The sequence below is a fragment of the Oryx dammah genome, unplaced genomic scaffold, assembly GCF_014754425.2.
Source record: "Oryx dammah isolate SB20612 unplaced genomic scaffold, SCBI_Odam_1.1 HiC_scaffold_26, whole genome shotgun sequence".
Classification (NCBI taxonomy): domain Eukaryota; kingdom Metazoa; phylum Chordata; class Mammalia; order Artiodactyla; family Bovidae; genus Oryx; species Oryx dammah.
Genome location: NW_024070210.1, coordinates 42,685,654 through 42,829,832, shown reverse-complemented (window position 1 = coordinate 42,829,832; position 144,179 = coordinate 42,685,654). Strand labels below are relative to the sequence as shown.

Below are 144,179 nucleotides of genomic sequence, written 5' to 3'. Positions count from 1 at the left end.
GCTTTGTAAGTCACATAATAGCATGAGTGCAAAGTTTTTATCATATTCCAGTAACGGTGGGCCACAGAGTGGTAAAACCTCTATGTTTCTCCCTCAGTGCTTCCTTGCCTGTTTTTACTCCCACCATAATTCCAGCCTTCTAGCCATATTCCCTAATGTTCAAAGTCTCACATATACAACAGAGTTTTCTCAGGTGACAACAGCTATTTCCAAAGCAACATCTTGTGCAGAAAAATTTATGGCATCAAGAAAGTGTCTCTGGTTAGCTTTCCTCTGTTGAAAGAGTCATCTACCCCTGGCTAATGTCTGATTCAAAGTATAATTTAGCAGGCAGATTGGGAAAGTGGAAAATGGCTAAAAACAGGAAACAAACTCCAAAAAGCTATAGTCTTTGGGGGCCAGGTAACAATCAAGCTCACTTGAAGACTATAAAATTGTTGCTCACACATTATTAGAAACATATTAGAGTCCACAGCTGGTAACCTGCAAACTGCTGGGTAAAACTCCTTGTCTTAGGGTGAGAGGGTCAGCGTCTAGCTCAAACCTCTAATCCACACAAAGATGCTGAGTTGAAAGGGAGTCACACCACCTATAGCATTTCAAAGGCAAGAAAGGCCTGTTAGAATGTAGAAGGTACACACACAATAGTACACATTTACTTTTAAAGGGCACGTTGAAGTCCATTTATAACTTCTCTGAATTTATGTGTCAGGAACAGACTGAAGGACATTTTACTCAGACTGAAGGACATTTTACTGGGATTTAGCTTTTTGGCAAGATAGAAACCTTGTTTATAGCTATGGTTCTATAAAAATGTTTTAAAGGAGTTATTATTTCTAATTAAAATAATATTTTTCATGAATGATACTATCAATAACAAGGTAAACATCTTCATATCTAATGTAAGAGCAGTTCAGTTCAGTTCAGTTGCTCAGTCGTGTCCGACTCTTTGTGACCCCATGAATCGCAGCATGCCAGGCCTCCCTGTCCATCACCAACTCCCGGAGTTCACTCAGACTCACGTCCATCAAGTTGGTGATGCCATCCAGCCATCTCATCTACTAGCATCTTATTTAAATACACCAAAAGAGAGGGTGTATTACAAATGGTGGTGGGTTCTCTCACAGGGAATCAGGAAAATAGTAAAATAAGGCATAGCCTGTTTTTGTCACAGATCTATGTTAGGCAGTATTGTTCTTTTTGGAAGGCACATGTCAGCAATCTTATTACCTAAATGTTTAAAATGTGGTTCTGAAGATAAGTGCACTACCTGACTGAAGCCAAAGATATATTTTTTAATTAATCAATTAATTATTGGCTGTGCTGAGTCTTAGTTGCTGCAACCAGACTTTCTTTAGTTGCAGCGAGCAGGTTACTCTAGCTCTAGTGTACAGACTTCTCATTGTGGTGGCTACTCTTGTTGCAGAGAACAGGCTCTAGGTGCACAGGCTTCAGTGGTTGTGGATCACGGGCTCGATAGTTGTGGCTCGTGGGTTCTAGAGCGTGGGCTCAGTAGTTGTGCTACACAGAATTATTTGCCACTCGGGATGTGCAATCCAGGAATCCGTGTCTCCCGCACTGGTAGCACTGAAACACAAGGGACACCTTGAAGCTAAAGATATTTTGAAGTTCATTCCAACTCAAGAGTTTATTATTCTACTACATGCAGAGAGCTCTCTCTTCCTTGAGAGTTGCTATATATCACCACCCAACCCACTTTTAGTCCATGCTACTTGTGCTCCACATCCCATCCCCTCGTGCCTCCTCAGGAACCTTGCTTTGTCAATTACCACCTCATCTTTTTTCCCTTGTAACTTCTGTCTCTGTCTCTCTCTTAGTGCCTTTCCTTTCTGAACATGAACATGTTCTTCCATCTCAAACACACACATGTCCCCCAAACTTTTTCCATCCTATATCTTCCTTTATCATCACTCTCTTACCCTCCTTCCTTTTCCATAAAAGATTCCTTCACATTTTTAATAGAATGCTTAACTTCGGGGTCTCTCTTTCTTCACCTCTCTCAGGAGTAACTCTTCTTGCTAAAGGTCACCAGGGATTTCCTAAATGCAAGATCCAGTGGGGACATTTTAGTTCTTTCCTTCCTAGACTTGTCTTTAGCATCCGTTATAACTCTGTACTCTCTTGATTTCTGTGGCTTAGTGGGTTCTTGGTGCTTCTAAAGCTTCATGGGTCACCTTTCTCAGTCACCTTCGCAGATACCACTTTCCCTATCCACCCCTCTAAGATGGTCTTCGCCCCTATCATCCACCCGCAGCCCTCTCCCCGTCTCACTGTTACTCTCTGCAGGGAATTTCACTCATTCATTTCAGAACTTCAGCTACTACTCGGCTCTAAGTTATTCAGCCCAGTTCTCCTTGGATACCTCCAGATATATAAATATATAAACAGCTCACTAGCCAACTATGCATGTATGTTTCCTCACTGTGACATTTGATTTTATTTGTTAACTAGATTGTGGGTATTTTTGTAGATGTGATGAACATTTTTTGAACTACTTTATTGAGGTATGATTGAAATACAAAACAGTATGTATGTGGGATTTCCGTGGCAGTCCAGTGGTTAAGACTCTATGCTTCCATTGCAGGGGGTATGGGTTGGGATCCCTGGTCAGGGAACTAGGATCCCACATGCTACACAGCATGGCCAAAAAACAAAACCCCAAACCCTCAAACAAACAAAAAACCACAAAACAAAACCAGTACATTTTTAATGCATATAATTTGATGAATTTGTAGGTAAGTATATGTCTGTGATCAGATTGGCTTCAGCAATACATGAAGTGAACTTGCAGATGTCCAAGCTGGTTTTAGAAAAGGCAGAGGAACCAGAGGTCAAGTTGCCAACATCCATTGGATCATTGAAAAGGCAACAGAGTTCCAGAAAAACATCTACTTCTGCTTTATTGACTATGCCAAAGCCTTTGACTGTGTGGATCACAATAAACTGTGGAAAATTCTGAAAGAGATGGGAATACCAGACCACATGACCTGCCTCTTGAGAAACCTATATGCAGGTCAGGAAGCAACAGTTAGAACTGGACATGGAACAACAGACTGGTTCCAAATAGGAAAAGGAGTATGTCAAGGCTGTATATTGTCACCCTGCTTATTTAACTTATATGCAGAGTACTTCATGAGAAACGCTGGGCTGGAATAAGCACAAGTTGGAATCAAGATTGCCGGGAGAAATATCAATAACCTCAGATATGCAGATGAAGAACTAAAAAGCCTCTTGATGAAAGTGGAAAGCTCAACATTCAGAAAACGAAGATCATGGCATCCAGTCCCATAACTTCATGGGAAATAGATGGGGAAACAATGGAAACAGTGTCAGACTTTATTTTGGGGGGCTCCAAAATCACTACAGATGGTGATTGCAGCCATGAAATTAAAAGACACTTACTCCTTGGAAGGAAAGCTATGACCAACATAGACAGCATATTCAAAAGCAGAGACATTACTTTGCCAACAAAGGTCCGTCTAGTCAAGGCTATGGTTTTTCCAGTGGTCATGTATGGATGTGAGAGTTGGACTGTGAAGAAAGCTGAGCACCGAAGAATTGATGCTTTTGAACTATGGTGTTGGAGAAGACTCTTGAGAGTCCCCTGGACTGCAAGGAGATCCAGCCAGTCCATCCTAAAGGAGATCAGTCCTGGGTGTTCATTGGAAACTGATGCTGAAGCTGAAACTCCAATACTTTAGCCACCTGATGCGAAGAGTTGACTCATTAGAAAGGACTCTGATGCTGGGAGGGATTGGGGGCAGGAGGAGAAGGGGATGACAGAGGATGAGATAGATGGCTGGATGGCATCACCAACTTGATGGACATGGGTTTAGGTGGACTCCAGGAGTTGGTGATGGGCAAGGAGGCCTGGTGTGCTGCGATTCATGGGGTCACAAAGAGTCAGACACAACTGAGTGACTGAACTGAACTGATATGTCTGTGAAACTATCACTACAGTCTGTAGTGATATAAACATGCCCATTACATCTAAAAGATTCCTCTTGTCTTCTTTATTATTAATAATTTTTTTCAAGTGTGTGGTAAAAACAATTATAAGGTCTACCCTCTCAGTCCATTTTTAGGTATAAAATACAATATTGTTAACTGTAGAGTCTATTCTGTACAATAGATCTCTAGGACTTATTCATCTTACTAATAGCTAAAACTTTGTACCCTTTGATCAAAGGAGTACATGGTACTCTTGTACCTTCACGCTTCCTTCCCTACCCAGCCCGTGGCAACCAATCTGAGTTTGCCTATTTTAGATTCTTCATATAAGTGATGTCATGATTTGTCCAGATGTGATTAACATTTACACAATCAGCTGTTTTAAAGCAAAGCAGATTATAACACGAGTGGGCCTCATCCTCACCCAATCAGTTGAAGGCCTTAAGTACAAAAGTCTGAGGATTCGAAAAGAAACCACTACAATACTGTAAAGTAATTAGCCTCCAATTAAAATAAATTAATTTTAAAAAGACCCTGATGCTGGGAAAGATTGAGGGCAGGAGGAGAAGGGGATTACAGAGGATGAGATGGAGAGGTGGCATCATCGACTCGATGGACATGGGTTTGGGTGGACTCTGGGATTTGTTGATGGACAGGGAGGCCTGGCGTGCTGTGGTTCATGGGGTCTCAAAGAGTTGGACACGACTGAGCTACTGAACTGAACTGAATTTTTTAAAAAAAGGAATTCTGCCTCCAAACTGCAGCATAGAAATTCTGCCCAGGTTTTCAGCCTTCAGACTCAGAACTGCTATATAACTCACCTGAATCACTAACCTGCCAGCTTGTCCTATGAATTTTAGACTTGCTAGCCTCTACAAATGCATGATCTAAGTCCTTATAATCCTTTCTTCTTTCCGCCTCCTTTCCTCCCTTCCACCTTTCTTTCTTTCTTCCTCCCTTCTTCCCCTCTCTCCCTGATTATAGGGATTCCTTGGTGGCTCAGATGGTAAACAATCTGCCTGTAGTACAGGAGAACTGGGTTCGATCCCCGGTTGAGAAGATGCCCTGGAGAAGGGAATGTTTACCCACTACAGTGTTCCTGCCTGGAGAATTCCATGGACAGAGGAGCCCAGCAGGCACGGTCCATGGGGTCGCAAAGAGTCAGATATGACTGAGCGACTAACACTCTAACTTTCACCTGATTCTAACTGTCACCTCAGTTATAATCCCAGAGCCCCACCTCATACAGTGGCTCAGGGAATTAAATTATTTAGTACCTAAGAGGTGCTTAGCACAGAATTGCTCCCCTGAAATAGTAGCCACAATTAACTGTTCTTCATTCCAGATGACTAATTAGTCATCTAATTAATTAGAAATGTAATGGGCTGTAGGGAGAAAGAGCTTTCTAGATAGAGGAAACATCATATTTGAAGTCCTGAGGTAGGAAGGAGGGGCAGGTTGTTTGGGAGAATTGATAGGATGTGAAAGTGGCTAGAGCAGGCAGGGGGCCAGATCATCTGGGGCCTTATAGACCATATGTAGGATTTAGGATTTTGTTTTCATCCTGAAAGCCATGAAAAACTTCTCAAGGGTTTTAAACAAGGAGATGACATGATCTCATTTGCCCCAGTGGGAAATAATAGTTTAAAGCGGGTGAGAGGAAAGCGGAAAAAAAATGATGCTGCTGAGGACACTAACATCCACTGGGTGGGTGATGGAGCCGTTCATTAAGATGAGAAGTGACTTTCCTGGCGGTCCAGTGGTTCAGACTCCACGCTCCCAATGCAGAAGGCACGGGTTCAATTACTGATCAGGGAACTAAAATCCTTTGTGTCTCACAATGAGGCTCCCCCCACCAAAAAAAGCCGGGAAACATTAGAAGAGAATCAGGCTTGGATTGGGGAGAAGAGGATCACTTTTGAACATGTGCTATCTTGTAGTAACACTTAATATAATCCGTAGAAATACTGAATCATTCCACTGTACACTTGAAGCTAATATAGTATTATAGTATTATAAAAACTATACTTCAAAAAGAATTTAAATTTAGTCAGCCCTGCCTTCCCCCTCCCCATGAACAAGTATATATGAAGTGACTAAGAGACCTCCAAATGGATATAGATAGTTAAAGAAATTGAATATATGTGTCCAAAGCTTACAGATAAAATTTTATTTGATCTCTCTTGAATTTGCAGGGTCAAGGTGAAAAAGAAAATTCTCATTTAAGTTAAAGTTAACAACTTCAGTTAGGGATGGAACAGTGATCACAAAATAAGTACATTTGGTAAGAGGAGAAAAACTTTCCTGTGACTTTTGATTGAAGCACAAGGGACAATTAGCTTAGAAAGACCAGATTTCAAGCAAACATTGCAGCAAGTGACAACTTGCAGCTGCTGCTGCTAAGTTGCTTCAGTCGTATCTGACTCTGCGTGACCCCATAGACGGCACACACCCAGGCTCCCCCGTCCCTGGGATTCTCCAATCAAGAACACTGGAGTGGGTTGCCATTTCCTTCTCCAATGCATGAAAGTGAAAAGTGAAAGTAAAGCTGCTCAGTCGTGCCAACTCTTAGCGACCCCATGGACTGCAGCCTACCAGGCTCCTCTGTCCATGGGATTTTCCAGGCAAGAATACTGGAGTGGGTTGCCATTGCCTTCTCCTAAGTGACAACTTAAGGCTTTAATAATTGTCAAGGAAATAGCTCATCAATATAAGGATTATTTTATTTACTCAAAGAAAGGGGGGAAAGGACAGAGTTTCCATCTAGTTTTGAATACTTTTCTGACGCAGGTCAGAACTATCAACCAAGACCTACTCATCTTTTCAAATCAAAAACCCCCACAGGCTTAGATTTTAAGTAGATACTTGAGGTAAGTATAGTGCTTTGTGGGAGTCTAAAAGGTCACTGTTAATCTTGCTGAAACATTGCAAGTTAAATTAACAGTAGCTTGTATTTGCTGTGAAGCTTTAAAGTTAACCTTTTAGAGACTCTTCAGGCTTTGGATTAAGTCAGAGATTTTGAGACCAAAAGCTCCAGTTATGACAAGAGCTATGGATTAATATTTTAACAAATAGCAAGTTATATAAAGTATTATGTTCATAAGAGTGTCAGGAAAGATATTTTTACTGAAGGAAATGTCAAACACAGGGAGAAAAAGAACAGTGTAATGAATATCCATGTACCCACTCTCCAGCTTCAACTACCATCACTTGTCTGCTTATAAAAAGATATATTTTAAAAATAGTTGTATTTTTTTTTTCACAAAAGTAATACTTGTACATTGATGAAATCCCAGGGCTATCAATAGTCTATCTGATGTTTTTGAACAATTCAGAAAAACGGTATATCCTTGCCTTGGCTGTAGGCAGCCCTGTGCCCAAGACGCAGCACGAGGTGAACAGAGTAGGAACTTGACCTTCTCTCTAAAACTTTCCTGCTAAGCTCCCTCTGGAGAATTCAACATGAAATTTGGACATGGCGCACTTGTCTTCTAACCTCCTTTCTCTACAAAGGTACATATATATTTTACAGTGCTGTGTCATACTATACACACTGATTTGTCATACTCCTTTTCACTTAATATTTCATGAACACTTTTTTTGGTCACTATTGAATTCTAAAATTCACTTTTAATGACTGCAGAATATTACTCAATAACTTCCTAATTTATTTAACTCTACCACTGGACACTTAGATTATTCCTTCCTTGGTGGCTCAGTGGTAAAGAATTTGCCTGCCAATGCAGGAGATGCAAGAATTCAATCCATGGGTCAGGAAGATCTCCTGGAGAAGGAAATGGCAACCTATTCCAGTATTCTTGCCTGGGAAATCCCATGGACAGAGGAGCCTGACAGGCTACAGTCCACAGGATTGCAAAGAGTTGGACGTGACTAAATGACTAAACAACAACAACAAAACAATATTATAAAAAGCATTTAATATAAAAATATACAGCCTTATGGATTTGTAACATAAATATTAGTGTATATCCATGAAAATCTCCCTAGAATAATTTTCAGAAGTGACATTTCTGGGACAAAGGGCAGGGCAAATCCCAAGATGAGCTCACTAAAAGGCAGTTTAGTAACAGGTACCCCTGAGCTCTTATGAACTAGTTCATACCCCATTATCAAGTATTTTCCCAAAAACTTGATAATATTAAATGTGCCGATGAAAGATATGAATTCATATTTTTACAATTAAAAAACCCCGAGAGTTTGTCAGTTTGTTGCTTTATTTGGGTTTCTTTGAGTGGTGATAAAATGAAAAAATGTTTTTATATTAGTCATTCTTTTTCCTGAATTTATCAGGAAATTCATGTATTCATATGTATCATTTATCCTTTAGCACTTTTCTACTAGGTATTTTCTGAAATCAGAAATTTATTTGGGTGAAAGTTGAATATCTGTGTCATACTACTACCCACACATTACTGAAAGTATGAAAAGTATAAAAATTGTTAAGAAGCAATGCATACCATGTTTAAAGAAATGTAAGTAATTATTTGACTTATGGGTGCTGAATATTTTGAGGAACAAGATTGTGTAAAGTTGCCAACCCTCTGTGGTAGTGGCTCTCAAACTGTGGTCTGGGGATTGCAGGAAGTTCCCAATTCCATTTGGGAGGTTCACAAAGTCAAAACTACTTTCCTAAGAATGCTAAGACATCATCTGCACGTTCATTCCCTTACAGATGTACAATGGAATTTTCTAGAGGCTGTATGATGTGTGATAGTCTAACAAATTGAGTGCAGCAGCAGATGAAAATCCATCTGTCTTCTATTAAGCCAGGCATTGAAGAGATCTGCAAAACACAAAACAGTGTCACTCTTCTCATGAAATTTTTTTGGTTTGGGAAAATATACTTATTTTTCAGAAAAATGTTATCTATATTATCACATAATGGGTTTATTATTATTTCTAAATGATAATTTTTTCAGTTTTAATTTAGATTATGGTGAATGTCAATAGATGTAATCCACATAAACAAAAGCTCTTTAGGGCCCTCAATTTTTAAGAATGTAAAGGGGTCTTGAGTTAAGAAGTTTGAGAATCTCTGCTTTGTGGCATTTGAACATAGTTGCCTTTTATTTCAAAGACAGAGCAACAAATGTGACATGTTTCCCTGAAAACCAAATGAAATTCATCATGAAAGTGATTGTTAAGGGTTTTATACCACCCTGAGTATCAGAGATACTTCCATGTTCTTTAATAATTTATTTTTCCTGGGCCTAATGGCAGTACTATAGAAGAGCAATAATAATGGAAAATTAGCTGATTAGAGATAACATAATCAGATTTTCGCCACCACAACAAAAAAGGGTGAAACACAACCATGTGTTCGTTCCTCTTCTTCCCTTTGTCCTAGCCAAAACTAAAAGAGAGATTTATCTGAGACTATTAGTAGAAAGTCTTTCCTTCCTGAATTATACTAGGAGAGATGTAACTTAAGTAAGAAAATCGGTTCATTTTCTGCCCACTTGGGCTCTCTTGGGAGCACTGAGTCCCCAGGAATTTCAAAGTCATTGCTCATGTTTATTTAGAAATTAACATAGTAAGAAATGGGCAGGGACTAAATGAGAAATCTTTAAAACTTTACATCAAAGAACAAGAAAATAAATGAAAAGATATATCATGGTCCTGGGTTAGAAAATGGAATGTTATTAAAAATGTCATTTATTCCAAATCACATTTTTGATGAAATGCAATACCAATCAAAATGTGCACGCCCTCTGAACCAGGAATGTAGTATTTTTAAAATCTTACAACATCCTAGGAATCCATGACATTAAGTTTGTTTTTATTTTTTACAACCGTGGTAATATGTTTTATTTTTTTTCCTCTAGTACCTAGATGTCCATATTGAAAGTATCTTTGTATAGTTAGTGGTCTCTTCAGAATGTTGAATAACTAATGAACAAGGAACTCCTGACTTCAGCACCCCTCCACTATCATTGTTCTTTGAACTTGGTGTTATCACCCAAACTGTTCTCAGGAGACCGAAAGACTGGGATGTGGCAACAAAGGCATCAGTAGAACTGACCGAACCAAGGATTCCATACCTGTAGTAGTGCTGTAAGGATTTTATGGTTGTGAATTTCAAACTAAGTATTTGTTGTTACCCATTGGGTTATTTGAGCAATTTCATTAGATTTGTGGATTAAGGGAGATACTCTGTTGTCTATAACACAAAAGCCGAGACCACAAAGCACAGAACTTGGCATAATATTCTCTTGTGGGGAAATCATTAAAGGGTTTCAAGATGTGGAGAACTTGCCAGTTAGAGATTTGGAAGGCAGAAACTAATGAGAAATGTGAATTTTAATAAATAGATTAAATAGGAAAGAAAATAATAAATTACAATCCTGATCATGTCTTGATTTGAGCCTATCATGAGGACAAGGTTGACAGACTTGAGATCTCTGTCTTAAAAAGTAAATTCTAAAGTATAGCAGGTACACAGAAAAATGCATGAATCATAACTGTACATCTCAATGAATTTCACAAGTTGAAATCATCTGTATAATTATTGTCAGATCAAGAAAGAAAATGTTATCCACACTTCAGAAATTTCTCTTGCTCCCCTTTCTAGTTGCTACATTGCTCCCCCATCACACACACCAGGGACAACCACTATCCTCTTTTCTAACTGATTAGATTATCTTTGCCTGTTTCTGAATTCTAATCATACAGTATGAACTCTGACTTCTTAGCCCACTATGACGTATGCAGTATAATTCATATATATTGTTGTGTGTAGTTGTGGTTCTTTCATTCCCATTGTTGAGTAGTATTATATAAGTGTGCTACATTTATTCATTCATTCCACTCTAGGACATATGCATAGAACCCAGTTGTTTCTGTTCTATAGATGCTTAGTGCTGGATTTGCTTATGAGATGCAAGTAAACTGTTTTTCAAGGTGGTTGTACCAATTGATACTCTCACCAGCTATGTATGAGTGTTCTAGTTGCTCCAGATCCTTATCCAACCCTTGAATATTTCCTGTTTTCATTTTAGCTGTTCTTACTGATTTATAGACATTCTATGTATTCTGCTGCTGCTGCTGCTAAGTTGCTTCAGTCGTGTCTGACTCTTAGCAACCCCATAGATGGCAGCCCACCAGTCTCCCCTGTCCCTGGGATTCTCCAGGCAAGAACACTGGAGTGGGTTGCCATTTCCTTCTCCAATGTATGAAAGTGAAAAATGAAAGTGAAGTCGTTCAGTCGTGTCTGACTCTTAGTGACCCCATGGACTGCAGCCCACCAGGCTCCTCCATCCATGGGATTTTCCAGGCAAGAGTACTGGAGTGGGGTGCCATTGCCTTCTCCTTGTGTATTCTGAGTATGTGTCTATTTACATATTGAGGACATCTTTCACTCTGTGTTTTGGTCTTTTTCTTGTCTTATTGATGTCTTTTGATAAAACTCAACAATTGTTTAATAGTATCCAGTTTATCTTCCCTTTCTTTATGATTAGTGTGTTTTTGTCCTGCTTATGACAACCCACTCCAGTACTCTTGCCTGGAAAATCCCATGGACGGAGGAGCCTGGTAGGTTGCAGTTCATCGAGTCGCTAAGAGTCGGGCACGACTGAGCAACTTCACTTTGACTTTTCACTTTCATGCATTGGAGAAGGAAATGGCAACCCACTCCAGTGTTCTTGCCTGGAGAATCCCAGGGACAGGGGAGCCTGGTGGGCTGCCATCTATGGGGTCGCACAGAGTCGGACACAACTGAAGCGACTTAGCAGTAGCAGCAGCAGCAGTCCTGCTTAAGAAGTCTTTGCCTATTCTAAGGTCATGAAGCTACTCTTTTATGTTTTCTTCCAGAAGCTTTATTCTTTTACTCTTGGCTTTTAAAATGTTGGAATTGGGAAAGTTGTTAAAATCAACATCTGTCCAAATTGAACAGCTCTTTTTGAAGAGCCAGTCGTAGAGTATTGTGATATCAAATCTGAGGTGGTTGAACAAGCAGTTCTCTGCAGCAGGAATACTAGGGAAAACAATGACAGAACTCCCACTCTGCTTTAACAGTGTCTCTTACTAAGTAGGCTATGTTGCAAGCCAATCTGAAATGGCTTTAACTGCCAAGGGACTGGGGAAAAAAAAAGCAGGGTGAGATTTTCCATACAGGAAAAAAAATTATCTGCAAATCATCTGAGATCATCTGAAGTAGAAACTGAAATTCTTTATCTCTTATGCTTAGAAATTATTGTCACACGAATAGGTCATATCTTTTTCTGCACTAATACCTCTGAAACCATAACCTTGCTCTATCATTTACCCCATGTTCTTTTGTCTTCAAGTTTTGGTCGCTTTTCATTTTCCCTTTCCACCTACAAGTAAGCTCAATCTCTCCAGTTAATCGTACAATGAAAACCCTCAGTATCTTTCCTCATATCCTCTTTTCCTTCACTGCCAAAGTTCACAAAAAGTACTTTGTGAACCATGCTTGCTGCCTCTACTTTCTCACTTCCAATTACTCCTTAACCACTTGTCCCATCTCACCTATTGTTTCTATTGCTTCACGGAAACGGATCTTCTGTAGATTCACAAAACTACTGTGTCCACTTTTGACTTCCCCCAAGCCTTACATTTCTTATTTCTGCTAATGGTACTGCATCCTCTCAAGCACTCAGGTTGCCAATAACCACACCTCATGTCTGCAATACGTCTGTCATTTGGCCTCTCCCTTCTGTTCCTCCTGCCACTTTCTACATGATATTGTTACTTTTTAATATTTGATTGGTTTGTTCTGGCTGCGTTGGGTCTTTGTTGCTGCGCACAGGCTTTCTCTAGCTGAGACTCTTGGGGGCTACTCTTGGTTGCGGTGTGTGGGGTTCTCCTTGCGATGGCTTCTCTTGTGGATATAGGCTCTAGGTGTACGGGATTCAGTAGTTGCAGCACATGGGCTCAGTAGTTGAGGCCCATGGACTTGGTTGAACCCATGTCCCCTGCATTGGCTTAGGTGAACCCATGCTGGCCTACCAGGGAAGTCTGATTTCGTTACTTCTTACCTAGCTATTTTAATAGTCTCCTACTTGCCTTCCTTGCTCTTAGTGTACCCTTAACCAACTTATCCTGTATAAAACTATAAACTTAATATTCTTAATTCAAAGTTCTAACCTTATCCTGTCCCAGTTTGAATATCTTTAGTAGTGTTCCTCACTGTCTTTAATCCCACCATAAACTGAATCAAATACATTAATTTCTACTCACATATCATAGTAAGAACTATTTCACTTCATACGTTCTTCTGATTTTCTGATCTTTGTTGATCAGTTCTGGATTTGCCTCACTTCTGAATGTTTAGAGTCTTCCCATTTTTCAAAATAAAAAGACAACGTCTTAATAAATATCCTTTCCAACCTTCTCTATCTGGTAAACTCCTCCTTATCCTTCAAGAACCAGCTCAAACATCAATTTTTGCTCAGTCTCTGTACACTGAGTTAATCACTCTTGATCTCTACTTCCAAAGCACATTGAACATACCTCTTATAAAACAGTCCCTATCCCATAGTACTGCAATTGTTTTTTTCCTGTGGCTTTCCCCCTTAGTTCTTAGTTCCCCCAGAACAAGTGTGATATAATTTAAATTTTGTATTCTGTGTCTAGCCTACTACCTTTCAGAGGCACGTCTATGATAAATGTCTAATGAAAGATTGAGTAAACCCATTTTTTATTGTCTCCAGTTGGAAGTAATTTTTCCTTATTAAATCTCCATAGCATTTTCTCTGTACGCCTCTTTTGTCCTTAAGACGTACATTACTTTCTGCCTTGTGTAACTGCTATTTATTTAAACATCTTATATTCTCTATAGATGGTTATCATCTAAGGGGCAGGGACTCTGCCTTGTCATACCTGAGGACCTCATGGAATCTTGAGAGATCCTTACAAACCAAATATCCTTGACAAAGCCAGATTTAACGTTTAAAATCAGGACATAGTGTGACACACCTCAAGAGCACAATGTTCCAAAATTGAGGTGCTATAGACAAGCCAAGGCAAACTTCTAAGAGATCTGGTTTGCCCCTGTGTTTGGAAACTGGTAGTACAGGTTTCTATAAATAAGGCAAATATTACTGCTTGGGGAAGATGTTCACTTGTTTCTTCATTAATTTGCAAATCACTTTGTGGATAAGAAGAGGGATGGTGGATACAGCATGCTTGGGGCTGGAACACGGGGATGACCCAGAGAGATGTTATGGGGAGGGAGGTGGGAGGGGGGTTCATGTTTAGGAACGCATGTACACCCGTGGTGGATTCATGTCAATGTATGGCAAAACCAATACAGAATTGTAAAGTATAATAAAGTAAAAAAAAAAAAAAAAGTAAAAAATAAAAAAAAAGAAGAGGGATGGGTTTGGGTCAGTTACCATATGGCAGGGATTTTTCACATGCCTTATCTCTAAATCACTGTAACATTATGAGATGAGCATTATTATTTCTAATTTTACAAATAAGGAGAACAAGGCTCAGAGTGGTTTGTTAGAAGGTGTTAGTCACTCAGTCATGTCTGACTCTTTGCGACCCAATGGATGATAAACTGAGGCTCCTCTGTCCATGGAATTCTCCAGACAAGGATACTGGAGTGGGTAGCCATTCCCTTCTCCAGGGGCTCTTCCTGACCCAGGGATTCAACCTGGTTCTCCTGCATTGCAGGCAGATTCTTTAAGGTCTGAGCCACCAGAATGCTTTAGTGATTTGAAATATTCAATATCATGGAGCTGGTTGTTGACAGAACTAGTATTTGAAAGACAGTAGTATAAGGGACTGATGGTTAGATAGCATCACTGACTCAATGGACATGAACTTGAGCGAATTCCAGGAGATAGTGGAAGAAGGTGAAGACTGTACATGCTGTAGTGAAGTGAAAGTCGCTCAGTCATGTTTGACTCTTTGCGACCCCATGAACTATACAGTCCATGGAATTCTCTAGGCCAGAATACTGGAGTCAGTAGCCTTTCCCTTCTCCAGGGGATCTTCCCAATCCAGGGATTGAACCCAGGTCTTCCACATTGCAGGCGGATTCTTTACCAGCTGAGCTACAGGGAAGGCCCTCATGATGTAGTCCATGGGATCACAAAGAGTCGGATATGACTCAGCAACTGAACAACAACAATATATGGGAGTCTCAAGCATAAGCGTTTTCCCACTTCATCATGTAATATACTCAGAAGGTTTCTAGAGAAACCACTGGAGAAATCCTTGAGTCCAGGGGAGCATAACCTGGCAGGACCAAGAATCAGGCTTTTTATCAGATTTTTATATGGAGGAAATCTTTGAGGGACAAAAACAAACTTGCCAAGTTTTATCTTTTTTTAAATTGTGGTATAATTAACATTAAATATTATATTAGTTTCAGATGGACAACATGATTTTATATTTGTATTTACTGCAAAATGATCACTAAAATAAATCTAGTTAACATCCATCACCATACATAATTAAAGAATATTTTTTCCTTGCAATAAGAATTTTTAAGATTTACTCTCTTAAACTTTCAATATGCAATACAATATTAACTATATTTGCCATTCTGTACATTACATTCCCCTTACCTATTCATGTTATAACTAACTGGAAGTTTGTTTGACTTCCTTCATCCATTTTGCCCATCCTTCACTCCTTGCCTCTGACAACCACTAATCTGTTCTCTGTATCTGTGAGTTTTTAAGACTCCACACATGAAAAGATTACACAGTATCTGTCTTTCTCTTAAAAAAAAATTGCTTTTTTAAATTTGGCTGTGCCATGTGGCATGTGGTGATCTTAATTCCCCAACCAGGGATGGAACCTGTGGCCCCTGCATAGAAAGCATGGTCTTAAACACTTCTGTTTCTGTTGAAGTATAGTTGATTCACATTATTGTATTAGTTTCAGAGATATCAGCATAGCGATTCAGTCGTTTTTTAAATTTTTTATTTATTTAGGCTGTGCTTTGTCTTCGCTGCTGCATGGGCTTTTCTCTGGTTGCGGCAAGTCGGGGCTACCCTCTAGTTGTGATGCACGAGCTTCTCCTTGCGGGGGCTTCTCTACTTGCAGAGTGCAGGCTCTAGGTGTGTAGGCTTCAGTAGCTGCGGCACATGAGCTCAGTAGCTTCAGCTCCCGAGCCACATAGAGCACAGGCTCAACAGTGGTGGCACATGGGCTTACGTACTCCGCAGCATGTGCTATCCTCCCAGACCGGGGATTGAACCCATGTTCCCTGCACTGGCAGGAGGATTCTTTACCACTGAGCCACCAGGAAAACCTGTGATTTAGTATTTTTACAGGTTATACTCCATTTAAAATTACAAGATATTGAATATAATTTCTTGTGCTATTTAATATATCCTTGATATTTTATACATAGTAGGAGAAGGCAATGGCAACCCACTCCAGTACTCTTACCTGGAAAAATCCCATGGACAGAGGAGCCTGGTAGGCTGCAGTCCATGGGGTCGCTAAGAGTCGGACACGACTGAGCAACTTCACTTTCACTTTTCACTTTCATGCATTGGAGAAGGAAATGGCAACCCACTCCAGTGTTCTTGCCTGGAGAATCCTAGGGACAGGGGAGCCTGGTGGGCTGCTATCTATGGGGTCGCACAGAGTCAGACACGACTGAAACAACTTAGTAGCAGCAGCAGCAGCAGTTTTTAAATAGTTTAATTAATTAATTAATTTTTGGTTGCACTGGATTTTCTTTGCTGTGCCCGGACTTCCTCTAGTTGAGGCAAACGGGCTATTCTTTGTTGCCGTGCACGGGCTTTTCATTGCAGTGGATTTTCTTGTTGCGGAGCATGGGCTTCGGAGTGTGGACTCAGTAGTTGTGGTGCAGGGGGTTAGTTGCCCCGTGGTACGTGGAATCTTTGTTCCCCAACCATTGTGGTGGCTTCTCTTGTTGCGGAGCGTGGGCTCTAGGTGTGCGGGCTTCAGTAGTTGTAGCATGTGGGCTCAGTAGGTGAGGCCCCCAGGCCCTAGAGCAGGATGGAACCTGCATCTCCTGTAGTGGATGTCAGAGTCTCAACTGCTGAACTACCAGAGAAGTCCTCTTCCCAACTCTTAAGTTTTAAATTTTTGTTTATAGTTAGGAAGGCATTATCTTCTTTAAAAAAAGGTAATACACTTAACTCATATGATTTAAAAAACAAAATAGTGTCAAAAGGTATACACTGAAAAGTCCTGCTTGCATTACTGACCTCCTGGGTATGTATATTTATCTATATAGCTTCTCTTTTTATTAAAAGGTAGCACAGTATATACACGTTTTACACCTTGCTTTCTAACTTAATGATATATTGTTTATATTCTACTATCACTGCTTTTTTTTCTTTTTTTTTCTTCTGTAGTTCCCTATCCATGGACATTTGATGCTACAGACTGAAGTTTTTGTCCTCCCAAAATTCTTACGTTGAAACCTAATCCTCAATGTATTTGCATTTGGAGCTGGTATGTTTGGGAAGTGTTTAGGTCCTGAGGATGGATTAGTGCCCTTACTGAGGCTTTATAGTCTAATATCTAACAGATGCTCATCTCCCTTTATCACTCTTCTTTGCCAGTTTTCTGGCCATTCTTGTTTATTTTTTCCATATGAGCATTAGAATCAGCCTTGCTAGCTTCCCTCCTCCCATTTCCTTTGTTCTTCCTAGAACCTTATTAGTATTTTTGACATGTTAAATAACATTATTTTTATGATGTTGACTTTCTTAGCCAAAAACAAGGTGTGGTTTTCCATTTGCTCCTACTTCTGTGACCTTCAAGGTAGTTTTAAAGTTTGAACATAGAATTTGAATTTGTTTGCATTTGCTAGATTTGGAGAGGCAGAAGGTTGAAGTGAATACACTTCTTGGAGGGAGAATACAGACATATTTCATTTTATTGAGCTTTATTGCAATTTACATATATTGTGTTTTTATAAATTGAAGGCTTCTGGCATCAAACAAGTGCACTGGTGCCATTTTCGCCACAGCATTTTCTCATTTCATGTCTCTGTGTCCCATTTTGGCATCCTTGCAATACTTCAAACTTTCATTATATTTGTTATAGTGATCACATTTTATTTGCGATCTTTGATGTTAATACACCTCACTGAAAGCATAAATGATGGGGAGCATTTTAAAGTATATTTTAAAATTTATTTTGGGCTGTGCTGGGCCTTTGTTGCTGTGCAAGCTTTTCTCTAGTTGCGGCAAGCGGAGGGCGACTCTTCGTTGTGGTGCATGGGATCCTCATTGTGTTGGCTTCTCTTGTTGAGGAGTATGGGCTCCACAATGCCTGAACTTCAAGAGTTGTGGTGCATGGGCTTGGTAGTATTGGTTCCCAGGCTATAGAGCACAGGCTCAATAATTGTGGCACACGGGCTTAGTTGCTCTGCTGCATGTGGGATCATCCCAAATCAGAGATCAAACTTGTGTTTCCTGCATTGAAATGAGGATTATTTACCACTGAGCCACCAGGGAAGCCCGATGGGTAGCATTTTTTAGTAATAAAATATTTTTAAATTGAGGTATGTATTTTTAAGATACAATGCTTTGCACACTTCATAGACTACAGGATAGTGTAAATACAGCTCATAGGCACTGAAAAACCAAAAAACTCATGTGATTTACTTTCTTGTGATGATCTGGAACCAAATCTGCAATATCTCCAAGTTAGGCCTTGGACTACCACTGTATTTGGGACAGTAAAGAAACTAACTTGATAAAAAGAAAAAGAAGTCAACAGTGCCTGCTATATGCCAGGAATGATGCTAACTATTTTCACACACTATCATCCTTGTTCACAAGCCTGCTCAAACCCAGGGTTGGATAGGGCCTAGACACTCTGTAGGGTAATGCTCAGAGGAGTCTCAAGATGAAAGCAATATTTGAAGACGACCACAATGGAAGTCAGGCAAGATAGTCGGGGCAGACAGGAAAGGTTAAATTCAACGAGGGCAACAAGACTCAGTCACCTTAAGGAAATATGGTAAAGACTCGTTTGAGTTGAAGTCCTTACTTGTGAAGATAAAGGTAAAAATTCAAAAGAGGTTCCTTTCCAGGAGGACAAGCAATTTGCACTAAAGAATGAAGAAAGTTTGGCTTTGCAGACACTACCACCTCCCAGCCAGTCAACTCCACTGTTTTCTTTGATAGCACTGTGCATGGTAAGCCCTCAGACCATGTCTTTTTCAAGCTGTTTGTAGACAAAGTTGCAAAGACAGCAGAAAACTTTCATACTCTGAGCACTGGAGAGAAAGGACTTCACTAAAAAGGTTCTTGCTTTCACAGATTGTGAAAAGATTGTGAATGATTGTGGGCTTTATGTGCCAGGGTGGTGACTTCACACACTATAATGGCACTAATGGCAAATCCATCTGTGGGGAGAGATATGATGAGGAGAGTCTCATCCCGAAGCACTTGGGTCCTAGCATCTTGTCCATGGCAAATGCTGGATCCGACACAATCTGTTCCCAGTTTTTCATTTGCACTGTCAAGACTGAACGGTTGGATGGCAAACCTGTGGTCTTTGGCAAGGTAAAGAGGACATGAATATCGTGGAAGCCATGGAGTGCTATGGTCCAGGAATGGCAGGACCACCAAGAAGCTCTTTAATGCTGACTGTGGACAACTCGGCCTTCCCAGGTGGCACTAGTGGTAAAGAACTCACCAGCCAGTGCAGAAGATATGAGAGACACAGTTTTGATCTCTGTGTCGGGAAGATCCCCTGGAAGAGGGCATGCAACCCATTCCAGTATTCTTGCCTGGAAAATCCCACGAACAGAGGAGCCTGGTGGGCTACAGTCCGTGGGGTCACAAGGAGTCAGACATGACTGAAGTGACTTAACATGCATGCACGAATTTCCAACTCCAATAAATGACTCGTGTTTTAGCTTCTGTACCATTCCTTCTATAGCTCAGGAGTGTACCCCACCAACTTCATTTCTTCACTCCATCCTATAATCTCTTTGCTATTTGAAAATACTCAACATCTATTCATGTGCTGCAGCTTTTTGGGTTCTCTATTTTCCTTATTTCTCTCCTAGTCTAGTTGGATTGCAGAATTAAGCTTAAGATTATGAAATAAAAACTAAATCAGAAAAATGAAGATAAAGTTTTGAGCCTGGACTATTTACAAAAGGCAGTACCTTGCTAAAGATAAAAAAGTTGGGGAGGGGAAAAGCAAAATGAGTTTCATTTGAAGACCTCAAGGAGAAGAGGGATACCTGAGTACTTTCTTCTAGATCTTGTGCACATATGTACAGATGGCAGAAGGCCGGAAAAATCAGTTTTTAGTACATGTGAAAAACTAAATATCTAAATTTAAATCAAGGTATGGGCTTCAGTTCTTTACTAAATAATACCTCGTGCTGTGTGCTAAGTTGCTTCAGTAGTGTCCAACTCATTGCAACCCCATGGACTGTAGCCCTCCAGGTTCCTCTGTTCATGGGATTTTCCAGGCAAGAATATTGGAGTGGGTTGCCATGCCCACCTCCAGGAGATCTCCCCAGCTCAGGGATCAAACTCACATTTCTTCTGTCTCCTGCATTGGCAGGTGGGTTCTTTGCTACCCAGGAAGTCCCAAATAATTCCTTACCCCAGCTATTAATTTTCTGCTGCCAGAGAGATGTGTTAGCCAGGGGAAAAAGCAGCTCTCATCTTTTCATCCTACTGAAAGCCTTCTCAATAGGTTAGGCAGGGGCATTTTTGAGTTTATGCCCTTAAATGATCTGTAGGTATTCTCTCACTCTTACTTGAAATTCTCAATTTCTCATTTTTCAGTTTTCCAACTCTTAAGGTTCAAGGATCTAATTTTTTAAAAAAGAATCAAATATGTTATAGCTTCTCTGGTGACTCAGTATATTCTTGCTAGGTCAAAGGACAGCTCTCTGGATAAAACTGGAGTTTGTGCTCTTACTCCGTCATCTTAGGTTTTTCTGGCCCAGAGTTGCAGAAATCCAGGGGCAGGGAAAGTACACCATGGAGTTAAAAGTCTATCCCACATGACCCACTCTGTAGGCTAATCAGATGGGGTTATTTTAAGCATAGGTAAGTCTAGATTTACCTAAGTATGGTGATTTTTCTTTGCAGGATGGGTAGGTGATGGAGAATAAAGAGAATGTAAATACTCAGATCCCACATAAGGCCTTTCTTTGATTCAAGTCTTGCTTTATCCAGGAGTGCTTATAAAATCTGGTCTCTTCCCTCCACACACTTATGATGGGGCTTTTAAACTGTGTCACACTCCATATTATGTATTCTTAAAGGTCCACTGTTCATAACTGGTTTGGAATTAGGGAGCTGTCCCAAGCTCCCTTAGATTGCAAACTTGGTATGTTCTTACCAAGAGAAAGGAGAAAGCAAGAGGAGGCTGGACAGGCTACTCTGTTCCTATCTTGTACCTTGTCCATTTCCTGAACTGTGTAGGTGTTCCTTCCGACTGAGGGTGGAGTGGGGATATGGGAGGGAGGAGGAGAGAGGTAACTGTGTTAGGATTAAGACCTCCACCCCCACCAGCTTTACTGAAATATAACTGATGTATAACATTAAGTTTAAGGCACACAACATGATGATTTGATATGTTTATATTGCAAAGTGTTTTCCACAGTAAGTTTAGTTAACATCCATCACTTTACAGTTACCATTTTTTTTTCCTGTCTTGAGAACTTTTAAGATCTATTCTCTTAGTAAGTTTCAACTATACAATACAGAATTAACCATAGTCACAATTCTGTACATTAGATCCCCGGAACTCATCTATCTTATGACTGAAGGGTGCACACTTTAACCACCTTTACCCATTCTTCTCTCTTTCCACACACCCCTGCCCCTCAGTACACCCCTGGCAATTGCAAATCTACTCTAAGAGTTTGGTATTTATGTATTTTATGTATGTATTTGTTTGTTTGGCTGCACCGGGTCTTAGTTGCAGCATGTGGGATCTAGTTTTCTGATCAGGGATCGAACCTGGGTCCCCTGTGTTGAGTCTTAGCCAAGGGACCACCAGGGAAGTCCCTGAGTTTGGCTATTTTAGATTCCAAATATTAAGTGAGATTATACAGATTTTGTCTTTATCTGACTTATTTCACTTAGCATAATGCTCTCAAGGTTAGCATAAAGTCCTCAAGGTTGAGCTCTTAATTTATGTTCTGAAAGTGAGATGAGGGTATCAGTTTGGTATCTTGAACAGTAACTGACACAAATATATGCAATAATGGTCAAATGAACTCTTGGAGAAGAAAAGCTTGCTGAGTTAGGTCTAGAATGTTATCAATTCTTTGTTTCACGGTTTCCTTTAGGTGCAGTAAATTTTTAACTTCTGCTTTGGAACTCAGGGCTTCCCTGCTGGCTCAGCTGGTAAAGAATCCACCTGCAAGACGGGAGACCTGGGCTAGATTCCTGGGTTGGGAAGATCTCCTGAAGAAGGGAAAGGCTACCCATTCCAGTATTCTGGTCTGGAGAATTCCACGGACTGTATAGTTTATGGGGTTGCAAAGAATCACACGTGTCTGAGTCACTTTCACTTTTCACCTACACTTTTTTGGGGACCTCTAGCTGCCTTAACAGGAAAGGAGAGGACAGAGACTCCAGAAATCTTCCACAGGTTTGTCCACCTGTTGTGTCAGGCTTTCACTACTAAAAGAAAAACAGCATGGAGGAAAAGGTGGTCAGATATGTCTGAGAAGCAGCATGGTATAGCAGAAATAAAACATTAATTTGGGGAGACAGACTAAATGAAGGAAAAATCCCAATTATGCTATTTTCTACCTGTGTATTATTTATCTAGAGTCTGCATTTCTCTCCTTTGTAAAATGGGGATGACACCTACCTTTGCAGAAATTAAATGAGAAAAATCTACAGGAAAGCATTTAGTGGCTGCTGAATAAATGCACGGTATGTAAAGTTCAATTCATGCTAACGGCCAGGATTTAAATTTCCATGCTTCAGAAGACATTTGAATAGATGATTCTTTATATGTTAATTTCAGCAGGTATAAGTCACTAGTTATACATAATCGTATTTTAACAACATTTTAGTACAGAAAATGTCAACATATACAGACGTAGAAAAGAATACAAAGAACACCCTGTATCCATCATCTAGCTTTTGCAATTACCATTCCCTAGACCACTATCCAGAGAAGGCAATGGCACCCCACTCCAGTACTCTTGCCTGGAAAACCCCATGGATGGAGGAGCCTGGTGGGCTGCAGTCCAGGGGGTCACTAGGAGTCAGACATGACTGAGCGACTTCACTTTCACTTTTCACTTTCATGCATTGGAGAAGGAAATGGCAACCCACTCCAGTGTTCTTGCCTGGAGAATCCCAGGGATAGGGGAGCCTGGTGGGCTGCCGTCTGTGGGGTTGCACAGAGTTGGACACGACTGAAGCGACTTAGCAGCAGCAGCAGCAGCAGCAGCAGCAGGGACAGAATGGTCGTCAGGTTGGTTTATTTCTCTCCCTTGTTCATTGCAACAAAAATTTGGAATGATGGACTAAAAGGTTTGAACCAACAAAGTTACAGTTCAGTTACAGTTTAAGTAGACAGATCTTTTATTAAACAGATAACTCCCAAGACATGGGAACAAGCCGGCCCCAAAGGAGTTATAAAGATCCCTCTTGGCATCACCCTTTTCTTACTTCTTGTCTCCTTCTTTTGGTTGTGCCCTGTGCAAAATAGGGCTTATACCTGCCACCAGTCAAGAAAGGGAATGCAAATGGGCATATGTTCAAGGCCAATCACATCTTCCCATAATTCAGTCTGTTATAATAAGATGTATGTATGTAAACAATGTTTATGAACCAGTCATAGACCCCTAGTTGCCTAAGGTTACTTGAGGAAGCCCCTGTGGTTAGTTTGTATCTACTGTATACCTAGGTAGCATGTGTTGGGAGTTGGAAAAGCCTCCGTGGTTAATTTGTATCTACTGTGTGCCTAGGATGCATTTACAGGAGTTGGAAAAGTCTCTGTGGTTATTTTTATAGCATATCTGTGAGCTTTTCTCAGCATGTCTGGGATGGGGTTTAGAGATCAGCTTGCACCCTTTTCCACCCCCTCCTTGCTCATGCCTAACTTCGTACCTAACAATTCCAAATTCCAAGCCATTCCTGAGAAGCAAGCCACTCCTGAGATGCAAATTTGGGTATATTAAATAAATTGAAGCATTCTCCAAGAGTTACCTGCCATGCCTAAAGAGGTAACAGTTTCCAAATTTTGCAAAAGCTACATAGTGTTGTTTGCAGTCAATTTAAAGAAAGAACACTATTAAGAGTTATGACAGTTTTCTTTTGGATGGACTTTCATGAATCTGGAAAACTAGAGATGCAGAACTGTGGTGCTGGAGAAGACTCTTGAGTGCCTTGGACACCAAGGAGATCAAACCAGTCAATCCTAAGGAAATCAGTCCTGAATATTCATTCAAGGACTAATGCTAAAGCTGAAGCTCCAATACTTTGGCCACCTGATGTAAAGAGCCAACTGATTGGAAAAGACCCTGATGCTGGGAAAGATAGAAGGAGGGAGGAAAAGGGGACAAGAGAGGTTGAGATGGTTGGATGGCATCACCGACTCAATGGACATGAGTTTGAGCAAACTCTGGGAGACCGTAAAGGACAGGGAAGCCTTGTGTACTGCAGTCCATGGAGTTACAAAGTTCGGACATGACTGAGCTACTGAATAACAAAAGAAATACTCTTAGTCAACTTTGGCTGCCACAACAAACTACCACAGACTGGGTGGTTTAAACAACACAAATTTATTCCTCACAGTTCTAGAGGCTGGGAAATCCAAGATCAAGGTGCTGGCCATTTCAGTTCCTCTCTTCCTGGCTGGCAGATGGCCTCCTCACGGGGTCTTCACATGGCCTTTTCTCTGTGTCTCCCAGTGCAGATGGACCCGATAGCCTAATAGCTCTACTTTCTCCCTCTCAGTGCCACTTCAGCACTGAAGCAAAATGAAATAAAAATAATTTTCAGCTCCTATCATATTAGAGGAATTTTTCATGAAATGAATAACTCCCTCCCTCTTATCAGGTTGATTCTCTGTAATTCAAAGGCTGAAGGATATTCTAGATACTGCTAAGCTTGCAAATTTGCCAAAACAAAAACAAAAGAAAACTGTAGGTGGAGGTGTTTGTAGTCATTCTTGGCACTTTTCCAGGTTTTTGCTAGCTGCTTTGACTACAGAAGCAACCATGTTTCTACTAGTCGTGGATGTGTAGCTGCAGGAGCTGCAGCAAGGAATCTGTGCCCTGAACAAATTGTGTAAACCAAATCTCATTTCCCCCAGTTTAACCAAGTGATTCTGTTATCGGTCCTGAAAAATATTAAGTAGGACTTGAAATAATCTACCCTTCCAAAGTTCACAGGGAAAAATCCAAAAATTTGGTAATGCTCTGTGGAGAGACATTTGGTACATGGCGGCAATACATCAGTACCTATCAAAGTTAACAATCCCAGATGCCCCTGTGCAAAGTGAATCCACTCTGTGAACTGAGATGAGACATGCTTAAATATACAAGAAAAGATGTATGTACAAAGATATTCATCCAAGTACTAATTAGAATATGAAAAATTAGAAACTCACGTCCTTCAATTGGATAATGACTAAATAATCTGCAGGGATAAGAAAAGAGTATGCATTTTATGCATTTTCAGGGAAAAGCCCAAGATGTCTTAAGTACAAAGAGCAGAATAATATATATGGTCTTCTGTAGAACTCAGAAAGAGGGAGTAAATAAAGACAGAAGGCATTATGCTCCTGCAATCAAAAATTCCACAGAAGTCTCTGCCAAAAATGCACACATTATTCATCTGCAAATCTAAAAACATGCAGTAAGAAACCAGTAATTATATTGGGGTGGAACATTCTTTTACTTTTTTTTTTTTCAATGTTAAGATGCTATTCCAAGAGTAAATAGTTTTAATAAACTTAGTAGGGAAAAGTTTTCCTCATAGATACAGTGAATTACTCTAAATTTTGAGGAGATATTGCTGCTTTCCAAAAGCCATGTGTTTATCACCAGCAAAATTACCTTTCAGTCTAAGTTATAATGTCCTTGGATGGCAAAACCATCTCAATCTTTTTCCTTAAAATTTCAGGTGACTGAAAGTGCACTCCAAACAGTGAACATTATTATATAATTTCTCAGTGTTTTCCAAAGGGAAGGACTCATACTACTGGTCATATTCAAGACAGTTCTCGGCAGTACATGAACAAAGCAGCAAACAACACTGAGTCACGTCTGAGTTATTCCCATTTCTCTTTCAAGCTTCGGCATGATTTAAAGCACTTGGCAAAAAGAGTATCCAGCTAGGCTTTAATAAGTGACTTTGTTTTCATTACACTAATTTTCACAGTTACTATCTTGACTTTTTTTTCTTATATGCCAGAGGTCTAGGACTCAAATGTTTGTCTGGATTAACCATGCTCACAGAAGCACAACAGATGGAGTACAGACACTGCTCTGTGTTCCAGAAACTCCTTGGTCACAAATCATGTGAATCCAATGGTCTTTTCTCAGGGCTTATTCTTCCTTGACTCAGATTTTTGCCAGGACTTCTGTGAGATACACTTGGCTCTAGGAATGGTGTAGTGCACCATACAAGCTGGAGTCAAGCTGGTTTGAAATGCTGGTTCTTTACCTTATTGTGAGTCTACACAGGCAGTTGGCCAAATGAGGCTTCATTCATTATCTTGGAATTTGAGGGGAATAGATGAGATAATAAATGTAGAGCAGTGGGCATACAGTTCAGTAGGTGCTCAATAAAGGCTGATTTCCTCTCCTCCTCCTTTTTCTGTCCTCAGTTCTGTTTTTCTATATTCTCTTCCAATGATACGAAGTCACTCCTGTGGCTTTAATTATTACCCTTATGTGGGTAATTTCTAATTTCTTTCACCAATTCTGACCTTTTTTTCAGAGTACCAAAACTTAGGTTCTAAATCTGTTTGACAATTCCACCTTGATGTTCTGGCATAAACACATAAACAGAGTATCTTTTCCAAACCATTTAGTTCACACTATTACCAAAACCTTCATCACTCTGACTCAAAATCTCAGTCATCTTCACTCCTTCCCCTTTCCGATCACACCGAATCAAACATTAGCAAAATTTTATACGGCATTTTAATAGCTTACAAAGTGGTATAACCAAAACAAAAACAGCCATTTTATCAAACTCCCCTTAAACCCAGGTGAGAAAAGTGAAATTAAGGCAAGTTAGGAGATATACCTGGGTCATAAGCTAGAGTGGTTCCAGCCTAGATTGAAAAGCCAGTTAAGTCCTGACCTTGGGGCTTCTTACTCTAATGGCCATCCTCTTTCAGTTTCTCAAACTGTCTCATCTTTTGCAGTATTTTTTTGCATCTGTCTCTCCTCTCCTTCACCATTGCCATCCCCAGAAATCAGACCTATCTTATCTTTCACATTTTAATGCTTGGCTCAGAAAGATTGGTTCAGTCAGCAAGGTAATGGTAGTTGAGAAGTCATTCACCCCCAGACAGACAGCTCAATAAAAAAGTGAACATCTGCAACCCTCACTCAGGTTAAGAAACAACACTGCTAGCACCCTAGAAGCACCCCTATCTACCCTGCAGGCATTACTCCCCTACCTAAAGATAATCATTTTCTTTCTTTTCTTTATAGATTTTACTACCTAAGCCTAAATCCCTATGTCAAGTTTGGTTTCATGTGGTTTTTTTTAAGTTTGAATTTTCCAAATTGGCTATACCAATATATATTCTCAGCAACAGTGTATATTTTCATTTGTTCCCGTACTGACATTGCCTGTGTTTTCCATTCTAACCATTATCGTGGGTGTGCAACAGTACCTCATGATTTTAATTTGCATTTCCCTAATGATGGAAGCTGAGCATCTTTATATGTTTACTGGCCATTTAGATACCCTCTTTTTTGAAGTGACTGTTTAAATCTCTTACCAGTTTCTACTGTGTTGTCTTTTTATTATTGATTTGTGGGAGTCAGTACATTCTGAATTGGAGCAAAACACATATTCGTATTATAAAAATGAATGCATTTTTCTGATACTATTAGAATACCACGAACTCCCCTTACTTTGGCCCCAATTTCACTAATGCTTCTCTGGGAGGTAATGTAGTCGACTTCACATATTCTCTCTAAAACAATGAATGCCAGGGAATCTGCTAGATACTTGGATTATAATGGCAAAAAAAGTGATTAAAGACAAGAGCTTTGAAAAGAGACCTGTATTAGAACCCTGTCTCTTAACATTTACCAACTTGGTGACTTTAGGCAAGTTATTTACCTATTTTAGACTCAGTTTCCTCTTTGGAAAAATGGGGTTAATAATACCTATTTTAAGATTTATTATGAAGACAGGAATATGTTAACAGGCTTTTCATAATGACTGGCAAATAGGAATAATTAATAAGTGGTAGCCATTGTAAATTTGGTTATTTCCATGTAGTCTTCAATTTTGGTAGGTCAGGAACAGCTGAGCATACATCTATTTCCCTCTTAGCTATTATGCATGCATGCATGCTCAGCTGCTTCAGTCGTGTCCAACTTTTCAACCCTATGGACTATAGCCTGCCAGGTTCCTCTGTCCTTGAGATTCTCCAGGCAAGAATCCTGGAGTGGGTTGCCATGCCCTTCTCCAGGGATCTTCCCAACCCAGGGATCAAACTGGCATCTGCCTGCATCTCCTGCATTGCAGGCAGATTCTTTACCCACTGAGCTACCTGGGAAGCCTCTTAGCTATTATAGTTCACGCTATAAAGTTAAAAAAAAAAAAAGAAAAGAAAAATCATGAGTTTAGATAAGTCGCCTGGGAACTTACTTGGTCATTCTGACTCCCTTCAGCTGAGTGTCTCTAGAGCAGTGCTTCAAAATTCTATCTGTTGTGAAAGATCATAGGTGCTTTTATAAAATATAAAAATAAATGGCTAGAAAAGGGAAAAAAGAAAACAAAGGCATATACAACAATACAAACCCTCAGTTTTTATTACAACCACAGATGTAAAATTAGCGTAACACTAATTGCTCTAAGTTTCTAAATTCTTACTCTTGATTTCTATAAATGCCTTGTCTTGGATCAATAACAAAGGGCTTGTCTATCGGCACTAGCCTGTGGCCCACATTTTTGGTAGCACTGCTCCAGTGCACCGACAAAAATCAGACTTCTGAAAGACTGAGGTCAGGTCTTGGAATGTGGGGACTCAACTGAAGGGTTGCTCTTGATCCTGAGTCATCAGCTGGTCACCTAGTGGCCTTTTTCTAGCCTTAAGCACAATGCTGTGTTACTCCCTAGCTTAAAAACTATCCACTATTCCCTTCCTCTCTAGGGTAAGATCCCAATCCTTTAACATGACACCGAAGGCCTTCCAGGCTGGTTCCACACTTGTTTGGCCTCATTTTTTACTATTCTTTATTCCAGTAGACCTACAGTGTCCAATGTAGTAGCAACTAGCCACAAGTGGCTATGGAACAGCTGAAATGTGGCTAATTTAGGAAGTAAGATTTTAATCTTTAAAATGAAAACAACTTAGACATAATTCAATTACTGCACAATTTTTGAAATGTTTGGAATGATTTGAGTATGTGAATCTACTTTTTCAACTGTAAATTTTAGGAAATCAATTACTGAGATATACAATAAATGTAAAAAACATACCAGATTTTGAACACTTACTTAGTAATAACAGAAAGAATGCAAAACATTTTAAAATATTTAATACTTTTAAATATTGATCACACAGGAAATAGTACTATTTTGGATATATTGGGTCAAATAAAAGATTATTAATTTTTAATCATTTTTTAACTTTTTCAATGTGACTACTGTAAAATTACATATATGCCTTGTGTTATGTTTATACTGGACAGTGCTAGACCAGATAATCAAGTACCAAACCTTGACTCCCTCCTTTTTTTTCCGTTTCCCTGTTTGATTCATTAGCAATATAGGTTAGGTCTAATCATAAAATCCCTCTTCAATACATTCACTTTATCTCTACTGCTATTTATATTACTCCATTGTGGCTCAGTGGTAAAGAATCTGCCTGCTAGTGCAGGAGATGCAGGTTCTATCCTTGGGTAGGGAAGATACCCTGGAGAAGGAAATGGCACCCCATTCCAGTATTCTTGCCTGGGAAATCCCATGGACAGAGGAGCCTGGCAGGCTACAGTCCATGGGGTCACAAGAGTTGGAGATGACTGAGTGACTAAACAACCTCTATTCCTTAAAATCCTTCAATGGCTTTAAAGCTCTGAAACTTACTAAGGATGTAAACTTCATCTGCTACTATTCCTTTCTTTGCTCTCTAGACTTGAGCCACACTGCCTTTCTTGCTTTCTCACCTTAGGATTTTTGCCTTACTATTCCTTTGGTCTCGAATACTGGCCTCAACTAACTTATTCCCATTCCAGTCTTAGCTCAAAAGAATATTTTCTCAGAGGCCATGCAGCCTGCAAGATCTCAGTTCCCCAACCAGGGACTGAACCTGGGCCCACTCAGTAAAGCCTAGCTACCAGGCTATCAGGGAACTCTGAGAGAGGCCATTTCTGAACAATCTCCAAAATTCTGCCTGCTCTCTCTCCCAGAGAAATGCTTCATCCAAATACCCTTTCATTTTCTTCATGAAAGATATTATGATATTATCTTTCCTCTTCTTTTATAAAACTTTATAGTCTGTTCCCTCCACAGAAACAGGAGCAGGAAACTTGTTGGTCTTTTCCCTGCTTAATCTCCTCCAATGAGCAGAACAGTGCCAGTTACAGTTTTTCTCAAAACAACTTAAATGAAAGAATACCTAACTACCTACTAGATATACCTGCTTGGTTGACTCATAAGCACTTCAAATTCTACATGGTCAAAACAGAACCATCTTCCTCCCCTATATGTATTCCTCTTCCCTTGTTTCTAATCTCCATGAAGATATCCTTCAGACTGCTTCTCCAAGACACTTGGGAGTCATCTTTGACATGGCCGTCTGTCATTCCCTATCCAGTCAACCAAATCACCAAGCTCTCAGCAACATCTTTGGTCATACTTTTCACTCCTGTTTACCACCATCTCAGTTCAAGTCATTAATCTCTCACAGACTGTTCTGCCTTTGACTTTTACCTAATAGTGATCTAAAATACAAATCTGATCTTACTATGCTTCTACTTAAAATCTTTCAAGATCTTCCTCTTAGGTCTCAAAAGCTCTCAGCTCTTCTGCACACGGCACTCAAGCTTTTATGACTAGACCTCTTCAGACATCTCTAAGCATTTCTGAAAAAGCACTATCTTCCGCACACTCAACCATTTCTAGTATTTGCCTCCTAACGTTTGCATTCATTACTTCTGTCTGGAAAGTCTCCCCAAATCCTTTACTAAAGCTAACTGCTTTTCCTGCAACATGCCATGCCTCCTTCACAGGTAAATACGGGATTCCTCCTGTATGAAATTTCACAACATTCAGCAGTTTACCCTCATTATACTCCTGATGATGTCTATCTACTTGTTCGCATTCTGCAGCATAAGATCAACGAGTGCAAAGATTCTATTGCAACCATTAACTGAATGTTTACTCAGATAAATCAGTGTTAAAGAAAGGCATGTGAGGATCCAAAGCAGCACTGAAAATATTAAACAGAAAGAAAAATAGAATAGGACTCCTATGTCATTCATTTTATTTTAGGCACATTTTTGTAAGTTACACAAAGACAAATCTCTACATCAATATTACAAATAGGTAAGTGCAGAAAGACTGTTTACCTGAGGCCACCCTAAATCAGTGGGCAATATATTTTTCATTTGTAAACTCTTCTAAATTAAAATCTTGGTGCTGTCTCCCATATTCCCAATTCATAGATATAGATGCCAAAAATTAAGGTTAGAAGATTGGAAAAGTCACTCTCTGGCTCATCTGTTAAGAAGATTATCTATGTTATGGGTTTCTTAGCTAACCATCGTAAGTAAATTAAACTCATAAGACTCTTACTTTGCAAATCACCATTCTCAAATAAACTTTTTTTTGGGGGGGGAGGAGGCGCGAAGCATGCAGGATCTTATTTACCTGACCAGGGATCGAACCTCCGCCCTACAGCCGAAGCGTGCAAAGTGCTTATCACTGGGCTGCCAGGTAAGCTCCCTCAAATAAACTTTTGCTACTTTCTTAATAAAATGCAACAAAAACCTTAACATCCCAAACCCGGAAAAACAAGACTTCTACCTCTGAGTTGACAGTAATTCAAGGGAATTCAGCGAGCAGTTATTAGGATCTACAAAGTATAAGGAACCACCACAGTGTTTAAAAAGGAGGGAGGGAGCTACAGGAACATGTGTTTTCATCTCAGCGCTCATGCCAGAGAGATAAGGTTTGCACACGAACTTCAGCCTCCCACTCCTAGCCCCGCAGAAACGAGCGCGCAGGCTGCGTGGCCAGCCCGCTGCTCCACCGCGCACATGGCCGGCCGCAGCGCCCACCCCCGTGCCGCGCAGGCGCTGGGCGAGCCGGGACTTGCGGTCGCCAAGAGGGATCATTCCGCCGGTTTCTTTGTGTGGCTGAAGCTGTAGAAATGGCTTATTTCCCTCCTCTTCGTTAAAAACAAAAATCAGACCCTTTCGCCCTTTTCTCCCGCCGGAAAGGGATCGGAGAGTGGGTGGGAGGGGGATCTGCTAACTAGGGCAGGGGCGGAAAGCCTCAGAGGAAGAGTTGACGAGGGCCGGGTCTGGGAGGGATGCTGGGAGCTTTGACTCACTCGCACACCATGTGTCCCTCCGCGCGCAGCACGGGGGACTTTTCGGTGGGGATTTTGGGCGCCGACCAGACGCGGCATTTTCGGAAAATAGCGCCCTGTGCAGCTGGAGCGCTTTGTGTTTAGCGGGGCCGCGTCAGCCCGGCAGGGTACGAGGCGCCTCGGGTCCCCGAACCACCTCCTGCTGCTCCCCCGTCGCCGCTCCCGAAGCTTTTCCAGGTCAGTGCGGGTCTGTGTAGGGCCCTGTTACCACCGGATGTGGAAGTTGATCTCTTCGCTGGTAAAAAATAATTCCACTTCCCCCGGAACCCAGATCATCCCCGCGATTTCCTGTTTATTGCATTAAGGCGCCGGGTTTCCGGGGCTCCTGGCCCCGCTTATTCCGCGGGGGTCGGCGGGGTGGGCCTGGGTCCCCGCTCCGCCCGCGCCGCCGCCGCGCTTTGTCCGCTGGCACCCCGCTTCTGGGAGGGGCGGGCAGACATGGTGGCGGCCGCCGCCCCCTCGTCGGCCCCGGCGCACCACGGCCTCCCCGCGGCTCTCCGCCGGGCCGGTCCCGAGCGGCGGGCCCGGAGCGGGATAGGGTCGGGCCAGGGCTGCGGAAACTGCGGCCGCCGAGTGGCAGGCGGTGGGCGGGCGAGGCGGGCTGGCGCGTTACGGCCTTGGCGCTGCCGCCCCGGGAGCCGCCGCTCTCTTTGTCTGGGCCTCCCGACCGCCCAGCCGGAGCGGGGAAGGGTCGGTGGGGGCGGCCGGCCTCCGGCGCGCTGTGCTGTCCGGGCCGCGGGGCCTGGAGGCGCTCGGGCCGCAGCGGGAGCAGCCGGCTTGGCCGGCCCGGACAGGGTTAACGGGAGCGCCCAGCTGCTCCCGTGCGGGTCCGCCGCGGCGATTGCCTCGGCCTCGGGGACTCGAGTTCCTGAGGGAGGAAGCCAGCTGCTCTGGATGCTGGGGACTTCTCTTGGCATTTGCCCGCCGGCATCTGCGGGTGCACGGCCTCCGGGACGAAGTTGAGAATCTTGCCAGGTCATTTCTGTCTCGGCACAGTGTGTTTTTAGTGTGTTTTCGTTGAAGCTCTCCTACCTTGTTGAACCAGCGTGCCTAGCCTCGAGGGTGCATCGTGAAAACTGAAACCAAAGGAATGATATAGGCCTGCTTTGTGTGTGTTTTCCCACTTGAAGCCTGTTTTCAGTACACAGACTCTTGCTTTAAACCTGATTGGACTGTGGCGTGGAGACATCTGTTCAAAGGAGGGGCAGGGACCACAGTACTTCTGAAGGGGGCTTGGTAATGTGGAAATATCTTAAGTGTTCTCTCTGGACACTGATTTGCTGTCTCGATTCAGGCAAGTTACTTTTGTGAAGTGCAGTTTTTATCTGGAAAATGGTTTGGAGTAATGAGTGCAGTAGCTTGCCATCCCAGAGTTAAAGCACCATAGTTGATTATGTAGAAGTTAGTGGCCAGAAGTTCTTTTTGCAGATAGTTTTTTTCACACAGAGGCCCACCCAGCTTGCTTTAAATTTCTTCTCACTGACGTGTAACCATCGACCTTGACACTTCCACTTTCAGGCTCAGATTTTGAATTTAAGGAAACGAAAGATGGCTTTTTTTTTTTTTTCTTAACTTTTTCTCTTTTGGAGTATTTATTTTTCCACAAAATAACAAAATAAAAGTCTACTGCATGTTAACGCCAGTGATATTTTAGGCAAGAGTGACATTGTTTTGCATTTCTGTGTCTTCTGAATGTCTAGTTTAACAGAAGATAGCTGGATTCGTGAACCTACTTCTGCGTTCAGTTTGTTGTGGTATCACATCATGTAACCGCTGGTAAACGCTACTGTGTACTCATGCCTTTTTTCAAAAGCTGAAAAATGTGTCATTTCTATCCTGCTCTCATCATTCAAATCAAATCAGGATATTATTATAAAAGACACATTTAAAAAATACGGACAAGAGGGTTGTTTCTTGTGCTTTTTTCTTGAGCTCTAGCTTCTTTTCAATTTGGGATTTAGATGCATAAACATCATGAATAAAGATTGCATAATCTGCATATGATTTTAGAGACTCAGAATATTTAAAAAAATTTAAGTGATTAAACTTAACTTATTTTAATGATGTACACAAGTGAAACACGAATCCCATGTTAAATTTGCTTATGAAGACTTGTGTGTAGATGTAATTTCTGAAGTCGAACACTTCAAAGTACTATCGGAGTGCCAGATTAAAAAGGAGTCCTGCAGTGAAACCTTTGGTGAAACTGCTTTTGCATTGTAATGCATATACAAATGTAGAGTTAACTCTGTAACTTAAGAGTTCATGAGTTATCTATTTCTGAATCAGTCTGGGTGTTCTAGGTTGGAGGACAGTTGTAAATGTGTGAATACTTAAAGCCATACCTGCTTTGGTTTAATGTTTCTGAAGTGAAGCTTCTGGTTGTTTTGTGAACTTTAGTCTGATTCTGTTAGTCTGTAGTTCTCTCCTGTTCCATCAACAGGAAGCATCTGGTCTGTCTTCATGTAACTGCTAGAAAATGCCAGGTATATTTTTGATGTTTGCTATTCACATGAAAATAAATATCAGATTGGATTTTGAGTTGTACTCCCCACCCTCAGCTCTAGATATATTTATGATGATCTCATCGTCTATAGAATGGACTTTTTTTTTGGCCCTTGAGTACGTTAAGTTAGAAATGGCAGGTAAAACAAACAAGTTGCGAGGGGTTCTGGAGTCACTGCGAGAAAGTTTTGACTCATGAATTAATTACGAGGGTGCCGTACCCCTTTGCAAGCAGGTTGAGTGTAGATAGGCTCCATCTCTTCTCTCTGCAAATACTAATAAGCAAACTGAAACAAAACCTTTAAGTTCAGGGCAGCTTAGTTTTCCAGTGAGTCATTTCTTTGGTCCCTGAGCTTTCCAACTAGTAATCATGTTTCTGTAGCACTATGTGTCTACCTCAGGACAACTGTAATTAGTATATTTAGCTTTTTCTGAAGATGTTTGTTCCATCAGGCTCTCTGGTCGGTTTGTTAGTGTTAGTATTAGGGTCTGTGTGTTCACAATGTTGACAGCAGTGGTCTGCACAGAGAAGATACTTCGGTGCAGCCAGCTGTCCCGTTCAGACGTTGGTGGGCTAATGCAGTTTTATTTGGGCTAAGTATATCCATAATGTTAGAGGCTTGACCATGAAGTGATCCCCACTGAAAGCAAATCCACCTGTAAGGCCACTGGTCCATTTAGAAATAGAAACCTAAAATTCTTAGCCCTAGCTCTCTTAACCTTTTAATGGGGATGATTATAAAGGTTGGCTGTTAGGGCCCAAGGTGCTAATGCACAAATAGTGTGGAAAAGCCTTGATCATTTTAACTGATTGTACGTTTAATATGTATGAACACTTAAACATTTTTAAAAAGTAAATGCCATTTTGAAGAGCAAGGTGTCAGCCCTACTTTACTTTGTACTGGTTGTGTTATACCTGGGGTATTATTTCAAATAGCATACTATCCTATTGTAAGTGGGATCTTGGATCAGTTCTGAAACTTTGTATCAGAATCAGCTGGAGAGCTCATTAAAAAAGACCTATGGAGGCCCAAGCTTAAGTAGGATAGGAACTGGCCCACTCTTGTTTTTCTCACATTCTTTAGATGATAAACAATCAAGTTTAAAAACCACCCAAATATCGAGCATGGCCAGAGAATTTTGATTGTGGAGGGAAATGGAAGGGAGGAAAAGTTGAAAAACTGTGATCTTTGGCCCAAAAAAGAGAAGCTCATCTATTCTGTCACATAGAACAATCAGGTTTGATTTGACCAGAAAGAACTAGGAGCAAGGGGTAGAAATTAGAAGAAGGCAGATTTCAACATTCCTCGAAGAAAAATTCCTCAAAACAACAGTATAATGGGTTGTTTCTGGCGGTAGGCTGTCCCCTTACACTGATGGGCATTCAAGTTAGGAATTCAAGAGAAGGGGAAATGGTGAGCCGAATCAGGATTTCGGCCAGGTTTTGTTAAGTTCCCTACAGACTGTGAGTTTACAAATATGTGTAGGTTTGCAGGTATGAAAGTGGAAGGGCAAAAGCTAATTGAAACAAGTTAGCTTAACTGGATCATAGTTTTCATTTTCTTGGATAAGGAAAAATGAGTATTAAATGAGAGAACTATTTAATGAGGGTTTTTTAAACCCAGCTGTAGTTTGGCATATTCAAAGCCTGAAAAATGGGCATACCTTCTGATGTGGAAATTTTAAGTGAATTTGTTTTGGTATTTATTTTGGTGTAATAGAAATATACCAATAAATCGGTAGCTGTTTACAACCAGTTGCAGCATTGTTGATAATAAAAGCTGCATATTAACACATTACGGGCTTCCCTGGTGGCTCAGAGGTTAAAGCGTCTGCCTCCTATGCGGGAGGCCCAGGTTCGATCCCTGGGTCGGGAAGATCCCCCTGGAGAAGGAAATGGCAACCCACTCCAGTATTCTTGCCTGGAGAATCCTGTGGACGGAGGAGCTTGGTAGGCTACAGTCCACGGGGCCACAAAGAGTCGGACACGACTGAGTGACTTCACTTTCCTTTCATTAACACATTTGATTCCTTCCCTACATTAATCATATATAGTAAGTAATGCTCTCCCCATTTTTCATAAGAGAAAATTGAGGTATAAAGAAATTATTAGGTAGCTTGCCTAAGTTAGCAGAATTAGTAACTGGTAGAGCACAGACTTGGTACAAGCAGTTCTATGCTGTAAAATTGCAAACAACTTAGATGTTTCACAGAATTACCATACATTCCTTCCTTGGGGGTACTGCCTAGCCATTTTTTAATGTTTTGTTGTTGTTAGTCGCTGAGTTGTGTCCAACTCATTTGTAACCCCATGGACTATAGCCCACCAGTCTCCTCTATCCGTGAGATTTCTCAGGCAAGAATACTGGAGTGGGTGGCCATTTCCTTCTCCAGAGGATCTTCCTGACCCAGGGGTCAAACTTGCTTCTCCTGCAATGGAAGGCAGAGTCTTTACTGCTGAGCCATAAGAATGTAAAAACATGAAATATTTTGGTGTATGTTAAATAAAAAAGGTAAATTAAAAAATATGATTTTGATTAAATAACAGGTATATTGACATCTGGAAGGAAATTGCCAAATTGTTAAGTGATTATTTCTGTGTGTAACTTTATAGAAGACTATTTTCTTTTTACTTACACAAATTTTCTAACTTATACGGTGAATTTGTATTATTATGTATCTCTTGGGATTAAAAGGATTAAAGTTATGTTTCAATAAAAATTAAAGATACTAGCATAAGCTGAGTTTGAATTTTACACTGTGCAGTTTATGCAAGTTGACTAAGGAACTGCACATAAATGAGTATTTGAAAGTGCATGAAGTGTTCTGTATTTGTTTGATTCCTTACCACTCTAATATATTAATTGAATGGAGAGAAACACCACTGATTCTTGCCACCCTACCTAATCAGTTCTGTATTTTATGTTTTTTCACCTTATGTGTAATATTTTAAATATTGTGTTCATTCCTAGTTAGTCACTCCCTAGCTCTGTGACTTTAGGCAACTTGCCTAATCTGCTTTACTTTCCTTCTTTGTGCAATTCAAATAATTGCAGTACTTAACTCATGGTGCTTGGAAGGATTAAATGAGTTCAGTTCAGTCACTTAGTCATGTCCGACTCTGCAACCCCATGAAATGCAGCATGCAAGGCCTCCCTGTCCATCACTAACTTCTGGAGTCCACCCAAACCCATGTCCATTGAGTCGGTGATGCCATCCAACCATCTCATCCTCTTTTGTCCCCTTCTCCTCCTGCCCTCAATCTTTCCCAGCATCAGGTCTTTTCAGATGAGTCAGCTCTTCGCATCAGGTGACGGAAGTATTGGAGTTTCAGCTTCAAAATCAGTCCTACCAATGAACACCCAGGAGTGATCTCCTTTTGGATGGACTGGTTGGATCTCCTTGCAGTCCAAGGGACGGACTCTCAAGAGTCTTCTCCAACACCACAGTTCAAAAGCATCAATTCTTCGGCGCTCGGCTTTCTTTATAGTCCACCTCTCGCATCCATACATGACCACTGGAAAAACCATAGCCTCGACTAGATGGTCCTTTGTTGACACAGTAATGTCTGCTTTTTAATATGCTGTCTAGATTGGTCATAACTTTCCTTCCAAGGAACGTATAAATTGATGAGAAAATGTCTGACACATACTTAATAGCTCAGTGCTGTGCTTAGTCAGTCAGTCGTGTATGCTTCTTTGCAACCCCATGAACTGTAGCCCACCAGGCTTTTCTATCCATGGGATTCTCCAGGCAAGAATCCTGGAGTGGGTTGCCATGCCCTCCTCCAGGGGATCTTCCCAACTCAGGTCTCCTGCATTGCATGTGGATTCTTTACCAGCTGAGCCACCGTAGAAACCTAAGAATACTGGAGTGGGTAACCTATCCCTTTTCCAGGGGATCTTCTGTCCCAGGAATCGAACCGGGGTTTAGGTGGATTCTTTGCCAGCTGAGCTACCTGGGAAGCCCTAATAGTTCAATAAATCTTAGCAATTATTGTAGGATCATGGTCTACTAAAACCCTTGGGGGTCTAATGTGCTGTGTGCTTCTAGCTGCATCCGACGCTTTATGACCCCATGGAATGTAGCCTGCCAGGCATCTCTGTCCATGGGAATTCTCCAGGTAGGAATACTGGAGTGGGTTGCCATTCCCTTCTCCAGGAGATCGTTCCAACCCAGGGATCGAACCCAGGTCTTCCCATTGCAGGTGGATTCTTTACCATCTGAGCTACCCAGGAAGAATTTTTTGTATATAGCTAAGGTAGTGTTAATGTAACCTTTCAACGGTTAGTGCAGTAGCCGCCTTCAAACAAGTTACTATTTCTGCTGCAAAATGTTATGAACCTTTACACCAAGTGGGGTAAGTAAAGACTATAAATAACTTCATGTCAGTTTAGGTAAGGTGTTACTGCCAAATAAGTTAATTTGGGTTTCACAGCCTTTTTTGGCTTTTGGAATTGCAGTTAAGGAACCTGTGGAATTTACTTAATTTTGAGTCCTATTTTATTTTACTATTACAACATTTTTAATATTAAAGCATGTATAGGAGGTCCAAGTTCAAGGTGCTACATCACTGGGCTCTGGTAAGGGCCCTCTTTCAGACTGCAGACTTCTCTGTTGTATCCTTTTATGGTGGAAGGTGCAAAGGGACCCTTCTCAGGTCTCTTTTTATGAGGACATTTATCTCATTCATGATCTGACTGCACCTTCCAAAGACTCCTTCCTAATACCATCGCTTTGGGCATTAGGAGTTCAACATAAAATTGAGGGTTGGGGAGACACACAAATATTTAGACGTAGCAAACTGTACTGTATAAGTGAATGATCTAAAAAAATTTCTTACATCCTAACTGGCTTGTGTGAACTTTTGATCTTTGCAGTTATTCCACCTGTGCTCCGTTATCTGTTCTGTTCATAGGGACCCTTAGTTTCTCTCCCTTAGTTTATTCCTGTGTGCATTATATATAGCCTGAACTTGACATCAGTCACTCCTTTCATATTTTACTGGACTCCTGTTGTCAAATCTTCCTACCTATCTAGTTCCTGTTTTTCCTCAGAGATCGCAGTGTATTTGTGGGGGAAGGTAGGTAATTATGAAAATTTCTTGGCCACTATAACTTTATGCTGTACAAATCCAATGGACCCTTACTACTTAGCAGTCATTTTATTAATCTGATATTTTGCTGTTGTTTCATATCTTCCTCTTCTCTCTCAAGAGATACCACTGACTTACATTTAATTGAAAGAGTATAGAATGCAAGCTTGCATGTTGTCACCATGACAAATCTATCCAGTCACCTTATTTTGTAAACAGAATAGAAGAGGAATCTTGCTTTTCTAGAAATCTTGCTGCCATACTTAACTTTCCTTTGATCACTTTAATCGTTAACTGCAGGGATTTCTCCTTACCTTCAAATATTGCAGTGTATACAGACTTCTATGTTTTAGAGGAAAAGAAACGACTAACTATTAACTACTGTTCTTTTTAGCTATCTTCCTCATTTCTTTATTTCAAAAATTTTAAGACAGTTAAAATATTGCTGCCCTCAGCTCTTTGGCTACTTCTTCCCTAAGTTATTGCCATTTTGTAATGACATGACATGTGAATGTGACCTTCAGACTGTTGCTTCAAGGCACATCCTTCCCAATGGTATTGGTTTCATCCTGGTTTTATTCGGGCAGTGTGTATGTGTTACTGTTGACTCCCACATAGGCTTCGTAACCTCTCCTGTCCTTGCCTTTCATCTTAGTGTGCCACCTTGATTTTCCTTTTCTAGTTGCTTCATTTGCGAATTTCTGTTGTTTCATGATCCTCTTACCACTGTCATTCCTCTCAGTACTTGGCTCTGTGCTCACTCCTGTTTGTCTCTTCTTCATGGATGTTTTATATGTTAATGACCCATAGGGGTATTCCCTAGGTTGGTATCTCCAGTTGGTTTACGAAGTATTTCCTTTGAAAGGCTCAAGGAATTTCATTCTCTTTTTGGTTTATTATTACCCAACTTCCACCTACTTTATTTTTCTTTGTTTTATCATCATCATGCTTAAATCTTGAAGTCGTCTGTGATATGTTTCTCCTTTATTTCTTATACCCATCATTATTCCATCAATATCCAGCATTATTCTTTAGGTTAATTTTTCCTGGATCTCTATTTTTGGAATTCTGCATTGCCTATTATTTGCCCTTTCTAACTTTATTTATTTATTTAAAAATATTTACTTAGTTATTTGGCTGCACTGAGTCTTAGTTGTGGCATGTGGAATCTAGTGCCCTAATCAGGGATTGAACCCAGGCCCCCTGCACCAGGAGCTTGCAGTCAGCCACTGGACCACCAGGGAAGTCCTGCCCTTTCTAACTTTCTTCCAATCCATCTTGCATATGGCTGCCAGAATAATTTTCCTAAAAATTTTTTTGAGCCTATTGCTGCTAAACCTAAGCAGCGTGAAGAGAGAACATGTACTGTTGACCTTTGCACTCTCCACTGTGCCAAGCAAAGTGAATTGAACTTGTGCTGAATAAATGTTTGAATGGATCATCGTTTGCTCAAAACACAGAACGACTCTCAATTGTCTACAGGATAAAGTCCAAACTCTGCTTTCTGGCTTTCAAGTCTTTCTGTTTTACACCTTGTTTCTTTAGCCTTATTCTTGACTTTTTAACATCACCAAGATAGTATTTGCTCCATAGGATGCCATACTTAGGCTTGACTCCATGTGTTCTTCCTTTTCCTTTTCCTGGCTGGTCAAAGCCTCTTCAGCCTAATAGTACTCTGTGCCAGGCACGGTTCCAATCTCTGGTGTTTCAGTAATGAACAAAACAGAAGACAAAGTCTCTGTTTTCTTGGAGCTGACATTCAGTGTTGGGGGAGAGAGGGCACAGTAAACAAATGTCAGGTGGTAATGAATGTAATGAAGAGTAAAACTGGGTGAATGGATGAATACAGACACGAGAATGCAATGTTAAAGAGAACGGGGAGTAAAGGACTAGTTTTAAATTACTTGTTAAAAAAAGAAGAAAACTAAAAAAATAAATGACTTGAAGGCAGTTTGGTATCTATCATAATTACCATTGCATTTATCCCTGTCCCAGCAGCCCAACTTAAGGGAATTTATCTTACAGTTCTATGAAATGAAATGATGCATTTACAAAGTTATTAATTACAGTGTAGTTTATAATAGCAATAAAGTCCACCTACAGTAAACTGAGATGTATCCATACAACACCTATACAACAGCATGCTAAGCAGCTTTACAGAAAATGAGGAAGCTGTCTATGAACTAATAGGAAAGGATCTTTAGGATGCGTTAAGAAAAGCAAGTGCAGAAAGTGTATATAGTAATGCAATCATTTGGTAACTATAGAAATATTGGAAGGATATCCATGAAACTACTAAAGGTGAGTAATTGTGTCTGGGGAGAAGATGGGGATAGCATAAATGTTTCTATTGAGACTTCAATGTATACATTTCTATGTTTTGAATTTTTGAACTATTGAAAACAGAAGAGCAAAGAAGAAATAAAGTAGCTCCTATAAGACTTGATGATTTGCTGTATGTAGAGACAAGAGGGAGAGGGAGTAGTTGAGGATAGCTCACAGATTCTCCAATTTGGGAGGAAAAGAGGGTGATAGTGTTACCAGTGATGCAAGAGGAAGACTGGGTTTTGGCATGTGCATGAGAAGTTCTGGTCAGGCCAGTTGATGAGTGCTTTTACTCTTCTGTAATTTTGTGTGTATATGTGTGTGGCTGCTTAGTCACTCAGTTGCGTTTCACTCTCTGTGACCCCATGGACCGTAGCCCACCAGACTCCTCTGTTCAGGGTATTATTCCAGCAAGAATACTAGAGTGGGTTGTGATTTTCTCCTTCAGGATATCTTCCCGACCCAAGGATCGAACCCACATCTCCTGAGGCTCCTGCATTGGCAGGTGAATTCTTTACCACTGAGCCACCTGGGAAACCCTGTATGTATGTGTGTGTTTGTATAATTTATGTTCTTTAGATATAGAACTCGAGGTTGTCTTGAACATGAATAGTAAATAGTCATCAATAAACATTTTTTATCCTTCAATTGCAGACATTTATATTATGTTTTTTTTTGAAAACAGCTTTGTAGTGATGTCATAATTTTATAGTCAAATAGGGACTTTGGTATGCACAGGTAGAATGTAGATAGAGCAATAGAGAATGTATATCTGATAGCTTATATGGGAAATAGGAAATTTATTGGCATAGTTCCAATTTAATTATATCTTTTGATGCCTGAAATTAAAAGCAATAAAAAAGGCTTTTTAATAAGAAAGTGATCTTTCACTTCAGTTCAGTCCCTCAGTCATATCCAGTTCTTTGTGACTCCATGAACCGCAGCACGCCAGGCCTCCCTGTCCATCACCAACTCCCGGAGTTTACGCAGACTCTTGTCTGTTGAGTTGATGATGCCATCCAACCATCTCATCCTCTGTCGTCCCCTTCTCCTCTTTCCTTCAATCTTTCCCAGCATCAGGGTCTTTTCCAGTGAGTCAGCTCTTCGCATCAGGTGGCCAAAGAATTGGAGTTTCAGCTTCAGCATCAGTCCTTCCAATGAACACTCAAGTCTGATCTCCTTTAGGATGGACTGGTTGGATCTCCTTGCAGTCGAAGGGTCTCCCAAGAGTCTTCTCCAACACCACAGTTCAAAAGCATCAATTCTTCTGTTCTCAGCTTTCTTTATAGTCCAAGTCTCACATCCATAGATGACTACTGGAAAAACCATAGCTTTGTTGGCAAAGTAATATCTCTGCTTTTTAATATGCTGTCTAGGTTGGTCATAACTTTCCTTCCAAGGAGTAAGTGTCTTTTAATTTCATGGCTGCAGCCACCATCTGCAGTGACTTTGGAGCCCCCCAAAATAAAGTCAGCCACTGCTTCCCCACCTATTTCCCATGAAGTGATGGGACCGAATACCATGATCTTACTTTTCTGAATGTTGAGCTTTAATCCAACTTTTTCACTCTCCTCTTTCACTTTCATCAAGAGGCTCTTTAATTCTTCTTCACTTTCTGCCATAAGAGTGGTGTCATCTGCATATCTGAGTTTATTTGTATTTCTTTCAGCAATCTTGATTCCAGCTTCTGCTTCATCCAGCCCAGTGTTTCTCATGATATGCTGCTGCTGCTGCTGCTAAGTCGCTTCAGTCGTGTCCGACTCTGTGCGACCCCATAGACAGCAGCCCACCAGGCTCCCCCGTCCCTGGGATTCTGCAGGAAAGAGCATTGGAGTGGGTTGCCATTTCCTTCTCCAATGCATGAAAGTGAAAAGTGAAAGTGAAGTCGCTCAGTCGTGTCCGACTCTTTGGGACCCCATGGGCTGCAGCCCACCAGGCTCCTCCGTCCAATGGATTTTCCAGGCGAGAGTACTGGAGTGGGGTGCCATCATGATGTACTGCATAGAAGTTAAATAAGTTTCTCATGATGTACTCTGCATATAAGTTAAATAAGAAGTGGGAATACCAGACCGCCTGACCTGCCTTTTGAGAAATCTGTATGCAGGTCAGGAATCAACAGTTAGAACTGGACATGGAACAACAGACTGGTTCCAAATAGGAAAAGGAGTATGTCAAGGCTGTATATTGTCACCCTGCTTATTTAACTTCTATGCAGAGTACATCATGAGAAATGCTGGGCTGGATAAAGCACAAGCTGGAATCAAGAAGTGATCTTTAGGGTAGTTGAAATTATTTTAATATTTAAAACAATATTAAAACTGAGGGAAGTTTATAATAGAGCATACAGTTTTGTTTTTTTTAAATATAGTGTATTGAGGAGTAACTGTGTAAGATAAGAGGTTTTAACCTAATGGAGGAAAGGAGTCATGAAATGCATGGGTGCTGCTTAGAACAAACTCTTGCTGTATAATTTTGGATTTAAACTTTCTTGGATGAGTTATAGTTCAGAATCTGATTTTGGAGGCCCTGATTTATCCATATGAGGTTTACTTGATTTCTATTTGGCTACTGTCCAAAAATAAAAGGGGAGCATAGATAAATCACATAACATGCCAGGACTTGCAAATGTATTAGTAGTTCTTTTCTGGGTTTATGTTAACAAGGATTTGGGTGTGGAATAGCAATAAAAAAGAGCTGTTAAGTAATTCTTGTTTGCGATTTAAAATTTTAACCATTTTATGTCTGACGAGAAGATGTTATACTGGCAGTAGTTTTCTTTTAAAAATATAATGTTATATAGGATCATGTAACAGTTGGAGGTTTTTGTTTTTGTTTTTCTTTTAACTGCATGTGACATGTGGGATCTGGCATGTAAGATCTTAATTCCCCAACCAGGGATTGAATCCTTGCCCCCTGCAGTAAGCATAGAGTCTTAACCACTAGACTTCCAGGGGAGTCCCCAGAGATGGTCTTGTTTGAGTGAGGGTGAAACTGTTTGGTAGCCTCCAACCTGTACTACTTACCCCTTCACTCCCTGTTTTTCTCAGTATTGCAGACCTTTGGAGCCTGGGAAACCCAATTTGAGAAATGCTGAATTGGGCTTGGTTACAGTTTTGGCTTGGATTGACTCTTACCTCTTATATATCTTTGTGTCCAGTTGAGTGGACAGTGGTGGAAAGAATGGTGATAGCATAGTGTATAGAAATTAACCTGAAGAAGCATTTAATTAGTGGTTCTCAATCGGAGAGATTTTGCAAAAGCTAGAGAAATTTTTTGATGTTGTGAAACAGTTGGGGGGTTGCTACTGGTATCTTAGGGTGGGGAGTAGGGTTGCTGCTAAATATGGAGAAACTCTTGCCTAGTTAAATAACCACTTTGTATGTTGCACTATTCTGAAGTAGTTATGCATTCAAATGACAGTAAAAGAAAGTCTTGTCTCTACCCATAAGAAACTTAAAATCTAGCTAAAGCATCTCAAACTTTTAACAGTCTGTGGCCAACCTCCTTGACATCTGACCCACCCTATCCCACTTTGACACCTTTATTTCAGTAAATAATCCTATTTTTCACCAAGTTGTTCAGGCTAAAAGCTTAGTTGTTATCTTTGACTCCTCTTTTTTTTCTTGTACATTGACCTCTGATAGATCAGGAAGTGGAGAAGGAGATGGCAACCTACTCCAGTATACTTGCCTGGAGAATTCCATGGACCGAGGAGCATGGTGGTCCATAGTCCATGGTGTCCCAAAGAGTCAGACGCGACTGAACGACTAACACAACATCAGGAAGACGTGTAAACTCTACTTTGAAATGTGTCTTGGCATCTGGGTAATGGTGGGATAGATTATTTAAACCAGCCCTCTTTTTAGGAACAACTGAAAATGCTGCATATGGCATCTAAAGCACTGCCTTAGGAGCTTTGAAGAACTGGGGAGATAGTGGAATCTGGTAAGTCAGATTCTAGAAGAAGCCTAAACCAAGGGAGGCCAGCAGAATGCCTAGAGAACTGAAGCCACTTTTCCCCTGAGTGTATTTGTTGATATCAAGAAATTTAGGGTTTCCATTCATCAGCTTTGTGGGATGAGATGGACAGAAATCAAACACTCAGAGCTTATCTATGTAAGAGTCATATAAGAGATCTGTCCTTATTAGGCTTGAACCTGTATGTCTACTTCTGAGAGGGAAGGATGAACCAGAGCAAATCCTTGAACCCCTTTCATCCATTGCCTACTTCCCAGTCAAATATCAAAGGACTTCACGGCAAGTTGTCTTGGTACTGAGCAGAACAGGAGAAAAAAAAAACTACAAAATTGTGGCCCCAGCCTAGTGAGGTAAGGGCACCTTAATTTATAACTTAATTTGGATTGGTCCCTGACTGGTATTATCCCTTTGGTGTTTTGCAGAAGCAAATAGAAATATTCCTTTGAGTAATATTCCTTCATGTTAGGCCTCCCCAAAATAATTCTTGAAGGACACTGACAGGCACATAGTCAAAGATAACCAACCGTACACGCAGACAAACATGAGCAAGAACCAGTTGAAATGAGAGACAGCAGAAAAAGATTGTCATAGGCATCATATATTAGAAAATACAGGTTAAACAACCATAATTACTGTGTTCACAGAAATAACACATCTGAAGAGAGGAAGCAGAAAAAAATGTCATTGTAGATTTGAAAATAACAAATACAACTACTGGAAATAAATAGAGTAAATGAATTAAAAACTTAATGGTGCAGTTTGCAGCAGGTTAGACCCATCAGGGGGAGAGGGTAGTGGCACCCCACTCCAGTACTCTTGCCTGGAAAATCCCATGGACGGAGGAGCCTGGTGGGCTGCAGTCCATGAGGTCACTAAGAGTCGGACACGACTGAGCGACTTCACTTTCACTTTTCACTTTCATGCATTGGAGAAGGAAATGGCAACCCACTCCAGTGTTCTTGCCTGGAGAAGCCCAGGGACGGGGGAGCCTGGTGGGCTGCCGTCTCTGGGGTCGCACAGAGTCGGACACGACTGAAGCGACTTAGCAGCAGCAGCAGACCCATCAGGGAAATTTTTGAACTAGAATATAGATCAGACAGCATTATCCAAGATGTAGCTTCAAGGTAGAAAAGATAGAATGGATGGAAAATACAGATGACAGGGTAGAGATATGGAGGATAGTGTGAGAAAGTCTTAATTGGAATTCCAGAAGAAGAGAAAAAAGAAAAATAGGTCATTTAGAGAGTTGATTACTGATGTTTTCCAGAAACAATGAAAGATACCAAACTAGGATTCAAGAATCCCAGTGAATCCATATTACAGTGAAAATAAATTCACACCTCAGTTCAGTTCAGTTCAGTTGCTCAGTCATGTCCGACTTTGCGACTCCATGGACTGCAGCATGCCAGGCTCTCCTGTCCATCACCAACTCCTGGAGCTTTCTCAAAATTCATGTCCATCGAGTCAGTAATGCCATCTGACCATCAAAACTTCTGTTGGCCCCTTCCCCTCCCGCCTTCAATCTTTCCCAGCATCAGGGTCCTTTCTAGTGAGTTTTTCGCATCAGGTGGCCGAAGTATTGGAGTTTCAGCTTCAGCATCAGTCCTTCCAATGAATATTCAGGACTGATGTTCTTTAGGGTAGACTGGTTGGATTTCCTCGCAGTCCAAAGGAGTCTCGAGTCTTTTCCAACACCACAGTTCAAGAGTGTGAATTCTTCGGCATTCAGCTTTCTTTATAGTCCAACTCTCACATCCATAGATGACTACTGAAAAAAGCATAGCTTTGACTAGATGGACCTTTGTTGACAAAGTAATGTCCCTGCATTTTAATATGCTGTCTAGGTTGATCATAGCTTTCCTTCCAAGGAGCAAGTGTCTTAATTTCATGGCTGCAGTCACCATCTGCAGTGATTTTGGAGGCTTCCAAAATAGAGTCTCTCACTGTTGTCATTGTTTCCCCATCTATTGGCCATTAAGTGATGGGACCAGATGCCATGATCTTACTTTTCTGATTGTTGAGCTTAAGCCAACTTTTTCACTCTTTTCTTTCACTTTCATCAAGAGGCTCTTTGGTTCTTCTTTGCTTTTTGCCATAAGGGTGGTGTCATCTGCATATCTGAGATTATTGATATTTCTCCCAGCAATCTTGATTCCAGCTTCTGCTTCATCCAGCCCAGCATTTCTCATGATGTACTCTGCATATAAGTTTAACATCAGGGTGACAGTATACAGCACTGATGTACTCCTTTCCTTGTTTGGAACCAGTCTGTTGTTCCATGTCCTGTTCTAACTTGTTTCTTGACCTGCATACAGGTTTCTCAGGAGGCAGGTCAGGTGGTCTGGTATTCCCATCTCTTTCAGAATTTTCCACAGTTTATTGTGATCCACACAGTCAAAGGCTTTGGCATAGTCAGTAAAGCAGAAGTAGATAATTTTCTGGAACTCTCTTGCTTTTTCTATGATCCAGCGGATATTGACAATTTGATCTCTGATTCCTCTAACATTTCTAAATCCACCTTGAACATCGCTGGAAGTTGAAGACATGTTGGAGAATTTTGAGCATTACTTTGCTAGCATGTGAGATGAGTGCAATTCTGTGGTAGTTGAACATTCTTTGGCATTGTCTTTCTTTGGAATTGGAATGAAAACTGACCTTTTCCAGTCCTGTGGGCACTGCTGAGTTTTCCACATTTGCTGGCATATTGAGTGCAGCACTTTCACAGCATCATCTTTCAGGATTTGAAATAACTTAACTGGAATTCCATCACCTCCACTAGCTTTGTTTGTAGATACTTCCTAAGGCCCACTTGACCGCATTTCATGATATCTGGCTCTAGGTGAGTGATCACAGCGTGGTTATCTGGGTCATGAAGATCTTTTTTGTATAATTCTTCTGTGTATTCTTGCCACCTCTTCTTAATATCTTCTGTTAGGTCCATACCATTTCTGTCCTTTATTTTGTGCATCTTTGCATGAAATGTTCCTTTGGTATCTCTTAATTTTCTTGACATCTCTAGTTTTTTTTCCCCCCATTCTATTGTTTTCCTCTATTTCTTTGCACTGATCACTGAGGAAGGCTTTCTTATCTCTCCTTGCTATTCTTTGGAACTCTGCATTCAGATGGGCATATCTTTCCTTATCTGCTTTGCCTTTACCTTCTCTTCTTTTCTCAGCTGTTTGTAAGACCTCCTCAGACAGCCATTTTGTCTTTTTGCATTTGTTTTTCTTGGGGATGCCCTTGATCACTGCCTCCTGTACAGTGTCCAGAACCTCCATCCATAGTTCTTCAGGCACTCTATTAGAGCTAATCCCTTGAATCTATTTATCCCTTCCACTGTATAATCATAAAGGATTTGATTTAGGTCATACCTCAATGATCTGTTGGTTTTCCCTACTTTTCTTCAATTTCAATCTGAATTTGGCAATAAGGAGTTAATGATCTGAGCCACAGTCAGCTCCTGGTCTTGTTTTTGCTGACTGTATAGAGCTTCTCCATTTTTGGCTGCAAAGAATATAATCAGTCTGATTTTGGTACTGACCATCTGGTGATGTCCACGTGTAGAGTCTTCTCTTGTGTTGTTGGAAGACGGTATTTGCTATGACCAGTGTGTTCTCTTGTCAAAACTGTTTGCCTTTGCACTGCTTCATTTTGTATTCCAAGACCCAATTTGCCTGTTAATCCAGGTATCTCTTGACTTCCTACTTTTGCATTCCAGTCCCCTGTAGAGAAAAGGACATCTTTTTTTGAATGTTTGTTCTAGAAGGTCTTGTAGGTCTTCATAGTACCATTCAACTTTAGCTTCTTGAGCATTATTGGTTGGGGCATAGACTTGGATTACTGTGATGTTGAATGGTTTGCCTTGGAAACGAACAGAGATCATTCTGTTGTTTTTGAGATTGCATCCAAGTACTGCATTTCAGACTCTCTTGTTGACTATGGCTACTCCATTTCTTCTAAGGGATTCTTGCCCGCAGTAGTAGATATAATGGTCATCTGAGTTAAATTCACCCATTTCAGTCCATTTTATTTCGCTGATTCCTAAACTGTCGATGTTCACTCTTGCCATCTCCTTTTGACCACTTCTAATTTACCTTGATTCAGGGACCTAAGATTCCAGATTCCTATGCAATACTGTTCTTTACAGCATCGGACTTTACTTCCATCCCCAGTCACATCCACAACTGGGTGTTGTTTTTGCTTTGGTTCCATCTCTTCATTTCTGGAATTATTTCTCCACTTGTCTCCAGTGGTATATTGGGCACCTACTGCACTGGGGATTTCATCTTTCAGTCTCCTATCTTTTTGTCTTTTCATACTGTTCATGGAGTTCTCAAGGTAAGATTACTGAAGTGGTTTGCCATTCCCTTCTCCAGTGGACCACATTTCGTCAGAACTCTCCACCATGACCTGTCCGTCTTGGGTGGACCTACACGGCATGGCTCCTACTTTCATTGAGTTAGAAAAGGCCGCAGTCCATGTATCAGTTTGAGTAGTTTTCTGTAATTGTGGTTTTCTTTCTCTCTGCCCTCTGATGGATAAGGATAAGAGGCTTGTGGAAGCATTCTGATGGGAGGGACAGGCTGTGGGGGAATCTGGGTCTTGCTTTGATTGCCATGCTCAGTAAATCTTTAATCTAATTTTCTGTTGATGGGAGGGGCTGTGTTCCCTCCCTGTGGTTTGTCCTGAGACCAAACTATGGTTGAGGTAATGAAGATAATGGCAGCCTCATTCAAAAGATCCCATGCATGCACTCAGTGCCTCTGACCCATGCTGACCCATGCCTCCGCTGGAGACTCCTGGACACTCATGGGCAAGTCTGGGTCAGTCTCTTGTGGGGTCACTGCTCCTTTCTCCTGGGTCCTGGTGTGCACAAGGTTTTGTTTGTGCCCTTCAAGAGTCTGTTTCCTCAGTCCTGTGTAAGTTCTGGCGTCTCTGTGGTAGGGTTAATAGTGACCTCTTCCAAGAGGGCTTATGCCATACCCAGCTCTGCTGCACCCAGGCCACTGCTGACCCATACCTCCACAGGAGATGCTCAAACACAGCTCTGGCTCATTCTCTGGGGTCTCTGAGTCCCGGTGCGCACTAGGTTTGTTTGAGCCCTCCGAGCGTCTCTGGTGGGTATGGGGTTTGATTGTAAATGTGATTTTGCCCCTCCTACTGTCCTCTTGGGGCTTCTCCTTTGCCCTTGGATGTGGGATATCTTTTTTTGGTGGGATCCAACATTCTCCTTTTGACGGTTGTTCAGCAGAGAGTTGTAATTTTGGAGTTCTTGCAGATGAGCGCACATCCTTCTGCACTGCCATCTTGAATTCACACATCATAATGAAATTGCAGAAAACCAATGACATTAAGAAAAATTTTAAAAGTAGCTGCAGGAAAAGATAACCATTGAAGTAGCAAGAATTGGGCTAACAGATGACTTCTCAACAATATAAATCAAAAGATAGTGAAATAATATCTGCAATATGAAATAAAAAAAGGAAAAAGCCTGTCAACCTAGAATTTTATGCCCAGTGAAAATATCTTTGAAGAATGATGGTGGAAATAAAGATATTTTAAACAAAAACAGATTGTTATCAACATTGATTAAAGATAATTTAAACCAGCTTCATTCAGTAGAAGTTTTTGTGATGATAGAAATATTCTTTGTGCTGTTCAGTATTGTAGTTATAAGTTACATAGGACTGATGAACTCTTGAAATGTGGCTAGTGTGATTGAGGAACTACAGTTTTCATTAATTTAAATGGTTACACGCACCTTATTAGTGCAGTTCCTAAAGCATATACGTCAGGTAGAATGAACTCCGGAGAAGGCAATGGCATCTCACTCCAGTACTCTTGCCTGGAAAATCCCATGGACGGAGGAGCCTGGTAGGCTTCAGTCAATGGGGCCACTAGGAGTCGGACGTGACTGAGCGACTTCACTTTCACTTTTCACTTTCATGCATTGGAGAAGGAAATGGCAACCCACTCCAGTGTTCTTGCCTGGAGAATCCCAGGGATGAGGGGTCCTGGGGGGCTGCTGTCTCTGGGGTCACACAGAGTCGGACACGACTGAAGTGACTTAGCAGCAGCAGCAGCAGCAGATGAACCCCCCATGGTCAAAATAGAAGGTATGAAGGGCTGAAAAATAAAGTGATATATATTTAGAAAATGAGAAGGAGTAAGGACTGTATAGAACAGTACAAATTATCTAATGGATTTAAAAATAAGACAATAGAACAGAAATGAATGGGATTCTAGATTCTGGGGTCCTTTGTCTAGAAGGAGGGTAAATTAAAAAAAATGTGGTAAACTTTAAATATATAAAAGGAAAGGAAAGAGTATAATGAACCCCACATATTCATTACCTAACTTCACCAGTGATCAACTCATGGCTAATCTGGTTCCACATACATCCCTCAATTAGTTTATAACAAATTTCAAGTATCATATCATTTAATCTATAAATATATTGTTTTCAATCCTAAAATGTTATAAACTTAAACTAAATATCATTGTCAGATCCAGACAGTTTCTTACTATCAATATTAATATCTTAATACACATTTAAGCTTTCTTAATACACCTTTAGGCAGTGTTTCAAATCTCCAAATGATCTTTTTAATGTATTTTAAATTTAGGGCAGTTTTAGCTGCACAGCAAAATTGAGGGGCGAATAGAAAGGTTTCTCATACACCATCTTTCCCCATACATGTATAACCTCCGCCATTGCCAGTATCCCCCAGCAGAGTAGTAGTACACTGTTACAACTGAACCTGCATTAACACATCATAGTCCATAGTTGACATTATGGTTCATTCTTGGTGGTGTGCATTCTATGGATTTGGAAAAATGTATAGTGACAAGTATCTATCATTAATGGTATCATGCAGGTAGTGCCCTAAAAAAAGTGACTTTTAAAAATTTACATTTAGTTTCTTCAGACTGAATCAAAACAGAGTCCACACATTGTGTTTGATTGATGTGTTGGTTGGATCTTCTAAACTCTGTAGGTTTTGGGGAAAGGGGGAACTAAAGATTTTGATTAACTTTAGACTTTAATACATGGTATGATATCTAGGGAACCACTAAAGAAAGAGGATATAACTTCCAGATCAGTAGATGAAATAAATTTCTTTTTTTAACAATCAATCTGAAAGAAGATGAGAAAGAACAGAAACTGAACAGAGAACAGTGGAAAGCATACAATAAGATGCTAGATTTAAACCTAGGTAGATAGTACTTACGGAGAAGACCATGGCACCCCACTGCAGTCCTCTTGCCTGGAAAATCCAATGGACGGAGGAGCCTGGTAGGCTGCAGTCCATGGGTCCCTAAGAGTTGGACACGACTGAGCGACTTCACTTTCCCTTTTCACTTTCATGCATTGGAGAAGGCAATGGCACCCCACTCCAGTGTTCTTGCCTGGAGAATCCCAGGGACGGGGGAGCCTGGTGGGCTGCCGTCTTTGGGGTCACACAGAGTTGGACACGACTGAAGCAACTTAGCAGCAGCAGCAGATAGTACTTAAAGGTAGAAGTGTCCAAATGATCACACAGGTATCATCCTAGCACACAGCACTACCAGCCTGAAATATTTTCATAACTAGTATTCCTGTCTCAGTTCTTCCCACCTTCTGTGTGTTTCCCACATAATAACATGAGTTGTTGTTGTTCAGTCACTCAGTCGTGTCTCTTTGTGACCCCATAGACTGCAACACGCCAGGCTTCCCTGTCCTTCACTATCTCCTGGAGTTTGCTCAGACTCATGTGCACTGAGTTGATGATGCCATCCAACCATCTCCTCCTCTGCTGACCCCTTCTCCTCCTGCCCTCAGTCTTTCCCAGCCATCACTGTCTTTTCCAGTGAGTTGGGTCTTTGCATCAGTCAGGTGGCCAAAGCATTGGAGCTTCAGCATCAGTCCTTCCAATGAATATCCAGGGTTGATTTCCATTAGGATTGACTGGTTTCATCTCCTTGCTCTCCAAGGGTCTCTCAGGAGTCTTCTCCAGCTCCACAGTTCGAATTCTTTGACTGTCAGCCTTTATGGTCCAACTCTCACATCTGTACATGTGTAGTTTTTTAAAAAACTAATTCGATCACATCACAACCCTTAAGTTTAAAACATTCTAACATCTTCCTAGTAAACTGAATACAATTCAGACTCCTTAGTAGTGCCTATAAGGCCCTGCATGAAGTGGCCCATTCACACCTTTGTGATTGCATATCCTGCTCTTCCACTTTTATTGCAGGGCTCTTATATTGGGTTGGCTAAAAAGTTCATTTGGGCTTTCATGTAACATCTTATAGAAAAACTCGAGCGGACTTTTTGGCCAACCCAGTGCTTGGCCTCTCTGGATCATCAGGAACAGTCAAAATTCTTAGCTTTAAGCACCAGAAACCAGCTCTGGTGAATTTTATAGGAAAGGAATACATCACAGAAAGAAACTGCTATCGTTACTGTCATTGGAATCTGCTGTCGCTCTTGTCATAATGGATTCTGTGTGCTTCCTGCTTTTTTAATGGCACTGTCATCTAAGTTAAGTTCCAGCTTGGCTACTTCTCTTTCGGAGAGGAGATTGTATGACTGTATCCCAGTTGCAAGGAGAGCTGGGAAAGCACTTATCTTGCTTCAGTAATAGGTGGAGGTTTCTGCCTTTCAAGACTGATGAGGAGAATTCCCTAGATGTTGAGCAGCTAAAAGATCGTTATATCCATCATGGTGCTTTTCTCTAGGATCCTTCCTTGCTTTGCCTCTTCCTTCATTTGTGTCTCTACTCACATGTCACCTCCTCAAGGAGGCCTGTCCTTAGACTTTTCTTAAATGGCAGTTCTCTGTCCCTAATCCAGTACTCTCCATTTTCTTACCCTAATTATATTTTCTTCATAGCAGTTATCACTACTACTTTAACTGGTTGATTGATTAATTAATTGCTAGGCTCTCCCTAGGCAATACCAAAGAATGCTCAAACTGCCGCACAATTGCACTCATCTCACATGCTAGTAAAGTAATGCTCACAATTCTCCAAGCCAGGCTTCAGCAATACGTGAACTGTGAACTCCCTGATGTTCAAGCTGGTTTTAGAAAAGGCAGAGGAACCAGAGATCAAATTGCCAACATCCGCTGGATCATGGAAAAAGCAAGAGAGTTCCAGAAAAACATCTATTTCTGCTTTATTGAATATGCCAAAGCCTTTGACTGTGTGGATCACAATAAACTGTGGAAAATTATGAAAGAGATGGGAATACCAGACCACCTGGCCTGCCTCTTGAGAAATCTGTATGCAGGTCAGGAAGCAACAGTTAGAACTGAACATGGAACAACAGACTGGTTCCAAATAGGAAAAGGAGTGCGTCAAGGCTGTATATTGTCACCCTGCTTATTTAACTTCTATGCAGAGTACATCATGAGAAACGCTGGACTGGAAGAAACACAAGCTGGAATCAAGATTGCTGGGAGAAATATCAGTAACCTCAGCTATGCAGATGACACCACCCTTATGGCAGAAAGTGAAGTGAACTAAAAAGCCTCTTGATGAAAGTGAAAGAGGAAAGTGAAAAAGTTGGCTTAAAGCTCAACATTCAGAAAACGAAGATCATGGCATCTGGTCCCATCACTTCATGGGAAATAGATGTGGAAACAGTATCAGACTTTATTTTTGGGGGGCTCCAAAATCACTGCAGATGGTGACTGCAGCCATGAAATTAAAAGATGCTTACCCCTTGGAAGAAAAGTTATGACCAACCTAGATAGCATATTCAAAAGCAGAGACATTACTCTGCCGACTAAGGTCCGTCTAGTCAAGGCTATGGTTTTTCCACTGATCATATATGGATGTGAGAGTTGGACTGTGAAGAAAGCTGAGTGCCGAAGAATTGATGCTTTTGAACTGTGGTGTTGGAGAAGACTCTTGAGAGTCCCTTGGACTGCAAGGAGATCCAACCAGTCCATTCTGAAGGAGATTGGTCCTGGGATTTATTTGGAAGGGATGATGCTAAAGCTGAAACTCCAGTACTTTGGCCACCTCATGAGAAGAGTTGACTCATTGGAAAAGACTCTGACGCTGGGAGGGATTGGGGACAGGAGGAGAAGGGGACGCCAGAAGATGAGATGGCTGGATGGCATCACTGACTCGATGGATGTGAGTCTGAGTGAACTCCGGAAGTTGGTGATGGACAGGGAGGCCTGGCATGCTGCGATTCATGGGGTCACAAAGAGTCGGACACGACTGAGTGACTGAACTGGACTGAGGCTCTCCCTTTACTACACAAAGTCTGTGGGGTTAGGGACTTGTCTGTTTTTGTTTGCCTTTCTGTTGGAAGATAGTGTGTGCTAAGTAAACGTTTGTTTAATGAATGAAGAGGAAGTGTACAGATTATGGCATAAATTGCTGATAAAAATGGAAAGGTAGAATTGTTGAGGAGTTAGCTCATTTAAGAAAAACTTTGTTGGGGAAGAGGAATGTTAGAAATGGGTTGGTTGAAATCTGGGATTTGGAGAAAAGGGTTGTGACCATTGCAAATGGGAAATACGAGGGCTGGAATAAGGTGGGCTTGTATGGAATGAGGAAGAGCTATTAGATTCTGATGACTGTTGGAGGTTATTAAGTGGGAGGTTAGAAAACTGGATGAAATGAATGTATGAGGTTGAAATAGTTCATACACGAAGTTAAAATGTAGGTTGAAATTTTGACTTGTTTGCTACAGAGTAAAAGGTTACTCATTTTTTAAAATTAAAAATAAAATAGTATTTTCACATAGCTGAGTACTGTACTGCAGTAAAACAATTTGATTTATAGCTTCTTTTTTCAGATTTCACATATAGGTGGTATCACATGAGATTCGTCTTTTTCTGTCTGACTTCCTTCACTCTGTAGAATCTCTGGGTCCATCCGTGTTGTTGCATATGGCATTATTTCATCCCTTTTTTATGACTGTGTGTATTGTTTCACATCATGGTTTTCTCTGGACGTATGCCTAGGAATTATTGATATTTTTATTTTGACAGCATTTGATATGTATTTTAAGGTAAAGCGCATAAGTTTTATGCTCACGTGTTTGCCTGCTCAGTCACTTCAGTGGTGTCTGCCTTGTGACTCCCTGGACTATAGCCTGCGGGTTACTCTGTCCATGGATTATCCTGGCAAGAATATTGGAGTGGGTTGCCATTTCCTTCTCCAGGGGATCTTCCTGACCCAGGGACTGAGCCTGTGGTTCCTGTATTGGCAGGCAGATTCTTTACTGCTGAGCTACCTGGGCAGCCCTTTATGTTTATATATTAGGAGGCAATAGAGATACTAACGTACTATTCAAAGAAACTAAGCAAAAAAACCTGACAGTGTTAAGTTGAATATAAATGTCCATATGAATTTATGATTTAAAATATTTATTTCTTAATTCTACCTAAATATATATTTCTTTCTTAGCTATGTCCATTGAAAAGACCGAGAAAAAGTGAGTCCCTTTGGTAAAAATGAGTACTGCTCTTGCTCCAGTTTTGGTCTTTAAATACTTAGGATCCAGAACTTCTCAAGAAATGACTGATGCCAGGATTGTGGCGGGAAACATACATAGTGCAACTGGAACATGTTTTGCCAGAAGTGGAAAGACGTTCACAGACACAAAAGCCAACCTGAAGAAGCCCTTGGCCAAAATGAGGCAGATTGAAATAAAAAAGAATAAGGAGAATAATGTATAGAAACAAACAAACAAAAACAGAATAAATGGAAATGGCGTTTATACCTGTACTTTACTCTTTGACTGTGTGGATCACAATAAACTGTGGAAAATTCTGAAAGAGATGGGCATACCAGACCACCTAACCTGCCTCTTGAGAAATCTGTATGCAGGTCAGGAAGCAACAGTTAGAACTAGACATGGAACAACAGACTGGTTCCAAATAGGAAAAGGAGTATGTCAAAGCTGTATATTGTCACCCTGCTTATTTAACTTATATACAGAGTACATCATGAGAAATGCTGGCCTGGAAGAAACACAAGCTGGAATCAGGATTGCCAGGAGAAATATCAATAACCTCAGATATGCAGATGATACCACTCTTATGGCAGAAAGTGAAGAAGAACTAAAGAGCCCCTTGATGAAAGTGAAGGAGGAGAGTGAAAAAGTTGGCTTAAAGCTCAACATTCAGAAAACGAAGATCATGGCATCCAGTCCCATCACTTCATGGGAAATAGATGGGTAAACAGTGGAAACAGTGTCAGACTTTATTTTGGGGGGCTCCAAAATCACTGCAGATGGTGACTGCAGCCATGAAATTAAAAGATGCTTACTCCTTGGAAGAAAAGTTATGACCAACCTAGATAGTATATTCAAGAGCAGAGACATTACTTTGCCGACTAAGGTCCATCTAGTCAAGGCTATGGTTTTTCCTGTGGTCATGTATGGGAGCACTGAAGAATTGATGCTTTTGAACTGTGGTGTTGGAGAAGACTCTTGAGAGTCCCTTGGACTGCAAGGAGATCCAACCAGTCCATTCTGAAGGAGATCAGCCCTGGGATTTCTTTGGAAGGAATGATGCTAAAGCTGAAGCTCCAGTACTTTGGCCACCTCATGAGAAGAGTTGACTCATTGGAAAAGACTCTGATGCTGGGAGGGATTGGGGGCAGGAGGAGAAGGGACAACCGAGGATGAGATGGCTGGATGGCATCACTGACTCGATGGACGTGAGTCTGAGTGAACTCCTGGAGATGGTGATGGACATGGAGGCCTGGCATGCTGCGATTCATGGGGTCACAAAGAGTCAGACATGACTGAGCGACTGAACTGAACTGAACTGACTCTGAATCAGTAAACATTTGAACTGCCTTTTTAGTAGAAACTATATTATAGTTAATGAGGAATGTCAGATAATAAATATAGAAAGAACTATAGAATTGGAAATCACAGTTTGTTACAACCTGTTACGGAATAATTGACTTGGGCCAGGATCATTAATGGGTGGTAAAAGTGTTAGTCAAAAGATTCATTGGTAATGAATGTTCACATGGAGCCAAAGCAAATCCACAGAGTTCTGGATGGTCTTGAAGTAATATGTTAAAACTTGACACATACACAATATCATTTTCCCTTCTGTTGATGGATATTTAGTTTGCTTCCATGTCCTAGCTGTTGTAAATAAAGCTGCAGTGAACATGGGGATGCATGAATTTACTTAGAATAAAACTAATTTTGGAGAAGGAAATGGCAGCCCACACTAGTATTCTTGCCTGGAAAATCCATCCCATGGACAGAGGAGTCTAGCAGGGTACATGGGGTCGCCAAGAGTTGGACACAACTTAACCACTAAACCACCACCAAAACTAATTTAGAGGTGTAACAACCTCTAACAACATTGTAACTCTACATTGTAACAACAAGGTAGAGTTTGTCAGCTTTAAAGTACACATGTTTTTAGAAGGAAGCAGGATGAAGCAAGAAGGCCAACTTTTAATTTAGAAGGTGGGTGATGGGCATATGTGTAGGTGTGTTTGTGTACATACACACACACACATATATACATATACTTTTCTATATTTGAAAATTTTTGTAATAAAAACTTTTAGAATATTTTTCTGTTGATACTTAAATCACTTGTAGTTTCTTTTCTTCTATTACAAAAAGTATTTCTGTACGCATTCTCATACATGTTGCTCTCTTTGTACACATGCTGTAGAGTATACAAGGAAATAGGCTAGCTTCCTAGCAGTAGAATCCCTGACTCAGTGGGTAGGTGCTTCTTCAGCTCAACTAGATACAATTGTTCTTCAAAATGATTGTACTGATGAGAATTTTAGAGAAAGAGGTCATGAAATGTACGTCTTTTCTACTAGATGATGAATTCTTTGAGGGTAGAGACTCACATACGTTTGTGTGTGTGTCGCTAAGTTGTATCCGACTCTTTGCAACCCCATGGACTGTAGCCTGCTAGACTCCCTTGTCCATGGCATTTTCCAGGCAAGAATCCTGTAACGTGTTGCCATTTGCTAATTCCAGGGGATCTTCCCAATTCAGGGATGGAACCCGAGTCTCTTGTGTCTCCTGTATTGGCGGAAGCCCCCCAGAGACTCAAATATAGAAATATTTAAATTGAATGAAATTGTATTTTAGGAGATTGCCTGGCAGCAGGATGGAGAAACCAGCGTTAGGTCAGCTAAGAGGCTATTGTGATGTTTCAAGTATGAACCTATGAGTGTATAGGAGTAGAGGTAGTGGAGAGGAAGGAAGGAAATAGAAGTCTTGGGAAGAAAAGATCAAAGTGTATGCATTCTTAATTGTTGGATGTTGATGCTTCACTCTTGTGCCTTACAACAGCCAGCAGTTGGCTGGTTCCACTTTATAGTAAACAGGTATGTTATGCTTTCCTGGTTAATTCAAAACTGTGTACTGGTCCAGGTCTAATAGAGTTCTAGCCTTATCTCCATTCTATGCTCATACTCATTTTCAAGCCTCAGTCTCTTTCTGGGATAAATATACGTGATTTAAAAGAGACTAGTAGTTGAATGAGGTAAAGGGACAGTGAGTTGCAAAGATGAAGTAGAGTCCAAAGTAGAATCTATGGATGTTTCATCCCCAAATCAGTTTGTGAAGTCTTACAAAGACTAAGGCTATATCTTCCTATAGTTTTTAGAAGAAAAGTCTATCTAGTCTCATAATGGAAAATTCATCACATGCAGTTTTTCTAAAAGAATGCCATATATATATTTAAACATATACATGTTTATATATATATTTATTTTTTCCAGTTTTATTAAGATATAATTGATATACTGCATTATATACATTTTAAGGTATACAGCATAATGATTTGACTTATATACATCATGAAGTGATTACCACAGTAAATTTTAGTGAACGTCCACCATCTCATATAGATACAAAATTTTGTGGTGAGACCTCTTAGGATTTATTCCCTTCACAACTTTTATATATAACATACAGCAGTGTTGGAGAAGGAAATGGCAACCCACTCCAATATTCTTGCCTGCAGAATCTCATGGACAGAGGAGCCTGGTGGCTGCAGTCTTATCGGATTGCAAGAGTTGGACACGACTGAGTGACTAAGCACACACGCAGCAGTGTTTTTTAGTTATATTAATCATGTTGCACATTACACCCCAGTACTTACTTATAACTTATTATAACTGGAAGTTTGTACCTTTTGATTATTTTCATCCAACCCCCTTCTCCTCACCCCTTACCTCCAGTTACAACAAATCTGTTTCCTTGAGTTTGTTTTTGCGGTATAATTGACCTACAACACTACAGTAGAATGTTGTGTATAGATGCCCAAAGGTGAGGACAAGAGCTATTAATATATTCTGTAGTTTTTGGTCTCTATTTGAATAGAAAACTTAGCCTTTAAAGGGTCAGAGCCTTGAGAATGGGCTATCCTGTATATATATATATATATTTTGCTATGTTGTAAGGCATGTGGGACCTTCGTTCGCTGACCAGGGATCGAACCCACGCCACTTGGAGTGGAGGTGCGAGTCCTACCACTGGACTGCCACGGAAGCCCTCTAGGCAACATTCTTAACCTGCAGCAAAAGCAAAGGAGTACGGAGGTTAAGGTCCAATATAGAGGCAGATTTGTTTCCCTCTGTTACAGTATCTTGTATTTATGAGTGTGGGTGGGACATGGGCTGGGCAAAATCTGTATTTAAGCTCTGTGGTGATTGTGTGGAATTTTATTATACTATTGTGTCTATTTTTACATATGCTCAAAACTATCCATAAAAAAGTAAAAAACTACAAAGACTACAATATTCCTTTATGATATATATTAATTAACTATTTGTAGTAAGGCACTACTATATATACATTGATATTTCAAATAGTTTTGTGATTTCTGTGAGTGGAATTACCAGGTCAAAGTGTGAAAATTTAAAAAGCTTTAGATGTACACATAGTGTTAAATTTCTTCATGAAAAACTAGAAGAATTTTATTGGGTTTATAATTTTACTCATTGAGCATGGGGGAGATATTACACATTTTATTCTAAAATTTTGAATGAGACAAAGTTTATTATTAAGTATATTGTAGTAGGCTTACATTTTCTAAGTGTTTTAATTCATTTTCTTTTTTGAGTGTTAATAACAGTTCACATGGAACTAATACTTCAGTTTTATAGAGAGTTTTCATGTCCAGTAAATGCTGTCATTCTCACAGTAGCTTTTTGAATGATGAATTCAGTTCAGTTCAGTCACTCAGTGGTTTTCGCCTTTTTGTGACCCCATGGATTGCAGCACGCCGGGCTTCCCTGGCCATCACCAACTCCTGGAGCTTGCTCAAACTCAATGTCCCTTGAGTCGGTGATGCCATCCAACCATCTCATCCTCGGTCACCCCCCTTCTCCTCCTACCTTCAATCTTTCCCAGCATCAGGGTCTCTTCTTTTTTTGTGTACATGCTTTATTTGTTAAAATACCATTAGATTATTCCTTAGGATAAGAGCAAGGATCATCCCCTGCAGAAACTTAGGATCTATGTACAGCATTTTAAAGAACAGAAGACAGCACTTTAGCTGAAGCCTGCATGCCAACCAGAGAAGGGTGTCCTGAGTGGACTCAGCAAAGAAGGGAGTCAGGCAGGGAAGGGGAGGCGCCATCTGAGTCGAGCTCAGCCACCAGCAGCACAAGTCTTGAGATGGTCATGGATTGGAGGCTGGTTTTGGAAGGATCAAGTACAGCACAGGGGTTCTGTGTGTCTTCACAGCTAGACCCCAGGCTGAGGTGCCATTAGCTCAATGTCACTCAAATTTCTGGCCAGCCACACTCTTGCAGCAGAGTCCCAAATTGAGAATCAAGTTCCTCTGGAAGTCATTCCTGTCAGTGCCAAAGCGGTAGACACCCTGAAGCCAGGCTCCCAACGTTGTCTGGAATTTGGGGAGCTTCATTTGCTGAGCCTGCAGCAGTCACGCTGGCCCCACTGAAAGGCATAGCAGCACCTCCACTCTCTGTAAGAACTCTGTTAAGTTCAGTTGCTCAGTGGTGTCTGACTCTGCGACCCCATGGACTACACAGCATGCCAGGTTTCTCTGTCCATCACTAACTCCTGGAGCCTACTCAAACGCATGTTGGTTGAGTCAGTGGTACCATCCAACCATCTCATCCTCTGTTGTGCCCTTTTCCTGCCTTCAATCTTTCCCAGCATCAGGGTCTTTTCAAATGAGTCAGTTTTTCGCATCAGGTGGCCAAAGTATTGGAGTTTCAGCTTCAGCATCAGTCCTTCCAATGAATATGCAGGACTGATTTCCTTTAGGATGGACTGGTTTGATCTCCTTGCAGTCCAAGGGGCTCTTAAGAGTCTTCTCCACATCACAGTTCAAAAGCATCAATTCTTCAGCGCTCAGCTTTCTTGATGGTCCAACTCTCACATCCATACATGACGACTGGAAAAAACGTAGCTCTGACTAGATGGACCTTTGTTGGCAGAGTAATGTCTCACGTTTTTACTATCCTGTCTAGGTTGTTCATAGCTTTTCCTCCAAGGAGCAAGTGTCTTTTAATTTCATGGCTGCAGTCACCATCTGCAGTGATTTTGGAGGCCAGGAAAATTGTCTGTCACAGTTTCCATTATTTCCCCATCTGTTTGCCATGAAGTAATGGGACCAGATGCTATGATCTTCGTTTTTTGATTGTTGAGTTTTAAGTCAGCTTTTTCACTCTCCTCTTTCACTTTCATCAAGAGGCTCTTTAGTTCCTGTTTGCTTTCTGCTGTAAAAGGGTTGTCATCTGCATATCTGAAATTATTGATATTTCTCCCTGCAATCTTGATTCCAGCTTGTGCTTTATTCACCTTGGCATTTCACATGATGTACCCTGCATATAAGTTAAATAAGCAGGGTGACAGTATACAGCCTTGACGTACTCCTTTCCCAATTTGGAACCAGTCTCTTGTTTCATGTCTGGTTCTGTTATTTCTTGACCTGTATACAGGCTTCTCAGGTGGCAGGTAAGGTGGTCTGACATTCCTGTCTCTTGAAGAATATTCCAGTTTGTTGTGATACTTACAGTCAAAGGCTTTAGTGTAGTCAATGAAGCAGAAATAGATGTTTTTTTGAAATTCTCTTGCTTTTTCTATGATCAAGTGGATGTTGGCAATCTGATCTCTGGTTCCTGTGCCTTTTATAAATCCAGCTTGAACATCTGGAAGTTCTTGGTTCACGTACTTGTTGAAGTTTAGCTTGTAGAATTTTGAGCGTTACTTTGCTAGCGTGTGAGATGAGTGCAATTGTGTGGTAGTTTGAATATTCTTTGACATTGCCTTTCTTTGGGTTTGGAATGAAAACTGACCTTTTCCAGTCCTGTGGCTACTGCTGAACTATGAATTACAGAAATTCAAAACAAAAAAGACTTTTTTCAAATTAATTACTGGTAGTAATTTCTGTTACCACTAGATGGCCCTCTCAGCAGGTACTTTTGAGCAAAAGTAGCCAGTTTATAGACATTTTGAAGTTCCTCTATAGATCTTATTAACATACATTTTAATTAGATTTTAAAAATGGCTTATATCAGATTATGATAAGATGTTTTAGAAATAGTAAAGAAATTCAAGAGGGAATTTTTTGCAGTGGGTTTTGTTTTGTTTTCTTCTCAAGAAGAGGAGAGCTTTAAACTAAATGGTATTCAGTACCATACACGAACTATATTTTCAGTAAATATTTTAAACCTTCATTAAAATTTATTGAATTAGGCTTCTCCATTTGCTTGTGGGAAAGATATTTGCCACTTTGCCAAAGCAAAAAAGCAATCTTTTCTGCTAAGTCTTTAAGTGATTTTATATAAATATAACTCTTTATCTCTGAGGATTTAATACATAGATAATGAAGTAAGTAAACTGATGGCTTGATGTGGAGCTATGGTCCCCTTGGTCAGTTTTGTTGTCCTAACAAAACTGAGCTCCTAAAAAAAAAAAAAAACAAAAAACAAAACTGAGCTCCTCTAAGGGTCGGAACTACTCCACTGTGGTGTTCGTGGTTCCTGTCTGGTGAGAAGCAGGAGTGAAATTGCTATATTTTATTAGTTTTGTCATCTTAACTTTTACTATCTTGACAAGAAAATTAGAGCATCCTTGACTTTGGTCTTATGTGATTTCACATGTATGTGCTTCCATTGATTTTCCAATCTTATTATATTCATTAGTTTTGCTTTTATAATAAATATTTTGTTTTGCCCACTCTCCTAGCTTGAAATGAAAGGTATAGTTAATATTATCTGTACAACTTAAATATCATTGTATTTCCCTAATTTCAATATAAAGGGAACTAGAAGGAAAGCAATTTATAATAATAAGTGTATTTCAGTATGTAAGTACTGGAGCAGATTACACTAGATGAAGCAGAAGGTAGTAAAATGCTTGTACCTGTACATAGAATCACTATGAATGTAATAACTGTGAAAGCTGCTTACAATATAGTATTATATTGGCGATTCAGGTACCCAAGTGGTATTGGCATTGGTGACATCATTTTCCAAAATGGTGAAAAACTCTTAAAGTTCTGAATGAAAGAGATGAATTGTTGCATTCTAGAAAATTTGGGATACATTAATACTGTGGGAAAATACATTTTGTTTACTTATTAGTTATAATCTAGTTTTAGATATATTCAGTGGGACCTTTGAAAGTCAGCCAATATGTGACAGTTCTTTGCCATACTGGATTGTTCCCTGCATTGCTGGACCTCTAGTATCCCTGACACTTGCCCTTTAAATGAAGGTTAAGTATTTATCCCTTCCTTCCTCCCAAGTTATCCCTAAAATGCCTCCATATATCCAAAGGATCCATCAGGCAGTATGTGTGCTGAATGAATGCAAATTGATTTATTACTGTGTAAGAAGGGGACGACCGAGGATGAGATGGCTGGATGGCATCACCGACTCGATGGACATGAGTTTGAGTGAACTCCAGGAGTTGGTGATGGACAGGGAGGCCTGGCATGCTGTGATTCATGGGGTCGCAAAGAGTCGGACATGACTGAGTGAGTGAACTGAACTGAAGACATATTTTAAAATGCATATTTGGGGGAAAGACTTATTTCATTGTAAAAGCAGGTTAATATGAAATTTTGGTCATCCATTACTGTCTTTGTTAGTATGGCCAGTTTAGATTTTGCTGTGCTTCTGTAGAACAGGGGCCTTTCTTTTTTACCTTATCCTGCCTTTAGTGTAGGACATAATTATTGTAGATTCTTTGCCTAGTGAATATGATGTTAATTCACATCCAGCTGGTACATATTCCCTAGGAAAAATTCTTCATTGAAGAACAATAACCACTTTTGATTTTAGTATTTTTAGTGAGATAATGGAATATTTTGGGTTCCGGTGACTACAGCAAGGTATGAATAAGAGAATGGGAGGAAAAAGAAAAGAATCAGAAATTCAAGAGTGAAGATGTTGTGTCACAAAAAGGCGTATAAAACCCCCCACATAAAATCCACAAGAGCATAGGGTTGTTTTTCTTATTTTTCACATAGGTTATATTATGAATTATTTGTATTCTTACAAATTGAACAGCTATAAGAAATTCTTTCCTGTCTAGTGACAAATGCCTGTTTTGGACATAAGCATCTCACCTAGTCATTGTGTGAACCTCCCAGTATTAACATCTATTCCTGGTTACTCTCTTTCTGTTTGGTATTTCTACGTTATAAAAATCTACTAAAAAATAATTTAAGCACCAACATATTCTTTTGGGGACATTTTTTAATCAGCCCCTTTAGATCTCCTAACACCTCTATGTGATGCATTCTGTTCCTTTCTGGTATAAATAACCTCTCTGAGCTCTGCCGACATCCTTCTCACACACTTACGCCTTTCCCCTCTCCCTAGATAACACTTGTTCATAGCAGACTGGGACACACTAATCAGCCTGACACTCCTCTCTTATAATTTATTTCCCCTCAACTCAAATAGTATTCCCTTTTTGAGACAAATTCTTACGCCAGTCATCTTTCTGGTGTAAATTTAAGGTGTTGTCTATCTTCCCTTCCACACAGCCTTCAAATTCTACCTGTTGCCTTTCCTGTGGATACATGTAACATCATTGAATAGTCTTTCTGGATTTGGGAACTTTCTTCTCTCTTGGATTCGAGCATTTCTGATACTTTCAAAATCTTTCTTTCCCTATGTATTCCTGTTATGCTCTTTCCCCAACAGATATTTCAGTATTTCTTATTCAAGACATTACACACACACCCCCACTCCCTAGACTGTGACATTAGTTTTTTTCAGATACCTTGTATATCTTGTATTCAGGATTTCAGGTACAGGGCATACTTACTTACTTTATAGATGCTCAGTGAGACACATACTCTATTGATAATACTGTTAGACTCTCTTTTCCTTATTGTCATTAAATATAAGTTGTGCCTTTTCTGAAAGAACGTACATGCAAATGCCTGTATAAGGATTGAAAATACTTATTTTCAAATTCTGAGCACATTTACTGTTACAAAAGAAAATTATGATAGATTTATTTTAAATTTTTACCAGTTAAAGAGGGTAATGTATTTACTTTATTTATGTTTATATTTGTGAGATAATTTTATTGCTGCAACTCCTCCAGTGAAAACAGTTTTTGTTGCTAGTTTTAAATTCTAGACAAGCTTTCTCTACCTCTTACCTCTTCTATTTTTTTTTTTTTTTTACTAGCTATGTTCAGAGAATTCAGACTTAATTTTATTCAGTTAAGTTCAGTTCAGTCACTCAGTTGTGTCCGACTCTTTGTGACCCCATGAATCACAGCACACCAGGCCTCCGTGTCCATTACCAACTCCCGGAGTTCACTCAGATTCACGTCCATCGAGTCTTGTGATGCCATCCAGCCATCTCATCCTCTGTCGCCCCCTTCTCCTCCCACCCCCGACCCCTCCCAGCATCAGAGTCTTTTCCAGTGAGTCAACTCTTCTCATGAGGTGGCCAAAGTACTGGAGTTTCAGCTTTAGCATCATTCCCTCCAAAGAAATCCCAGGGCTGATCTCCTTCAGAATGGACTGGTTGGATCTCCTTGCAGTCCAAGGGACTCTCAAGAGTCTTTTCCAATACCACAGTTCAAAAGCATCAATTCTTCGGCACTCAGCCTTCTTCACAGTCCAACTCTCACATCCATGCATGACCACAGGAAAAACCATAGCCTTGACTAGACGGACCTTTGTTGGCAAAGTAATGTCTCTGCTTTTCAATATGCTATCTAGGTTGGTCATAACTTTTCTTTCAAGGAGTAAGCGTCTTTTAATGCTCAAAATTCTCCAAGCCAGGCTTCAGCAATACATGAACCGTGAACTTCCAGATGTTCAAGCTGGTTTTAGAAAAGGCAGAGGAACCAGAGATCAAATTGCCAACATCCGCTGGATCATGGAAAAAGCAAGAGAGTTCCAGAAAAACATCTATTTCTGCTTTATTGACTATGCCAAAGCCTTTGACTCTGTGGATCACAATAAACTGTGGAAAATTCTGAAAGAGATGGGAATACCAGACCACATGACCTGCCTCTTGAGAAACCTATATGCAGGTCAGGAAGCAAGAGTTAGAATTGGACATGGAACAACAGACTGGTTCCAAATAGGAAAAGGAGTATGTCAAGGCTGTATATTGTCACCCTGCTTATTTAACTTATATACAGAGTACATCATGAGAAATGCTGGACTGGAAGAAACACAAGCTGGAATCAAGATTGCCGGGAGAAATATCAGTAACCTCAGCTATGCAGATGACACCACCCTTATGGCAGAAAGTGAAGCGAACTAAAAAAAGCCTCTTGATGAAAGTGCAAGAGGAGAGTGAAAAAGTTGGCTTAAAACTCAACATTCAGAAAACGAAGATTATGGCATCTGGTCCCATCACTTCATGGGAAATAGATGGGGAAACAGTGGAAACAGTGTCAGACTTTATTTTTTTTGTTTTTGGGCTCCAAAATCACTGCAGATGGTGACTGAAGCCATGAAATTAAAAGACGCTTACTAATTTTATTACCCTAGGTAAAAATTAAAATAAGAAAGAAAAATCTGCTTCCAAAGTTCAAATAAAAATTACTTTTGTGTGATCTGTAGTTTCAGATTAACTATATCACAACCTTTTAAAGAGATGATTGAGAAATGACTTATTAATAAAGATAGAAGGGAAAAGAAGTCGTGTCATAATACATAAATGGAGATGTTAAATTCATCTGTGTTTTGTTTAGATGTCCCTGGTAGATTTGGGAAAGAAGCTTTTAGAAGCGGCACGAGCAGGTCAAGATGATGAAGTTCGTATTTTGATGGCTAATGGAGCTCCTTTTACTACAGACTGGGTAAAGAATGATTTTAATGTTGTGGGGTTTTTTTCCCTTTCTTCTTGTTCTCACCTTTTGTTTTTCCAGTTAAAAGTTTAGTCAGTATTGTGTTTATAAATGGTGAAAAGTAATTTTTTTCTTTGCAAATTTGTTTGCAGTTTTAGAATTATAGCTAGCTTTTTAAAGAGAATGGTTCATATAGTCTTTTTAAAAAATTATTGGACAACCTTATCTAAATATTCTGTCCAACCATGGGTTTTTCCTTAAATTATGGATTTCAGTAATGTAGGATGAATGTAAAAGGTAGCTGCTTGAGATTTAATTTTAAGGCCTTACAAATAGCACAGGTAGAATTTATAATTCTGAAAAAACAAATTTGGTGTTAATGTTATAATTGATTCTAAAAAGTAAAAATGTTTGCATTTCAATTGATACTTGTGAAAATATTACAAACATGACCCAGAAGAAAGAAAGATATGGGAAGGAGTTCTTAGTAATTATAGAAGGCAATTGTGAAGAAGATAAAAACCATAACTATTCAATTCTGCAGGTAAATCAAAAAGGATGTTCTTGGTAGTATAGAAGGTTAAGAATCTGGATTAATTCTCCCACTGGTAACAACTAAAAATTCCAGAGTTTTGATTTTGTTGTTTTTAGCTTACTTGTTCCATGTTCTTTTTAATTTTTTATTCAGAACAAATGTTTTTATTATGGAAAATTTCAAACACATAACCCCTGCATACCCTTCAAAAATTATCAAATCAGATGAGTCTTGTTTTCTCTATAGTCCCATTTACTTTCTTTATTTTGTATTATTTTAAAGTAAATTTCAGGAACCATTTTGTTTCATCCATAGACTTCAGCACCTGTCTTTAAAAGATAAAGATTTTTTGACTGAATATTTAAAAAAAAAATTGTTAGTGCACCAATGAGTTAGACAGGGATTATCAACCTGAAAAACCAAGCGAAGGCCAGAGCCAGAGAAATTTCACACTTAGAACATTTGCCGACTCAGTACATTTATTTGCTTGTTGGTTTTCCCACCTCCCTGGCATAGGTGACTTTAGAGGAAGACCTGAGACTGCTCACACAGAGAAGTCTTATAGAGATCCTTTCCCCATAATACTGGAATCCCAGAGAGATGTACCTTTATGGTAAGGGTAAACCAGAAACACCCCTTCCTTCCTCCTGCCTGCCCTTGCCACTGTTGTTGGATACTGCAAGACAAATCAACTGGCCTGATCTCAGTATCAGATGGAGAGAGGAAAATTTTTGTTGATGTGAATTTGGAGTCAAACATTTGTGGCCTTAACTCATAAATACTTATATATTCTGCAAAACCATGAAGTGAAAAATGAATTTAAAGTGGTCTTTGGACTAGAAGTTTCCCCAGGTTTCTGACATGAGCAAATGAATATCCTTTCTGGAGGGACCTACTTCATCCCAGGCTTTATATCCACAAATGAAATTCCACGGAAAATGAATGGTCAGAAATAATTGAAGACACAGGGACACAAACCAACTTGGATAATAACCCACTGGAACAACTGATAGCATTAAGCAGACTTATAAGGACTGTAGATAAAAATTTAATAACAGATGAGGAGCAGCTGAAGAGAAACTTGGTAAATAAAAATCATCCACAGTGCAGCACAGAGGAAAATAGAAAATATGAACAATGTCAGGAGTCCTGAAGGCTAGTGTGTAAGAAAGTCTAACATATATCTGATCATAAATCTACAAGGAGAGTAAGAATAGGGATGAAATTATTTTTAAAAGATAATGGTTTAGATTTACCAAGACTGGTGAAAGATGGTAGCTCATAGATTCAAGTAACCCAGTAAATCTCCAGCAGGATCAATAAAAATAATCGGTACACATCTAGTCACATCATAGTGATACTGTAGTACATCAAGACAAAAAAAAAGCCTTTGAAACACCAATGAGATATCACCTCCCACCTGTTAGAATGGCTGTCATGAAAAAAAATCTACACATAAATGTTGGCAAAAATGTGGAGAAAAGGAAATTCTTGTGCACTGTTGCTGGGGAAGTAAACTGGTGCAGTCACTATGGAAAATGGTGTGGAGATGCCACAAAGAATTGAAAATAGAACTATCTAGCAGTTCCACTAGTATCATACTGCTAGTGTGATCTAGCAGTCCCACTCCTGGGCATCTTATCTGCAAAAAATGAAAACTCTCAATTTGAAGAGCTGCATGCACCCCAGTGTTTATAGCAGTGCTATTTATAATGGCTGAGATATAAAAGAAATCTGAGTGTCTACCAACACAAAAATGGATACAGAAGATGTGGAATATTACTCAGCTGTAAAAGAGAATGAGATTCTGCCATTTGTAGCAATGTAAGTTAGAGAAAGACAAATAGAGTATGATCCCACTTTTTTGTGGAATCTGTAAATATATATAGCAAAATAGAAACTGGACTCACTGATATCGAAAACAAACTAGTAGGGAGAGAAGCCAGGAGGGACAAAATAGGATATAGGATTAAGAGATACAGACTACTATGTATAAAATAGATACGCAACAAAGATATATTGTATATCAGGGAATTGTAGCCATTATTTTATAATAACTTTTAGTGAAGTATAATCTAGAAATACTGAATCACTATGCTATATACCTGAAACTAATATAATACTGTAAATCAGTTATACTTCCATTAAAAAAAAAACCTTGAAAAAACACAAAAAAACCTTAAGAAAAATTAATGTCAATAATACATAGAAATTCCCGTGACAGTAATGACAAAGGAGATAGGGCAATGGCTTGATATGGTACTTTATTAAAGTGAAAGTTTAAATGATCGATAAACATGAAAAGATGCTCAGCTACATTAAAATTGGGCAAATGCAAAGTAAAATCATGAAATACTATTGCATATTCACCAGATTAGCAAAAACAAAATTAAGAAGTCTGGCAGTACCAGCTATTGGTGAGGAGATTCATATATTGATACAAACATTTTGGAGGACAATTTGGCAGTACCTTGTAAGTCTGAATATGTACCTGCCCTCAGGAATAGCTATTGAACTTCAAAGAATATTCCCAAAGGAAACTCTTGTTCATATACTTGAGACATGTATAAGACTATTTTTAGTAGCAGCATTATTCATAATAACAAAAAACTGGAAATTTTAATGTTCAGCAATAGATTGGTTAAATTAATTGTGGCTTATTCATTTGGTAGAAAGTTACAAAGGAGAGAAGATTAGTGAACCACACTTAATTCATCAACATGGGTGAATCTTAGGATATTAAGCAAAAGAAGGCAAGTCTCAGGGAAATACATAAAATGTGATTCTATTTAAGTAAAGCTCAGCAGGCAGAACCAAAGTATATTACTTAGAGATATATAGTAATTTAAAAAAAAGCAAAGTAAAACAATGTTTATCCCAACTTCAGAGATTGAGGGAAGGGTTTTTTAAGGGGTGGCATGTAGAAAGATTTTAAATTTTGGTAATGTTTTATTTCTAGACTGTGATGGTGTTTACCTTAATTTTTCCCTTCAAACTACATATATGTATGAATATATGTATGTATTTTTTGTATCTTCAACCAAAAAGGTAGTCTCAAGAAGAAAAAATAAGTAAAGAAAAATAAAATAAGTAAGCTCTCATACTAAGTAGAGCTCATGGCTGCTAAATGGGCTGCTGAGATACTTATTAAATATTAGAATATAAGAGTATAGAAAGGGCCAGTTTAAGAAACTGAATATGGAGAACGAAAGGACTGTTTAAGAATCTTCTTTGATCTGCTGGAATGACCATCCCTTAAAAATACAAGGCCTTTAATAGTAATAAAATAAGTATTCCAAGGGTAAGTGATTTCCATTTTTACCATGTATTAAGAGCACATGCCTAGCTTTGTATTATGACTCTTGCTGTGTGACTTCAGGCATGTTAATAACCTCTTTGTGCTTAGTTTCTTTTACTGCCAAGTGAGGTTAGTAATAGTACCTATGTTATAAGGAGATTGAATGAGATAATAAAGTGTAAAGGCCTTAGAATAGTGCTTGCTATGGAAACAGAAGCCTTAGTTGCTATTATTACTGTAGTGGTGTTAGCGAATCACGTGTTCTAGTGAACTGTCTTGGTTCTTTAAAATGAATGCCTTGATAATCATAGAGTTATAGGGACTTTCTGTGCTTCTAAATGCTTGGGATATAATATAATTCTAATTTTGACCTATTAAAAATTATACCTCTGATAAAGCTCTTCTTCATATATTAGTATGTATTTCCCCTGTATGAATGTTGTGTTAATGTAGTGACTGGGCCACATGGAATCAATTTCAGGAGAACTGGGCTCTGTTTTGGTTCTTTTTTAAAAAAATTTTATTGGCACATATAGTTGGTGATGGACAGGGAGGCCTGGCGTGCTGCAATTCTTGGGGTCGCAAAGAGTCGGACACGACTGAGCGACTGAACTGAACTGAACTGAATAGTTGATTTACAATGTTGTGTTAGTTTCTGCTGTGAATTTTGGATCTGTCTTAACTCACCTTTGGCAGTGCACCTCAGATCAGATTTTTCCCTTGAAAAATGACTGTATGAACTCCTTTAAAAAGATTACTGAGGTGCTGTAATTCCTATGAAACAGTTTAATGTAAAAATATACACTAACATTTATTTGATATGAGTTTCATAGATGAAAAGAAGTTTTGTGTGAGTAGTATAGGGAAAACATCCTAGTACTCAAAAATTTCTCAAACTCTAATTGCTGATGAAATTAATTTTGTTTAGACTATTTATCTGATAAAAAAGAAAGCACGTTTGAATTAAATGAAATATTGACTTTTCTTCCTCACTGAGAACCGGATGGGACTTCTTGAAGGTTCCTTTGAAGAGACTGATCACTGGAGTGATCAGCAAAAATTACTCCTTTTCAGTTTTGAGTTACTGTTGTTAACATTTGATAAAAAGATAAGCTGTTTGCTCTGTGGACAGAATATATAAAATAGAAGGTAGAAATAGAATTATATTTAAAAATGACTACACATGTGGATTTTTTTTTTTTCCTTGCGGTGTAGCTGGGAACTTCTCCACTTCATCTGGCAGCACAGTATGGACATTATTCCACCACAGAAGTACTACTCCGAGCTGGTGTAAGTAGAGATGCCAGAACCAAAGTGGACCGAACGCCATTGCATATGGCCGCCTCTGAGGGCCACGCCAGCATAGTGGAAGTTTTGCTTAAGGTATGTGTTCTCTTTTTGTACTCTGCTTTTGAAAGTCAGCCCACAAAGTTTTATAAAACCATAGTGGTTTTGTAAGAGGGAGAAGGGAACTAGTTTTGTTACTGGCCAGGGTCCTTGGACTCCTTAATCAATAGAAGTTAGTAAGAGGCCAGACAAGAACTTCAGGCAGGGCTTTTTAGGGACTTGTGCTTCAGCATGAGGCAGTAAAACCAGGTAACAGGTTCTCTTGCTCATTCTCTGAGGAGGGAGAAGCTGGTCCCTTAAATAGGGTGAGGGTAGGGGCCAGTCCAGCCATTAGGTAGGAGGGGTTGCTTGAGCGGTCTGCCCTCCCCCTTGGTGGAGCTGTGTGTAATACCCAGCTTTTTGCTCCCAGCACCTCAGAAGGGGCAGTTGGGATTTTGGTCGTTTTGTAGTTAATGTTCATAATTTGCCCCAGTCACACAGGCAGTTATTTTTAGTCCCTATGGTTTCTCTGTATTCTGTTGCTAGAGGAGATGTTTGTCCAGGTGTAGGCACTGCAGCAAAGGGTCTCAGGTCCCAGCCTGTCTCAGTTTGATTGAATGTCTGCCTTGTCTATGCCTGTTATCTCACTTTTTGTGTGTAAGCATTCATTTAAATGAAAATTATCTTAAAGTTTTATTTTGGGGGGTGGGAACCTTGTATGTATGATTTTAGTGAAGTCAGACAGTTGATTTCTTAGATCTTGGTCTTTGCTATGGTCAGCGACCCATAACTTTGTCATACTCAACACATTTTAAATGTACATTGAAGGGAATGTTAGTTTGGATAGTTAACAAACAAACAAACTAGTATGGACAGGGCTTTTGCTTTAATCATCTAAATGCCAAAGAGAAAATTCTGAAACAGCGTGTTAGGTGTAGATATCCTTAATCTTTTTTATTCCAGCCTCTAGATCAACTTATCTAAAAAACATACAGTGGAAGCCATAAATACAAATCACATGTAACTCTAGATTTTCTATTAACTACATTTAAAAAGTTAAAAAAAAATGTTTTTCATATTATATTTTATTTAACTCAGTATATATAAAAAATTATTTCAATATGACTCAGTATAAAATTATTACTGAGATGTTTTACATCCTTTTTTTGGTGTGATGTCTTTGAATTCCTGTGTATTTATATGCACAGCATCTGTATTCAGACTACATATGTCTAGTGACTACCATTATGAATAGTGTACCTCTAGAAAGATCCCTATTAATTCATTATATTGCATTGGTTTTGAAAGCAAAGGATATTTTTGTGTAAATAAGGGGCTGGAGGGTTTTGGAGGAAGCTATATAGTTTTCCTTCACTCCTTATGCCATTTTAGCCCTTCGTGCTCATGACTGGGTGGCTGAAAAAATAATTGCTGTATTCCTGAGAAATTAGAAAGAAGGCAGTTGGGAAAGCTAACATGATAGGAAACTAAGTAACAGATGTATGGTGATTCTGGGAACAGTTAGATTATTCAGCACACAGAAATAAGAGTTGATCATGTTACTAGCAAATTCTTGGTTTAAAGCACAGAGGTTAGTATTTTCATATTAGAACTTTTTTATATTTCGTATTTTAGAAATTTCTTATTTTGAATTTTTATAGCATGGTGCTGATGTTAATGCAAAAGACATGTTGAAGATGACAGCTTTACACTGGGCCACGGAACACAATCATCAAGAGGTGGTGGAACTTTTAATCAAATATGGTGCTGATGTACACACGCAAAGTAAATTTTGTAAAACTGCATTTGATATTTCAATAGACAATGGAAATGAAGATTTAGCAGAGATACTACAGGTAACTTTTGGCTTTAACTTAAGAAAATAAAAAAGATCTCTGTCATATGAATGATTTAACTGTTTAGCTTATAGGTTTTTTTAAAATTTATTTTTTAATTGAAGTATAGTTGCTTTACAGAATTTTGTTGTTTTCTGTCAAACCTCAACATGAATCAGCCATAGGTATACATATATCCCCTCCCTTTTGAGCCTTCCTCCCATCTCCCTTCCCATCCCATCCCTCTGGGTTGACACAGAGCCCCTGTTTGAGTTTCCTGAGCCATACAGCAAACTCCCGTTGGCTATCTATTTTACATATGGTAATGTAAGTTTTCATGTTACTGTTTCTATACATCTCACCCTCTCTTCCCCTCTCCCCATGTCCATAAGTCTATTCTCTATGTCTGTTTCTCCATTGCTGCCCAGTAAATAAATTCTTCAGAACCATTTTTTTAGATTCCATATATGTGTGTTAGAATATGATATTTATCTTTCTCTTTCTGACTCACGTCACTCTGTATAATAGGTTCTAGGTTCATCCACATCATCAGAACTGACTCTAATTTTTTTCTTTTTATGGCTGAGTGATATTCCATGTGTATATGTACCATAACTTCTTTATCCATTCATCTGTCAATGGGCATCTAGCTTGCTTCCATGTTCTAGCTATTGAAAATAGTGTTGCAATGAACAATAGGATAGATTTTTCTTTTTTGACCCTGGTTTCCTCAGGGTATTATTTAGCTTATAGTTTTTCATTTTGGACATTATTTTGGACAGACCTATTCCTCTTTCACTTCCTTTTTGTTCATTACTGTTTATTTTCCTAATTATAAGACCATAGTCTTTGCATGTAACATTAGAAGATTAGATAAAATGATGACTTTTGGTGTTTTTAAGGTTCTGAATTCCCTTCTAGACATTTTATTCTCTTAATTATTTTGTTGCATGTTTGGATACCATATCATTTTTCAACTCTGTTGTCCTCCCACTGAAGTTTTTTTTAAGTAACCATAATAATATCCCCTTGGTGAGTAATAGTAGCCTTCATCATTCTGATTGGTTTATTTTTTCACCATCCTCAAAAAAGTCTGTTTATGAACACAGTTATTTATGGCTTTTTGACAAGTTTTCCTAATCACCAACATTACTTCTCTTTTCTTTAACTAGACAACATTGATGTAAATTATCTTCTTGACTTACTGCTTCTTGTTCTTCTTCCCAGTAGAACTCTTCTATAAGACCATATAAGTCTTTTGAACTTCACCTAGTTACTTAAAATACGTTGTATATTCAGGGAAATAAACACATGCTGTGCTTCTTTCAATTTTTTTTTCTTCTGACTGCAGTTTGGGGCCTAGAATTGAGGCTGGAGAACAATTGGGAAGGATGTGCTTTCTATAGGTAGTGTTATATATTGCCAAACATAGTAGAGAACATAATTTTGATTTAAATAATTTGTTTTCTGTAACTACAGGGCAGCAGAATATCTTTCAGTTGTAATACATACATACATATATATATTTTTTATTTTTTTTCCTTTCCCCTCTGCACAGCTTGCAAGATCTTAGTTCCCTAGCCAAGAGTTGAACCTACACCCTTAGCGTTGAAAGCACAGAGTCCTAAGCATTGGCCCACCAGGGAATTCCCTCAATTGTGTTCTGTAAAAGTCTCTCAGATACTAATTGCTCCTCACATGGGATTTTTGCTGCTTTATCTAATGAGGAAAATTAGGATATAAATCCATACCTATGATTTACTTCTGTACTTTCAATAGACCATAAACAAAGCTTTCCGTTTGTATTATATAATTCTTCTTAGATTACAGAATGTTCCTTTATATTTGTGTTTGTGTGATATTAAAAGTCTGTGCTGTATGTTCTGTAGTTCTGAAAAACAGCTCTGGTAATTTGTCGCCTAGATTGCTATGCAGAACCAAATCAACACAAACCCAGAGAGTCCCGACACTGTGACGATACATGCTGCGACGCCGCAGTTTATCATTGGACCTGGAGGGGTGGTGAACCTAACAGGTCTGGTATCTTCAGAAAATTCATCCAAGGCAACAGGTATTGAGATGCATGTAGGATAGCTGTTGGGATTTTATGCTTTAGTAGGTGTACATCCTTTTAAGAAAGGACTGTTGGAGAATAAGGGTAAGATTATATTAGCCACCTTGGTTTTTTCTTTCTTATAATAGACAAAAATCAAACTTTTATGAGAAAAATAATCTATAGAAAGGTGATATTGCAAAACATACTACAATATGACCTTTCAAAAGCGAATGCTATCCAAGCTTGTTTCACAAAACTAATTCTATCTAAGCTTCATTTAACAATTGAATAAAGTAGTTTGTCAGAAAAATGCACTAGATTAAATTCCTTAAAGATTCAAACCTGTTTTCTCCTTTCTTGTAGATGAAACGGGTGTGTCTGCTGTTCAGTTTGGAAACTCCTCTACATCAGTATTAGCTACGTTAGCTGCCTTAGCTGAAGCATCTGCTCCATTGTCCAATTCTTCCGAAACTCCAGGTTAGAAAAATAAGTCAAAATGTGTACATCAGAAGTTGGAGATTCAAATATTGACAAAGGCCAGGAAGAAAATTTAAAAGGTGAAAGGGTAGGGTTGAGTTATGGCCATCCGAGAAGAGCCGGGCCGGGTGAGGGTGCACGCTGCCAGCTCAGCTGATTTTATTAGACGCTTGGCCCATGTCGCCAGGTTCTGTTTTTTCCATGGGAAGCTGAAAATCTGGGTTTTAAAAGGATATAAAATTTTGGCAATCAATTAAAGTTAATTAAAATTAGAAACAAACTTGTATGGTTCACGGGAAACATATCTGCTTACCCAGTTTAGCTTTGTTTTACTAGTCTGTGACTTTGTGTAAAAAGTAGATAAATATATATGAACTTGCTGTCTTTCTCATAACTTTAAAATTTTGGCAGTTCTATTAGAATGACATAAAATCTTAATGACTGACAAAATTAGGAAGTAGCATACCCACAACCACCGTTACAGGGTAACCTGGGTTAAATGAGTACAGACAATATTCATAGCCAGTTTAGATAAGGTTTACCTTATATTATATTATAAGGTTTACCTTATTAAATTCGACGGGGCAAAAAGTTCGTTTGGGTGTTGTGGAAAAACCCAAAAGAATTTTTTGGCCAACCCATTACTTAACCAAACTAGTTCTTGCTATAATTATGTAAGTGAAATTTTTTTTTTTAATTAAAGAATTAAAAAAAACTCCACAAAATTATTTTTCTTACTGTAGTTTAAGCCACTGTATTTGGACAGTGCTTATGAAAATAAATAATAATTTATTGTTTTTCATTATTTAAATTAATTTTTTTTAAATGTGACTAATAATAATAACAACAATTCACTGCATGTTTACTGAATGTGCTTTCAGTTCAGTTTAGTTAGGTGTGTGCTTTGCACTGTGGCAGACATTTTATTTACGATCTCATTTAATCTTCACCAAAAAGATTAAAGGTAGATATTACTGGATTTGTGTCTTTAAGGTGATGATTGGAGGATGTATTTTTTAGGGAGGGAGTACCTATCTCTCTCCTTTCTCTCTCTCTCTCTCCCTCCCTACCTTCCTCCCTTCCGTTCTCCCCACACCTCCACTCCCAACTAGTGATGGTAAACATTTCTTCATTCTCCAGCTTCTTTAGCATTGTGATCAGTGTTTAAACCTAAACCTTTGTGTTTGGGGATGTGAGGATTTCTCTGAATCCCCTTTTCACATTGGTAGCTTCTGTGCGTCATCCTATTGACGTGTGGCTTTTATGACCAATGCCAAAGGATCTCTTCAGAACCTTTGTAATTGCAAAAGCATATCAAAGAAAGTGAATTTCATTGGAGGGGTTCTGTTTGATTAAACTTGTAAATTTTTTTGCCTTTATTAAAGTACATATCACTGTAAATGAATCCTTTCTTCAAAGTCAGCTGGAAGTTTTGGCATTTAGACGTTTGGCTCCATGAATTAGTCATAACAACTTTTCTTCAACCTTTGAAAATGTTATGTGTGGTCTAGTCTGAGAGAATTGGTAATAATAGTTGACTTTTATTGCATGTGACTTACAATCTTCTGTGAACAGAATAATTTTTCATTTCACTGCAACATCATATTGGGATCTTCCTGAAGATATTTTGAGTTTGAATTAAGTTTAAGTTCAGGTGAGTACATTGACACCAGTATAAACAACTCAGCTGAGGTGTGTAATCACATAAAGAAATATCTTCTCACAGGTTGGTTTGCACATGCTCAGTCAAGTTATTTCTCTGCCTCTTGGCTGTCTAGTTTCTATTGATAACAGTTGTCAGACTCATCCTAATTTAGAAATGTTGTATGATTTTTCAAGGACATCTCAGGATCTGGGAAATTAACTAATACTTCCATTTATATATGATGAAATTGAGGTTTTGTGAAGGTTGAATAGTTTTGCACAAAGTAGCAAGGCTGTTTAGTGATGAAAGGAAGTTTGTGCTCAAGTTCTGACTTATTCCTAAGTTGTGTGTCTGTGACTACTAAATACACTGTTTCCTCTATGCAGTTTCTTCAGGTTATAATTTGGTTTGTGGTAAGAATAAATATTTGTAATTATCACTGCTTCTACTTCTGAGGTATATCTGTTGAAACAGTCTGTTGAAATAAATGTCTTCCTTTTTGCCCTTTTTAAATGGCTAAAGAACAAAATATAAGAACCCTCAGTACACTAATTGGTACTGCTCAGATTCTTCCCTTTTACTGGTGCTAAGTAGTACAGTAAACATGTCTTCTGATAATATAACCAGACTGTAGCAGCAAGTGAACTGCATTTGAAATGGAGGCTAGCTGGCATATATGGTCCTATATATAGAAAATTGGTGCTTATGGTAGTCTAGGAAACCATGCTGTTTCATTTGAACTATGGCTTTAAAACATTCTTTCATGATTATGTTAGAAACATCTTTGATGTATAAAACAAATCTTAATGTTAGTTGAATGGGAACATCATAAAGGAAATCAGTCTAGTATAATGCTTTCACCGTGAAACCCAATGATACCTCCGTCTTCTTGATGTTACAAGCAAATATAACTTCGGATTGCCAATGTTTGATTCGAGTCTGTTACTAAATTACTTCCTTACTAGTATTTTTATGTAAATAGTTCCAGTTTTGTTCTTTCCTCATAAACCTTTGTTTTTCTAAGTATTTAACTTGTTTGATTAAATTTTTAGTCTCCATGCATAATTTTCATAATTCTTTGTCTAATAGAAGTACAAAAAAGTAATTGGATAAGTCTCATTATACCCTGATGAGTTTGGTGCTAATGTTCATTTTTATTAAATTGGTTTTAAAAAAATTTTTGTTTCAGTTCCTGAGTCCATAGGCCTATGCTGATTTTCATAGTTATATTAAATAATTACTAGTGGAGAAGGCAATGGCAACCCACTCCAGTACTCTTGCCTGGAGAATCCCATGGATGGAGGAGCCTGGTGGGCTGCATTCAATGGGGTCACTAAGAGTCGGACATGACTGAGCGACTTCACTTTCACTTTTCACTTTCATGCATTGGAGAAGGAAATGGCAACCCACTCCAGTGCTCTTGCCTGGAGAATCCCAGGGATGGGGGAGCCTGGTGGGCTGCCGTCTATGGGGTCACACAGGGTCGGACACGACTGAAAACGACTTAGCAGCAGCAGCAGCTCTATCTTGGTACAGGTGAGGCCAGAAAAAGATGATGAAACAATTGATGTAAGTCATAAATTTAATTTGGCATCCTCCTGTGATGCAGGAGACCTGGGTTTGATCCCTGGGTTGGGAAGATCCCCTGGAGAAGGGAATGGTTACCCACTCCAGTATTCTTGTCTGGAGAATCCCATAGACAGAGGAGCCTGGTGGGCTACAGACCACAGGGTTGCAAAGAGTCAGACACAACCAAGTGACTAACAGTTTCACTTTTGATGGGTCATATGTATAGGGTTCTTGCTATGAGCTTGTCATTGTGCTGAGTGCTTTACTTGCATTATTTGCATTATGTCATTTTGTTGTCACAATAGTCATCTGAATTAATATACTGTCATTGACCGTGAGGCTTAGTTTTCAGCTTCAAGGTTTCAGAAATATTTTATTATTATATCCTGAGTTAATATAAGGGACTACTCACTCAGCAAACTCATAAGAAAGTGATACATCAAACAAAATGCTAAGTTATTTATTTTTAACTTCTTTTTAAGGGAGGATATAACTGTCTTTTGATACATGAAATTAGCTCATTTTGGAAATAAATCAGTGAAAAAATTTCTAGCCTCTAATAAAAGTATCAGGGCTTCCCTGGGGGGTCAGTGGTAAAGAACTTGCCTGCCAAGCAGGATATGAGGGTTCAATCTCTGGGATGGGAAGATCAACTGGAGAAGGAAATGGCAACCCACTCCAGTATTCTTGCCTGGCAAGTCCCATGGACAGAGGAGCCTGGTGGGCTATGGTCCATGGGGTGGCAAAAGAGTTGGAAATAACTTGGTGACTAAACAACAACAACAAAAAGTATGCATCCACAGTTTACAAAATACTTGTTGAAAACATCCTTTATAGGAACTTCCCTGGTGGTCCAGTGGTTAAGACTCTGCTCTTCTAAAGCAGGGGACGTGAGTTTGATACTTGGTTGGGGAATTAAGATCCCACGTGCCCTGTGGGGGGGTTAAAAAATTTTTTTTAAAAATCGAAAATATAAGTAAAACATCCTTCATAATGTTGGAATAGGATAATTCAGGAGAAATATCAGACAACTCAAACATTAATAGTTGTCATTTTCTGTTATTAAAACTAGTAGAATTTTTGCTTGGAGATAGTTGGAAATGATCTTGTTAATTTATGTACCCAATGATTAGAAAGCTGTATTCCTTTAAATATTCTGTGATTCAAGTTTTCTACTAATTTAAACTCCTCTCAGTTATGCAGTTTGAATTAATATGATAATATCATAAGAGCAGCTTTCTTAAATTTCGTGTGAGTCAGAGTCACCTTCTCAGTAATCCATTTGTCCCAGTTCTTCCCAGTGGATTCTGATTCAGTAGGGTTAGGGTGAGGCCCTGACATCTGTATTTTTAATGTGTTCTCAAAAGTGACTCTGGTGGCACACCAAAATGTAAGAATTTGACGCAAATCATAAAAGATCTATTTCTTACTACTAATAAGTTGGATATAAAAACTATCTAAAGATTGTGAGTGTACTACAGCAAAGATTTGCTTGAATAATATATCTTATTTCATTTTTATGTGTAATTTAATATTCAACTATTTATGGGGAGCATAGGTGAATCTCTTCTAAGGAAAAGATGTAGGAGAGAGGAATGGCTTTCTTAATAGCTTTAATAGTTGAATATACTGCTACTTTGGTATAAGAAAATGAAAGAAAAACTATACAAAAAAACTATAAAAAAGGTCTTCATGACCCAGATAATCATGATGGTGTGATCACTCACTTAGAGCCAGACATCCTGGAATACAAAGTCAAGTGGGCCTTAGGAAACATCACTACGATCAAAGCTAGTGGAGGTGATGGAATTCCACTTGACCTACTTCAAATCCAAAAAGATGATGCTGTGAAAGTGCTGCACTCAATATGCCAGCAAATCTGGAAAACTCACCAGTGGCCACAGGACTGGAAAAGATCAGTTTTCATTCCAATCCCAAAGAAAGGCAATACCAAAGAATACTCAAACTACTTCACAATTGCACTCATCTCACATGCTAGCAAAGTAATGCTCAAAATTCTCCAAGCCAGGTTTCAACAGTATGTGAACTGTGAACTTCCAGATGTTCAAGCTGGATTTAGAAAAGGCAGAGGAATGAGAAATCAAATTGCCAACATCTGTTGGATCATTGAAAAAGCAAGAGAGTTCCAGAAAAACATCTGCTTTATTGACTACACCAAAGCCATTGACTGTGTGGATCACCACAAACTAGAAAATTCTTGAAGAGACGAGAATACCAGACCACCTGATCTGCCTCCTGAGAAATCTGTATGCAGGTCAGGAAGCAACAGTTAGAACTGGACATGGAACAACAGTTCAGTTCAGTTGTTCAGTCGTGTCCGACTCTTTGCAACCCCATGGACTGCAACACGCCAGGCTTCCCTGTCTATCACCGACTCCCGGAGTTTACTCAAATTCATGTTCATTGAGTCAGTGATGCCATCTCATCCTGTGTCGTCCCCTTCTTCTCCCACCTTCAATCTTTCCCAGCATCAGGATCTTTTCAAATGAGTCAGTTCTTTGCATCAGGTGGCCAAAGTATTGGAGTTTCAGCTTCAGCATCAGTCCTTCTGCTGAATATTCAGGACTGATTTCCTTTAAGATGGACTGCTTGGATCTCCTTGCGGCCCAAGGGACTCTCAAGAGTCTTGTCCAACACCACAGTTCAAAAGCATCAGTTCTTCGGTGCTCAGTTTTATTTATAGTCCAACTCTCACATCCATACATGACTACTGGAGAAACCATAGCTTTGACTAGATGGACCTTTGTTGGTAAAGTAATGTCTCGGCTTTTTAATACACTGTATAGATTGGTCATAACTTTTCTTTCAAGGAGCAATTTTCTTTTAATTTCATGGCTGCAGTCACCATCTGCAGTGACTTTGGAGCCCCCAAAAATAAAGTCTGACACTGTTTCCCCATCTATTTCCCATGAAGTGATGGGACCAGATGCCAAGATATTTGTTTTCTGAATGTTGAGTTTTAAGCCAACTTTTTCACTCTCCTCTTTTACTTTCATCAAGAGACTCTTTAGTTCTTCACTTTCTGCCATAAGAGTGGTTTCATCTGCATATCTGAGGTTATTGATATTGCTTCATCCAGCCCAGTGTTTCTCATGATGTACTCTGCATAAGTTAAATAAGCAGGGTGAATAGACAGCCTTGACGTACTCCTTTCCTGATCTGGAACCAGTCTGTTGTTCTATGTCCAGTTCTAACTTGCTTCCTGATCGGCCTACTGATTTCTCAAGAGGCAGGTCAGGTGGTCTGATATTCCCATCTCTTTCAGAATTTTCTACAGTTTGTTGTGATCCACACAGTCAAAGGCTTTGGCATAGTCAATAAAGCAGAAGTAGATGTTATTCTGGAGCTTTTGCTTTTTCAATGATCCAACAGATGTTGGCAATTTGATCTCTGGTTCCTTTGCCTTTTCTAAATCCAGCGTGGGCATCTGTAATTTCATGGTTCAAGTACTGTTGAAGCCTGGCTTGGAGAATTTTGAGCATTACTTGAGTAGTGTGTGAAATGAGTGCAGTTATGCCATAGTTTGAGCATTCTTGGCATTGCCTTTCTTTGGGATTGGAATGAATGAAAACTGACCTTTTCCAGTTTTGTGGCCACTGCTGAGTTTTCCAGATTTGCTGGCATATTGAGTGCAGCTCTTTCACAGCATCATCTTTTAGGATTTGAAATAGATCAACTGGAATTCCATCACCTCTACTAGCTTTGTTCGCAGTGATGCTTCCTAAGGCCCACGTGACTTTGCATTCCAGGATGTCTGGCTCTGGGTGAGTGATCACACCATCATGATTATCTGGGTCGTGAAGATCTTTTTTGTATAGTTCCTCTGTGTATTCTTGGACTGCAAGGAGATCCAACCAGTCCATCCTAAAGGAAATCAGTCTGGAATATTCATTGGAAGGACTGATGGTGAAGCTGAAACTCCAATACTTTGACCACCTGATGCAAAGAACTGATTCGTTTAAAAAGACCCTGATGCTGGGAAGGATTGAAGGCGGGAGGTGAAGTGGATGGCAGAGGATGAGATGGTTGGATGGCATCACCAACTCAGTGGACATGAGTTTGAATAAACTCCAGGAGTTGGTGATAGACAGGGAGGCCAGGCTTGCTGCAGTCCATGGGGTCGCAAGGAGTCGGACATTACTGAGCGACTGAATTGAGTCACTGATACTGCTGCTTAATCTTTTTAAGAATTGATTTATTAAGGAGCAAGCTTCAGGTAATTAGGATATAATTTTTTTTCCCTCTTTATATTATTTTTTTCAGTTTTATTTATTTATTTACTTTACAATATTGTAGTGGTTTTTGCCATACATTGACATGAATCCGCCATGGGTGTACATGTGTTCCCCGTCCTAAACGTCCCTCCCACCTCCCTCCCCTTACCATCCCTCTGGGTCATCCCAGTGCACCAGCCCCGAGCACCCTGTATCATGCATCGAACCTGGACTAGCAATTTGTTTCACATATGATATTATACATGTTTCAGTGCCATTCTCCCAAATCATCCCACCCTTGCCCTCTCCTACAGAGTCCAAAAGACTGTTCTATACATCTGTGTCTCTTTTCCTGTCTCACATACCGGGTTATTGTTACCATCTTTCTAAATTCCATATATATACGTTAGTATACTGTATTGGTGTTTTTCTTTCTGGCTTACTTCACTCTGTATAATCAGCTCCAGTTTCATCCACCTCATTAGAACTGATTCAAATGTATTCTTCTTAGTGGCTGAGTAATACTCCGTTGTGTATATGTACCACAGCTTTCTTATCCATTCGTCTGCTGATGAACATCTAGGTTGCTTCCATGTCCTGGCTATTATAAACAGTGCTGTGATGAACATTGGGGTACACGTGTCTCTTTCAATTATGGTTCAGTTAGGGTATAATTAAAACAAAAATGTGATATTGATTGTCAAAATCATATGTCTCAAATTGATATGAGAAGGATATTATCATTTTGAGCACTTCAAATATAAAACAGTAATTATTCACTGTCATAGTCTATAGATTCAGTAAGGTGTATTTATCTGTAACTCATGGGCCTCTTATAAGTTTTTCTTTATTTGTACACACTGTTACTTGGTATACTGATTTCTGCCCAAACAGAAAAATTTTATAGATTATAGCTACTCCTATTAAATTGTATGTTAGCAGGTGCTGATTAGTAAGCTTTGATAAAATTTTGATTTAAAGAAAATATTACCTCTTTATAAAAAATGTATATGTATATACACTCTGTCAGGGGACTAAATGTGGACATCTATTTAAACTGAGGGAATGCGTTTCTTTTTCATCTGTTAACTCACCTCTAAGTTAAGAAGGTTTCTATTTGCTGGAAGTTACCGTCATAGTGCTTGATAATTTTAAGAATTATATTTTTCTTTTGTCTGATATTTCATCTTCTTATCCCAAATAAATCTGATTTGCAGTCTAGTTTTGGTTCATTTTTTCTTGTTAGCATTTAGGTTCTTTTGCTGTATTTGATTTGTCATAGTAGTTACCTAGCCAGGTAAGAGATTTACCATCAGAAAATAATGTATGAGTTCTGTATGTTTAGACACAATTGACCATTTCACTTGACTGGAAAGTTGTGCAGAGTGAGTGAAGTGAAGTCGCTCAGTCATGTCCGACTCTTTGTGACCCCACGAACTGTAGCCTACCAGGTTCCTCAGTCCATGGAATTTTCCAGGCAAGAGTACTGGAGTGGATTGCCATTTCCTTCTCCAAAGTTGTGCAGAGGTTTCCTTAAAATATGCTTCTTTATTTTTTTCTTATGCTCTCATTTCACTAGTTTTAGAAAAAGCAAACATCTTCCTGAAACATACATATTTGAAATGTTCTCTTAGTATATTTTCCTGTGCATGAAACTAAAGGGAGTTTAGTTAGGAGTCTATTGCAGTCACCTGGGGAAGAAATAATGGTAGCATGGATTAAGATCTGGCAAAGAGATAATATGAAGTGAATAGAGTTGAGAGTTATTTAGATCATAGCTCAGTTGGTAAAGAATCCACCTGTAATGCAGGAGACCCTTGTTCGATTCTTAGTCTGAGAAGGTCCGCTGGAAAAGGGATAGGCTGCCCACTCCAGTATTCTTTGTCTTCCCTTGTGGCTAAGCTGGTAAAGAATCTGCTTGCATTGCGGGAGACCTGGGTTTAATTACTGAGTTGGGAAGATCCCCTGGAAAAGGGAAAGGCCACCCACTCTGGTATTCTGGCCTGCAGAATTCCAGAGTCCATAGGGTCACAAAGAGCCAGACACGACTGAATGACTTTCACTTACACTTTATTTGGATATAAAATTGGAAGTTAAAATTGTTAGATGTAGGCAACCCACTCCAGTGTTCTTGCCTGGAGAATCGCAGGGACAGGGGAGCCTGTTGGGCTCCCGTCTATGGGGTCGCACAGAGTCGGACACGACTGAAGTGACAGCTGTAGCAGCAGCAGGCCTTACATATACAGTGTAGTTTTAGTCCTTTTGAAATTAGCTCTCATAAAACTCTATTTTATGGCTCTTGTTTGCAGTTTTATATTGATGTTGCATTGCTTAGACTTATTTTTTTTCTTGTGGCACAGCTTTATAATCCCTTGACTAAATGAATATCTATGACTACCCTTCTTTTTGTCTTTAGTGCAACTTTGACTAATTGTTAATACAGTGGTTTTTCCAAAGGTATAATGAGTCTGGTGGTTGTTTCCCTCCTTTCTCCTAATAGTGAATTGGCTTTCAGGGATAAGTTAGTGGAGCTTATAATATTGTTTTGCTTTTGCCTTTTCTTTTTTTTTAGTTTCAGGTTTGAATTCAGGCGATAATACTTCTGAAATGTTACGCTTTTCTTCAGTAAGCATAGTTTCTATTTTATTGTTGAAATGTTTATATACATAGAATTTTCAGTCTTTTAAGAATACCTCAAAGACAGTTTTTTCCTTATCTTATGGCATTAAAATTCAAAAGTTATGTTGAACAAGAGGTCTCAAATATTTTCAAAAGATGCTGCAGGTTATCTAGCCTCTCTTTGTATATTACAGCTTGACTTTTAAATTAGCAATGAATATTTATTAGTTATTTTGTTTTTTCTAGGGATTTTATATTTGGATATATCTGTGGATTTATAGTTTTTTTAAATGACATTCTTTGTAAAGTTTTTAGGTTTTCTCTTTTATTCTTATATGTTTCAACACTTCACTGTTAGGTTGTTCTTAGGATTAATCACGGGGTACTTTGTTTTCTTACATAATTGGTTTCCTTATAACTTTTTCTTAATTCTTCACCAAAGTACAACTTAAAAAGAAAGCTTTTTAGATGAAAGGCCGGAACTCTGTTATCTTAATGATAGTCATTGCAAAGAATACAAAGATGAAAGTTCGAGTTGTGTCTTGATTATGTGTGATCTCAGAAATTTCTTATGTATCATTATGTTTTAGAAATATTTGCTACTTACAGGTACCATTCATCCAGAGTGAACATTTCTTTTTCATATGGATATTTAAAAGAAAAATCAAAGCAATAGTTAATGTGTTTGAAAACCTCGGTAGTTATTCTATCGAATATATTACTGTTTTATGCCCTACATTTCATTTTATAATTATCTTCCTGAAATTTTCTTAAGTGCTTGGTGATAAAGTATAACTATAGTTTAAGACAAACAAAAATGAGAGAACTGAAAACATAAAGATTGTTTGCGTTTTGAATATCATCTGTGGTTTAAGTAACAGAGTCGCAGAGTTACAGCCATATCTCTTGCCATGAGTTCATCCTTGAAAACTAGGGTCCCAGTACCTATCTTGCCTTTTTTTGTTTTAAAAAAGGAGTTTGTTTAATTAAGGCATATCTGTATTCAGTGAATTCTGTGGTTGTTGATATCCATGTTGTTCTGCTGGAAGTTGGTAGCAGCTTAGCATGTTTCAGAGTAAATGGGTATCTAAAGGGTAGCACGACTTTAGGAGAGAATTATTTTATTTCATTACACTTTTGGTAAAGTGTTACCTCAAATAACACATTTCAGAGAACCGTATTATTTAGAAATAGTTTTTTTTTGTCATTTCCTTTTTCAGTATTAGTTATATTAAAACTTTTTTTCATAGAAAAATTGAAGGGTGAACTTTATATCTTGTACCTGTATTCACACCTGTTAACATCTTGCCACCACAGCATGTTCACACACAGACACATGCTTTTATTTTGCAATTATCTGAAAGTAGGTTACAGGCATCACAGCACTTTATCCTTAAATTCTTCAGCATGTATCTACCAAGAACAAGGACACCTCCTACATATTCACCATTCTATTTTCTAAAAACATAAACATTAATTGAGTAATACTATCTGACATGTGATTCATATTCAAGTTTCCTCAGCCCCCAAATGTCCTTTATAATGGTTTGTTTTCATCTGGGATCCAGTCAGAGTTCACACACTGTATTCAATTATTTTGTCTATCCCAAACTAGGATAGTCCTACTGTATTGCTTGTGTTGTTTTTTTTTTTCTTTTTTTTTGTACTTAAAAAATTTGTTTATTTGGCTATGGAGGGTCTTAGTTGCGGCACGTGGGATTTAGTTCCTTAACCAGATCTAGCTCCCTTTGTTGGAAGCACGGAGTCTTAGCCACAGGACCACCAGGGAACTCCCTCTTGCTTGTTCTTTATGACTTTGAACTCTGTAGATTCATTTGAACATTTTGTTTCTCAAAAACATTTCACCGTTGTTTTGTTTTTTTTTAACATCCATTGGTGATGCTTTCTTAAATAAGTTATTACACTGGGGGTTACAGTGATAATTTTTCTTCTTTTGTTAATTAATGTCATTCTTTTATCAAGAAGATCGTAGTTCTTTCCCCCTTTCCCTCTTCTTTCATGAGATATTATGGATAAATGGATTTTAAAAAATTAAATGTGTTATAATCCATTTGCTGTAATTTTTCCTTTTGATGCCTTTTTAAAAAATGTGTAACATATATATATATAAATCCGTTAATGTATAGTTTAATGAATTGTCACAAGGCAAATACTCTTGTCTAATCTCATTGCTCAGTTCATAAATGGAAAGTACTCATTATGTATACTGTGTCTGATTTACACCACCCAGTATGCTTTTTTGCCAGATTTATCCATGTTTTGTATTTAGTCACTTTAATTGCTATGTAGTATTCCAGTGTGTGAATCTACCATAGTTTGTTTATGCATTCTACTTTTGATGGATATCTGATTTGTTTCAAGTTTTTGACTAATATGAGTAAAGCTGCTATGAATGTTTGTGAGTATATCTTTTGGGATCAGTAGTTGGGTATAGAATTGCCTGTGGGAAAGGATTTTGGTAATTTCTTTACCTAGTCAAGACCTGGAGTGCTGCAGTTTTCAGCTGCCAGAATCCTGTCTGAGTTTTGAATTTTATTTATGTAAATGTTAATGTATTATTTGATATCCAGCAGTACCAGATCTGTGTGCCACTTATAAAGGCAGCCCTTGCTCACACAATCCAAAAAAGGAATGCTGTTTATTCTGTCTGCTTGAGAAGTACAGAGCTCCATGTTTTGTTGGATGGGAAATGTATATCAACTCATTTGTAAATTTAGATGGAGTATCACCACATACAATATTTTATTTTTTGGATTTTAGAATTTTATTAAGATGGTATAAGTACTTTGTCATATCTGTGACCTGAGGAGATCTTATAAATTTTGCACCTCATAGAACTAAATGAAGGCAGTTTATTTAAACACATGTATGCATACATAGCTGAAACTCCCTTAATGTAAATTGTGGAACTTGCAATCAGCTGTTTATATAGGTATCTACAGCACCACTAGAGACTGAATTTAAAAACCATGTAAGCTTTCCTGTATAAGAAAGATGGTTTCCCTGGGGGCTCAGATTGTGAAGAATCTGCCTGCCACGCAGGAGACCCGGGTTCCATCACTGGTTTGGGAAGAACCCCTGGAGGAGGGCATGGCAACCCATGCCAGTATTCTTGCCTGGAGAATCCCATGGACAGAGGAGCCTAGCAGGCTACAGTCCATGTGGTCACAAAGAGTCGGACACAGCTGAGCGGGTAGCACACTCATAAGAAAGAAGCAACGACAGCAAAAACAGCAGAGCAGAAACAAACTTCTCTTCATGCTTCTATGTATGTTCATTGATTTTCACTTTTTTTTTTTTTCCAGTAGTGGCTACGGAGGAAGTAGTTACTGCAGAATCTGTGGATGGTGCAATTCAGCAAGTAGTTAGTTCAGGGGGTCAGCAAGTCATCACAATAGTTACAGATGGAATTCAGCTTGGAAATTTGCACTCCATTCCAACAAGTGGAATAGGTCAGCCCATCATTGTGACCATGCCAGATGGACAACAAGGTTGGTGGAAGGCATTTACATAAATGGTATTTATTCTTAATTCTCAGGAAATTGTGTCATATTTTTCAAAACATTTATTTTTGCCTTAAATTATGTTTTTGTAACATTTTACAACAGACTTAATTGCCTAATTTTATTTTCTTTGTTGTTCACTCACTAGGCCATGTCCAACTTAGGCTACTATTAAAGTTAGCTTGCTTTCTCTGAGTGTATATTAGGTAGAAAGAGGAACTTCCCCAAAATATTCTAATTGGAAAACGAGCTTAAGTAAATATTTCAATATCAGTATAGGACAGTACTTTCCTAGGCCATTTAATACAATTCAGATATTGTATGAGCTTGTAAAAACACTATGTGAGAAAAGGCTACTTAAAAAGAAGTTGGACACGGTGGCAACTTTTAGCAGCTTTGTTGATAATTGTCCCATTTTTTTCATTTTGAGTAATAGAGTAGTAATAAAATGGATGAAACATAAGCCCCAGGTACATTTTAATTAAAGTAAAAGGCTGAGAAAACCACAAAATTCCATATTTTAAGTGATAGCCAAAAACGTCTTTAAATCTAAGCCAGGGCAGGAGAACCCTCAGGGAAACCCATAGTTGAGCATCAAGAAAAGGAGTTGAGCTCAGAAGTCAGCAATAAATACACACTTCCAGCAAGACAGGGCCCAGTCTGAGTGGGCAGTGCTGCAAGCAGAGTTAAGATAGACTAGACATGAAAGCTGAAGGAAGCAGAAAGAGAAGGTGCAGAAAGTTCCTCTCTGAGCAAGCATCACCCTGTACCCAGTACTTCCCAATCCCCGCCCTGATCTAAAAGAAAAGTATGTGCACACATAACCTTCTGGAAAATGACTCAGGATTGTAAAGACTAAGCCTCTTCATGGCCATGAAGGAAGTGGGGGAAGGGAAGGGCTGGAGGGAGAAGTCCTCCTAAACCAGGTTTGATTGAGAGTGGCAGGGAGGTATGGCCTTGCAGAGAGACTGGGTCTCAAGGAAAGATTTTGTTTCTTTAGCAGTGGAGGAGGAAACGCTTGACCTGTGGAGCCTGGGAGGCTTTTCTCTCCTGCAGGTGCTCCAGGATTTGGATCAAGACCAAGTACTTTCACAAGCTTTAAGAACTAATTCTAACTATATAGAAAAGAAGAAGCTTTCACTCCAATTAAAATAAATAAATTTATATTTTAAAAAAAGAAGCTTTCAGAGTATTTGTTTTAAGCAAATACAACACTGTTTCCAAAACTTGATGTTACACACACAGACTAATCTCATTGATGAACAAATGGAAAGAAACTCATGTTTTTGGATCAAATGAGTTACTGTAATAAAGCTCTCAATTCTTCCTGACCTAATTGATAAATGTAATGTGATGGGGGGGAAAAGGCTGTATTAATTTACTAGGACTGCCATAACAAACTATCACAGTCTGGGTGACTTAACAGAAATTTATCTGCTCACAGTACCGAAGGCTGGAAGCCTAAGATCAAGGTACTGGCAGGGTTGGTTTCTTCTGAGGCCTTTCTCCTTGGCTACAGGTGCTTGCCTCCTTGTTGTGTCCTTACAGAGTCATCCCTCCGTCTGTGTATGCCGTCTGCGGCCTAACCTCTTACAAGGACAGCAGTCATACTGTATTAGGACCCACTCAAATGACCTAATTTTACCTGTTTAACCTTTTTAAAGGTCCTGTCTCCAAATGCATTCTGAGGTACTGAGGATTAGGAAGGACTTAAATATTTGAATTGTGAGGGGGACACAATTTAGGCCATAATAAAAACCAATAGGTCTTTTTTTGGAACTTGCCAAACTGAATCTGAAATTTATATTGATGAAAGAGGAGGAAGAGCAGTGAGGGGACTGAATATTAATATAAACACTTAAAGCCTTCATAATTTAAAATTATAAATGGCATGTGATTATATAGACTATGTAGACAGTCTAGTGAAACAAATGTAAAGTTCTCAGTTCTTTTTGAGTAAGTTTTTAAATGTAGTATGATATGAGTTAAAAGAAATACTTTAATTCTCAATATTTCTAGTGTTTTTAATAATAGTTTTACTATTTTTCATTTGTTTACATTTATAAATGACAGTAGGAGAGTTTTTAATGTTTTGATGTTAGAAGCTGTGGGACAGTTGTATTTTCCCCAATGATTAGTAAGATTGTTTTGCATAGTTTAAGCTTGCACACTCATTTTTGTGTTCTTGCTCTGTTATGCAAAGCAAGGACAGCCTCTCCCTCTCAGTATATTTGCATTTGTATAAATAGATACAAAAAATTGGGGCGAAGTCCAACAACCCAATGGATGAGCAAAGCTTATGAACAGACAGTGTTCATAATAGTGTATCCACATAGTGGAATATAATGCAGCTAAATTAAAGAAAGCTCTGTAAGTATTGATGAAAGGTACCTAGATACATGAAGTGAAAACACCAGATACTTTCGTGTAAGAAAGAGAAAAAAGAGAATTGCAAATTCATATTCGTTTTTACATGAATGAACACAAGAACAATGCATAAGAAACCAATAAAAGCAATTATCTAAATATTATTTTGATTTTGAGCCATATGAATGAATATATTGTCTATGAAATTTAAAAAATAGGCACTTTAAATGATAGTTTTCAGTAAAAAGCCAAGAAGTTGACAAAAATATGGACATTTCTCATAAAAAGGAAATCAGTGTTATGAAATTACTGGTTTTGGAATATATTTATCTTAGATGAGTTACATCAACAATATCAAGACTAGTTTTAATTCTTCTAACCCTATCTGAAAATGAAGTAATGAGTAAATTTTTTCATTTTAGTATTAACAGTACCAGCAACGGACATTGCTGAAGAAACTGTTATAAGTGAAGAACCGCCAGCCAAAAGACAATGTATCGAAATAATTGAAAACCGGGTGGAGTCTGCAGAGATAGAAGTAAGGAGTCTTTTACCCGGTGTGCTTTGCTGCAGTCATCCAAAATAAATTTCATCTGCTTTTTTTTTTGTCTTTTATATTTATTACTGACAGTATTGTTTTGATATAGAATGAGTACTTTTTTGTCTAATTTTTTTTGCCTTATTCATATAGCAAGCCTTCAATAAATAAATATTGAATGAATGAATGAATGAGTGAAGAATCTGTTTGTAACAGTCTTTCATCATGGTAACATTGGAATGTCTTTGGTTTTTGCACTTCATCCTTTATTTTCTATTAAATTTACATACATCATTCTCACAGTCACTAAAGGGAATGTCACTATATATTGACTAAACATTTTTTTTCTTTCACAAATGAAATGCAAATGTCTATATGGGCTGGAAGATCCTCTTAAAGAATGTTGGAGTTTGTCAACTGAGTTATTTTTTTGAAAAAGCCATAGATAACCACTTATTTCACTGTTGAGTCCATTAAAGTAATTACATGTAGACTAACTGTTGATAGGGTCACCTATATTTACCTCTGCCAATCTAGTTTGAAATTGTAAACTAGTTTGTAAATGTGACTATACCATAGTTACCTCATAGATTTTTTCTCACATTACTGTAAATAGAATTGGTCCCCAAATTTTATAATTAACTATATCAAAATGAAAATAAGATCATTCTTGAATAACTTTTAAAGAGCAACTGCAATGTAAAGACAAGAAGTTTGGATTTGAAATTAAATGAGCTGGATTTGAATCCCACTTCTTGTCCCTCTTATTAGCTTTGAGGCAAGTTATCTTACCTTTCTGCACTTCTGTTTTATTTTCTCCCACATTTGAATTTAGGGTAACAATATCTGCATTTTGGGGGTTTTATGAGAGTTTAAAAAGTCAGCCTATTGTTATATTCACATTCATAATATCTAATATATGTGAATAGTAAACATCGGTGAGTATTTAGAAATTCTTTGTTAAGGTTCTTGTTATTATAGAAAAAAGAGGATTTTTAAAAATGTCACCTAAAGGAAACATAATTCTAACTGAGGACAGTTAGAAAATATTCTTGCCCAAATTCATTTACATGTAAGACTAGTGGCCACAATCTCAAAGTAGGTATTACTGAGTTAAGAAGAATTTAATTCATGGTTTAACCAGATGTTTAGTAATGTTTAATTATTGAGGGTGTGTTGTTTTATTTCTTCAAAATTTAGAGTAATACACTAAAATTCTGAGAAATTAACCATTTATTTCATTGAATGATGTCAGTATACTTATTATTTAATAATCTTTAATATCTTTTACAGATAAATCAGTTGATTTTTTTTTCCTGACATATAAAATAAAAAAGATTTTGTCATGTACTTTGCTTTAACTATCTAATAAAACACTTTTAAATTACTTGAATTTTTATTGAACATAAACTGACTCAATTTAGCATTTCTTTTAATTGGAGTAGAGTTGATTTATGTCATTTTTAAAACAGTGAATATGCAGCCTGTACCTTTTATTTACCTAACAACCAGGTAGAGTTGCTGTTTTCTTCAAAGTTCACCCTGATTCCACCTACAGTCTTTCAGAAACCAGGGAGAATAATTAAAAATAACAAGGAAGTATGAACTGAGATATATAAATTAACTATAACCAAGGAGACAGCACTTCAGGGAGATGGAATTTTACCTTGATATAAAGAACTTAAGGAAGTTAGAGTTTCAGCTCAATTTTTGTAATTAGAATTATCTGGTAATAGAAATCTTATTTGCCATCACCAGAAATGTTCAGGCCAAAGTTGCATAATCTTAGAGCTACTGCAGAGAAACCTTGAAGCATAGAGTGAGCAGAGATGGTAGAGGGGGTCAGGGGATACAGAATGAAGAGAGACCTCCAATGTTTTCATTAAACCATTTCCTTAGAGTACATGAAGTAGTTCTTTGGATTTTATTTTCATAGATGACCAGTAGAGTTGTCTTCGGGATATACTTTTATATTCCTTTCTAAGTGATTGCTTGGCCAAAAACCTCAAAAGTTTCTCTAAATCAGTGGTTCTTAACTGGAGCAATTTTGACCCCAGGGGATATTTGGCAATATCTGGATACATTTCAGGTTGTCACAATGAGGGAAATGTCACTGACATTTAGTGGATAGAGGCTGGGGATGCTGCTAAACATTCCAAAGGGTGTGTTTTGCCTTCTGTTCAGCCTTCATAGTGGAAAAGCAGCCACAGACAGTTTGGTAATGAGTGGGTATGGCTGTATTTCTGTAAAACTTTATTTATAAAAATAGGATTGTGTCTGGCCAATGGCAGTTAGAGGATATTTACACACAAGCAGACAGCTCACACACCCTGCATCAGTTTCTTTTTTAAAAAAATATTTAATGGTTAAGAATATGAGTCTGGAATCAAATTTAGGTTTGAATGATAATTTTCTGAGTGTGATTGGTCAAGTTATTTAACCTTTCAAGGCTTGGCTTCCCCATCAGTAAGAAGGGGAAAATGATAGCACCTACATTATCAAATTGTTGTAAGGTTCAAATGAGAATGCATGTGAAGGACTAACAATGGTCAGCATATGGTAAATGCTCAGTAACTTGCTATTATTATTATCTTCTAAAAGTTACACTGAGGTATGGTAGAAGATAAATCACTATTATGATTTTTTTTGCTTTATAATAGGTAAAGTAAAATAAATTTGAATATTAAAAAATCACATATAAAACTGTTAAAAGATAATTGCTAATAGTTGAAGCAGAATTTGAGAATCTCATTTGGAAATAAAAAAGCAAATTCAAAGCCTTTGTTCGATTATTCTATTGCCTAATGTAATAATAATATATTGTTGGGCATGAAGTTGTAGTGTAAGATAAATATCTTCCTTATTGGTTTCATAAACTGAAATAATTGTGAATCTCTTGCTCTAAATGTGAATAAATAGCTAATTTTATAAGATCCCTTGAAGTTTATCTTTTCTAATATTTCCTACCAAATCAGGGCAAGTTTTTATCTATATTCAAAACTTTGACTGGCAAAGGATCTTATTAGGACAGGTAAAATTGTAAAACATTTAAATGTACAGCTGTGTGTTTTCCTATAGAGCAAGGTGGTCTAGCTTGCACCCTTTCTAAAGTCCGGCAGTTCAGTGACAGAGACTGGTGTCCATTGCTTATATGAGGTTGGCATCTTGCCTGTAGTAAGGAGAAAAGAGTAGCAGGGTAGGGCTTAGGCATTTCTTAACTTGGAGATGATGGGCACACCTTTCTTCTACTGTACATTTTATGTAATTGGACAATTTGGAGACTACATGTGTAATCAATCACTCCAACTTTTGGTGGACTCATGGGAAAAACTAATGTTGGATCTAGCTTCATTCCCAGTGTAGGGAAGGCAGTGGGATCGCAGGAAGGCAGGACTATTATACATGTTCCTCCTTATGGACCATGTGAATAGTGAAGGGAAGGGAATCTTTTGGTGTTCCCAATGGACATGGGTAAAGGAGAAAGTGGAAGAGACCCTCGTAGTGTCCTCTTTCCCAGCAAGCTACCAACCCCTTGCCTTTACCTGTATTTCTCTCTGGTTAAGTGTCTTGTCCAGTGGGAACCTGGCCTCATTTTGTGACTAGTAGTTCTGCTCTTGGCCCCCACCTCATTCAGAGGGCTTGTGCTTCTGAGATGAGATTGAGCTTGGGTCTGTGCAAGTTGAGTTTTTGTCCATCTCCTTACCTGAGATATGGGAAAGGAGTTGAAATGTTTTCCCTTAGACAACTATATAAGGGCAGAATGAGGAGGAGGAGAAAGAATATCATTTTTATTGGACCAGATTTGTGTGTCACCTCTCAATTTATTCAGGAACTTAATACACATGTTTTACAATATATAATGCATCACAGTAGAGAAATGAATATTTTACTGGTTTGTAAATTGGTATAATTTAGGAAATGCTAATCTAGACCAGCCCTCCTCATTTTGAAGGTGAGGAATCTTGCTTGCTATCATAGAAAATGATAGTTTTAAACAGTGATAGTAGAACCTCATAAACTTGATTCATTGTGTTATGGGAAAGCTACATCATCTCTGAGCTTCATTTTTCTCATCTGTAAAATGGGCATAATATCTATCTTAGAGACTTGTTATTGGAAATCACCTTGTTAATCAACATATATAATGGATTTTCAATGAATACTATTTCTTTTATAATTAGTAGCTTTTTAACTTCACAGATAAAGATGTAAAGAGGTATGGCTACATATTTCCCTATTTAAGTTTTTCACTAGTTTTTATAGTTGGTATAAAGATACAGGTACCCAGTTTGGGTTCATCATGGTAGTTTTATTTCTAATTAGCAAATAATTTCCTTGAGGTCAGAAACTAATCTTTATCTCATAGTGAGGAACTCAAAATGAGGGCTTTAATTATAAGAGAATTGGTTAAAAAGGCAAGACGTCTCAGAAATATCAGTAGATGGCTACTTTTAACTACTACAAGTTTCTTTATTTGTAGGATATATGCTTGAATGTGTTAATGTATTTGTGCAGTTATGAAAAAAAAAACTTTTTTTTGTTGTTAATTAGGAGAGAGAAGCTCTTCAGAAACAGCTGGATGAAGCTAATCGAGAAGCACAGAAATACCGACAGCAACTTCTAAAGAAAGAACAGGAAGCAGAGGCCTACAGACAGAAATTAGAAGCTATGACGCGTCTTCAGACTAATAAAGAAGCTGTTTAATTGAAATGAACATATAGTTTGAGTTTACTTTTGGTCAAGAAAGAATACAATCTTGAACTGTACACGATAAGGTGCAGTCATGGAAAGACAGGATAATTGAAGAGACTGCAGATGGATAATTGGACTTAAGCCATGAGCTCTGAGTTCTTGTAACATAAAACTTTAGAAGTTGTGAAATGTATTTAAAACTGAATTCTGTAAATAGTTTTTTTTTTTTTTTACAGTTCCAAATGAGTTGATAAAGATTGTTGAAGAGATCCAAAAACACAATAAGCCACCGTTTTTGTGAATTCTTTTTGATATTAGTACAAACCTTAATTTCTCAGAAATGGAACAGTTTTAAGGGTGATCGTTGTTGATTAGACCAAATGTGTAATAATTATGTGGTGGACTGATGCTGGAATTACTCCTGTTGGTATAAACTTCTATATGAAGAGAAGATTTCTACCAGGAAATCTTTGTACAGCTTTAAGTTGTCTCAGATTCTCTGAAAACATTTTTTAGAAAGCAGATTTTTATATTTGTTCAATTTCAGCTATACCCAAGTAGATTTACATGTATATGAAGCAAATATTTTTTAAAACTTTCTGTTTGTACATATTCTGCATGTTTTATAATTTTGGAATGCATCACTTGCATAGGTATTATTTTTCCCACAAAGATGATGAAAGTTACTAGGAAAGAAACCCTTTTATTCTGTAGGTCCTTGAAACTAAGTGAGCTAGCAGCTGGTTTTATTGGAATGACAATGTTCTTGGAAGGAGCAGCTTACAAGATATCTTGAATTTGCAAACTGCAAAATTTATGCTTTTTTGAAAATTTCGTAGTAGGGACGTGAAACTATTCTGTGCCTTCCATCATGATTTCCACATGAAAGCACTTTAAGGCACTGGATTTTAAGATAATGTTTTTGGAAAACTCAAAACATATGGGTTTCTGAAATACTTCATGGACTCATTTCCCCCCCCAGGAAATTATTCTTACAGGAAAAAAAAAAAATGCTTTTGTATGTAGAACAAGAACTTTTTGTACTACAGTGATGCTATAGATATGTCTAACATAACTTTATCTTCTCCCTGTGAAAGCTGTAAGTCTGTGCTGTGACTGGCTCTCATCACAGTGTTGTTGAATTCCACAAATGTATGGACATTAAACTCTGACATACTGTTGCTTTTTTTGTAAAACATAACTTCAAGCTCTTTTCTTGGTTTATTTTTTAATGTTTTATTGCTTTATGAAAATGTTTAACCCTAAGACCCTTCTAGATTACCTATACTGTATAAAGAAGCAGTTACCCTTAAAACTGTACTCTGGCCTACTTTTCTATTTTAATTAAATATCTTTTCCACATATGTTCAGTGTAGACTTATATTTCGACCATGTTTTTTCACACATTAAAAAGTTTGCTCTGTGTATTATGGCAGTATTCCACCCTGGCTGTTGAGTCACTAAGTCATGTCCAGCTCTTTGCGACTCCATGACTGCAGCACACCAGGTCTTCCACTGTCCCCTGGAGTGTGCTCAAAGTCATGTCCTTCGAGTGAGTGATGCTATCTAACCATCTCATCCTCTGCCGCCCTATTCTCCTTTTGTCTTCAGTCTTTCCCAGCATCAGGATCTTTTCCAGTGAGTTGGCTCTTCTCATCAAATGGCCACACTATTGGAGCTTCAGCTTTAGCATCAGTCTTTCCAGTGAATATTCAGGGTTGATTTCCTTTAGAATTGATTGGTTTGATCTTGTTGCAGTTCAAGGACTATCAGTTGGAGAAGGAAATGGCAACCCACTCCAGTGTTCTTGCCTGGAGAATCCCAGGGACAGGGGAGCCTGGTGGGCTGCCGTCTATGGGGTCGCACAGAGTCGGACACGACTGAAGCGATTTAGTAGCAGCAGCAGCAGGGACTATCAAGAGTCTTATACAACACAATTTGAAAGCACCAATTCTTTGATGCTCAGTATTCTTTATGGTCCAACTGTCTCATCCATATGTGATTACTGGAAAAACCATAGCTTTGACTATAGGGACCTTTGTTGGCAAAGTGATGTCTCTGCTTTTTAATATGTTGTCTAGGTTGGTCATAACTTTCCTTCCAAGGAGTGAGCATCTTTTAATTTCATGGCTGCAGCCACAATCTGCACTGATTTTGGAGCCCAAGAAACAAAATTTGTCACTGCTTCCACTTTTTCCCCTTCTGTTTGCCATAAAAGGGTGTGACTGGATACCATCTTAGTTTTTTTCTTTCTTTTTTTTTTTTTCATGTTGAGTTTCAAGCCAGCTTTTTCACTCTTTAACTCTCATCAAGAGGCTCTTTAGTTCCTCTTCACTTTTGCCATTAGAATGGTATCATCATCATATTTGAGGTTGATATTTCTTTTGGCAGTCTTTATTCCAGCTTCTGAGTCATCCAGCCTAGTATTTCGCATGATGTACTCTACATACACTTGAAGGATATGAGTTTGAGCAGGCTCCGGGAGTTGATGGACAGGGAAGCCTGGTGTGCTGCAGTTCATGGGGTTGCAAAGAGTTGGACACAACTGAGTGACTGAACTGAACTCTACGTATAAGTTAAATACGCAGGGTAACAATATATAGCCTTATTGTATGCCTTTCCCAATTTTGAACCAGTTTGTCCCATGTCTGATTCTGCTATGTCTTGACCTGCATACAGGTTTCTCAGGAGACAGGTAAGGTGGTCTGGAACTCCCATCTCTAAAAATGTTCCACAGTTTTTTGTGATCCACACAGTCAAAGGCTTTAGTGTAGTCAGTGAAGCAGCAGTGGACCTTCTGGAGCTCCCTTGCTTTCTCCTTGATGCAATGAATGTTGGCAGTTTGATCTCTGGTTACTCTGCCTCTTTGAAACTCAACTTTTACATCTAGAAGTTCTCAATTCATGTATTGATGAAGCCCAGCTTGAAGGTTTTTGAGCATAACCTTACTACCATGTGAAATGAGTGCAATTGTACTGTAGTTTGAACATTCTTTGGCATTGCCCTTTGGGATTGGAAGAAAAATTGACCTTTTCCAGTACTGTGGCCACTGCTGAGTTTTCCAAGTTTGCTGACTTATTGAGTGCAACACTTTAACAGCATCATCTTTTAGGGTTTTAATTAGCTCAGCTGGAATTCATCACCTCCACTAGCTTTGTTCGTGGTAATGCTTCTTAAGGCTCATTTGACTTCACACTCCAGGATGTCCAGTTCTAGGTGAGTGAGCATGCCTTCGTGGTTATCTGGGTCATTTAGACCTTTTAAAAATAGTTCTCTGTATTCTTGTCATCTCTTTTAAATTTCATCTGCTTCTGTTAGGTCCTTATTGTTCCTGGACGTGGTAAAGCAGGAAATGGCAAGATTGAACATTAACATCTTAGGAAAAAGTGAGCTAAAGTGAAAGGGAATGGGTGAATTTAATTCAAGTGACCATTATATCTACTACTGTTGGGTAAGAATCCCTTAGAACAAATGGAGTAGCCCTCATAGTCAACAAGAGTCCAAAATGCAGTACTCAGGTGCAACCTCAAAAATGCCAGAATGATCTCAGTTTATTTCCAAGGCAAACCAACATCACAGTAATCCAAGTCTGTGCACCCAACCACTGATGCAAAGAAGCTGAAGTTGACCTATGAAGACCTATAACACCTTCTAGAACTAACATCAAAAAAAGAAGTCTTTTCATCCTAGAAGATTGGAATGCAAAAGTAGGACGTCAAGAGATACCCGGATTAACAGGAAAGTTTGGCCTTGGAGTACAAAATGAAGCAGGGCAAAGGCTCAGTTTTGTCAAGAGAACACACTAGTTATAGGAAACACCCATTCCCAACAACCCAAAAGATGACCTTATGCATGGACATCACAAGACAGTCAATACCAAAATCAGATTGATTATATTCTTTGCAGCCGAAGATGGAGAAACTGTACAGTCAGCAAAAATAAGACTGGGAGTTGACTGTGGCTCAGATCATGAGCTGCCTATTGCAAAATTCAGGCTTAAAGTGAAGATAGGGAAAAACACTAGACTGACCTAAATTTAATCCCTTATAATTTTACACTGGAGATGACCGATAGATTCAAGGGATTAGATGTGGTAGACAGAGTGCTTGAAGAACTATGGACAGAGGTTCACAATATTGTACAGGAGGCTGTGACTTTGGGGGAAGCCTACTTTTTTCAGAATCTGTTGGACTTTCATTGCTCAATCATCTATGCCTGATTCACTGTACTATAAAATAAAAACTTGGACAAGAATTTATAACTAGAAAAGGGTATGCTTTTTCTTTTCTCTTTTTAGCTTCTCTTTTGAAGTGGGCTGGAAAAGCTTTGTATTCTACTTATTCTCAGTGGTGTTATGGGCAGAGATTTAAAAGAACTGAGAATAAAATATTAATAATAAAAATTTTTGGCAATCCACATTTAATGTGTTTCTAGTACATAATGATGGATTTATGGTTAACGGTCATCAGGTTGCCACATTGATAGCTGATTATTTCCACTTATGTGTAAATGAACACCTTCCTTATTTTCTTTTTTAGAAAACAATCCACATTTGCAGTATTTGTGTGAGAAACAAAGATGCCTGGTGATATTAATTTTTGCATTGGGTTAAGGATGTTTTGTTTATATTTTCATGAAAGGAATGAGATACTGATTTTAAATGAATAGACACCTTGAGCAGCCCTTCTCAACTAGGGTTCTGTGAGAGAATCAAGCCCTTGCAGAATCAAGCCTGAATGTCCTAAAGGTTAGGGCCTGATGAGTTAACTCCTGGTAATGCATTAATTTCTTTCCCATGCATCTGAAATAGTACTGGTTAGGTACTATCTAGACACTGAGTTCATTACATGTCTTGATTGCCTAATTACTTAAGACTTCACTGTGTAGAGTTGCTATAACTCTGGGATGATAAATTCTAGATTGATCAGTGGTGATTTCAGAAAGCCTCTCTGACAACTGGTATCCGCAGAGACTGTACTTCTCAACTAATTTTCATTTCTCAATTACTTCCCCAAAAGGCTTGTGATGTGATTTATTTTTATTAGAAGTTATTTTCTAATGTCAATCTTTCCTAATATCAACAGCAAGATAGTTTTTTGTTTACTCTAGCTCTGGATTTCTATGATGGTTGAGGGTTGGGACTTGGAGAGCTTTCTTCTGTGGCATTCAAAATAACAGCTGAAGACCAAAGGAAATAAATGTGAAATCCCGTTTAATTTGGACTACACATGTTTTTTAGCAAAAATGTCTGTATACAAAATATATTCAAAACATATTGCTAAAAAAAATCTGTGCCAGCATGTTTCTTCAACATAGTCATTTATGATATTATTCACTGAAAACTAGAAGAAACCTTTGCACATAACAGGAACTGATGAGTTGACAGACATATTCACAGATGCTTTATGCTGATATGATTATTTTTTTTATTACTCCATACAAAGTTTCTTCCAGATAAAAATCTATAAAATTTCTTTGTGTCTTAATACCTTAAAAATCAAAATATATCAAGAAGAAAACCCTTTTCAGATAAAGTCACAAAACAATTGTAGGAACCTTTATATCCATATGGATGGGTTCCCAAGGCATCAGCACTCAGGCTTATATAGCAAACAGAAAAAAAAAAATTTTGTATTCACCTAGCTTCTATTGAGTAAATATCTCCTTCCATCATGTCAGATCAACTGAGGAATGAGCTAACTAATATATTCGTTATTTCATTAAGTCATATTTACTGTGGTTGGATTTCATTATAGATAACTAGGCTCTTGTAGTTTTGAATGGTGTTTGCTGTTTGCTTTCTCTATGTTAGATGAGAACATCTCGGTGCACATGGACTCAGTTTGACGTAAGCTCTGAATTCAGTCTCAGATTACTCTGTACAATTTATAATGGAAGATATATCTCTGATTCCAAATGAAAATTTTTGATATCAGTATTTTTGTGACTTATTGAGACTGTTTTCTAAATATAGAGTCTTATAGTTTTTTTACATCATTTTGATCATTAAAGATTCCCTTTAATAATAATCAAATAGTGAATATAATTTGGATATGGTTCTTGGGACTCTTCATTTTTAGATAAGTATTGTAATTCTCCCCAAAATTGCCTTTTTCCTTCTGGAAAAATTCTGACCTGATCTCTGTGGTTCTGTCCAGTATTCTCTGTTAACTGCTTACTCAGTTTTTCATTTGAGTGGTTTTGATCTCATGTGCATGGCTAATATGTTTTCTATGTATATGTAAATAAATATCATTCTAGTCTTATGGATTATAATTACATGGATTATAATTTTGAATTTTATGAATTTTAATGTCATCTTTGTTTTTCTATAAGAAAATATTTTTCTTGTATGCCAGATTAGTCAGTAAAGCATTAACTTTTATATTACTATTTTTCATACTTATCCTATACTTGCCATCCTTATACTCAAGATTTAAGTTTAATTTGCTTTTGCATATTTTGCTATAGAAAAATAACATACATTAAGAAAGCTTACACCTAAATGAACCTGTGTTCTCTTTTTATAAGATATTTCGGTGTGCCAGAGAAGTGACTACTTCTAAACTTTTCCTCTGTGTATAATAGACTCTTGGCATCAAATGCTGAAGTATGCTAAGAATGCTTATTACTTTTGTTAGATAAAATTCAATACTCATTTGTTGTTTTAATAAAAGCTTCAAAACATATAGAAGGGCATAGAGAATAACAAACATCCATGTACCTACACCAAAATTTAATAAATCTTAAAATTACCTTTGGTTCAAATCTTTTCTGGTAAGAAACTGAATCTTACAGATGTAGTTAAGTTCCTTTATCCCCCCTTTTCATCTCATTCCTCTCCCAAAAGACAGCCACTGTCCTGAGGTTGAGATGTTTTGTTCTACCTACATTTTCATGCTTTTTCTTCATACCAAATTTCATAAACATAGGGTAGAGTTTTCTGTGGTTCTTAAACTTTGTTAAAGTTATCATTTTATATGTCATTCTGCTTATCAGCTTTTTCAGTTTGTTAACATTTTAGACATTAATTCATATCTGAATATCTTTGACTGTTATATAAAATTAAATACGGGTATAATAAGTCCCATACACATGAGTCTTCAAGATGCAGACTTTCAAAGATGCAAACATTCATGCCAGCCCCTGTATGCCAGCTATTGTACTGTACTACTGCACTTGAATACTGTAAGATTAAAAATGTTTTATGTGTTTGTTTTCTATATACATATGATCTGTGTGAAAAGTATTATAAACTGTACTATACAGTACAGTACTGTATAGCCTATTGTGTTAGTTGGGTACCTTGGCTAACTTTGTTGGACTTACAAACAAATTGGACTTACGAAGTTGCTCTTGGAACTCATTTGTATGTAGGGGACTTACTGTATACCATGTGTATTTATTCTTTGTTTTATGTCTAGATACGTCACTATTTTTGGCTGTTATAAATAATACGGTAGTGAATAGCCTCATATGTTTGTTATCTTTGTGTGTACGTGCATGTGCTAGGTTTTTCCAGAAAATGGAATTGTTAGATGATGGGTCAGCAGTTTTACCAGACATTGTCCAGGTGCTTTCCAGAGTGGCTCTGAATAGAGACGAGAATTCTCACTTCCCCACATCTAACAAACACATGATTTTATTACACTATTTTGCCAACGTACATTGGTCTGAAATTGTTCTCATTATTTGTAACTCCCTATTATTAGTGAGGCTGAACATTTTTTCCCTGTTTCTTGTCCATTAGCATTTATTCTTCTGTGAATTGCTAGTTCATGGCCTGTTATTTACTGTGTATTTTTCTTATTGATTTGTTGAAGTTTAATATTTTTTCTGCAAACTAATCTTTTGCTGGTGGTAAATATTTTCCCCCAGTGTCTGACTTAAAAAACACTTTTAAAAATTGTCTCAATCAGTACATGTTTACTAAGTATTATGTGCAACCCCAATGCCAGGCTGAGTTAGAGTATTATATCAGTGTAATACTCAAGGAGCCTATTTATAAGGTGGAATGAAGTTTTAATTTACAGCTTGAATCTTTTTCTCTTTTAGTTGAATACTATCTCCTTTTTATCATATATACTTTCCCAGATAATTAGAAAAAATTTTCATTTCCACACTTGCTGTTTTTAGAAGATGTAATATACTACTCCAGGTAATTTTTTCCCATTCTTGCACTACATTTTTCTTTTGATATTTTACAGTTGTGTTTTGAATTGTATTTGAAAGGACAATGAATGTTTGGATTATTGCATGTGATATGTATCCAAACATTCAGAAGAATTTATAGCAAAACCTCCAAAAATTAAAATTTCACTAGCTCTGACCCTAAAGCTCTGGTGTCTTAAAAGCCACAGATACCAACGTTGAGAGAAGCAGCCTGTTGTGATAGAAAGACTATGGATATTGGAGCAGATAATCCTGAGTTCAGATCCTGGCCTCTTTGATTATTATTTTGTGTAATTTTAGCCAAGTATTTTAATTTCCTTGAGACTAAGTTTCTCAAGGATGAGACAGAAAACGGCTTTCACTAGGTTGTGAAGATTGAACCACATCATGTGCATTAAAACTGCGTACCACTTCACACCAGTCAGAATGTCTGCGATCCAAAAATCTGCAAGCAATAAATGCTGGAGAGGGTGTGGAGAGAAGGGAACCCTCCTACACTGTTGGTGGGAATGCAAACTAGTACAGCCACTATGGAGAACAGTGTGGAGATTCCTTAAAAAATTGCAAATAGAAATGCCTTATGACCCAGCAATCCCACTGTTGGGCATACACACAGAGGAAACCAGAATTGAAAGAGACACATGTACACCAATGTTCATTGCAGCACTGTTTATAATAGCCAGGACATGGAAACAACCTAGATGTCCATCAGTAGATGAATGGATAAGAAAGCTGTGGTACATATACACAATGGAGTATTACTCAGCCATTAAAAAGAATACATTTGAATCAGTTCTGATGAGATGGATGAAACTGGAGCCGATTATACAGAGTGAAGTGAGCCAGAAAGAAAAACACCAATACAGTATACTAACACATATATATGGAATTTAGAAAGATGGCAATGATGACCCTGTATGCAGGACAGCAAAAAAGACACAGATGTGTATAGCGGACTTTTGGACTCAGAGGGAGAGGGAGAGGGTGTGATGATTTGGGAGAATGGCATTGAAACATGTATAATATCATGTAAGAATCGAAATGCCAGTCTATGTCTGATGCAGGATATGACACGCTTGGGGCTGACGCGCGGGGATGACCCAGAGAGATGTTGTGGGGAGGTGGGTGGGAGGGGGGTTCATGTTTGGGAACGCATGTGCACCTGTGGTGGATTCATGTCAATCTATGCCAAAACCAATACAGAATTGTAAAGTAAAAAATAAATAAATTAATTAAAAAAAATGTTTCCCATTATCTTTAAAAACATCTTAGAAAAATATATTCTAGGTTGCTTTCTAATTATGCAACAAAATCACTCCCAGTTCTGGTATGTTGGTTAAAAGTCAAAACAGCTTGTATTTGAATACAGCTATACACATTCAACATTCAAAAGCTGTTTTCATCATGATAATTAGACATTAAATTGTGATTTATGTTGTTAAATACTGATTTGGAGTTAACTATGTAAAAAAAAAAACAACTGCGTATGATCTTCCGCTGTCCTAAGGGGGTGTGTCCCTTCACTCCATCCTTAGGCTACCTTCCCCGGTGAACAGCTCAGCTTGGTTGCTCTTTGTACAACTAGTTGCTCCCTGGAGGAAGCTGGACTTCCTTTTCCCTCCTATCATGTAACCTCTTTTAGACTGGACCTAGCCTACATCTGTGTCCCATCTGTGCCCAGTGCTGCTTCAGGGGGCAAAATACCATTACTATGGGCACAGCAAACCCCTTTCATTACATGGCTGCAAGTGAAACCAATTCCTCAGTTCTAAGCAGTTCCTTGGAGGGCATAGCTCTCTGTCTTCAGTCCTACTAATTCCTTTGTTTCCAGTAAAATCTCGTTTCCTTGGTGGCAGTTTCACCACTTTATTTGCAGTTCACACTTCCCCCGTTCATCAGACAAGCATAATATTTCTTTGTGGAGTTTCTCAGTGAAGTTGGAGTTCTAGGCTCTTATTTATGTTGTTGCCTGGTTTTAAGGCACACACCACTAAACTTCTTACTTTCCTAAATTCAGTTAAAAGTGAAAAGGATAGACCAAATGTGGAAGACATCACATCTCAGTTCTTTTAAGCAGAAATTAAAACATTCCAAACAGAAAATTGTATAAAAGTAACAAGGTATTACTATAACTTTATATAATCTGTTCACATCTAAAAGAAGGAACAGAACTCACTGTACCTATGTGTGGAGAGATGGGGAAACATTGATACACTCACTCTTCCTGGAAGGCATTTTGCAAAACCCATCAAAACTCTTTTACTCAGCAATTCTACTTCTAGGAATTTATTGAAAGAAATATCTCACTGGGCAAATGTTCTATTTTAATCCTATTAATAGCAACAAACAGAATTCCCCAAACTTAATTGTCCAGATACAGGATTGGTGGAAGATTCCAGTATATGCATATGATAGAATATAATGCAGCCATTAGAATGTTAAACAAATTCTTTTCCTAGAGTGCAGTATGATTAAATTTTTAAATGTCACATGTCTTAAGTGTGAGGTATGTGTGTGTGATGAGTCTATACATAGAGTTACAAGGAGGTGTACACTGTGAGTATGAGTATGGCAAGTGAGATGAAGGTCTAGGGTGCGTGGGCTCAGTAGTTGCGGTGCTCAGCCTTAGTTGCCCCACGGCATGTGGGACCTTAGTTCCTTGACCAGGGATCGAACCCACATCCCCTGCAGTCAAACGTAGATTCTTAACCACTGGACCACCAGGGAAGTCCCAAGAAAGTTATATTTTATTATAATCACATCTTTTTAAAAATTTAGTTTAATTAAAATAGGTAGTAAATGCTCATTAAATAAGAAAGTAAATAAATACAGTAAAAATAAAAGTTACAAAAGGCAGCTGTGCAAATCCTCTTCTTACCTCCAGGCCTATCTGCTCAACTCCTATTCCAGGTAACTAGCATTATGAATTATTTATTAATAATTTCAATTTTTGCAGGGAGCCGCATAAAAGCAAATATATGCTACATTCTCATTTTCCCCATTTTTTTCACAAATGGTACACTCTGTTCCGCACTGTGCTGTTTTCCTCCTCCCTTGGAGCCTACTCCTTTTTCTGTAGAGTTGCACTGTGCATGTGCCTTAGTTTAATTAGTTTCCTAGTCACAGGCAGTTCATTGTTTCCAATCTTCTGCTACTACATACTCTGCTGCAAAGAATCCCCTTGTAGGCTTGTCATTTCACAGATGTACAGAGATATCTTAAAGTGGAAGAGGTGGGTCAAGGGCAAGTACATTTGCAGTTTTACAGATATTTCCAGATTGCCCTGCCACCTCTCTTTCAATGGGAGCACCTGTTTTGCTTTCGGCTTGCCCACAGACTGTATTAGCAGACAGAGTGTGTTATTCTGATAAGTATAATGTAGTAGCTGAGTATAGATTTAAGTTGATTTTCTCAGTTATGGGTTTTGTATTTTCCTTTATGCTAATTTCTCTTACTATTCTTTGCCCAGTCTTTTCTATCAGAGTGTTGGCCTGTTCCTTCTTGCTCTTGTATTATGAGTTGCAAGTAGTTTTCCTCAGTTTTTCACTGTCTTTTACTTTCCTTATGGGTGGTTTTTTTTTTTAATACAGTTGAATGTATAATTTCTGGCTTTTGAGCCATAGCTAGAAACATATTGTTCATTCTGAGGTTAACCAGAAAGGCATCTAAATTTTCTTCATGTAATTTTCATCTTCTTTTTTTTTTTTTTAGTTATTTATTGGCTGTGCAGGGCTTCAGTAGTCGTGGCTCCGGGCTTTAGAGCACAGGCTCAATCGTTGTGGCTCATGGGCTTAGTTGCTCTGTAGCATGTGGGATCTTCCTGGATCAGGGGTCGAACCTGTGTCTCCTGTTTTGGCAAGCGGATTCTTTACCACCGAGTCACCAGGGAAGCCCCTCATCTTCCTTTTTTTAACAGCTTTGTTGGTATGTAATTGACATATCAAAAATGCATTATATATTTAATGTATATATTAATAAGTTGATGACGTTGGACATATGCATATACCCAGGTGGTGCTAGTGATAAAGAATCTGCCAATGCAGGAGACATAAGAGATGCAGGTTTGATCCCTGGGCCTGGAGGAGGACATTGCAACCCACTCCAGAATTCTTGCCTGGAGAATTCCATGGACAGAGGAGCCTGGTGGGCTGTAGTCTGTGGGGTTGCAAAGAGTTGGACATGACTGAAGCAACTTAACACACGTGAAAGTGTCACCTCGATTACAGTAATGGTTTCATGTAATTTTTTGCTTTTATTTTTTACATTTATATTTTAAATTCTTTTGGAACTTATCAAGGTACATGGTGAGAGGATTGGATACAACTTATTATTTTTTTTTCTGGATGACTACCCCTTATTTAAGCACCTTCCTGCTCTGAGTTGCCGTGTTTATTATATGTCTTTAATTATTTGTTCTTTTTGTCTCTTCATATACCAGTATTGCATTGTTTTACTTATTAAAGCTTCATAAAGTATTTTAATACCTTCTTCATAAGAGCAGAACTTTCTTGTTACTCTTATAGTTTTCCTCATTATTCTAGTTTATTCATTTTTCCTTATTAATTGTAAAAATGGCTACTGAATTCAAAACAGAACACCCTAAGAACCTGTTGGTGTTTTCACTGGGGTTGTGTTAAATTTGTAAATTAATTTGGGGGAAATTGATAACTTTGTGGTGTTGTCTTACTTTCCAAGAACGTGTAGTCATGTCTTTTATATCATTCAGTAGCAATTTAAAAAAAACAACTATGTTTATTATGGTCAAGAAAATGAGAGTTGAAATTTTAAAATTTGGTGAGAGATTGAAAACTGTAACAAACCAACCATTTGTGTAGGTTTTAAAATTTTATTTATTTTTGCATACTTTACATAGCTACTAAGAGCAGTAAGGAATGCCAGTATTTCCATGCCAATACAAGTACATGGAAAAAAATGAGAATAGTGGGAAAGGAGTCTAGGCTATGTACCTAATCCCAGTGGAGAAGGAGGAGACCATGGAACAAGAGGTTGCCTCTTAAAACACTGATAAGTATTAATAATAACACCTTGCATCCTATATACTGCTTTCATTAACTGTCTTTTGCATCTCATTAATTTTTTTTTTTTTTGGCTACACCACATGGCATGTGGGATATTAGTTCCCCAACCAGGGATCTAACCCATGCCCCCTGCAAGAGAAGCACTGAGTCTTAACCCTAAGATGCCGGGAAGGTCCCCACAAAAACTCATTAATTAACAAAACCTCATAGATTCTGACAAAAGAGAGTAAATACCCATTTTGGGGTGGCATGCTAGAAGAAAAAGAATTTACCTGCTAGTACACAGGTAAAGAATACAACAAGCACCTATGGGAGAGAGCCCTAATAAAATGTGATTCTTAAGTTTTATTGGAAGTATAACACACATATAGAAAAATAAAGAAAACCTAAGTTTCAGCTCGATGAATTTTCACAAATTAAATGCCCCCATGTAACCAGCATCCAGATAAGAAAATGAAACAAAACTAGGATCCCAGAAGACTCTGAGTCTCCTTCCAGGCACTCTTTGTAAAGGGTAGGTACTATTCTGTCTCATAGCATCAAGTATTTATTTTGCATAAGCTTGTACTTCACATAATGGAAGTATACTGTATGTACTCTTTTGGCATATCCAAATGTATTTACCCATAGCATGGATGACCATTTGAATCCAGTGTTTACCTGTTACAAATATTGCTTCTGTGAGCATTCTTGCACATTCTTATGTTGATCATATAAGAGTATTTTTGTTGGTTAATTACCTGAAAGTGAACACTTTTTTTTTTTAGCATATGTATATATATGCTTAGCTATGGAAGATAATATGAGAGAATATTTTCCAGGATACATGTTAAATTTATGCCCCGACCTGAGTGTATGAGCTCCAATTGCTCTTAATATTTGCTGTCTTCCTCATTTTAGCCCTTTGGGTTTTGGGGTAATATGCCGTTGTGGTTTTAGTTTACATTTCCCTGATCACTAATGAGATTGAACATCTTTTGTACATTTATTGACTATTTAGATATCCTCTTTGAAGAAGTACCTGTTCAAATTTGTTATCTATTTTTGTATTGGGAATACTGTCTTTTATTATTATTTTTTAAATATAAATTTATTTATTTTAATTGGAGGTTAATTACTTTACAGTATTTTATTGGTTTTGCCATACATCAACATGAATCTACCACAGGTATACATGTGTTCCCCATCCTGAACCCCTCTCCCTCCTCCCTCCCCGTACCATCCCTCTGGGTCATCCCAGTGCACCAGCCCCAAGCATCCAGTATCATGCATCGAACCTGGACTGGCGATTTGTTTCATATATGATATACATGTTTCAATGCCATTCTCCCAAATCATCCCACCCTCTCCCTCTCCCACGAAGTCCAAAAGACTGTTCTATACATCTGTGTCTCTTTTCCTGTCTCACATACAGGGTTATCGTTACCATCTTTCTAAATTCCATATATATGCATTAGTATACTATATTGGTGTTTTTCTTTCTGGCTTACTTCACTCTGTATAATAGGCTCTAGTTTCATCCACCTCATTAGAACTGATTGAAATGTATTCTTTTTAATGAATGAGTAATACTCCCTTGTGTATATGTACCACAGCTGTCTTATCCATTCATCTGCTGATGGACATCTAGGTTGCTTCCATGTCCTGGCTATTATAAACAGTGATGCAATGAACATTGGGGTACAAGTGTCTCTTTCAGTTCTGGTTTCCTCAGTGTGTATGCCCAGCAGTGGGATTGCTGGGTCATAAGGCAGTTCTATTTCCAGTTTTTAAAGGAATCTCCACACTGTTCTCCATAGTGGCTGTACTAGTTTGCATTCCCACCAACAGTGTAAGAGGGTTCCCTTTTCTCCACACCCTCTCCAGCATTTATTGCTTGTAGACTTTTGGATCGCAGCCATTCTGACTGGTGTGAAATGGTACCTCATTGTGGTTTTGATTTGCATTTCTCTGATCATGAGTGATGTTGAGCATCTTTTCATGTGTTTGTTAGCCATCTGTATGTCTTCTTTGGAGAAATGTCTATTTAATTCTTTAGCCCATTTTTTGATTGGGTCGTTTATTTTTCTGGAATTGAGCTGCAGGAGTTGCTTATATATTTTTGAGATTAGTTCTTTGTCAGTTGCTTCATTTGCTATTATTTTCTCCCATTTTGAAGGTGTCTTTTCACCTTGCTTATAGTTTCCTTTGTTGTGCAGAAGCTTTTAATTTTAATTACGTCCCATTTGTTTATTTTTGCTTTTATTTCCAATATTGTGGGAGGTGGGTCATAGAGGATCCTGCTGTGATGTATGTCGGAGAGTGTTTTGCCTATGTTCTCCTCTAGGAGTTTTAAAGTTGATCTTTGCATGTTCTTTATATGTCCTGGGTGTGTCCTCTGTTGAATATAAGAATTATGGGGGAAAAAATACCAAATGGACATTCTACAACTGAAAAATATACAATAACTGACGTCAGGAAAATCAATAACCAGGTTTATCATCACATTAGATACATCTGAAGAGAAAAGTCAAAGATAGAGGATAGTTGCCACGCTGAAACTCAGAGGGAAAAGAAGATGGGAAACAAAACAATATAAAATACATAATTTATATAACAGATATTATGTAATATAGAGTATGTCTGTATACACACACAGATACTTGTTAAGCAGTTTAACACAGGCGTAACTGGAGTTGTAGAAGAATGAAAGAAGGAGCAGAAGTAACACCTGAAGAGAAAAATAACTCGTGGTTTGTCATTGAAACGTCCTAACCCAGTTTTGTGTGCTCAATAAACGCCAGCTATTATCACTGTCAATATTATTGTTTTTCCTACTCCTGTGAAAAATTTATCCTATTGACAATATCCCTGGATCCAAATCTACTAGGACATTTATTCATCAAAGACCTTATGTTCCTGAGGTTTTTCTCCTCCTGCTCCTCCTCCACTTCCTCGTGCTTCATCAACAGCTTTATTATGGCCCCCACTCCAGTGCTCTTGCCTGGAGAATCCGGTGGACGGAGGAGCCAGGTGCGCTGCCATCTATGGGGTCGCACAGAGTCAGACTGTGCGACCCCAGAGTCAGACTGAAGCGGCTTAGCAGTAGCAGCAGCATACTTTAAATCCTCCTATTTATTTTTCCTTTTTTAAATTATATTTACTAGTTTATTTTTTTATTCTACATGTAAGTGATATCATGTAGTATTTGTCTTTCTCCAACTTATTTCACTAAGCATAATATTCTCTAGGTCTATCCATGTTGCTGCGAATGGCAAATTTTCATTCTTTTATGGCTGAGTAATATTCCATCTTGAACCAGGTTATCTGTTGATGGGCACTTGGATTGTTTCCATGTCTTGTCTTTCACGAATAGTGCTCCTGTGAACACTAAGGTACATATATCTTTTCAAATTAGAGTTCATTTTTTCCAGATATATGTGTAGGAGTGGAATTGCTGGGTCATATGGTAGCTTTATTTTTAGTTGTTGTTGTTTTTTTTTTTCAAGGAATCCCATACTGTTTTCCATAGTGGCTACACCAATTTGCATTCCCATCAATAGTATAGAAGGGATCCCTTTTCTCCATCCCATTTCCAGCATCTTTTATTTGTGGACTTCTTGATGATAATCGTTCTAATTGATGTGAAGTGATACTGCTGTGTGGCTTTGATTTGCATACTGAAGTGGAGCATCTTTTCCTGGGCCTATTGGCCGTCTCAGTGTCTTCTCTGGGCAAATGTCTATTCAGGTTTTCTGCCCATTTTTAAATTAGAGTTTTTTTATGTTATATATTTTGGATATTAGCCCATTATTGATCAAATCATTTGTACTTTCTCCCATTCAATAGGTGTCTTTTTATTTTGCTGATGGTTTCCTTTGCTGTGCAAAAGCTTTTCAGTTTAATTAGTTTCCATTTGTTTATTTTTTCCTTTTACTCCCTTTGCTTTAAGAGACAGATCCAAAGAAATATGGCTAAAATTTATGTCAGAGAGTGTTCCATCTATGTTTTCTTCTGTCAGTTTTATGGTTTCTGGCTTTACACTTAGGTCTTTAATCCATTCTGAGTTTATTCCTCTGGGCTTCCCTGCCTTCCTTCTCAGGTGGTAAAGAATCTACCTGCAGTTCGATACCTGGGTTGGGAAGATACTCTGGAGAAGGGAATGGCAATCCACTCCAGTATTTTTGCCTGGAGAATTCCATGGACAGAGGAGCCTGGAGGGCTGTCATCCATGGGGTCACAAAGAGGACACAGCTGAGTGACTAACACACAAGGTATAAGAGAATATTCTAATTTCATCTTTTACATGTAGCTGTTCAGTTTTCCCAGCACCATTTATTGGAGAGACTGTCTTTTTTCCCTTGTATATTCTTGTCTCTTTTGTCATAGTAAATCCCATTTAAAGTATACAATTCAATGGATTTAGTATATTCACAGATTTGTGTAACCATTACAAAATTTTTAAAACATTTTAATCTTTCCAAAAAATCACCCCCTCCTCCAAAAAAATAAAAAACCATAAAACCGCCAAACCCTATTTCCCTAAGCTGTCAACCTCTGGTAGCTGATACTCTACCTTTTGTCTCTACAAATTTGACTATTCTGGACATGACATGTAAATAGTATCATATAATATGTAGTCCTGTATAACTACCTTCTTCACTTAACGTAGTGTTTTCAAGGTTTATCCATGTTGTAGCTGTTATCAATAGCTCATTCCCTTTTATTATATTCTGTTGAATAAATGGAGAGATGGAGATATAATGAACTGAGATGGGGAAGACTGAATGAGAAGCAGATTTTTAGGGAAAGACTAAAATTCAATTTTGTAACATGTTAAGTTTGCCATGCCTAAGAGCCACGCAAGAAGATTTTTCTGGTAGGCAGTTGAATGTAAGGGTTTGGAACTCAGAAGCCTGGGAGGGCCTCCTGGTATGAATCTGACATGGGGTCTTTATCTATAAGAATATCACTTGGTAATATTTGTTTATTTATTTTTAATTTGGCTGCACTGAGTCTTAGTTGCAGCACGTGGGATCGTCCATCTTCATTAAGGCACGCGAACTCTTAGTTGTGGCATGTGGAATCTGGTTCCCTGACCAGGGATCGAACTCCGGGCCCTCTGCACTGGGGGTGTAGAGTCTTAGCCACTGGACCACCAGGAAGTCCCTCAGCTGTTAACATTTAAAGCCATGGAAATGGGGGAAGTCAGAGAAATGGATAAGGCCACCTAGGAAGAAGGATGAGGGGAGGGCAATACCCTGAAGCATGCCCACACTTTAAAGGCCAGTCGGAGGAGACAAGCAGCCAGAGAGCGGGAAGGAGGAGCATGAGGGGCCAAGCCGTGAGAGGAGTAACCATCAAACTCCACCAGGGGGACAGGGGAGGTGAAGATGGGAAACAAACAGACACCTGAAAGCATTTGATCACTTTTTACTCAGAAATCAAGCTCCAGGAGTAGTGTTCCCCTCCTCCACAGCTGTTTCAACATGTCCCTTTCCAAGCACAGGCGCTCACAGCCGTTTAAGTACTTCAAGTGTTAAGTCTCAATGATGTTTCCATTTTTGATTTTTTTTTTTTGCTTATCTGTTTTCTTATCGCTACAGCAATAAGTATTATGTAGTAATAATAGAAAAAAAAATCCATCGTATTAGATGATAACATCTGCCTGTTCCTGAGCACCCGTGTGGCCAGCAGAACAGCATCCCTGTAAGTGCTGTTTCTCCCTCCTGGCCTCAGATGGGGACCCAGTGGCAAGAACGATGCTAATAACCTTTGCTACTTTCTCGGCACCCGCTTGGCTTCATTCTGGGCTACAGAGCCAGGAGCTTTGTGTGAGGCTCGTCCTCCACTGTATGAAGCCGGGGGCAGAAAGAAAAGAGGGCTCTTTACCATATCCACCTGGAGGCTGCCTGCTAAGTGCACTGTTTAATTAGACATGCCTTTTATCCTAGGTCTCTGGACGGGCTAAAGCTGTGGTCTCTACTCCCAACAAGGACTAGGGGAAGAAGGGGTGGAATTAATTAAACCTAGAGAAAGAGACATTGAGGGGTGGAGCTAAGGGGGGAAGAGAGGAGAACCCTTTAAATAAAGAGTGCACAGAGGGCTACCCAGGAGCGCATCCTCTACTGTGTCCTCTGCAAGAAGGAGCCAGCCCTGAGCCCGAGCGATATGATGGAGCCTGAAGAGTACAGAGAGAGAGGTGAGCACGGGTGTCCCTGGCCTTTTCCCTGTGGCCACTCTTCTAGAAACTGCTGCTTAGATGTTGGCGTGACTTTTGACTGGAGCGTTAGAGCTGACTCTTGAGAGTTGGCTTCTGCAAAATTTTTCCTGAGAAGGGAATGTGGGATCAGAGTTTAAAACTTTCCCAGCCTCTTGTTCATCCTCCCTCTCAGGCACCGACCCTCATGGACATCCACACTGCTGAGCCACGTTCTTCCTTTCCACTTTCCCACAGAATAGGGCGTTTGGATTTCTGATCCACTAAATGGGAAAAAGGGGATAATTCATTTTCTGAAAGAGAAAAGTATTCCTCTTAGTATTCTGCAGTCACTGCAAAAATCTCATCTTTCTCCCTGTTTATTTCTCTCTGTGTGACTCTGCCTGGAGAGTTCTTTCATTTAGTCATTCATTCCTTATTTAAAGAGTACCTACTGTCTCTCAAACCTTGTGTGATGAGCAAAACCAGATGGTTATTCTGTTTTTCAGGCATGGCTGTCCTAAGAGGGGAAATAGGTAGTTGCTTATAATTTCTCTTTTTATAAGTGTTTATATCCTCATCCCCACTAGTAGGTTATTTTGTGGTAAGTCATGGTCTTATATTAAAATCCAACTTTTCCTCTCGTCTACCCAGACATAACTCACTAAGTAGACATGTCTGCATTTCAGTGGACAGTAACTTATTCCATTGCTTTCCAAAGGCATTCAGCCAAGAGCAGGTTCCTGTGGACATTTATCCTGTGTGTGGAACACAAAAATATTCCATGCAGTCCCTGGACAAGTGGAGGGCTAGGTCCAAGGCTCTCACAGCACTGGGGGGATGAGAGGCATCAGGCCATGGGAGGGTTGGAGGAGAGCACAAAGAAGAGAGAAGTACTGGGAGTTTTCACAGTTTTGTCTGGGGCTAGTTCTGTTCATAAGAATTTTTCGTGAGCTGATGCATTGGGAAGACATCAGATTCTCTTTCCTTCTTCCTCTTTCTCTGTTGCAGGCAGAAAGGAGCCTAGGGAGTCCTAAGGAGGAATGATAGATATTGAGGGAGACGGAGAGGGAGAGAGACAATGACAGAGACAGAAAGAGACAGAGGCTCTGAAGATAGAGACCCTCTTCTGCAGAAATGAAAGGGGAGAAAGAATAGATAATTTGCAGTGACTTCAAGTATTTGACTTGGGTGTTTTTCTTCCTTATTTATTTATTTTTTTCCCTGTTAAATCCTCATTTAATGAAGTATACCTCTCGAACATATCACACTTGTTCAGAGATCAAACATTTGGGTGGGTATGATTGCAGTTAAGAAAAAAATAGGGAAAGGAAAGACTACAGTGAAGTCTTAGAGTAGAATTTTCAAAAGATTTATAACGTATAATATTCAATCAATGTTCCTATTACAGATTTCATTCTTCTTGGTTAATCACCGTAAGCAGATATAAGAAAAAGGGGACATGATTTGACTCTTAAGACATGAAATCTATCTATGTATGAAACACATAAAATTTGTTTCTAGATTATTTGGAAAACATGTAAAGGAAAATCTTTCATAATAATTGTTGCTTTGGTTAATCGTATCCCACACTAGCTTTATAAGGTCTGCATTTTCTTCCTTATTTTATTTGTTCATTTGACAAAATTTTTTGAGCATCTGAAAACTGTTCCAGGCACTGAGGTGTTGGTGGAGACGGAACTGAGGGAGATAAGTTGATTAAGACATAGTCCTGCATTTCGCCAAGATTTCAGGCTAGTGCAGCATTCTCAGTCTGGGCCTGTGGTTGTACTTTGGGGAGTCCATGCACCTCAGAAATTATACACAAAATCGTATGTGTATAAACCTACAGTTTTAATCAGATTCTCAAAGATGTTCACAGGTCCAAAAATGTGAGGAATTAATGGTCCAGTGGAAATGGTGAACTAATAGAATTTTTAAATCTTTTATCAGAACCTGGTGTGGAAGCTTGCCATTTGTGCCAACAAAGAGTAAGAGTATAGGGTGTGTGTGTGTGTGTGTGTGTGTGTGTGTGTGTGTGTGTGTAATTTCTGGTTAGAAAGAACCACAGTGTTTATACTGAACCTCTAAGGTAATGAATAAATACATACTCTGGTTTTTGAAAAGAAAAAGAAAGGTGGGAGAGTTGTTCAGGATTGATATGGAGAAGGGACGGGGAGGAAAAATACATACTTTACCTTGGTGAAATGGCAACCCACTCCAGTATTCTTCCCTGGGAAATCCCATGGACAGAGGAGCCTGGTAGGCTATAGTCCATAGAGTTGCAAAGTGAAAGTCGTTCAGTCACGTCTGACTCTGTGAGCCTATGGACTATACAGACCATGGAATTCTCCAGGCCAGAATACTGAAGTGGGTAGCCGTTCCCTTCTCCAGGGGACCTTCTCAACCCAGGGATCAAACCCAGGTCTCCCGCATTGCAGGCGGATTCTTTTCCAGCTGAGCCACCAGGGACGCCCAGGGTTGCAAAGGGTCGGACACAACTGAGCAACTAACATTCTCACTTTTTTACCTTGGTTTTAGAGTTTGAGGCCTTGGAATTTTTTCCTCTTGTTCATTTATATAGTCACATACTCTCTGCATCATTCATTCATTCCTTTGCACACCTCTTAATTTTTTAATTGAAGACAAGCTGGGTGCTGGAAGTCAGACCCTCCCTGACTCAGCCCATGAATCCATTTCCTTCCTCACCTAGTCTCTGGCCCTAACCCAAGGGCGACGGGCATGGGTTAGCCAGGCCCAGTCAGGGGACATGGGGCTGGCCTCTCTGCCTCTCTTTTAGGAAAGGAGATGGTGGACTACATTTGCCAGTACCTAACCACTGTGCGGGAGCGGCGGGTGACTCCAGACGTGAGGCCTGGCTACCTGCGAGCCCAGCTGCCTGAGAGTGCGCCCGTGGAGCCCGACAGCTGGGACAGCATCTTTGGGGACATTGAGCGAATCATCATGCCTGGGGTGAGATGCAGTCACCTCAGGGTGATTCTGGATGTCGGGGTGAAGGAGGGTGGGCGCTAGGCCTGGAAACCCTGCTTTGGGTAAATGTGAGATGACACCCAGGCCCTAGACCACCAACATTCCAGCCTGTCTCCTGGGCACGTGGAGGGCCGGGACTTGGACTGATGTTAGGTTTCTGGTCCCAGGACTGACCTGTAGAATTGGGTAGGGAGCAGGAGGGAGTAAGAACTACATCCTAGGGCCTGTCTGACAGAAGGGTGGAGATCTGGGGATAAGATGAGTGGTGAAAATTGGGCCAGAGGGGGAAGGATGACTGTGGGGAGCGAGATGGAGTGGGTGGCGGGAGTTGGTTCCTGGTGCTCCTGTTGGCAGAGCTGGGGGCTCTCCTATGGAATCCTGATATGTGCCAAAGGGGACCAGGGAAGCCAAGGACAGCCACCTCTGAGGGCATTCCGATTGTCAGGTTGGGGGGCCAGGAAGCCAAGTGAGTCCCAGTCACTGTCCCCTCTGAAGTGGGAGCTATATCCTTCCTGACCAAGGGAGATCTCCTGATGGACCTGCTTTTCAGGAGTAGGGAGGAGCTCCCCCTGAGTCATCTGTACTCTCAGTGACAAGGGGCACAGCCTAGTGACAGTGCAAGGGGGGCCAGGGAACTGACAGAGGCTGGCTGCTGCCTGGGGCTTGTGCTGGGGCCACCGGGGGCTGTGATGGTATCCCGAAGCACCAGGTGAGGAGCTGTGCCCAGTGCTCCTGCTCCAAGTGCGCCGTGCTCCTCCCACGGAGGGGCTGCCTTTTACTGTGCTCCACGTGCCAGGCACCATATTAGCTACGTTGTAGACTGGCTTGTCTTATCCCCAAACTGAGGCTCAGACAGGTTAGTTGCTTTTCCAGAGTGACAGTTCTCCCTACATGGAGTGCTGGTGTCTTGAACCCCATGTGTCCAGCTGCCCTTCCCCAGCATGACCTGACACTTGCTCCCATCACCCCTGAAGAGTTTTGGACTTAGATGTGCCAGAAGTACACCTGGAGGCAGGGGCGAGATAGTCTTCAAACACAGCAAGTGATAGCAAATTTGTACAAAGGCAAATGCTCATCTCTGACCATTCAGCCTATTTCACAAGCATCGTTTGACATTTTCTATATCAGCAAAGCTCTACCAGGGCGGCTAGCTTCTTGATAAGATTATCTTATGGATTTCATTCTTTAAAATGTAATTGGTGGAGGCACCAACCGTAATTTGCTAGTGAGACCGAAAGCAACTGTCAGAAGAGGTGGAAATGAGCTGATTCATTTGACTAAAAGAAATTCCAGCAGTTGCTGGGAGTGTGGTTAAAGAGGTTCATTTCTGGACCTAGAGGTCTGTCTGTTTTGATAAGCATTCCTCCAGCTTATCTGATCTCATGTATCTTATTAGAACAGACAATTGCCTCTTGATAAGGCCAGGAGGTGGAAGCCCTTCTCTGGGTTTCCAAAATACTGTCACTAAGCACATTGATAATGAAGACCCAATCTTTCATCTCATCTCTCAGGCTGCACCAGCCTCTGAGAGTTGGCCTGAAAGCAGTTGGCCCTTTCCTTTCTCATATGGGTCAGCACCTCATTGAAAACTGGGTTAATTTCCCCCTCCACACCACACCCTAGACACAAAAGAAGAAAAACTCTTTTTGCCTTAATTCCAACCTTGGTTAGAGAAACCAAGGAAGGGAGGGAGGGAGAGAAAAGCAAGGGGAGAAGGCAGAGTGCCATCCTGCTTAGGTGTTGGGCTCCGGAGTCAGGCAGTCCTGGATTTCTGCCATCTTTCCTTACCAGATGTATGCAATTATGGGGATGTTGTCTCTCTCTGCCAGCTCCAGTTGTTATCTGTAAAACAGGGATGATGGTAGAAACTCCTAATAGGAGTACTGTGAAAATTAAATAAGATAAAGCATAGAAAGTGGAAGATGTTATTACCTATGACACCTTCTGTCTAGTGAAATTCAGAGGAAGAGGTCTGTTACCTAAGAGTCAAGTCAGGATGTGATGCGTTTATCACCATGTGATTAGCTTACCATTAACATTAGTGCTTTACATTTTACAAATTTCTTCCCAAGCTAATTCACACAACAACCCCAGGAGATGGGATTTATTTTATGATGAGAAACTGAGGTTGAGAGAGAGAGGGGGGCACAGGGGAGGATCCTGGTTTTATGAGGTCTTAATTGGATGCAAAATTTGGGACCCCCTTAAATTAAAAAAAAATGAAGAATTAATCTTGAAAGAGACCCATGCAAACATGGGACCTTGATGCTTAAATTCATTAGCTTCACAGTCAGTCTACAAGGTCATACAGCTTGTTAATAGCCAACGGGTAGGACTGGAACCTGTGTCCTTGGGCTTAAATCTTGTGCTCCTTCTACTATACACACTCTCCAGAACACTGTCCTTGCTCTTGAAGGATTAAAGGGATCTGTGCACATGAAATAATTCAGTAATAAACTACAGTGTTATCTCATGGACTCTCAGTAGGGTGAAATATCTGGAATGAGACCTTCCCATGGTTTTGGGGAGGGGATCATGGAGGAAATGCACCTTTAGTAGCTTTCTAAGAATTAATAGGTTTTGGAACATCATGTCTGTATGAGAAGTGCCTTCCTTTGGGGACCACAGCTTTGCTCAAAGATGTGATCACAGATATGAATGGGTCATGTTTGTAGATTGGTGAGATGAAGCCAGAGGGGGCCGGTGAGCCATCAGAAATGTTTCTGAGATTTGTTGTAGGGAGTCCTTCCTGTCCACTGGCTCCTCCTTTCATCTGGTTAGTCCAGCTGTGGGCTCAAGGGTTAACCTGGAAGCAGGATCCCATATCCTTGGACTGGCATTTCTATCCTCTGGTCTTCTCTCTTCATCTCTACTGGGAAGCTCAGTACAGCTTTGAGCCCATGCCTGCCCAGGGAACTAGGGATGCCTTTTGCAAATGACTGGATGAGATAAGCCACCTGCTGCTACAGAGCACAATCTCCCCTTCCTTTTATTACTGGATAGGAGTGCTGTGGGGGCTAAGCATTGGAGACTAATGCAAAGAGTACCCAGAATCCACAACTCTGATTCCCATAGCGATTTTCATCTTGCATATTCCCTTCCGGTCTTTGCCTATGTGCAAATGCTCCACTGATGAACGAGCTTAGAATAGGAGAAATGTGGGCAGCAAGAACTGCGAATATGTCTTATTTTTACGGATTTGTGTCACTTGTTTGGTTGTCTTGAAAGTGTCAGCCAATCTCTAGAGTGGGTGCTTCCCCATGCCAGGGAGGGTCTCTGGAGAAGGAAAGCCCCGGGACTTGCCCCTGGTGCCACCTGTGTCTATGCTCTGCCTCCAGGTGGTGCACTGGCAAAGCCCGCATATGCATGCCTACTACCCAGCTCTCACCTCTTGGCCATCACTGCTGGGAGACATGCTGGCTGATGCCATCAACTGCTTGGGATTCACCTGGGTGAGTAACAGTGGCTGTGGCTATAACCAGTGGTAAAGAGGGCATAGCAGGATGGGACATCCTGGGACAGACATATTTTGTCCTGGCTTCTGAACAGGGTTTCAAGGTAAATATTAACAATGGCTACTTTCTTTGAGCTTAAGCTTTATATAAATGATCTCACCTTATTCTTTAACCCTATGAAACTATGAGTATTGGCCCCATTTTGTAGGAGCCAATTAAGAAATTAAGGCTTAAGTAACTTATCTCCCCGAGACTATACAACTCATACAGATAGAGATGAGATCTGGACTGACATCTGGTTATTACCAGTTTGTGACATTCTCTAAGCACTTTGATACCTAATGGTAACATTGTCTTTGAGGGGTTAGGGATATTCCCTAAGACTTCCCTTAATAAGCTCTTAAGCACCAATCAGCTTTAAATTGTGCCAGAATCCTCCTAGAACAGCTCTGTATTTTAAGCCTTGACTATTATGGGTGGGTGGGTGGGTGGGTGTTGGGGGGTGTGTGTGTGTGTCCTAAAACGTCCCCCTGGCCTTTAGAATGCTTTTCAGTTGGATATTTTAGGGACTTAGGGAGCCAAATAGAAGCCAAATGGAAGTTTCTGGGCCTGTTTGTCCATAATGCTTTGGAGTCACAGGAGAATTTACCTCATTGAGGATGGCATGAACCAAAGCCCTGTTTTCTTTTCCCCTTTTGGTCTGGCAGAGGATGGGGCAGGGATGGAGCACAGGACCTGAAAGTGGTCCCTTCTCCAGGGACAAGACAGGTTAGGCCGAGGGAAGGTCAAGGCAGGGACAGATGTGTTTGCGGGCCGGTGGGGGCATCTTGGTGCCCTGAAGCAATCCAGATGAACTGCATCCCCTTTTTCAGGCTTCCAGTCCTGCGTGCACGGAGCTGGAGATGAATGTCATGGACTGGCTGGCAAAAATGCTGGGACTCCCGGAGCACTTCCTGCACCACCACGCCGGCAGCCAGGGGGGAGGCGTCTTGCAGGTGCCTCCTCATAGCATAGGGACGAAGTAGGAAAAGATAAGCCAAACTTGCCCGGGCAGTTCTCATGTTTTCTATGGACTTTCTGCCATGTCGCTCACACCACCACCATCACGGCCCACTGTCACTGTGATCACTCCACGGTCACGCCCGACGCGACAGCCCCACCACAGTCCTTGCTCCCTCCGTTGCTGTCGCTACCATCTTGACTTCTGTTGCCTTTAAATGCAGCCACCACTGTCTCCACTCTTGTTTTAGCTTTTTTTTTCTTTTTGGAAAATGATTAAAATGTCAACAGGGCTTCTGAGTTGGACATGACTGAACGACTAAACACAGCACAGCACAAAATGTCAACAGGGTTTCCCAGGTGGCGCCAGTTGCAGAGAACCTGCCAGCCGACGCAGGAGATGCAGGAGATGCTGGTTTGATCCCTGGGTCTGGAAGATCTGCTCTGGGAGGGCACAGCGATGCACTCCGGTGTTCTTGCCTGGAGAATCCCATGGACAGAGGAGCCTGGCAGGCTACAGTCCATGGGGCTGCAAAGAGTCAGACACGACTGAAGTGACTTAGCATGCACTCACACACACACACGAAATGTCAACACGTGATCACATTTCTGGGGTCACCTGATTCACGTTTCTTAGTTTATAATCTGACAACTCCCCTCTCTTGTCCCGTGATACCCCTTATGGTAATTGGAAAAGGGAAGGCAAGCAGAGACTTCTTACCCACCCTCCTAGGTCCAGGAGATCCTTGCCAGTGAGAGAAATTAACAATCAATTTATCTTACCCTCTAATCCTGTCTTTTGAATATCTGTCAAATTATAGTTCTTCAAATATTAATTCTTTTGTCAAGATCAGTGCAGCACGGAGGAGCTTGCTGGGTGCCTCCCATAGGCTGTGCACATTGCTAGGTACTTCTGCATCTGTAAAACCCTTGACATTCATGAGGGTTTGGTTCTGAGACCTTTGATAAGCCCCAAATTCTTGAATTCTTCTGTAATGTGTCATTTTCTTGATTTTATGATTAGGTAGAGAAATAATAATCATAATTTTTATTCCCTCAAAGGGTGGATGTTAGGATTCAGTGAATTCATCTATTAAATAAAAGTAGCTGTGCTGCCCTGAGATGAGAACTGGGATGTTTGCCGCACTCATTTGCTAGCTAAGTGACTGCCTCTCTCACTCTAGTCTTTTAAAAAATTATTTATTTATTTATACATTTTTGACTGTGCTGGGTCTTTGTTGCTACACACGGGCTTCCTCTAGGTGTGGCGAGTGGAGGCCACTTTCTGGCTGTGGTGCTTGGGCTTCTTGTTGCGGTGGCTTCTCTTGTTTCAGCACACAGGGTCTAGGGTGCGCAGGCTTCAGTAGTTGTGACACATGGGCTTAGCTGGAGTCTTCCTGGACCAGGGATCAGACCTGTGTCCCCCTGCATTGGTAGGTGGATCCTTAACCACTAGGTCCACCAGGGAAGTCCCATCTCCTTCCAGTCTTGTACTGATTAAATCTGATCCTCACGAGAAAGACAAATTCCTGCATGTTGTAGACCTTCTGGGTGTTAGCAGATAGTTACAGCTTCAGATATTATATCTGGAAGAACTTACTAAATGTCTGCTGAGCATGATCTTGCTTTTCATCTAATTATCTCAAGAATCCTGTAGGTAAATAGTATCATTTAAACATCATCCCAGATGTTTGAAACCAGAGCACTGGAGCTCAGAGAGGTTAAAATTTTGCTCCAGATCATACAGCTGGTGAGTGGAAGAATGAGGATTCAAACCCCAGGCCTGTCTAAATCCAAACAGTGCTTTCTCCTGTATCCATCAGCTCTATGAACTTGGTTTAGTCCTGTTCTATCCCTGAGCATCACTGTTCTCATATGTAGACGGTAATCATGTGACGCAGGTCTGATGAGGAGCAAGTGGGATGGCAGAAAGTTCTTTGTAAACTATGAATTGCTATATGGATAGAAGGTGGTATCATTATATTATTGTTACTATTCTGCTGGCTTCCTTATTGTGGAGTAATTTTTAGCCACTGAATATCTTGTGGGATCTGGTCTATACCACTCTTTGTGACACAGTCTGCCAGGCTTTTCAACAGGGACCAATCAGTTGTAGGTCACCTGAAGATTTCAAGAAGCCAGGACACCAAAGACTGAGCAAACGGATGGCAAGAAACATCAAGATTCTTGGGAGGTTGCTGAGGTGGCCCCCAGGATTCCCACAGTCACGGCCAGAGCAAAATCCTACCTAATCTTTTTTGGATAATGATAGTCCCCTCTGGGAGGCAGCGAAAGAGTTGTTCTCCATTTTATAAATGGAAAAGAGCCTTCTGGAGGGGTGATACTAGCTTAAGGTTACAAGAAACATCAGCAGCAACACTGAGGCCCAAGTCCTCTTGCCCATGGGCCAGGACCCTCCCTCTCTGGGATATCCCTGTGGAAACAAACTCCATTTCACACCTAATACTGGGTTGGCCAAAAAGTTTGAGTTTTTCCATAAGGTGGTATGGGAAGATCCAAGCTTTTTGGCAAAAGATCTGAACTTTTTGGCCAAATGAATACATCGAAAGTTTTTTTTTTTTTTTTTTTTTTTTAAAGACAAAGGGAACAAACGTATCTACAAGCAGACATGTATCGAGCATTCTCTGGACATTCTCTTTTTGGTCCCTGTGGCCTATAAAGATGTTGTTGAAAATTGGAAAGTTATAGGAGAGGGAGGTTTCCCAGGAATGCATAGGAGGTTGTCAATGGAGATGGAGAACAGACATGTGTGCTGGGGAGTTGGGGGGAGGCAGCTTCTTAGGCAGGAGCTGTGTGTGTGCTTCCTCAAGAATAGCTATTACATACACACACATACACACATCCCTATGAAGCTGGGGAATTTGTCAAGAGAATACATGGAGAGGCTACCACTGTGAACCCTTCTTCCACTGCAGAGCACAGTCAGCGAGTCCACCTTGATTGCCTTGCTGGCAGCGAGGAAGAACAAAATCCTGGAAATGAAAGCCTCTGAACCTGAGGCGGACGAGTCCTTCCTGAACGCCCGGCTTGTGGCCTATGCCTCCGACCAGGTGAGTTGCCCAACACAGGCCAAGCCTTCAGGCAGGGAGGGCTTGGCTGCTGGAGTCTTAATTCTTGAGTGATTTCCCTGTAGACAGAAGCTTGCTGGGTTCAGGGCTACTCAGGCCTGGGAGATTTTCCAAGGGACCGTGGGGGAAGACAAACGTCAGATACTGTATTTGCTTCCCTTTGTCTGGTTTCAGTGGTTTCTGGGAGTGCTCATTCCCAGACGACTCTGCTAACAGGTTTCCGTGGTCCTTCCAGGCCCACTCCTCGGTGGAAAAGGCTGGTCTGATTTCCCTGGTCAAGATGAAATTTCTGCCTGTGGATGAGAACTTCTCGCTCCGAGGGGAAGCTCTTCAGAAAGCCATCAAAGAGGACAGGGAAAAGGGCCTGGTGCCCGTCTTTGTAAGTCAGACCACATTCTCAGCTTAGAACAGTAGAGTTGGAAGGGGAGGAAGGAATTTTGGCAGAATTCAGGTAAGTAACAGGCTGCAAACAAGAGCCAAAAGTCCTCAAATATATTGTTTTACAAAGTATGAGTTGATATGTTACGGAATAAGTTGTATGGGTCATAACCAGCATTAAAAGAAAAAAAAAACAAGAAATAGAATAGAAAATATGAGAGTACCTTCCTGTATTGAGAATATGCATGTGTGGTAAAACTTTTATTTCAAATACACATGTGTATATGTCCTAGTTGGCTCTCTAAAAGATATTTCTTACTGTTGTTGTTGTTCAGTTGCTAAGTTGTGTCCAACTTTTTGTGATCCTGTGGACTGTAGCAGGCCAGGCTTCCCTGTCCTTCACTATCTCCCTGAGTTTGCTCAAGCTCATGTGCATTGAGTCAGTGATGCCATCAAAGCATCTCATCTTCTGTCACCCTCTTCTCCTTCTGTCCTCAATCTTCCCCAGCATCAGGGTCTTTTCCAGTTAGTTAGCTCTACACATTAGTTGACCAAAGTATTGGAGCTTCGGCCTCAGTCCTTTCAATGAATATTCAGTGTTGATTTCCTTTAGGATTGACTAATTTGATCTCCTTGCAGTCCCAGGGACTCTCAAGAGTCTTCTCCAGCACCACAATTCGAAAGCATCAGTTCTTCAGTGCATAATTTCTTACTGTGGGTCATGTTAAAATATAGTGTGAAATACCCGCTGTTCCAGTCGGATGCATGGGGTAGATAATGTCTCTGACAAAATCTTTTTTCAGGCCGAATGTGTCACACAAGCCTATCTTCCCATGTTAACTGCCTTTGTTTTCCCCCAGGTCTGTGCAACGCTGGGGACCACTGGGGTCTGTGCATTTGACTGCCTGTCAGAGCTGGGCCCCATCTGTAAGTGTTTGCCCCGTCTGGCTAGGAAGACAAGTGATGAGTTTTAACATGTTCCCTAGAGTAAGAGCCTGAAGCCAGCTCAGTGGGATTCTCCTGTTCCTCCTTGGTCAAGGCACAGAGTGTGGGAGGAGTCACCAGAGGCCACTAGTGCCTTCTCCCAGGCAGCCAGGTCGCCGCTTCTCCCAGTGGGGGACTGACTGGCCTCCCTTGCATCCCATCCTTGAGGCAGCAGTGGGAGGTCCTCAGATCTCTCACCCTCTCCCTTGTATGTTGAAATCTGCTTGAAGCAGGCTGTATCCAAAACAGAGGGTAAATGAGGCATACTGGAATATTTTCTAGTCTCGGCTAAGGAAATGAAAAGGGCAGGGCAGAGTAAACCCCTGAGTGCGGGGAATAAGGGCAGAAGAGAAGCCCAAATGTGACTGTTCAGAATTCTCAAGTGAGAAGCCCATTAGGAAAGAGAGCCCTTCCCTCTCTAATGTTTGTATTGGATCCATTAACCTTGTTCTCTGGGCCAGTGGTAAAGTGGCTTCTGTTCCAGAAAGCTCAGAGTGGAGCCCAAGAGAGTGTCCCCCCTCTGGTCGGTGAGAGGAAAGGCCAGGGTGAGGCTTGTAGGCTTTCCCCATCGGGGTGGCCCTGCCTCCCTGAGCCCCACTCCTTGCACTGACACCCTCCCCGTGCCCACATGCCTCTGTGTCTTATTCCGCCCCGAGCATCCTTGCCCAGTCCTTCCCTCGCAGCCGGGCCAGGTGAAAGATGCCTTTTAGCTGCTGGTGACAACCAACGCCCACCCGCGCTGCCATCCCCAGCAGGTGACGTTTGCCTCCTCAGGTGCCCGTGAGCGGCTGTGGCTCCACGTCGACGCTGCCTACGCAGGCACTGCCTTCCTGTGCCCCGAGTTCCGGGGCTTTCTGAAGGGCATCGAGTACGCCGATTCCTTCACCTTTAACCCTTCCAAATGGATGATGGTGCACTTTGACTGCACCGGCTTCTGGTGAGTGTGGCAGCCGGGCTCCCAGCCTGTGGGAAGGCCTCGCTTCCTCCAGAGAGGCCTGAGCCCACTGACGCCCATTTGGAACCCCGCAGGGTCAAGGACAAGTACAAGCTGCAGCAGACCTTCAGCGTAGACCCCGTCTACCTCAGGCACGCTGACTCGGGCGTGGCCACCGACTTCATGGTGAGTGGCGGGCGTGGACAGCCTGGCGGCCTCTGAGATGGAAAACTGGCTGCTTCTGACCCCCCGAGGGTCTCCTTCCCTCACATTCTGAGCCCATCCCACAGTATTGCTGCTGTGTACCTTCAGATTCAAACTGTGCCTGAGCATACAGAATGAAACCCAGAAAACTTTATAAAAAACCCTAGAAAATGTGACCAACCTTTGAGGCAGTGTGCAAGTTTCCTAAGTATCTGTGGCATTTGGAAATTCTCCCAATTCCCTTCTGCCTCCATCCTGGGTAATCTTTTCTGCTTACTCCCCAGCAGCAGGGCAGGAAGGAGAATTTCTACAGGCAGGAAAAGAGGCTCCTTGCTTACACCACTGTCCTCCTTTAGTCCCCGTGGAGGCGCTGTGGGAAGCTACGCAGTGGGGATGGGGCAATGGATAGCCTTCCTGAAGTTCTGGATGCCTCCAAGCGTTCCTGTCTGCCCAGTAGCTGCACCTCAGTCTCTTGATGCTGTACACATTCTCAGTCTCTGCTGTCTCTTGGGGAAATAACTTCTTCAGATTTACTTCTCAGTCTGAAGATGGGTCCTTCCTTTAATTATAGGGGAGATAGGGATGTAAGAGCTTCCCAGGTGGTGCTAGTGATAAAGAACCCCCCTGCCAAGGCAGGAGACGTAAGAGATGTGGGTTCGATCCCTGGGTCTGGAGGATCCCCTGGAGGAGGACATGGCACCCCACTCCAGTTTTCTTGCCTGGAGAATCCCATGGACAGAGGAGCCTGGGGGGCTACAGTCCATGGGGTTGCAGAGTTGGACAGGACTCTTAGCAACTTAGTACGCACACACCCAGTGATGTAAACTAGTAAATTACATATAACATAGCCAAAGCGAGGGATAGTGAGATGAGCTGGCTCTGAGATTCCATACAAGCAGTGGGCTTTTGGGAAACGTAGTGAACCTCTCTCAGCCTTGACTTTCTCATCTGCAAAATGGGCTTGGTGATACTGGTTTCATAGGGTGTTGTGAGGCTGCAATGGAAACATAACATGTAGATCAGTTATTACTGGGAATGTGGTACATACTCCATAAATGGTAGGCATGACATTTCTAAAAGCTCTTCTTTTAAGCTGCAGAGATTTGTTGTATAGTAAAGAGATTAAGTATGTAGGTACCAAAGACAGATGATCTGTGTTTGAATTCTGGCTTCTCCATTTATTAATTTGTGTGGAGTTGGGCAAATGAATTAAACTATTTAGGTTTTCTCATCTATAAAATGAGGGTGATAATAACAGTACTATCTTCTTAGGCTTGCTGTGAGGATGAATGAATGAATTCAGAGAAGCACAGAGAGCGATGCCTGTTATCTGTGAGTCATTTTTTGTGAAGAGACAGTTCTGTCTTCTCACCTTGGGCTGAAGCATCTAGCCCTTTTAGTCCTAAAATAATCACTCTATCATCTCTTGATTATATTGGTTACTATCCCTTGGACCAGTTCATATTTCTTAAGATTTTTTTTTGAAGGTTTTTTGATTAGAATTTCAGTCAATAAGCTTACAGTGGTCTGGGAGGACCCTCCAGAAGTTGATAAAAATAGAATAATGGTTCTTTCATCACTACTGCCCGGTGTAGTGGGTTTTCAGTATTATTTTTTTTTTTAATAAAAAATACAGCAGCCCAAGGGCCAGATATCTTTAGGGATAATTCTGGGTTTCTCTCCTGAGTATGATATGATGCCTATTTTCCTGTAAGTAAACTTGGATCATCATAACTTAAGAGCATTTTCTTACCTTGGCCCATTTTGGATTTTATGTTACTTTTGGTGTTTTTGTCCACAACCCGACCTCAGGATCCTCTTGTGGCTCATTCCCATCACTTTTGAGACTTTATGGTGCTCTGTCTCTTGAAGATCACTCATAAGAATGTTAAATTGAGCTGAGATTTTATGGTGCTCTGTCTCTTGAAGATCACTCATAAAAATGTTAAATTGAGCTTTTCTTAGCACTGATCCAGGGGAATCTTACTATGAATATTTCTACAACCAGAAGGTGCTACTTTATTTTTTCCTCCCCCAACCTCTAATCTTATGGATTTTAATTTTCAAATCTTGAAGCAGTTCCTAGAAAAGTGAAGCTGCTGTCCGTTGTGATCCCAGGCGTCTTCACTGCTGCTCTGACTCATACCTCAAGCACTTTTTCACCCAGGTGACTGAAACTTTAAATAAAAGCTTAGCCATTTTAAGATGAGCCAGAAATAGAGCAGCAACCTGGTAGAGAAGACTTGAGGACTTCATCCCTGGGACCCTGGAGCCACCTAAAATCAGGGCTAGAGTCTTCTGACATCAGGAAGCTTCCTCTTCTCCCCATAGTTGTCTTGTCCTTGGCAGGGAGACTGGCAAAACCTTGATAGGACATAGAAAAGATTTGGTGATACCTTGAGTTAAAGAAGAGCCATGTCCAAATTTCCTGCTCCAACAGAGAATGTCAGCTAGAATCACCCTCCTGGGTCAGCATGGATTGATTTCAGAATAGTGACAAGAGGAACAACTGGGATATATGGACAGACTGTAAAGAAATCACAGTGAAAATCATCTCTGCTTCTCATTTAATCTGCTGGTCAGTTATTGTAGTCAATTGGCCATAGCCATCTGGAAAACTATATTTTTAGGAAACACCACAATTATCCATTCAATAGTCTACATCCGGAGTGTCCTTCTAACTAAGGGTGGAGTTTACACTTTCCTTGTCACAGGGATTTTTGTCCTGTATTCAGGTTTTGATGCCCTCTGCTGGTAGAGAAAGTCCCCAAGCTGGTCGTCAACACAAGAGTGTTTTGCTTGGAAATCAAAGGCTTAGTACTTGATACAGAGAAACATTGTCCGTCAACCAAGGGGTCATGTCCAAACTGTGCCTGAGTCGGGAACTGGGGTGAAGGATGCAGCTGTGCACAGTTTTGAGGATTAGGCCATTCCATGAAGGACTAGATAAATATTTGATGGAACAAATATTTATTTTTAGTCAACAGAAATTGTGGCAAAGCTTTCTGACACTTGAGGAGGAGGTCATTTAAACTCAGAGTACTCATCAGGCAATTGCAAATATTTTCCAAACCCTTTGCTCTGTTTTCAGACCTTAGAGATTGGTGTGGAATTGGTTTGAACATTTTCAGCTCTTTGGTGCCTGCAACCTTGAACTTTAAGTTCTGTTGGACTTGGTCACCAGGAGCAAAGGGTCAATTTGAGTCTAACAGAGGCTGAGATATGCTTGCGTATTTGAAATCCAAGGACTGGAATGCTGCCTCCTGAGGACACAGGAATGTCACAGGGAAGATCAGCACAGGACAGTGATATTAAGTAACGACGTCTTGGTTCTAGGCAGAAATGCCGCTGTGATTGGCAGCTCACATTTTATCATCTAAATAGCCAACATCTACTGACAGTTTCCTGTGAAGCTCTGCACCCCGGTTCTCTTCACACCACTTCCCTGGAGGTGCTGCTCCTTCTTGTCTCACGAGAGCCAGTGAGGCAGCACTGCCCAAGGGCACAGGTAGTAAGAGGCAGAGCTTGAGGAGAAACCCAGGTTTTCTAGACTCAAGCATCTGAGCTCTTGACTCCCATACTTTACATTTTTGTAATAGAAATAAAACGTTATTTTCTGGAATAGAAATAAAACTTTATTTTCTGCAATTCAAGTAATTAGGTTCTTTTTGGAGAAAGTTGTGCTTCGCCCTATCTTGGATTTCAGCCTGGGATGAAACGTTTAAAGTAGCATTTAAAACAAAATGTCTTCTCCTTGGTTCAGGGTCATGGACTTGGTGTCCACCTGTGCTGCTCTTAGGGCCAAGTTCACTAGGGTTTGGTCACATAATGAAGTGGCCTCCGGGTAACTTGCCTGGCTTCTTACCAACAGGCTCGGGAGTCCTGGTGACAGCGTGCATCCCTGGAGGGCTGTGTGGGCAACGGATGATGAAGCCCAGCGGGCTGTGTGGGAGCAGCGGGGGTCCCTGTCTTTAACCACGAGCACTGTGTTCCTTTGTTCTAGCACTGGCAGATCCCCTTGAGCCGGCGCTTTCGCTCTATTAAACTCTGGTTCGTGATTCGGTCCTTTGGGGTGAAGAATCTTCAGGCGCATGTCAGACATGTATGTAGTGGGCAGATGGGGCGGAGCCTGGGCTCTCTTTATGGCCTAGTGGGGAGGAAGGCTGGTTTCTGCTTTGCAGACCTGCCCTAGGGACTTGTGATGTATGGCTCAGATGTCTGGGCCTGTTCCTGAACTCCTGGGACTTGATTATTCAGGGCGGCCATCTGTTTGTTAGCTAGAGGATCACTGAGCAGAACGTGACACCAAGGGCTGTCTGGTGTCTGTCCTGCCCATTTGAGTGTCTCACCATCCCTTCTGCTACTATCGAGCACCGGGGAGGCATGGCCCGAGAGCCTGGTTTGCAGAGAAAGAAATAGAGAGTAAATCAAAGGGCGGCCTGTGCCCAGGGTAGAAGCCTGTGTTTTAAATAATTACTCAGATAGTCACAGCTGTCTGGAAATGTAGTCACTCTCATGGTTATGCCAGAAACCTGGCATAGACATGTAGACCTACCAAGTCTGGAACAAACTTTCGTGCATTATGTCAATAAGTATTTACTAAAGGCATATTTGGTACAATTTATTTCAACTCAATTCAACAAAAAAAATTATTGTGTTAGAAAAGAGACCCAGAGGTGACTGAGATAGGTACAGTCCTCTGTCATTCTTTTGTTGTTGTTGTTTGTAAACCTTCATATTTATTAAACCTGTACTTGTGATAAAATTGCCCTGATCAAAATACACACAAGCACATACACAGGTGAGTATTGGTAACCCCCAATCTATAAAATTTATAGATTGTGTCCATGTCAATATGCTGGTGGTGATACTGTAGTATAAATTTGCAGGCTGTCATCATTGTAATAAAATGAATAAGAGAGCATGTGATCTACGATTTCTTATAAGTAGCTGTGAATTTATAACTACATAAAAATAAAAGTTTAAATTTATTCAGACCACATTTGAATTTTGTCAGTAAATTTCACAATGACAGTCTCACTGTGACACCTCTGTAGGGGCACTTCACAGGTAAGAACTGAGCCAGGTAGGTGCAGTGACTTGCAATCTGTATTATGTCTAAGATTTTTGTCAAGCAGCACTAGACAAAATGGCTAAGGCTCTGTCCTATTCTTCCTGGAAAGGATGGAACTTAACTAAGAATTTTTGTCAGCAGTGTTTTCCTCTCATTTTTACAAGTGCCCATGAGAAAGACAAGGTTGTTGAATAAAAGCAGCAGGCTTAATCCAAAAATGTCATCCTTTGTTCCTCTGTGTGTCTTTTCCTGTCCACCTTTCCTCTAGGGAATTCCTTCCTCCTTTAACAAATACAAAGCCCAATGAAATGGTTGAATCACTAAGGATGACTGGCTTACTGCTGGTAATTTTACATTTGTTATTAACATCAAGGTGTTGGTTTACTGGGTACTGATCAATGAGCGGCTGTCACCCAGCCTATTGAGGGACATGAGGCACTTTTGCTCTCTCTAGATTGATTTTCAGACTCAAGACTGAAATGTAGTCGCTAGGGGATGAGGTGGTGGAGGTTACAAATTGTCAGGAAAATGCTTTTGCTTCCAGTTTAGGACTGGATATTGACCTGCAGGTGCTGGCCCACTCCCCTCATGCTGCCTCTTCCCAACTCAAAGTCCTCGATTCCCATCAGCTCCCTTTTTCCTGCACTAGGCCCAGACCCTGGGGCCTGGCTTTCAAGGACCCACTTATCAGCCTCTAAGCTCAGGCTTCTCCCTGGCCCATTCTGGCTGCATCCTCAGTGTGCCTCTGCGCCTTCACCTGTGTTTCACCCTCCTGAACCACCCTCTCCTCTCCAAATGATGCCAGTAGATTAAGTTCTGCTTCTTCCAGGAACTTCCCTCACTATTCCACCTGCCATCATCTCTAGATTTGTACCTGAGATGTCTTACTCATGTAGATTTAAGAAAAATTTACACAGAAAGTTCTCAAAATTGGTAGGGCAAGATGGAAATGGGTTTGGAGGGAAGGAGTTATGGGGGAAATGATGACAGAATTAGAAAGTAAATTGTGAAAGTATAAAACAGCTAGAAAACACTTAGTGGAGTGCTTCCCCTGAGAGAGAGTTTTAGGGCTTGAAAATGAAAAGTGCTTAGGCAGAGATTGGAGATAATTTTAAACAGACCATGCCTTGGAGAGAGAAAGTGGTTCTGGATCAAATCAAAAGGATTGTTAGCTAAATCCTTTTGACTTCTCTTGAAATAGAGTAGCCAGTGCGAGAGTCAGGTAGTAGCAATTACTTAGCAAATAGTTTATTAAGATCCTTCTGGTTACCTGGGGAAATTTTTAAAAATGAAAGAAAGGGCAAAAAAAAAGGGGGCAAATTTTAGCCTTATTTAGTTAGTAATTCTAAGAAAAACAATAGGAAATTAAAAATGATAACTTCAGTGAAAGATCAATATGGTACAAAGCTTTAAAATTATTTTATTGTGGTAAAATATAGATAACATAACCCTTAAATTTTAACCTTAAAAATTTTTTTTTTCTTTCTTTTTTTAAAAAACGTATTTTGTATTAGGGTAGAGCCAATTAACAATGGTATAATAGTTTCAGGTGAATAGCAAAGGGACTCAGCCATACTTATACATGTACTCATTCTCCCCCAAACTCCCCTCTCATCCAAGCTTCCATATAACATTGAGCAGAGACAACTCTAACCATTTTTACATGCACAGTTCAGTGGTATTAAGTACACTCACAAAGTGTGTAACTGTCATTACTATTTCCAGAACTTTCCCTGCATCCCCAGCAGAAACTCTGTACCCATTAACAGGTTTAAAGCCTTCTCCATGAGGATAATAGGTAAAAATATATTCTTTGTGGAATGTCAGAAAAAAGAGGATAAAGGGCATTTGAGGTGAAAATGTTTGAGAGGTTAGGGGAAGATGGAGACTTAGGATATGGGGGCAGGGCTGTCAGCAGCCCACACTGTGCCTTAATGTGCAGGAGAAACAAATGTTGCTTCCTCTGAGCATTTGCAGCCTGCAAGAGGCACCTGGCTGGCACTGTAGCACATGGGCTGGGTGTGGGCCCTTGCCAGCCCCCTTGGTCAGTCTGGAAGCTGAGACATCGGAAGCTGGTTTATGAGGGCACATTGCCTGAATGGCAAAGCAAGTGGCTTCTGGAAAGTCCTTGGTGGTCCATGGTTAGCACTCTGTACTTTCACTGCTGGAGGCCGGGGTTCAAACCTTGCTTGGGAAACTAGGATCCCGCAGGCCTTCTCTTTCTGGGGGTGGGTCGAGAGAGGGCCTTGAGACATGAGTTCTCAAAGTGGAGCTAATGTGACAAGAAATACAGAGCCATTGGAGGTTTTACAGCTTGGAACAGAATCAAATGGAGAAGGAAATCAGGCAGAAGTCACTTAGGTCTCCATGGTTCACAGGCGTGACAGCTTTAAACCTGTTTAGCAGGACGAAGTTTTATGCACAGTCTTCTCTTCCTGTTAATAATCTCAGTTCTCTTGATGTTCACAATTCTAGGGCACAGAAATGGCTAAGTATTTTGAATCTCTGGTCAGAAATGACCCTTTCTTTGAAATTCCTGCCAAGAGGCACCTTGGCCTGGTGGTTTTTCGTCTCAAGGTAATGCGATCTTCTGTCTCACACGAAGGGTATTATTTGGTGACTTTCAGCCTCTTGGAAATGTAAATACAGGGCTTCTGGGGATGCTTACTGGGAATAATGTGGTATGCTCTTGTCTTTATCCTTCAAACAGGGTCCTAACTGCCTCACAGAAAGCGTGTTAAAGGAAATAGCTAAAGCCGGCCGTCTCTTCCTCATTCCAGCCACTATCCAGGACAAGCTGATCATCCGTTTCACTGTGACATCCCAGTTCACCACCAGGGATGACATCCTGAGAGACTGGAATCTCATTCAGGATGCTGCCACTCTCATCCTGAGTCAGCATTGTACTTCCCAACCCAGCCCTCAGGGGGCGAACCTCATCTTCCAAACCAGGGGCCCCAGAGCCTTGGCCAAGGAGAGGTCCTTTCCCCCTGTCAACGGGGCAGGCGATGACCCAGCCCATTCCAGGAAGATCGTCAAGCAGCCTCCGCGTGTGGGAGCCAGTCCTGTGAGCTGCCATCTTGAAACCCTGCTGGACCCACTGGATGACTGCTTCTCTGAAGAGGCTCCAGACGTCACCGAGCACAAGCTGTCCTCCTTCCTGTTCAGTTATTTGTCGGTGCAGAACAAGAAGAAGGCAGTACGTTCCCTCAGTTGCAATAGCGTGCCTGTGAGTGCTCAAAAGCAACTGAGCACAGAAGGCTCTGTGAAGAATGGTGGCTCCTCCCGGGTCAGAATCTTTTCTAGGTTCCCAGAAGAGATGATGCTGCTGAAGAAGAGTGCCTTCAAAAAACTAATCAAGTTCTACAGTGTCCCCAACTTTCCTGAATGCAGCTCTCAGTGTGGGCTACAGCTGCCCTGCTGCCCTCTGCAGGCAATGGTTTAGACCAGGGGGTTCAGCCTGGGTCCATAAATGTGCTTCAAGGAGTCTCTGAACCTCTTAAGATTGATTCTGAATTTATGTGCTTATATGTATGTGCATTTTTCTTGGGAAAAAGCCAATGATTTCTCATGAACCTCATAGAGGTTCATGACCTATGATAGGATTCAAATAGAGAATTTAAGCCAGCATGGTCCAGAAGACTCCAGCAGGCTGGCTAGAGAGAAAGGGTCTAGGGTGGGGCATTGATGGGCAGCTTCTGTGGTTTAGCTTGTGACACTGAGACTTACAAGTTTCATGAAACATAATGTGGAAATAAATTGTGCTTGTCTCTGAAAAAAATTATCCTGTGTCACTCAATTGACCACTGAAATACTTGTTTTGCTTTTTCCATTATGGTTTATTACAGGGTTTTGAATATAGTCCCCTGTGCTATGCAGTAGTACAGGGAAAGATTCTGTTGTTTATCCATTCTGGATATAATAGTTTGTATCTGCTAATTCCAGATTCTCAATCCATCCCCCAACCCCTACTCCCGTCTTGACAACCACAAGTCTGTTCTCTCTGTGAATCTGTTTTCGTTGCATAGATAAATTCACTTGTGCCATATTTTAGATTCCACATATAAGTGATATCATATGGTACTTGTCTTTCTATTTCTGATTTACTTCATTTAGTTTGATAATGTCTAGTTGCATCCATGTTGCTGCAAATGATAGTATTTCATTCTTTTTTGTGGCTGAGTAGTATTCTGTTGAGGAGAAGGCAATGGCACCCTATCCAGTACTCTTGCCTGGAAAATCCCATGGACAGAGGAGCCTGGTAGGCTGCAGTCCATGGGGTTGCTAAGAGTCGGACACGACTGAGTGACTTCACTTTCACTTTTTACTTTCATGCGTTGGAGAAGTAAATGGCGGCCCACTGCAGTGTTCTTGCCTGGAGAATCCCAGGGACGGGGGAGCCTGGTGGGCTGCCATCTATGGGGTCGCACAGAGTCAGACACGACTGAAGCGACTCAGCAGCAGCAGCAGCTGCAGCAGTATTCTGTTGTGTGTATATGTGTGTGTATATATATATACACACACACACGTGTATATATGTGTGTGTGGGTGATATATATACACACACTGTATCTTCTTTATCCATTCATCTTTTGGTGGACCTGTAGATTGTTTCTATTTTTTGGCTATTGTAAATAGTGCTGCTGTGAACATTGGGTTGTATGTATCTTTTTGAATTATAGTTTTATCCAAAGATATGCCTGGGAGTGGGATTGCTGGGTCATATGGCAACTCTAGTTTTTTGAGGAACCTCCATCCTGCTTCTCATGCACCAATTTACATTACCATCAACAGTGTCGGAGTGTTCCTTTTTCTCCATACCCTCTCCAGCAGTTTTTATTTGTGGACTTTTTAAGGATGCCATTTTGACCAGCGTGGGTGGTAACTTACTGTAGTTTTGATTTGCATTTCTCTAATAATTAGTGATGTTGAGCATCTTTTCATGTACCTATTGGGTGGCTGTATATCTTCTTTGGAGAAATGTCTATTTAGGTTGGGTTGTTTGTTTTTTGTTATTGACTTGTATCAGCTGTTTGTATATTTTGGAAATTGAGCTCTTGTCAGTTGCATTATTTGCAAATATTTTCTCTTAGTGTGTAGGTTGTCTTTTTTTGGTTTATGGTTTCTTTTTCTGACCACTAAAATATTGATTTATTAACCAGGGCATGTTCTGGAGCCTAAATGAATGTACTTACAGATTTTTAGTGTGCTAAAGATCTGACTTTAATGTGAGAAAAAGTTTGGAGAAGCCCTTGGTAGGAAAAACGCAGACAGTTTGAGCCAGACACTGTGACTTACAGTTTATAAATGAGGAAATAGAGATGCTAAGTCACACAACTTACAAATGGGCAAGCCCAGGACTCCTTATCTTCATGCTATTCCCACCAGATCATACTGTTCAAGGTTGTCCTTGATCAGAATCTCACTATTCATCAGACCTCTCTAATTCTTCTTTATAGATAAATGTTCCCTCTCTAGGTTTGGAACTTGTGCATTTTCTTTTTTTTCTGGACCCTGTAGTCAAATAAAAGTTTTGTTCCCAAGCAGCTTACCCATGGTGAGTTCTTTCCATTTCAGATGGTACTTTTATAGGGAATAGTTCTGAAATTGGTTATATTAACACTGTTAAAGTGGCTGCTAGTTAAAACGGCAAGGATACATTTTGTTTTTCTTTTTTTTTTGGCTGCTGGGTCTTTGATGCGTGCAAAAGCTTCTCTTTACTTGCCATGCGCAGACTTAATTGCCCTGTGACATGTGGGTGGGATCTAGTTCCCTGACCAGGGATGGAACCCGGATCCTCTGCTTTGGAAGGCAGATTTTTAACCACTGGACCACCAGGGAAGTCCTGGTAAGAACAGATTTTCAATCAGTAATAACTATCTGCTATAGAAAAATGAGTCCAGTGTGAACTAGGCTTAACTATATTTGTACAGATGTCACTGGGCACTTTAGAGGGAGAATGTGGGAACAGGGAGGATGCCTGCAGGGGCTCAGTAGGGTTAGGGAAATGAAAAATCACCAAAAGCAGGAGAGGGGTTTGATCCATGGAAAGCCCACCTGGGTTTGCTAACTGGTGCTTATCGAAGTGAGGCCCCTACCCT

The 144,179-nt window shown here is 39.8% G+C and overlaps 2 protein-coding genes, 1 non-coding gene and 1 pseudogene across 9 annotated transcripts; all 4 read left to right on the top strand.

Annotated features, from left to right (window-relative positions):
- Positions 1-18,810: 18,810 nt before the first annotated feature.
- On the top strand, positions 18,811-19,590 carry LOC120853639 (annotated as a pseudogene).
- An 11,996-nt stretch (positions 19,591-31,586) lies between these two features.
- GABPB1 (GA binding protein transcription factor subunit beta 1) lies at positions 31,587-101,945 on the top strand. 6 transcript variants are annotated; one of them, XM_040226496.1, is made up of 9 exons: positions 31,587-32,880; positions 69,770-69,877; positions 74,914-75,081; positions 76,686-76,880; positions 78,783-78,894; positions 79,279-79,392; positions 92,787-92,972; positions 95,774-95,889; positions 100,441-101,896. In XM_040226496.1, exons 2-9 carry the CDS (start codon positions 69,770-69,772, stop codon positions 100,591-100,593), a joined length of 1,152 nt encoding a protein of 383 aa, XP_040082430.1. In that variant the 5' UTR covers positions 31,587-32,880; the 3' UTR covers positions 100,594-101,896. The 6 variants fall into 6 exon arrangements, with proteins under 6 accessions (XP_040082430.1, XP_040082432.1, XP_040082429.1 ...); XM_040226498.1 differs by having other exon boundaries at positions 32,649-32,880; positions 92,790-92,972; positions 100,441-101,945; XM_040226495.1 differs by having other exon boundaries at positions 32,649-32,880; positions 78,783-78,930; positions 92,790-92,972; positions 100,441-101,945.
- Positions 37,014-37,085, top strand: TRNAR-CCU. Its single transcript has one exon. It is a non-coding gene; the product is annotated as a tRNA-Arg (tRNA).
- Positions 101,946-119,942: 17,997 nt separating the features above from the next.
- On the top strand, positions 119,943-141,847 carry HDC (histidine decarboxylase). Of its 2 annotated transcripts, XM_040226492.1 has the most exons (12): positions 119,943-119,973; positions 122,771-122,943; positions 126,300-126,413; positions 127,289-127,411; positions 130,352-130,486; positions 130,740-130,883; positions 131,743-131,809; positions 132,641-132,803; positions 132,896-132,986; positions 137,008-137,106; positions 140,554-140,655; positions 140,789-141,847. In XM_040226492.1, the coding sequence occupies exons 1-12, from the start codon at positions 119,943-119,945 to the stop codon at positions 141,521-141,523; spliced, it is 1,977 nt and encodes a 658-aa protein (XP_040082426.1). In that variant the 3' UTR covers positions 141,524-141,847. The 2 variants fall into 2 exon arrangements, with proteins under 2 accessions (XP_040082426.1, XP_040082427.1); XM_040226493.1 differs by lacking the exon at positions 137,008-137,106.
- The last annotated feature ends 2,332 nt before the right edge of the window (positions 141,848-144,179 follow it).

What these genes read in the sequence shown, in the direction of transcription:
- GABPB1 (XM_040226494.1), top strand. Translation starts at nt 69,770, where the DNA reads ATGTCCCTGGTAGATTTGGGAAAGAAGCTTTTAGAAGCGGCACGAGCA. An exon ending in CAATTCTTCCGAAACTCCAG is followed by an intron (nt 79,393 to 92,786) that starts GTTAGAAAAATA and finishes TTTTTTTTCCAG; the next exon opens with TAGTGGCTACGGAGGAAGTA. An exon ending in TGGAGTCTGCAGAGATAGAA is followed by an intron (nt 95,890 to 100,440) that starts GTAAGGAGTCTT and finishes GTTGTTAATTAG; the next exon opens with GAGAGAGAAGCTCTTCAGAA.
- HDC (XM_040226492.1), top strand. Translation starts at nt 119,943, where the DNA reads ATGATGGAGCCTGAAGAGTACAGAGAGAGAG. An exon ending in TGGCCTATGCCTCCGACCAG is followed by an intron (nt 130,487 to 130,739) that starts GTGAGTTGCCCA and finishes TGGTCCTTCCAG; the next exon opens with GCCCACTCCTCGGTGGAAAA. An exon ending in TGGTGGTTTTTCGTCTCAAG is followed by an intron (nt 140,656 to 140,788) that starts GTAATGCGATCT and finishes TCCTTCAAACAG; the next exon opens with GGTCCTAACTGCCTCACAGA.